The sequence below is a fragment of the Gymnogyps californianus genome, chromosome 2, assembly GCF_018139145.2.
Source record: "Gymnogyps californianus isolate 813 chromosome 2, ASM1813914v2, whole genome shotgun sequence".
Taxonomy (NCBI): domain Eukaryota; kingdom Metazoa; phylum Chordata; class Aves; order Accipitriformes; family Cathartidae; genus Gymnogyps; species Gymnogyps californianus.
The window spans coordinates 94291308-94435486 of NC_059472.1; the positions used below are offsets into that span (position 1 = coordinate 94291308).

General features: G+C 43.3%; 1 protein-coding gene across 1 annotated transcript; it reads right to left on the bottom strand.

Annotated features, from left to right (window-relative positions):
* Window positions 1-457: 457 nt before the first annotated feature.
* On the bottom strand, window positions 458-58513 carry F13A1 (coagulation factor XIII A chain). The gene is made up of 15 exons (XM_050892017.1): window positions 58462-58513; window positions 57374-57522; window positions 51367-51555; window positions 39762-40013; window positions 33482-33600; window positions 27805-27912; window positions 25104-25278; window positions 21250-21388; window positions 14948-15051; window positions 14064-14152; window positions 12929-13082; window positions 12063-12350; window positions 7773-7933; window positions 4627-4763; window positions 458-643 (listed from the first exon to the last, which is right to left on the bottom strand). Exons 2-15 carry the CDS (start codon window positions 57519-57521, stop codon window positions 499-501), a joined length of 2208 nt encoding a protein of 735 aa, XP_050747974.1. The 5' UTR covers window position 57522; window positions 58462-58513; the 3' UTR covers window positions 458-498.
* Between the last annotated feature and the right edge of the window lie 85666 nt (window positions 58514-144179).

Sequence of the window (144179 nt, forward strand, 5' to 3'; positions counted from 1 at the left end):
AACTGGAAAATTATAACATTGTAAGATAAAGCAGTCCCTTTAGCTAGAAATACCTGTTTTTATTGCAGTCTGAATGATCTACCATAGGGTTGTGTAATTCAGTCTAAGAATTTATAACACTGGGTTCTTTTTCTTTTTCCTTTTCAGTGAAATATCAGGCCTTAATTAAAACTAAAGTTCAGACTACTTTGGTGAATGGAGCTTTTCAGATTCCCTTGCAGCACTAATGCAAAAGACCATAAATACAAGTGAACTATAGGAATAACATGGTCTAGAATTGCCTTTAATTACATGTATCTAATTTTAAATCATTCACCATCCAGGTGCTTTTTCATGCTCTCACCAGTCTTACCAATTAGTTTTCTTTATCAAATTTCGTTCAGCACAAGGATGACCAAAATAACAATAAGCAGATTTCTACCTCTTCCCCTCCCCTCTCCCCCCCCGCCCCGATATTTTGAAATAAAGCTAAAAGAGAAACGAAGGCAGCACCTTGGTTCACGGTTTCTGAATCTGGACGTTCAGCTCACCATACACATGCCTCAAAACATCACAATTCAGGCTTGCAATCAGCTTTCGTAACCCTGGTCGTTTTGGGATGCATTTTACTTCCCAGATCAAGGTAGAGTTCATTGGGATTTGCCTGTAGGGAAACAGGAAAGTAACAATATTGTGATCAGTCAGCCAGTGCTCTCAACCTGACCCACAACTGGAGAAACTGAAGGTGGACAGTATAACACAACTCAAATTTTTTATGTTTCACTCATTCTCATAAGTGTCCTATAAATTATTCCCTCCATCTTCTATTCCTCTCAGAACAGACTCTGTCAAAGCCTTTTCTAGCCTTTCCTCCAGGCTAATTTTAAATTTCCAAAATGAATCCATTTTCTTCTGCCTCCTGTCACTTCCTCTCACAATCACTTTCAGAATGATCTTCTTTATTGCTAACATATACTTTTTCTACTTTATAATTCCATTTTACCTGTTTATTATAGCCTATAGCCTGTTGGTGATTCCTTAAATGGTTAAATAAGTCCTTGTTATGAAGTGTCCAGGGCATTCCCATGCAAACCCGATGTAGCGCTGATGAGACGCTGAGCCCCTCCGCCAGCTCCTACCCTGAACCACCCTGCCACGGTTGTAACATCAGCAGATCTCCTCACTGCCCACTTCAGATAACTTCTTCATGTCCATACAAATAAGACAAAGTGTTCTTGGGAGTCCTGCTGTTAGCAGTTACTCTCTTACATTATGTATGACTCTTGATAACTCATACTATAAAGCAACTGTATTCTGCGCTGCTCTTGATTTTCAATTTTTGCTACGATTAAGATGCATGCAGAGCCTCGAGTATTGGGTTTCTGTGTTTTCTTAGTACTTTCAGTATGTTCTGTGTGCAGATTTTGAAGGCTGATATTGATTGATTGATCATGTTTGGGGGATGTCAGGACACAGCTGCTCCAAAGGCACCAATGGAGAAGGTAGCATAGTGGGGAGCTATTTATAAAAACAAATGTTCTTCTCCTCGGCGTCAAGTAAGAGGATTATGAATTTAGCCAGTGTTCTCTTCTCACATGGCTATGGTACTCTGCAAATAACTGAATAAAGTGAGAGTATAGTAAGCCTAAACTTTAGTCAGTGTTTCAAATTCTCATCTGGTAGGATTTGGCTCTCAGATGCCATGTCCTATGCCAGGGTCAGGACAGAAATGACTGCCCAGGCTTAGCACAAGTTGCCACAAGACAAGAAACCTTAATTAGCTCTAAATGAGCTAGCCTGGGATCCTCCCACCTGAATATTTTTTTCACTGCAAGTCTCCCCCTGCTAAAGTGAGAGGTTTTCTAGCTCCTTAGAGGTTAGCTTCGGTATCTCTACATGGCACTGCATTGCATTTTGCATATCCAGTCATAGGTACCCTGGGGCATATACTCAGTTTTAGAAAAGAAAAAGCAGAGGGAGATCATATTTTTGGTGTGAGCATGTGCAGACTGCTTCCAGCAAGTGTTTTCCCTCTTTTTATCTTTGTTCTTAATGAGAGTTATTCTGTTCCCCTCAGCTGGCCTGCCTGCTCCACCAAATGCCCGCTAAAATAGTAGCATGATAAAGCAATGACTTCAACTGCTGCACAAGGTTAAATACCTTTTTAAATTTAGAGTTTATGGGAATGATCTGCAAGGGATTATCTGTATGGAAAGTGAAGAAGATATTATACAAGTCTGCTGTGCAGCAAGGTTCAGTCTACTTTCTTGAGCAGTTGGGGCCAGATTCTCTAAGGATGAAGGTTTCCAGACCACAGCTTCGCAGTACCCCAGTGAGAGAGGGTAGTACTACCACCTCTGATTTATAGTGCTATCATCTCTGCATATATATGTGTGTGTGTGTGTGTGTGTGTGCAGGAAGACAACAGCTGTGCTGGGAAACCAAATCCACCTTTTCCTGTTTCTCTACTGTCCTACTTCTAAAACAACTTGCTTCTCTCTACAAATGCTAATACTAGCTGAGCTTTGACATGTAGAAACATCCTAAGTGACTTACCTGCTAGTGTGAATGCATGCTTGGCTAAAATCCTTTTAACACTATCAGTCACTGCCTGGTTAATTCTCATTTGTCATGCAAACACTATGCCCCATATAGGAATTGCTGCTGCCAAAGGCTTTTCCATAAGTCATGCTCCTCATCTGTCTGAGGCTAATAGCTAAATCCCCACCCCACCCCCCTCCTTTATGAATGGTCAAGACTGAAGACCCCAAGCCACTTCATTCCCAGAATAACGTTGTGTCAGCTGGATCACACATACCTGTTTTGTGGAGTCACCCAAGTGATACAGAAAAGCTACCTTAAAATACAGAGAGGTCAAAAGTCTCGTCCCCACAAAGAATTGCAAAAGCCACATCCCATATGTGACAGTCTCTGATGGACAGGGAAGCAGCGGAAGGGTGGGGAAAGCCTAGAATAGGTTTAATTCTCTTTGCAAATGGAGTAAAGCCACCCTAATCTGATTTTCCTGAAAGAGAATTCGGTGATGAATGGTTCTGCGTAATACGCTGAGCCATCACCACACCGGAGCCATTTATCACTCTGAATGCATGGAGGAAAATGTGATTATTATTTAAATAAACTACAACTGCCCCCTGCTCTGTCCTCCGTGTGTATAACCTGCAGCCTTCATTCATTTCAGAGAAGTTAAATCTTAAAATGACTAAGCTGATCCATTTCCATTTTAAATGATGCCAAGGGCACTACTGAAAAGGGGAAAACATGGTGACTTGAAGGAAAATGACGTCTGTTCCGTGAGTCATATTTCTCCCTAACTCCTGTGCCTTTGATGCACCTGACAACTTCTGCATCCTTGAAGGTGAGAGCAGCCCACGGCAGCTTTTGGATCGAGAAGGATGCAGAACAAGGGAGGCTGGCATGGCTGGGCAGCAATGAGGGCTACTGCTGCAACTTGTGTAACTCGTGTGGACCATGCTGAGTCATGTTCAGCAGCATCTGTGACATACCACATGCACAAAGCAAGCACACTATGATACCCTTTCACAGTCATTTTTTCTATCCAGCTCCACTCTGGAGACTGGTTTTGATCTTTTTATCCCTGGCCCAGGTGCAGGCAGGCTCAGACCTCCCCTACCAGCTGCAGATAATGCTGACAATTTATGCAGCTGCTGAAACACAGGCAATTTTTCAAACTCCGTTTACACACACCTGGGGACCATCAGCTCAGGTAATGATAGATAACGTTGCTTTGGCTGCCCAAGACTAAGCACTGGCCGCAAAATTTTCCAAGGATCTCAGTTATATATCCTGGAACTGGCTAATGCTGAGCTTATAACACTGAACTCAAATGGAAAGAGGGTTTAGGAAACAACTTGCTTAGTGCACAGGTACCACTGTGTCAGCATGAGGTGCAACTCTGAGCATAATGAAGGTGGCTTTCCTTTTCCTCAGGCTTGGGAGCACCCTATGTTGGGAACAAGCCTCTGTGCCAGGGCAGCCCTGTGCAGTGGTGCTACCGGGGGGAGCTGTATGCTCGCACACACGCTGCAGCCGTCCCAGCGGGCTCTGCTGCATCCGACACACATTTCCTTGTGTGTGGAAAATTGACATAAGCTTGACATAAGCTTGCAAAGATCATCTCAGGTACCTGAAAGTCTTGTATAATCATGATTAACATGAGTGGAGAAAAGCCCTTTTTGAAAAACAGCACAGGACTTGATTTGCACATACCGAGTGAGTGGCAGTAAACACTTCATGTGTAGGATAAATCTGTCTTTCTTTCTGTGATAGCGGCTCATAGGTGCTATTGTCAAGCGCTAAAAATAATGTAATACGGTGAAAAAGTAAACTCAGGCTGCATTAGCAACTACCCACAGCCACTACCCCTTCCTCCAGCACTGGTACTGAACAGATGAAATGCTCTCACAGTCGCTCTGCACAGTCTTTCTGGACAGCCTGACTTCTTCTGGCTATTGAGACCTATAGCTCCCCTGTGTATTGAATTTTGAAGTAAGGAGAGAGTGTCTGAATTGAATTACTCAGCGCAGCATTAGTTAAGTGTCTCTTCTGAGCTTCCTCCTGTGAGCAAGCTGGGGATGAACTCCCAGCTAGTTGTGCTTTCTTCCCTACCTGAACTCCTTTTTCATCGTTCTCAGCACGCCTGGTCCCTCGAGGCGGAGCGTGACGTTCTCCAGGGTTTGTTTCAGAGAATTGGTGAATTCCACAGTCACAGACATTTCTTTACCAGCTACCATCTTACCTTGGGTCTGCAAGACAAGGAAAGGACAACGCTCCACAAGCTGATAATAATAAAATGCCCCACAGTGGAATCTGTAGGGTAAAATACACAGTACTTGCAAAGGAGAGGAGGGGGAATGGAGCACGCAGCAAAACAGCATGAGGCAGGGAAAGCCTAGTCAGAAGAAAATTGTTGGATGGGCCCATAGGTACCACTGCAGATTTTTCTACCCATTGCAATTTTCCCTCAAGCCACGTGGCAGGTCAAGATGCAGGCCCTCATTTCCATAGAAAAACCAGAAATCGGCATGCACAGTCCTGGAGCTGAGTGTCCAGCTGAGGGGGCCTCTCTCCCAGATTCTGCCCCCCTCCCCAGGCTCCCCACCAGCACTGAAGTACATGGCCTGCTCAGGACGTAAGCTCCAGAAGAGAAGGGCAGGTCTTATTACCCTAAATTAGAAACACTGGGTCACATTGCTTGCAGCCTCCAAAAGTGTTGTGCCCATCTTTCCCCTGCCTTGCAACCGCCTCCTGTGCTCTGAAGGGTTTCCAACCCTGCGCATGTGCTCTACGTAGGCCTGAGAGCCAGTTGTCCTCCAAAACCCTTACATAGGAAAAAAGCAATACATTTTGGACTGGAAAATATTAAACTGCGAGACTAATGAACAGTGATCGCATTGATTTCCATGCATATTACAGTACACAGCTGAAGGGATCTGTCTGTCCCTTCAGATCAGTGCCGGTAGTACAGCTGCCTGGAAAACACCTCCAAATGAATGTGTTTTCAAACAAAGACTACATGCATGGGGATTTTGGTTTTTTTCCCCTAGAAACACAACATTTCTCACAGAACATAAAAGGCTCAGGCAAGTGTTTTCAACTTATGGTCAGCAGATCCTATCTGGTCCATGAACTACTTTAAAGGGCCTTGAGAAAGGTAACTAAGAACAACAAGTATCTTGTCAATAAATTTAAAGTGCTCTGCTGGGGTCTGCAGCCCTACTACAAATTTTTAAGGAGTGTGACAGTTGCAAAAAACTGGAAAGACTCTGGTCTAAGGGATCACTCTGCACCAAATACCAATATATTGACTGGAGTAAAGGATGAGATACTCACAGCTAAGCTCTCAACAGCATTTGGCCACCTGAATTTGCAAAAAGACATCAGTGGCATTTTCAGAAGTCCTAGCCCAGTTAGAGGTCTTATGTCCTCCTTATTTCAATTGCCCATTTAAGATCACTGTTACATGGGAGGATTCAAAATCATCCTCAACTCCCACATATGCAACTGAGACCATGATATGTATTGGCTGAGCTTATTTTTGTAACCTGGTCTCAAGTTAAATTAGAATATGGTGTAATTTCCTCAGTTGTTAACTCTGACAATCTCCTTAGAGCAACAGAGAAAGATCAAAGGTGTATCTGAAGACATGAGGGGAAATACATTTTTTCATTCTTCTCTCTTACTCCCACATTAAGAACTCCAGTCTGCCCGTCACATTCAATGAAGAAATCTGACATGAAAACTAGGGAGATAAGCTTCCTCAGATTTCTTAAAAAAGCAATAAATCAAAGTTTCCTATATAAATACATAGGGATATACACATGCGCACACACACACTCTTAAAAAAATCCAGCTATTAAAATTTCAGTGTATTTTTACACATAACAAAGAAGCAGAGGAGAGACAAACTCAGTTTTACTAGAAAACGTCGTTATTGGACAACAACCTATCCTATATACTAAACATCCTTTCTTCATAACAGGATGGAGGATAAACTATTTTGAAGCTGAAATTGGGGATGCTGTAGAAGATGTTCTGTTTAAGTACTAAATTGAAAGAACTCTCTACTTTTAAAATTTGGTTATTGAAGGCAGGTATTTGAAGTAGAGTTTATCTGTCTTGCTTACCTCCTCTCTAGAATGCTCAGTAAACCAAAAAACTTTTGTTTGAAAATAGCAATAATCTGATCTGATCATCGTGACATTTCTGCAGACCATGAAATGGAGTGGATTTTTTTGCAAACTTCACTGTAGTTTTGATCTACGTTTTTTAAGAAGCTTTTTCTGCAGAAGGCTGCGGTTACTACATAAATTATTATATGGAAACCTGAACATTGGTTCAAATAAATATACAGGGGGAAAAAGGTCTATAAACTTAGATTTCTTTCAAGGTCCTGAATTTTAGGGAGCTGCATTCATGTTTATATAAAGCTTCCTGAACAGGTGTTCTGATTTTTTTTTTTTTAGTATTAGGAAAAAAGCAGATCCAAATGACATCATTCAAAGCAGATGAAAGCTGAGTGCTTTTGAAAATGAGGCAATTTATTTGGATGCCCAGTTACAAATTGAGAACTCTAAATCTCAGCCCTGCCTTTGCCATATGACATAGGGTCCTTGTCCTATCATAAACACTTCTACATTTTCATAGGTACCATGCCACTGTCCGTAGAAATGCTTGAACTTTCAGGGAAATCCACTGACAGTACTTTCACAGAGTGGCAGCAAAGCACTGAAATCCTGAAAGCATTGTCCCAAATGGATACTGCCCGTCCAAGTCTGGAGGAACTTTCCATAACACCTGGAGGAGCTTTCCAAGCAAATTCACCTCAACAGCAGTGTCCTTCATTCTTCAGCAAGAGGCCTCTGTGCTGTGTTGCTTTAAATATAACAGACTTCTGACTTAGTTAAAGACTTGAGTGGCTTGAGTAACTAACCTCTCATACCCTTTGCATTTCTCCAGTTTTCTCAGATCTTTTCCCCTCCTTCCTCCACTGAGATCACTTCAGCTCTCTAGTACTGGTGATGCTGTCAGTCTCAGTCTTTAACGTAGGGATACTCAGTACAATACATAGCATACCTATACACCCTTGTACACTCCAGCCAGCTGCTGCTTTATAAGGTCCATGTTAGACTGAAGGTCTAATGTGCACACACACACATACAGCCCTCCCTCCCAGAAGTCAACATGACAGCCTTGTAGAGAACAGCCCACGTGCAGCATGGTGGTTGCTCCCCTCCACCCCAACCCTGAGCTACCTTGATCCTCAGGGTGGGAATTTCCAGGACTGTTGCCTTCTGCGTGGCCAGAATCTTCCCTGTTTCATTGATCCGCGCCGTCACAAAGAAATGAAAGGAGGCTTGGTCCAGCAGGTCACTCAGGTACTCGCTTGATTTGATCACAACATCAAAAGCACTGGCTGAGGGGAGAAACAGGAAAGAAAAAAGGTGTCTGAAGCAATCTAATGGCTAATTGCTCCTCCCATCATTGCCAGTGCCAGTTACACGAGTGCCTTGGAAAAAAGGTAGCCCATCACCAAAGAATGATTTTTTTTCCCAAACTATCTTCATTTCTTTACCTCACCATTCCCCCTCTTAGCTTGCCCTCTTTCCTTTTAGGCTGTGAGCTCCCTAGGGCAAGGGCTGGGTTTGTGCACAGCCTCTGCCCAGTGCCCATCACCACGGGCCCGGCTCACTGTTGAAGGTTTCTAGGCACTACCACAAAGTAAGTGAGAAGGAAGACTGGCAATAAATAGCTACTGGGCACAAAGGTCCAAACCACCTTCTGAGTGTCACCTCTGTAAATGTTTGCTCTTTCACTTTATTCCTGTGCTTTCTCTGCCTCTCTTTCTGGCAGAGGGATGCCACCAGGGACACCACCAGAGCAGCCACTGCGGGGTGTGAGCCCATGCAGGCTACCTGGGAGACCACCTGCTCTCCAGGACGTGTCTGGATATCTGCCTTTGTCCTACACTGGACTTGCCTGCAAAATTTAGCAAGAAGGTTCTCCTGTCACCAGCATGCCCTCCAGAGAGCTTTCACGTGCTCCCTGACAATAATTATTGGAAGGAACAAGTCCCCCTAGGCTAGATGGTTGAGATGCAGGGAATCATTAATTTTAACCATATTGAACTGCAATTCCCAGGCCAACAATGGTGTGAGAATGTGATGCAGAGAAGCAGACCTGCTAACTAAGTGGCTAGGCAGAATATATAGACCTGGAGCTCTTGCCTCTATAAACATTCATTATAACCCTAGTAAACATATCAAGATCTCCCATCTGTTAACTATGATTATTATTGTTATCCATTATTTGTATTGTATTTGTGACATACACTGTACACACTGAGATAACTGAACTCAGTTGGGTAAATGACATTCACCCCTTTTCGCTCTTTTGATCCGCTCACATCAAAACCAGTTCCTTGATTTGGTTTCAAAGTTATTCCCTTGGTGACCACCTGACCTGGATTTACCAGGCCAGCCTTAAATTTACTTGATGTGCTCCCCATCCCTCCCTCTCTCCCTCCCATTCACTCTGTATCTCTTGTAAAAGAATTTCCCATAATGCCCCAAACTGTAAATTATAAATCAGGCAAGGTATTTCTCATCTGTGTAAAGTAAATAAATAAATAAATAAATAAATTAGTTACAATCGAAGAGAAATTTACTTTACAGTGTAAGGAAAGACAAACGTTTCTGTCTAAATTTAATCACCACAGGAAAAAAAAGAATAATAGACTTCCACTTCCTTAGCACTGGCTGTGCTGGTAAGTTGCCAGTACCACTTACTGCACCTGGGAAAGCCAAGGGAGACACAACACCGACCTGCCTTACAGCCTTTCAAAAAAATAGAGAAAACTAAATATAACCGAGTAGACGTGAGAGTACCTTTGAAGGCACTGGAAGGTTTAAGCTATTCAAATCCTCAAAGATGTTTTCAGCCCACACAATTCCTTTAATCATTATTCTGAAAATCATGCATTCGCTTCCTGTTTGAAAACTTAGTTTGCTTCATTCTTTCAGCAGCATGGGCTGGAAGAATGCCTTTGACACGTCTTTATTGTAATGTAATTTTTTGTTATTTCCAGTTATATATATATATACACACACTTCTTGCCATGAATAAGGCCTACAAATTCTGCTTGAGTGCCTCAGAAGGTATCCTCCCATCACACCCCTGACAAAGTATTCTCATGCAGTTGCAACTGATCACGCTGCCTCCCTTCACATTGCCCATCTGCTCAGACACCACTCCTGATTGCATGCGTACTCTTTTCCAAGGCAAAGGTGAAAGAATTAATGCTCAAGTTTTATGTATCACCTTCAGAGATGGCGTAACTTGTGAGGGTTTTTTGTCCTGTTGCGGGACAAAGTGCTCCTCAAGTTGATGGCTTTAGCTCGGGTATAAGTTAATTTCCACCTTGAAAGGTGGTAATACCTTAAAACATGTCTCCTTGGCCAGAAGCAGTGATGGGGACATACTTCTGGTACACATGCAAAAGAATCCATGTTCTGTTCTCTCAGGTGCCTCTCTCTAGTCTGTGTCCACTCACCATCAGTCAATTCAGAGTTTCCAGTATGGTTTCAAGAAGCTTTTTACAAACCATTTACTTAGAAAAAATGAATTATGAGGCTCAGTGATGCTTAAACATCTATTCATTTCATTTCTTGCACAGAGGAGCTAGATGAACCTCAAAGCACTGCAGAAGCTGTGTTTTAGATAATAATACCTTACACAGACCTTTGATGCAAGAGCAGACGTAAGTCCTGGAACCAAGTACAAATCACAGCCAGAAAGTGTAGCAGGTATTTGCACATCTCCTACAAGATGACTGAATTTTCCCCCATCAAAGAAGTGGCATAGAATTTAGACTGAGCAGTTGAAATTGATTTTTTTACTGTACCAAGTCTCCAGAAGTTTTGCAGTATTTCAGATCAAGTATTTAGTAACTGATGCAAGCCACTATCAACCCCCACACTGTGTTTTGATAGACTGTGTTGGAACAACCCAAGGCCCATTTCCAGACCCCCCACAAATGAGTCGGGGAGTTCGAAAGAACCAGGAAGCAGCTGTCAGGGCTTTGTTATAGATAGGAGGTAGAATTTTTATTAACCTTCACCTGTAGATCCCTATAAGTGGACTCTTACTTTACGGAGATTAATCAGCTCCAAATAAAAATGTGTGCAGTTTTAGATGATGCTCAAAGTGAGGAAGAAAGCAGAGGATTTTTTTTTCACAGCATGGCGGGAACTGTGGTTCCATGGAGGCTTCTCACCGAGACAAAACCTGTCCTCTTTGAGGAGAGAGGGCTCACAGTGTCTTTTGAGCTGGGATGAGATAGACAAGACAGATGAGAAAGCTCAGAGGTCAGCCAGGGTTGCTGTGATCCAGCACCAGACCCAGATCAGGAGGCCCATCCTTTGGCCTCCCAAAGTCCTGCCACTCCTGCTGCGCTCAGCAGAGATTGCTTTTGCACAGTAGCAGCGTCAAGAAGGCAAAATCATTGCTCCTGACTCTCCCAGGAGGAAACTCAAGTGGAGGATCCTCTGACTTAGCCTCCATAAAAGCACGTTCTCATCACTTTTGCTGAGCTGGAGGCACTGATCCAAGAGCACAGGCCTGTCAGGAGAACAAGTGATTGGCAGTCACTTGTCGCTGGAGAAGCCAGGGATCTACAACCAGCCTGCTCCATAGCACTTTGGAGTACAACAGGTCCTCAGCACTTGCTGACTGTTTTCTGATTGGGGCTGCCATGGCTGACAGGAAATAGATTGGTTATGTCCAAAATAAAAAAGGAGAACGTCCCTTTTCCCTACTTTGTGCAGTGCAAAATCCTGCCCTCAGCCACGTGAGCTAGGCTGCCAGGAACTGCTTTTCTCATGAGAAGAGGGAGGCAGGATCTACCCACCGCAGTCCAGAGGGCACTAGGAAAAGCAAATGCCGCAACTGTGAAAATAACTCACCTTTGGGGTGCCTGCCCAGCTGACAAATGCCCCTGCTCTATAGTGGCACATTCTAGTTACACATAAACTTTTAAATCACTGTAAATACAAAATCCTGAACCACCCAGTCCTCCAAAGCCAGATGTGCACTTGAACCCACTCAGAGCTTGTCAGCTTCTACCAGGTAAGACAAGATATTTACCTTTTTGTCCCTGTAAATGACACCCTGGGGAAGGAGAACTTTTCCTTCACTTGCTGAGATACTGCTAGGAGACTAAAGGTATGAAAAACAAAACCTTGCAGCTTAATACCTGTACTCCTCTGCTTTCTTTTGTACTAAATAAGAAAAATTAACAGTTCCCAGACATGCAGCTTGGTGTAAGAGAGCATTATGCAGGGAGCAAAAGCCTGAAGAAAACAGCCTCAGCTCTAAATGACACTGGTAGCAGGGCCAGAGGTGGGAGTGGAGCCTCCTGATACCCAGTAGAGTATCCTACCCCTAGCTACCAGAATTGCCTCTACCCATGGGTAGAGACATTGGTGACAGTTAATGACACAAAGAAAAAAAGCTAGCAGGTTTGAAAACAACTATGCAAGTCTTACATGAAGAGGGTTCCAATTTTGCACTGAAAGAGTGTTTCTTGAATTCATTTTTTGTGACTCCCGTATAAAACACTATGTTGCCTGAAAGGTAGGTAGTAACAGTGTAGTAGTTGCGACTTTTGTTCCTGAAAGTTATAGTGACTTTAAAGTCACTGCCAAGGACTGCCTTTTGCACTTGCAAGTCCACGTCAACATCCGTTTGTGGCTGATACGCGGTATCTTGGGTAGTTTGCTTTTTGACACCATACATCACAGCAGTCTCAAGAGCCAGTCTCTCCTCCTCTGAGCCTAGAAATGAATGAAAATCAAATTTAGAAAAGAAACAGGGGTACTGCATTAGCCCACTCACCGATCACAAGGGTGCATCTTCCATAGTTTGTGGTAGCTGAAATGAATGGATGAGGACAGTGAACCTTCCTGTGGTAAGGTTAATATTAGGAGAACTTCGCAGCTTCCAAGTGAGCTGGTGTTAAAGATTCAAGCCATATCAGATAAATTGATGTAGCTTAATTGATATTAATGGAACTACACTGATTTACTCTGTGTGAACGTCTGGCCTGAGTAAGAAATGTCTAAACAGCTGTACAGAAAGACTTGAATTGTTTTGAACGCTTTGAGTTACTCCATGACTACCCTTTGTTTTCACTGCAGCTTATTCAGCCCAAAGCATTTCTCAGTAGCAAAGTTTGTGCTCTCATCAAGGTATCTGCAGTGTTTCTGGGATGGAGTTACAAATAAAAAGTTCCAGAGGGCACCTTGGCAGCTTTTCATCAAGCTCCCTCAGTGCCAGAGGTTTGTAAATCTACCATCCAAGATCTGACTGAGGTAAATCTACATCGGTATGGTCCCACGCCATTTCAGGTTACCTTCTTGGAACTTGTACTCCTCAGTAATCTCCATCATTCCATCACCCCCAACTTCCTTGGTCACAATCAACTGCCCAACATGGGTTTTGTCAATTTTTTCTATCATTTGGGTTCCATTTTTCTCCCTTCTTGAGTAAACAATATCACTATTCACCTATAAAATTAAATGAAAAAGGATTGAGATACGTGGAAGTAGAGAGAGGAAGGGAAGCCAGCCTATCTCCCCTCAAAACAATGACACGTTGACTTGAAGTCCCACTAATTACTCGCATTGAAGTCCTGTGTTTAAAATTAGTCATATGCTACAATAATGACTAGATGCATTTTACTATTTGCAGCTCCAGAATGACAGACAGCGTACACTTGAGTAGGCTACAGAGATACTGTTCGGCCTTGGGGAGTGTGATTACACATTCCTTGCACCAAAAAGCTTTAGACCATAGAGAGGTGAATGCTTCATAGATAAAATATCTTTATTCTCTTCTGTCCTAGGCTATATACAATTCAATTAGAGAGAGACTTGCTTTACAGCTGCTGCAGTTCTGGGCACACCAGCTCTGGTGGTGCAAGAGGTTAAAACTCCAGACCAGTCCCCTCACTCCTCATGGAGGTATTTCCCTCTTAGATCTGCCAGTCAAACCACCCATGTGAGCTCTCCTTGACTCACTGCAGCCAAAAGGAACGTGGTGACCAAAGACTTCTTTAAAATCACTGCATCCATTTTGACTGAAATAAGCAAGGGAGCCTTAACATAAGCAGCTTTGCTGGCAAGCCTGAGAAGGAGGTAACAACTAACAAGGGATGATGATAAGCAGCTAGAGCTAGTGACTCATTTGTTAGCATAGCTGGAATCTGGGAAGGATAAATGACCACAGCCTGAAGTTTCATCAGAGCCAGAGTAGCTTTTTCTGCTTATTACACTGGTGAGCATACATTAGAGAAATCTCTGTCATTCATTAGAGCCATATCACACCTACTGGCCTGCATGTCAAAATATAATTATGAGATTTTTCTTTGATGTGGAGTATATGTGAAGTAACTTCTCAATCCACAATATGCAGCGGAGCCCTATCTTCTGTCTTACCTATGGTCCCACTGATATCACTCAATGCACTAAAAATTTTCAGGTATGTACCTCAGCATAGACAAAGGGAGCATCAAATTGGAAGCAAACGTGACCATGTTTAATGGCTTGAACTGAGGCTGGGCCACACCTGTACATACCTATGGGGAGAAGAGAGATAAAGCGAGAGATTAAATTAATTAAAAAACATGTCAAAATATTATAATTTCTCAAAGAAAAAGATTTCTTGGGGTTTGGTGAACTCTTTTAATAGTTTACAGGAACTCCTGACCAAGAAGTGAAAAGCTTAATTTCTGTTACCAGCCCTCTAGACAACACAGACTTAAGTCTGAAACAACCTAATGGTTTGGTACCTTAATGGCACTGTAAAGTGCACTGTAAGTCTCAAGTGCTTGAAACGCAGTTACAGCTGGTTTTGGTTAAAGCAGATAATTTTGGGAGGGCTCAGTTATACCACAGACTAAGAAAGATCTCACTGCAAATTTGCTAAGAATGTCTTTTAAGAACTGGAAAATTAAGGACTGGGAAGACATAGCAGTGGCTTTTCACTTTTTCTCTCCTGCCTACCGCCTGCTCAGGAAGTTTAGTAAGGGCTGCAGCCATAAAATGAAGGAGAGTTAATTTGATCAGGCTCCTGTATAGGTTCTCTATAATTTTAGAAGCCATCTTTTGGCAACAGGACTACATCTCTTCTGTACCAATCTCATGCAGGATTTTGTGCACATGCATCATGAGCAGTGTTACAATAAGGACAGATTTATTTTAGAGCTCAAAACAAATCAGAAGGCCCTGAGCACAGGTGAGTGTGGTTACCTGGTGCAAGAAGTTGTCAGCAGCCATATGGTGCCACTGGCTCAGCTATTATCAGCTCATTGTTTGCCACAAAGAACCCAAGCTTTGGAAAGAGAGCTAAGGAGGACTCCAAGCAATATTACCATCACTGGTTTCTTGGGGTGTCCCATCAACAACCTGCCATCCTCCAAAACCAACAGGAAGATCAGGTCTGGTCATCCAAGCTTCATTCCAGCAATGATAGTTCCTTAGACAAGAGATGGGGCCAGAATATTAAATTCTTGGAAAGAAGCATACAGACCAAAATAAACCTGTGTGTATTTATGTCCTGCCATTGCTTCAATAATAACATTTGCCAATTTAGGGGTGAAAAAGTCGGCTCTTTTTAGAGAATAGATTTTTAGGTCTAAAAGTTTGCTATCTATCTGTTAAAACCTGAAGGCCACAATCCTTCATTGTAGTTTCTTGACTGCAAGTTGAAGAAGCTTTTTGATTCTTCTAATGTGTTCTGAATGCAAATGCCTCAGAAAACTTTTCAGTGCTTGGAGGTTGTTGGGGTATATGAAGAGCTACACAAACTACAATCCCTTTCCAGCCAGACACCTCCACTTCAGTCTGCCTGCTAAAGCAAGCTTTGAATCTTCTTCAAGCCATGGAAGCATGGTCTGCTTTATAGCTATTAAGACTGAAGCTTTAGTGCCTCTTCTGAAGAGGTTTCAGGATCAACTCCATAACGTACAGTGTGTAGCTTTGTTTCATGGCTCAAAATGAACATGCTTAGCCGGTTTCCATGTTGGTTAAGAAAAAGACCCTGCATAGGCTTTATAAGACTATCATCTTCATTGTGGATTCCTTATAAGGTCTTCCCAGTGTGTCATGACCAGAGGGAGGTCAGATCTCTTAGAACATACAGCTTTCCATAAAACCCACCTACAACCACTGCGGGCCAAGTCTTGCCTTTAGGGCCCAGGACAGTAAGCTGAAAGGTGAATTTCTGAGAGTGGTTCATCCAGGTGCTCAGGGTTGAAATGCCCTCACTTGTAACTTCCTGCAATGCTACCAGCACTCAAGGGAGAGAGCACAAGCAAGGAAAAAAGACAGTCTAGGAAGAGGGTCTTGTAGTAAAGCCAGCAAAGCGTTTGAATTTCATTACTGCAAAAAATAAAAGAAGGAAGGAGTAGAGAAGGGGGCAATTTTGCTTGCAAATTATATATATCCTACAGCAGGTATGAACAAAATTACATCTGTGTAAGTCGCTGATACAGCCCCTAGTACACGTAATGATATTAGCAACCAAAATGGGGATTGTTAAACTCTGACCATTTCATTAATAATAGGTGAAAACCAGCCATGGAGCATAGTCGGAAGGATCTGAGGCTTGTCTAACAAGACATTTCAAAGTGGAAATGAAAGCTTGGATCAGGGTAAAACTTGTCAGTTAGGAGAGTTAATGAAGCAGCACTACAGAAAAAGGAATTATTCAAGGAAAATGACGCACACTCAGAGAATTTTTGATGCTGCTGAGAGTAGTCAATGCTGAATCATGCTTGCAGAGCTTTGCTGAGGGCTACCAGAGAATGGGGACACACTTTGTGGTAGGTGGGTTTTTGAAAACTGTTATGCCAACATGTGACAATCCCTGCCCTGAAGCCTTCACTGGTTCACTTTGAATCAAACTCAGATGTGTCATTGGCTTTGTGTTCTGCGAACGAAGAACCTGAAGAGCAGGCAGGAGAGAAGGATGATAAAACCAAGGGGGGGATAACAGTGTGGAAAATGGCAGCTCTGCTTCAATTCTGTAATTAGGTAATGCATTTTTTTCTATATTTTTTTCTATATTCATCCTAGGGGACAGGACCTTTCTTACTGGTTTCTATCGGTGTAGTGTTGGGTGCAACAGGATGGCAATCTCTTTAGGTCTGCTGCCATGAAAATAACAGATACTTAAGGATATTGAATGTGAATGGACAGAAAGACACTGCTTGTAAAGCACATCAGCATTAAGGAAAGGAGGATGAGGGGAACATTTGCCTTTCCAAAATGTAGCAGAAACTTCTCCCTGGTAGAAGTGAGCACAGCTGAGAAGCTGGCTCCTCAGCCATAATTTGTTAAACTGATTCTGTAGTTCTTGTATTCTACAGCAAGCCTGAGACATTAAAGAAAGCAAGAATGGCTATACAGATCAATGTAGTGACCATTAAATATTTACAGAGATAATTACGAATAGACTAAACAAAGTGATGGGGAAATTAATAAAAGATGATCAGGTGGGGTTTATGCCTGGAAGACAATTTAAGAAGGGTACTTCGTATTACTTATGAGACAGGCACATGCTGAAAACAGCTGCTGCCCTTTCATTAGCTAATAAGCTCAGGCATTGGGATTGAGAGAGGCACTGATAACATTATTGAGAAATTAGAGAAAAGTGAGCTGGAAGTGAATGGGAGAGCAGAGGTCTCAGAAGGGCTTTCTGGACAGGCCTGGACATGGATGAACCCCCATGGGGCCGGGTGACTTCAAGCAAGTTTCTGCTGAGGTACTGACGTCGGTCTGCCTGGACCTCACAGTGGGAGTGAGTCTTGATTCCCATCCAAGAGAAATATTCTTTAAGTGTCTTTATATCATCATTAAGAAAGACAAGGAGAACAAAGTAAGGGGACAGAGGCAGTACTGATGGGCCCAAATCCGGCCAGCTTTATATAAATAACTTTTTGCAGAGTCTGTGTAATTTTGTATATGTGCTTTGTTGTTGTCGTCGTTTCCTATCCTGAGGGAGAAGATGATCTTTAATAAAAATAAATAAATGTCAGATAACATTCAGAGGGAGCCCCACACTCAGAGATTGATTAGACTAAAAATCCTGGCTCCAAGTATCCCTGAAGTCTAGGAGTATTTAAAAACTGAAGACAGATCAACTCCAGCAGTACAAGGCAATAGAAATGATATATTAATAAAGAAAAAGAGCTTAAAGAAAAAGAGCTTCCAGTTTTCAGGGGATTATAAATAAAAGTGAGAAATGCATTTAAAAAAATCATTATAAATACATTGAGCTTGTCCTCTTAAAAAAAAAAGAAAAGAAAAGAAATAAAAGAGACATTAAAAATAAAATCAAGGTTAAGACACAAGCCATTTAAAGTCGGCATGTAGGCTACCGTGGAGTGTTACACAGTAATGAAGAGAAAGGACACAGAGGAGAAATGAAAAGAGGTGTGTAATATATTAAGTCATGCCCAAAGGGTTATGTGCACCATGTACTAATAAATGCACCAGGACGATAAAAGGATGAACAAGGCAGTTCAAAAAGTAATCAAGCCAAAGAAAAGCAAACGTAGGATGGGAGGATGAAATGCTAGTGTGAAGTTGCATATGGATTTCAGTGGAGCAAGGATTATTTTGGATGATCTGGCCCTGTCCCAAAAGAATGGAAAAACACAGGACTGAATTAAAAAGTCTTGGGAAACATCTGGGAAAAGGAGAGGTGGGGAAGTAAAAGGAAATGTCAAAAGTGGGTGAGAGGTGGGTTTCATACATCAGGTTAGGAGAAGGGGAGAAGAGATGAGACAGTGAAAAGTCTGAAGCATGGCAATGATCCATTACTGGGTGTATATGGACTGAGCAGTGAGGCAGCCAGTCATTGGGTCTTGTTTCACATCATTTATAGGCAGAGGAGGCTTCAGAAGAGTGACTGTTCCTTTACAGCTCTGTGAGCCATAGAAGGACCAGCCCCATGAGATGTACTGAGGTCCTGCTGTCACATAGACCAGATGCAGCTTAGCAAACTGGGAACCCCCAAGGATCCTAACAGGAAGGAACAAGGCAAATAGCAGGACCACAACCCTGGCCTTCCGGAGAGTAGGCTTTGGCCTGTTTAAGGTCCTGCTTGGAAGAATCCCATGGGAGGCAGTTCTGGATAGAAGATGGGTCCAGGAGAGCTGGTTGTTTTTCAAGGGTCACCTCCTCCAAGCTTAGGAATGGTCCATCCCTGTGTGCAGGAAATCAACCAAAAGTGGCACACAGCCTACATGGTGAACAAGGTGGTCCCAATTAAACTCAAACATAAAAAAAAGTGCCCAAGAGGTGGAAGCAGGGACAGGTGACCAGGAGGAATATAGAGGCACTCTCTAAGCATGCAGGGATAGTTTTAGGAAAGCCAAAACCCAGATCAAATGGAGTATGTCAAGGGATGTGAAGAGCACTAAGAAAGGCAAGCACATCAGTATCAAAAGGAAGACTATGGAAAATGTGGATCTGCTGCTGAATGGGGCAGGGGACCTGGTGACAAAGGACTAACAAAAGGCCAAAGTATTCAATGTCTTCTTTGCCTTGGTTTTTACTGCTAGATTTGCCCTCAGGAATCACAGCCCCTGAGACCAGCGTTGAAGTTTGGAGTAATGAAATTTTACCATCTGTAGAGGAGGAACAAGTTAGAGAATATTTAAATAAACTGGACACACAGAAGTCCAATGGATCTGACACGATGGACCCAAAAGTGCTGAGGGAGCTGGCCAATGTCATTGTAAGACCACTCACATCTATCTTTGAAAGGTCATGATGATTGGGGGAGGTTCCTGAGAACTGGAAGAAAGCAAATATCACTCCTTTCTTAGAATCATAGAATCATAGAATCTTTTAGGTTGGAAAAGACCTTTAAGGTCATCAAGTTCAACTGTTAACCTAGCACTGCTGAGTCCACCACTAAACCATGCCCCTAAGCACCGTATCTACACGTCTTTTAAATAGCTTCAGGGATGGTGACTCAACCACTTCCCTGGGCAGCCTGTTCCAATGCTTGACAACCCTTTCGGTGAAGAATTTTTTCTTAATGTCTAATCTAAACCTCCCCTGACTCAACTTGAGGCCATTTCCTCTTGTCCTATTGCTTGTTACTTGGGGGAAGAGACTGCCACCCACCTCGCTATAACCTCCTTTCAGGTAGTTGTAGGGAGCAATAAGGTCTCCCCTGAGCCTCCTTTTCTCCAGGCTAAATGACCCCAGTTCCCTCACCCGCTCCTCATAAGACTTGTGCTCTAGACCCTTCTTCTCCAGCTTCATTGCCCCTCTTTGGACGCACTCCAGCACCTCAATATCTTTCTTGTAGTGAGGGGCACAAAACTGAACATAGTATTTGAGGTGCAGACTCACCAGTGCCAAGTACAGGGGGACAATCACTTCCCTAGTCCTGCTGGCCACACTATTTCTGATACAAGCCAGGATGCTATTGGCCTTCTTGGCCACCTGGGCACGCTGCTGGCTCATATTCAGCCGGCTGTCCACCAACACCCCCAGGTCCACTTGGAGATATTCAAAACCCAGCTAGACACAGCCCTGAGCAATCTGCTGTAGCTGACCCTGCTTTGAGCAGGGGGGTTGGATGACTTCCAGGGGCCACTTCCAGTCTTGACTACTCTGTGATGCTGTGATACAAGCTTCAGATGTAAATGAACCTAATTGTTTTCCTTAGATTCCCTCTTGGTAACAGATTATGGAAATCACATAAGAGAGGTTACAGCAACAGGTTCAGTCATTTCCTCCACCACAGAATGGGTTTATTACAGTTTTAATATAAAGACTTCCAGAGATTAAGTTATTAATGAAACATGCTGATGAGCGGCTATGCTGATGAGTTGAAGATATCATTGACACAAATCAGGTATATTAACACTGAACAGGACAAGTATCTCCTGAATATAGGAATATAGAGGTCACATTCACTGCTTCACTCTGAGGAGGAGAGGCTTGATGCTCAATAACTCACACGTCATTTCTACGAAACACAGCATATAATCAATATATGCTACACTTCTCCTGTCAGACAGGAGAGAGTAAGAGTTCGAGGAGCAAGTTAGAGGACTGTCTTCTCCAAAAGAATACGTAGACTCCATTTCTTGTTCCTAGGGAGTTTTCTTTTTATAAATCTGGCGATAGCATTTCAGTAACTTGTATGATACCTTGGCTTTTTTCTTTTTCAGTTGAACTGGATTTATTTTGGAAAGTATCTATTTGCGACAGTGACTACATGTACACAATGTAAAACCAGCCTACAAATGTGGGAACTGGGCAGAAGCAGGACAAGAAGGGTGTTTTTCCATAGATATTGAGGTATCCCTTTGAGCGTGGCTCCAGACTGATGGAAGTGCCCACCCTACCCCTTTCCATTTTTAGAAACGGCCTGGCCCTAAGGAGCACAAACCCATTCCAGCTCTCCTCCAATGTGCTTAAATGTGCACTGTATGGTAACATTAGTAGTGGGATCCCATAGGGCTTGTCTCTTTACTTGACAAGCACTTCATATTAGTCAGCCTACTAACAATCCATTCATTCTGTTTTACATAAGCTAGCAGTGTTCTTTAATGTCCAGAGAAATAAATATACCACAGGCATTGCTGTCATGTTTTTTACTACTTATATAGTTGACACATTAAAGGCATTTGCCAGGAGAACTCACCAGACAGAGTCTTTTGTAATTTTGGTGTCCACTTTCCCTTCATCATCCAGAAAGAAGTCCAGCTGTAAATTGGCGTTGTTATCATGGGCAGAAGCATAGTTGGTAACGAGTCTTGCAGGTATCCCCAAGCATCTCAGAACTGTGGCAAAGAGAGAAGTGTGATGAGAAGGACAAATATGAAGACTGTGCTTATGGATGACAGGATGAGAGGAGACAAACTATTAATAAGTAGAATAAAATGGGAAAACTCAGTCAAGTCAACACAAATAATTCCTCCTATCTGTCCTTATACAGAATAGGTTAAGTATCTTATTTGGTCCCAAAATGATGAGCATTCAAGATATGTAATGGTATAATGGTTATAACCTAAGCAGCTGATTACCAGTAGTTTTAGAACAGTCTTGCATAGTGACAGCACTGTAGCTTTTCAAGGCAAATCTGGGTGCAATGGGTCAACTGCATGACCAAATGTGGTATAAAGAAAAATAAGTTTGAGCTTGCAAGAAATAATACAAAATATATTAGGTCTCCTAGTATCAGTAACCCAGGAGAATCAGGAGGCTGTGCTAAAAGGAAAACTAATAGAAAGTATCTCCTTTTGGTTGATTTGGAGTTTTCCTGTTTGACATCTGCCGTCAGAAGGGATCTGGAGAACACAAAGAATAAAGCAGAAAATTATTGCTAACAAGGGGGAAAAGCTGCATTATTTGCAAGTGAAATGTCAGAGTTAGAGAGTTTGAAGAAAATGCATTACATATTTTGTATTGATTGCTAAGTAATAGTATTTTGGAGTCAATAGTCCTTTCCCATAGAGGATCTTAAAATACAATAAAAAAAAAAAAGCCCCTACCCCTAAATCTCGGACCATCACAATGTAGCACTGATGACTCTTCTCCCCATATGACAAGTGGTAAATTTGGGAAATGTGGAAACGCTATGGCTACGTCTGCAGTGCAGTAGTGCATCATTAGGCTTCTGTGTTTGTGGTGCACCCTGGCTGATAAATAGGCATGGAGCATGGCCCCGAGGGGGGAGTGGGGCTGCAGGGTGACACATCATCTCAGCTTCTCCAGATGAAATATTTTGTCTCTCAGCCAAAAAAAGTTCCTGTTTTCCAATTTAGCTGCCAACATGGTTCTGCAGAAAACAGGGGGTTTTTTTGGAAAGGGAAAACATATTTATTGAAAATCCTATTTAAAAATAGTTCCGATGCTGCAATGTTGAACAGCCCTTGCTGCTACTGCTGGGTTTTGTATATTCATTAGTGTCACTACTGTGACTCCCAATAAAGTGTAATGCTGCACATTCATCTCAAGTTCCTGGATGACAAATTACCTGGATGCATCCAATACCATATGTACCTATTGATTAAACTTAATTCAAGTGCCCTCCCAGGCTTCCAGCACGAGCCATCAGGGCTCATTGAAAATAATTTGTCTGACAATTTCAAGATTAATGACCATTTTTCAGAATGTTTTAGCATTTTTAACGGATGACTATCCAGAGTGTACAATATAGTAACCTTGGAAAGCTGGACTGGTCACAATGTTAGAACATCAGCAGCTCTGAGAAAGACTCAAACTCAGCTCAAAACAATCCTTTTAGTTGCACACAGCTGTTTGGACCCTTGCTGTCCTCTCTGTGCAGTGGTCAGCAGCTGGACGTATCAGTGGCCACATATCAGATCAGCCACTGGACAACATTTTCATTTCATAATGCTCAACAAACTTCATACTTCAGCAATCCTTGCAGCAGTACAAAGTGCCAGGTCTCTGACTTGACTAACTTAGTCAGCAAACCGAGTCTAGTTTTGCCCCAGAGAAATACACCTCTCCTTTTAACACAGCAGGCTCTGGGCCTCTGCTGCATTGCCTCAGTTTCACAGTGGCCTGCAGGCAAAATACTGCGTAGTGGTGATTCAGTGCCAGTGCGGGGGGAAGGTGGGAGAACTGATGTGTGTGTCTGTCTGTGATCTAGAGAAACCCAGATGAGGCAGCGGGCAGAGAAGACAAAGTGGCCTGTAGAAGCCACTGTGAGGAATTGCATCCATAGGAAACATTTGCAAGAGTCTTTTCAAACACATTGCGTTGCGCAGAGGCTGAGGAGCATCAAGTACAGACTGCAGACCTCAGCGAAGGAAGTAGACATCTCTCAGGTTCTTTGGATGTGGGTAATTGCTCATTATCCAACTGCACCAGGAATAAAATGAACCATTTCATGTGTCGAAGGACAGAGCACCTGCCAGCACCTCCCCAAATCAAAACACGAACCTCTCCAGATATATGGAAGAGATGCAGAGAAACCTGAAATTGCATCCCCCGCCGCAGCTGTGAGAAGTGTGTGCCAGCAGAAGGCTAGGTGGTCAGAAGACAGCTTTATTTCCAAGGTCCTTACTGTTTTGAATAGCTTTTGAACTACCTCAGGTAACCAAAATGAGTTATGAAATTCAATTATCCAGATTGGAGGAAAATTGTATACAAAATGCAACATACATGTACAGAACAGGAAAAAATAAAGTGAAAATGCAGAGATGTCCAGGGCTGCCTGAGGTTGAAGAACCAATCTTGTAACTTGTCATTAATTATTCAATTTCCATGTTTGCTGCAGAAGATGGGTGATTAATATTCTTAATTTTTGATAGAAGTATAATGCAAAGAGAAGTATAGTGCGATTCCTTGAGACAGCAACATGTGACAGTATTGAGACAGATGAAAAAGGGAAAGGTTTCATGGAGAGTCTTTCTGTAATTTCCTTTTCACATCTTAAATACAAGGACCAAAGCTTAGACCTTCAGCTGTGGCTGAAAAGTACTTGATGAAAAGTAGGCTCCAAGCCTGCAGAAATACCCATTGTGTCCCCCTAGTCCTAAGCTGATCTGGTCCCTCCCAGTTTGATACTTAAAGGCATATGTTGTAAGTGCTTCTAAGGAAGATCATCTGGGCTTAAGACAGACACTTTTAGTTTCCATTCAGCTTCTTCTATTGGCAGGTCCCAAAGGCAGAGGAACTGCTTGACTGGCTCTACATTGGCACTTGACATAAGCATTGCTTCCAATGTCTGGCCCCCATTATCTGTATAATGCACATTTTTTACACTCCCAAAGTCTTTCTTGACCGCTAATACGCTGCAGTGTGTTCCAGTGTATTAGCAGATGATGTTGTTAGGAAGTGCTAGACAGTAAAAAAATGGGACCAATCCGACACTGCTTTCCCTACTAGGTTTTACAACCTGCAACACCCCATTTGCTGCAACATTGGAACTCTAGTTTGAGCAAGTGTGTTTAGACTTAACATTGTAGTGCTAGACAATTCATAAACCAGGCCAGCATTTTCCTCATTGTTCTGACTCACAAACCCCATAGAAAATGTTAACAGTGCTGAGCAGACAGATGCTGGGACAGTGCACATCAGTTTTGCTAGGAACAATCCTCGGTAGGTGAGATTTGGCCTTTCTGGAGCAGAAACACCATCACATATCCCATATTGGGTAATAGTTTTATGTTGCAGGTCTAGATAACAAGGCTCCTGTTCATCACAGATTTCCTAACAGAAATGTGGACTGTGCCAAAAGACTAACTTTCTCTCTCCCAAACTTACCCTTGTGAGTCACTGAACACATTTTACTGAACAAATAAATAGTTAACAGATTTGTGTGGAAGAGTAGCCGAACTGAAGGAGATGCCAAAGGTTTATTTAAAGACCGTGTATTTTAGCCATGTATTTTTAAGTATCATCTCTACTATTTACACCTGAGCTCCACAGAGGCAGGAAGTATTTCAGTTAGTTTAACCTAAAAGCTCTCTCTATTATGCAAGAATTGCACAGCAGCATGGAGCTTTTCTCACTGATACCTACATGTGTTGAAGACACCAGCAAAGACCCAGCACTGGCCGTATCGCACAGGTTGCTTAGAACTGTAATACTCCAACAGAATGTCCACGCTTCCTGTCCAGGCTGAAGGTGCGACACCATAAGTGTATGTATTGTCCCAGGATCCAGCAATCACTCCATTGTCATCCCTGGAGTTGATCTAAAGACAAAGGAAATGAGCATTAGGGATGTCAGAGACTGAATAATAAAGAGGTCTTTAACCCAGCAGACAAAGATAGGATGGGAGAGACTGAATATAGCCAAGTTTAGGCTAGAAGTAAGACAGAAATATTTAATTATGAAGGTAGGAGATGAATAGAACAATCTTGCTATGGGCCATGGATTCTCTATCACTGAACAATTTTGAATGAAGGTCAGACACTTAAAAATAATGGTGAAATTAAATCACCATGCTGAGCATCCATGTTGTCAGTTTAGTAATTTTTATTAATATTGAACATGCTTACTGCTATGTATTTTTAATAAACATGATCAGTTATACACTGATAAGCAAGCCTCAGAAATATTAAGCTAGATTCTTTCCTAACATCGTCTCTTTTTCTGCCCATATCAGCCCAGAGATTTTAATAAAATCACTCCTGATTTACAGCGGATTGAGAGAAGAAGCAGTCCACTGTTATTTTTAGAGTAGAAACTAATTTCTTCGGTCCAGCACACATGAAAACAAGAAGGAATCTGCTGTGTAAGTTTTCCCCTGGTAAGATTATACAAAGCAAGGAGTTTTGCTGACTAATGGCTATACTGATAGGCATTAACGAGCAATACATCTCCTAGCTGCAATTTGAACCAAATCAGTTGAGGCTGTGCAAAAAGCTCATTCGCTCTGTACCTTTTAATTATGCTAATGTGGAACAGCTACACGCCAGCCAAATAAATCACAATTCTCATTTAAAAGCTTTTGGCTGGATTAACTACTGTTTTATAATTAGCAAATCAACTTCCTGTGAACCCTAGGACTGAATAAAGATAAGTATTCAGAGTCATAACCAAAGGGTTAAGGGGTTGTGCCCAACTCGTTGTGGGAGACATGCCAAGAAAAGAGGCACTTCAAGGACAGGGCAGCATGTTGATCTTCAGGCTCTCCTCTGGCTGTAAAGAGAGGAAGAAGGAGGTGACTCTACCTGCTCTGCAACATCAAGAAGCCTCAGAAAGATCATAGCATGGGGGCACCTCCTCAGATGAGCTCAGCTCTATCACATTTCAACTTGAGCAAGAATGAGGGTAGGGAACACAGGTGGGACTTCAGCACCTCTTGGCCACTTCTTACTGAGGTCCAGATTTCAGACGGCCAAAACTCCCACCCAGCTATGACCTAATCCTGCAGATTAGACCTAAAGTCCATTGACTCCTGGATTTCCAATGGTGAACTTCTCCACCTCCCTAAAATGACTGAGTGGCTCAAAACCTAAGTAATATCCAAGCCCTTTTTGGGTTCATAAACTTTGTGCTATTCTCCCCTTAGGGCTTCCACGGTCCCTGCACAAGGGACTCTTTACATCTACTAGCCCAGTGATGAGGGAACCACATTCAATTCTTACTTCTATCTGAAGGTCTGAAGCCATATTTCTAACGCCTGGGATGAAAGAACTAGCCAAAAGGTTAAAAAGAAAGAGAAGTGGGGATGTTCTCAATACTTCTTGCTGCAGCTATCCTATTTAACATGATGCTATGCAAGATTCAGCATGTGGCACTGAGAAGCTGGAGATCCCATTTCAATGTCATCTAAGACAAAGAGCTCATTCTCTTAAAGCCTGGGCAAATGCTGTAACAAGTGGCTTAAAGGATCATCCATCTCCAGCAGCCATGTTTTGTGGACAGTCTATTTTAGTAGCTGACTTGAGAGAACATCTAACGATGCTAGCTCCATGACTGGAGTATTATTCTGGGAAGCAGAAGGCATCAGTTCAGACCTTTATAAGGCAGAGGAGAGGACTCAGCCTCTGCCTTCCACATCCTGGATGAGACTTCCATCTTGAATATTAGGGATGGGGCTGCTCTTGCACCCATAGCATGAGTCCTGGTGCCTAGCAGCTGGAAAGAATGGAGATGTGGAAAGTCTCCTCCTTACTCTTTGCTTCTGGTTATTTTAGGTACTTCCATTCTGAGTGCAGTAAGTTTTGTGGAGTCCATGTTTAAGAGGACAGCCCTCACAGTGTTTTCTTCTGGGGCCAAGGTAGCGCACATAAATGTTCTCAGACTGACTAGGCCATTCGGGGCTTAAAAATCAGATACAGTAACACCTGCCATTGCAGTGTCTTAAGATCCTGTTGAGGATAGTGCTGGAGTCCACATAAAGTCTCTCAGTTCCCCATCCCAAATACCACCCATCATGCCGCCTTACTGTCCATGGCAGAAATAGCTTTCTCAATTATCTCAGCTACCGGGAAGTGAGCACAGTGTCACAAGAAATGCTATCATGCCTGGAGTGCAAAGTCTAAAAGTGGCTTTCCTACCAGTGAGGTACCATTCTCAGGAAAAGGCGATGAGCCGACTTAAATATTTCAGTTTTAGTGGAGCGAAATAAAATGCCAGACCCCAGAGGTCAGAATGGACAATTGATCTGGCACCTGTTGGATTGAGCACATCGGGGCATGAGGGCCAGTTAAATCAGCCTGGCTTTGATTTACGAGTCGCTTCTGACACATATTAGGCATCCATTACATACCACTGCAGAGGCAACACGGCAGATTTTGATTGGGTTTCCGCGCCCAGAGAGCTCCAGTTCTGCCTTGTCCATCAGGAATAGGCAAGCATCCAGAATATTTTCTTCAAACTAGATAAAAGAAAATAAAAAGGGAAACAGAGGGAAAATTGAGTCACTTTTTATTCTGGAAAGCAAAGGCAAAGTTATTTTTCATTGTTGTTATAATAGCTGATCAGCTTCAAAATTAGCCAGTCAAGTCAAAGTTCTGTGTTTAAAAATACAAGTTTTCTTCTAGAATAATCGCCCATGTATGGCAAAAAAATGTGAGAGGCTGTGAGGGAAAAGAGAGTGTAATTTTCAACTCAATCTCAGTCCGGTTTCCAGAAGGTTGAAATGACAACACAGCCTTTCTGACAGGACATAAAATTTTAAGTGCTAACAAGTATATAATAGGAAGATATTATAATAATAACTACAAGAAGCTAGTCTGCTCATGAAGGACTTCATGTCCTTCACAGATTCCAGACCTGTTAATTTCAGGACTTCTCTGACACAGCCAATGCAATGCTGGGAAGTTGAACAATAAGTGGTTTTCCAAAGTTAATTTTAAGACACTTTCATTTTAAAATTAATTTTAAAATCTGTTTAAAATTGACAAGCCAAAAGCTGATTATATAGATTAATCCTGGTCTACGAAACTTAGACATCAAAAATACCAAGTGACCTAAAGTAGTCTTCTTCAAAAATAGAGTGAAAAGGTACAATTTCTTCGATCCAGCATGAACAAGCACAAGAATGAATTGAGGGCAGAGGTGCCTAAATAGACCAGAAACCATTTGTCACAGAACTTGCCCTGCAATGTATTTCATTTTCCTTAGGAGAAACTGCATAGCAAAGGAAAATACCTCTGTCCCCCGGAAAACGGTAGGAGACAGGGAAACGCACATTAATAAAACAAGTATCTTCTAGACACACAATCTTATATTAACATTCAAGGCTGCAACAGAAACTCCACGGAGCTTGTCCCCTTGCCGTGTTAAGTTTTATGTTCTATGGTTGCATCCTTAAAGATATGATTCACGCTAACAGGATTTTTGCTCTCATGCTGCTACTAGAGCTGGATTGATTTTGCAGCTGTCTCCAGCCTGGCTCAGGGCTCCTTGGCAGATAAGGGTGATCTGAGTTTTGCCTCGTGAAGAAAGTGAGCAAGAGCCCAGACCAAGCTGCTGCTTTGGCAGCCCGAGGAGAGGCAGAGGAGAAGGAAGAGTGAGGCCAGAGAGCTGAAAAGGAAGCCCCAAAGAGTCAAGACTGCTGCTGATGCTTCAGGGAAAATGGGAGGGATGGGGGTGACATCCCAGGCAGCAGCCAAGCTTTGGCATAAGCCAAGAAAGCGGAGGCACCACCATGTTTCACCACCCTCAGCCATTTCCTGGCCAAGGAAAGTCCTTTTCTTTGCCTCTGCCTCGAGCCTGCCTGGCTCTCATTGCTCAGGGTACCACAGCCGGCTGTATGGATCCTTTTCAGCAAACGTCTTCCAAGGCAGCACACCTCTCTCATCATCAGCCACACTTGCATTGAATTACTTTCTCTGGAGCAGACATTCACTAGCGAGTAACACCTTATAATCTGAGCAAAACTGAATTCATGGTGTTTTGTCAAATAGGGAAAGAGGGATCAGTGTTTCCCAGGAACCTACTCCTAATATTGTATCATCCCTGGGAAGCTGAATAATTGCACAGTAGACTCTCCAGTCCACTCCACTGGTATGAGATGTAAATAATCTGGGGTGAATGACCGTGCTGTGGGGACCCTCCTTCCCAAGGAGAATCCTCACAACAGATAATGTAAACTCTGGGCCCTGATAGTCGTCCTCCCTGCTCCTGCTTCAAGTTCACTTTTCTTCTGGTCTGGCCCAATGATTTATCACTTTTACCAGGATCAAAATCTGCTTTCTGCACTCCAAGTCATCAGCAGTGCCTAAGACCTGAGTTAAATCAATACAAAGTTTACCCTGCAAATTAAATCTTTCTCATCTACAGTTTATGAGACGCTGTCAATCTTGCTAGCGCATATGGAAATAATAAAGAGGAAAGAAATTGCTATCAGGGTTGTTGCCTTCCACCTTAGCATTTACAAAATGACATGAATGCATGTGAAATAACTGGATTAGCAGGAGAAGAGATAGGACAAGCTGTAAAGTCTAGCTGCCTTACACTGTTGCAATAATGTAGGATGCAGAGTAGCCTTAACTCTAAAGCCAGTTTTGCCCTTCTTCACTATCCAGGGATTTAAAAACATTAAATCAAACTAAATCAGTTTCCTGCTCTCACTCTTGGTATGAAAATGCTATCTAGAGGGAAGTGGAATAGAAACATAGCACTTGTAAGGCTGAACACCTCTGAAATGTCAGAGAAACCAGAGCAGCAGCAGGCAGCCAGGACAGGTGAGTGAACTTGGGCCAGGCACAGGCACTGCCTGCTCAACACAAGCTGAAATGGAAATAAACCAAATTCAGGACCAAGAAACTTTGGCAGAGCCACCTGGGAAAGACTGCAGATGGAAAACAAGGCATGAGAAAACACACAGGCAAAAGGACTCTGTCTGCACATGGACGTGCGTTGTGTTACAGAGCAATGCATTTAGTCGGGCTGGCCTTCACTGGGCATCCTCTTTCATGCTACCATGTTTCTAACAGATAACCTTCCATCTAAATCAAAGTAAGAGGGGCTGTATCAGCTTTTGCACTGTTTGAATTAGGGCTGTATTTCTCACAGTCAGTTGCAGGCAGATGTGATCTCATGTTGCTTATGGTCTGATCTGACCAAATGCACGTGCCGTAAAATTACATTTGCACAGTGGGCTGCAAAGCTAATGCAGCTCAGCGTGTGGACATGAGACAACTCACGATGGCAACAAGAACTCTATGCCTTTATTTTATTTTTCTCACAAAAAAACCCAAGGTTGAATGATCAATATAGCATCCAACTTCTGACATTTCTCAGCTAGAGAATTCCTATGTGCCTAGATTTCTTCCAAAGCCAAATTTCCCCTGAATCCCCTGTGGGCTTTTCTGAGTGACTGGCTATTTAAGTTTTCTTAGAAGAAAGGAATCACAGTCATGTTACAAGGAACACCTCCATCCTCATTCATTACAGCCATGTTTCAACTGGTTTGTTGTTTTTTCTTCCTTGGTCTATTTTGCTTGTCTTTCCTCCTCTCATGTTGATGCTGCTCATTGAAGACATTCTCGCAGCAGCTGTGAGAATCATCTCCCACTAGTAACCCAGTTTCGAACTGTATGTTCCTTTTTAATTTACAACCTGAGTTAAAGCTTCCAGCTGTCATTGTTCAAAGCAATTTTTTAGCCTAAGAATATTACCATGCACAAGTCTATCTGTATTTTTGTATATGACCATATACCTTTCACTTCTATGACTGTATGTGGCCTTATGCTTTTTACTTACACTGTTATACAGGGCTATATATCATAAATACAAAATGCATACTTGTATGATATATCCACAATATAGGCCTTGCTGCTAGTATTTTCACTCACTCACAGCAATGCTCTTAACATCCAGGATTGCTGAAAATGAGGGAGATGCATGTTTTTAATGGTTGGAAATTGTCAGGGTAAGATCAGGAACATCACATCTTCCATCTCACTGAAAGTGAGGGAACCAGAAGAATATTTCTCCATTGCTTTGCAGTTTGAGATGGCTGTTACACCCATACAAAATTATTGATTCCATTAAAACTCTTGGCTTGGGCCCCTTTGATGCATCTGCCTCACTCAGTTTTCACATGGGCAAGTGACAGCAAAAGGTGCACCACAGCACGGTGTGGAAATCAGGTCCTCCAATTTCAGACAACACAGGAATGAAAGTACATGACAAAGGGCTATGGAACAGCCCTAACCTCCCAGACAGAACTACCTCCTAGCAAAACCAAATAAATAATGCAGGTTCTCAAGGGAGGCTGGTGTTTGTGTCAGGAAGGTGCCAGATTTGCAGAATATAAGCACCTCAGGCCAAGCTGCCATAGGCCATAAATTCAGCATCTTAGGACATAAATCCAGCAGCCGGTTTAAGCAGCACCTTCCACCTCCAGCCACTCATTCCTCTCTCTCCCTTCTCTCTCCCTCCCTCTTACATCTGTCACAGAGTGAATCCCAAATCTAGGAACAGAGCAAGCCCGAAAAATAACCCAGGTGGGAAAAAAAAAAAATCAAGGAGATGCTTATTCAGCTAGATCAGCTCTCCAGCCTGATTCACTGCACGGCTGCACAAGCACTTGCAGGGGGAAGTAAGGGCCAGGAGGGGGCATTTTTGGTCAACTTAAATGCACACCTAGCTTTGGCCTCAGGATCTGGTTCCACATCTCTTACATCAGAGGCGCCATCAGCTTATGGAATTGCTCCCCCCCACACCTTATTTAAGGGTTATTTTTATCTCAGTCAGGATGACAGTCAGACCCCGCAAACAACGGCAGTGACACAACCAAAGGAATGGTGCCGAGGCAGGAACTCCCTAAGGCAGTGCTGCCGCAGGAAAAAAGATGAAATTGTACCCTTAAATAAGGAAACAAGAGAGATGTGAGTTCAAAGAGCTCTCCAGGGCAAGCACACTGGCAATCCATCCAGCTCAAGCTTTGAGATTGTCTTTAGCTGAGGGAAAGAAAGCAAAGCAAGAAGGCCCCTTCTGCAAGGCTGTGCCGGGGAGGTGCCACAAAAACGGAATGGATCCATCATCATATCATTAAGGAAATATTTCAATACTTTCTTAATTGTGCTGTTGTGAAAATCCAGGAGGTGAGGTGAGCAGAGTCCACCATGTCCAATAACTGTCCATTGGAGCCCCTCTGAGTGACAGCTAGAGTTAGTTTTGCTCATTTTGATTCTGCTCATTAATGCCTTTTTTCCATTCTCACACAACAACTTAACTCTTTCATCCCATAGGGATTTTCAGGCTGGTTAGTGCTTACAAACAGATTGAGGTAAAATAGGCAAGCAAGCAATAGGAGTCTGATGTTATCGAAGGCACACCAATACTGCACACGAGCCTGGCGGGGGGTGTTTCCCACAGGCTGCAAGAGGCTACTGGAGACTGATGTTGTCAAGTCTAGGCAGCAAAGGGAGAGGTTCCCCCCCACTTCGTCACTGTGGCAAGGAAATTTAAAACTCTGGGATTAAATCCCAGTTTGCCACAGGAACCCTGTGACAAGCTGACACCCCCACCCCCACGCCCACGCCCCCCCACAGATGAGAATAATTTCCATCAAGTTGCTAGAACTAAAAGAAGGAGTCAAAAAGCAACACAACCTATTGCTGGAAAAAAAAAAAAATCATCTCTCTACTCTTTCACCAAATCGGTTTGATCCTGAAGCAGAAATAATGTAGCAGCAGAAATACTGCTGCACTGTGGAAACCTCAGCTAATGATTCTAACTTCCAAGAGGCAGCCTCTTAGTATCTGAAATATGCCCCTAAAACAAGATCTTTAAATATTAGCTATTATAACATTGCTTTTCTGGATTAGGCGTATACCCACTTCATACAATTTTAAAACTATGCCCCTTGTCTTTCCGAAGGAGAGATCAATAATGCACTCCAGAGCCCACAGTCTCAACCACAGTCTAGTGTCAATTAAATTCACTTGCTGTCCTGCTGGGAGCAGCCAGAGAAGGTCTAAATAGCTCACCTGACCATAACTCCAGCTTCTTAGTTTTATGTCGTTGATGTTTCCATGGAAAACAATACCAACATCATTCAGGACGTATTCTTCCCTTTCCTTCTCGTCATCCAGATACACGGCATCTTCTGCATCAGTTTACCAAAAATAAATGTTAACGCAGTCACTTAAGTTTTTATATAGGACAGATAAAAAATCTTAGCATATAGTACAGTCATCTTTGATGAAAAGTATCCTTCTTCCATCAAACAAAGCATTACTTGCTTCAACAGAGTACAAGAATAAGGAGGTAGTGACCCCAGTTAGGAATATGATATACAACTTAAAAGCATGCAAGATGCAAAAATGCTGACAATTCCTGCCTGTTTTCTCAGGATCTGCAAAGTATGATTAAAATGTCACATCTTATCAAGAATTTTATGATTACTGTGTACCACTAATTTAAAAGTTGGAGCACCGTGACGCAATTCTGCATCTGTACAAACAGATCAAAGAACAATTTCAAACCTATTAATGTTAATGGAAAACAGTTCAAGCCAAGAGATCTAAAGAAAAATCTGTAGTGCATTAAAAAAAATGCAATACAGTTTTTATAGTGTATTAACAGAAGAGTTTGATTGCTTTTTCTGTACGTAAGTTATTGACTGGAGTATCCCTCCCCCACATAGCTTGAGGAGAAATTCAAGTGTCCAAGTGAAAACTGGAAGTAATTGGAAGAGATCTTTATCAAAACATATACAAAGGGTATATCCTAGATTGGTCTTATATCAAGGGTCAAGAGCATATGTGTGGACCCTCACCCTGCAAACATGATTCACACACGTAAATAACCCATTATTAACATTCATAAACAACCCTAAATGACATGAAACTATTCAGATGTTCACAGGTAAGTATGAAGCAGGTCATGAATCTGTCACACTAGAATAGTTGAGGATTTCTTTCCTGTGCCAATGCTTGTATTTTGAGACTAAGAGATACAGCTTAACAATTAATAGTATGGGAATTAATTAATTTGAGGAAATCAGTAATGCGGTACCAGATAGCAAATTAAAGGGAAGCAATAACCTTTGATAGTTTGATACGGGCGAGCACAAAACTACCACTCACTACTGCCATAGTGGATTTCTTCAGCATCCCACTACAAATTACTAGAGGATCATTTCACTTTTAAAAGCCTATTGATTTGTTGTATTTTGTTGAAATGCAAATCAGATTTGTACTTCCTTGTAAACCTCATCCTCAAAAGCTTCTTCATTTGCCCATAAAACTGCAATTTGGCTGAAAATAAGCTAAAATCTGAGCCCTCTGAAAAAATCAATGGCAAAACTCACACTGGCTTCAGCTAGGTGAAGGGTTTTGCCAGTCATTTGTGCCAGCAGGGACTCTCATACTTATGAAACTGTATATTACATGACTTTTTTGAGGTCCAACTCCCAGCCCTAAACAAATCATAACATCCTACCAAAAATATTTCAGCTGTTACAGATCATCTAGGCTCTGTTTCATTCGGCTGGATCTACCTGATTTGCTGATTGAACAATTATATGCATTCTCTCACTGAGCTTTGGATTTTATTAAAGCATGTCCATACAAATGGTACAGAGAACACATTTAAAGGAGAACTCACACCTCTTCTGTAGAGTTATGCATTCAGTGGAGTGTGTGCATATGCCTTCTTGACAGCTGTTGTTTTCTTTCGGGAATTAAAAATATCAATATTGATCTGGTTGGTATCAATTGAGATGCTTATGTTATTTCGAGACTGCGTGATCTTTGCTAAATCAGATGAAAATTGATTAACTTCTCTGTCAATTATTTTAAAATATTTGTGTTTTTTGATAAAGTAAAAAGGGCTTCTGTGTTTCACAGAGAAGCCAGCTGCTTTGATTTTTGACAGCTTTCACTACCCTTGAGACTGTTTAGAAGAAAATACAAGGCATTTGTGACTACTTTGATGCTAAGCATGCTCTACATAGTACAACTCCTAATTATTTTGTGCAAGTGGAGGCTCACATTTGACAAGCAGAAGAATTCCACGGAAATATGGTGGGTTTGTTTGTTCTTTTTCTCTAGCAGTTTAGGGGTTTTTTTACTCACTTCTTTTATCCTGGGAAATTACTAAGACACTAGCAATGCTACAAAGAAGCAAATTAGCCTCTATGCTCTGTTTGAAGACGGATAAGGTGAAAGCACACTTCACGTGAAGACAGTACCGCAGGCGAGGAATCCCACTGAACACAGGCTCCTTGCAAAAGAGATGAGGAGTGCAGAGCCGCCCTTTTGATTTGGGAAGGTGAACAAGCATGAGAGGATGCTACCCAGTATGGGGGGACCCCATCCCCAGCACAGCAACCACCTGGAGTTGGAAATGTTATTTCTTCGTGCAGACAGTGACCGCTGAGCACAGCAGCACCAGCAGACGGGTGGAGGAGGAGGTGGCAGGCTTGCCCTGAGCACCCAGCCTCCCTTCGATGAGGTCCCGTGGGAATCCAGGAATGCAAGGCTGGGCCTCACTGGAACCACAAAACTCCCAGGCCTCTTGCTGGGAAGAGGACAGCGCTGTGGCAAACACAGAGCTGCAAGAGCTAAATACAGTTATCTACAAAATCCACTCCACCCAGGACCAAGATCAGTATGCTGCCTTGCAACTGCTAGTGCTTGCCTACATTAATGTAGCAGAAAGATGAAGCTCTGTGTGAATTTTACCCACATGGAATCTATGATACAAGAGATCAAATGTAAGATTTAGCTATAAACGCAAGAAAATGTTATTGGGCCAAATTTGGATGACTGGTAACACATGACAGGAGTCCAAAGTCAACCACGTTACTAATCCTCAAACTGTATTAGGACATTTAAGCAGAAGAAATGTGCAACTGACTTATGCAATAAGTTGCAATATATTTAATTGTTTAAATATAATGCACTTAGCAAGAGGCTTGGGTGAATGAAACGCACACCTCAGCCCACAGAGTCTGCAACTTACTCAGATACACTATGCATCTCCACCTGTGAGAGAGCCACACAAGCCAATGCAAGGTATTTTCCTGATAAGCACTGAGTGTTCCCCAGCAGCAAGTGGCTGGGACTCAGCACCTCCTTGGAAAGAGCTCACAATATCCAGATCAAAGGAGCCCTTCTCTGCTTTCATGTAGTCTGATACTGCTAAGAGTTAACTTAAACTCCAAGAAGTTATCCTTAACTACTTGCCTTTTGTATCTTCTGTTTCAGAACTGAAGAGGGCTCTGCATGCCCAAAAGCATATCTGTTTTTCCCAACTATGTCAGCTGGCTGAAGAAAGGATACTGCCTCTCCTCACAGGCTTTACTTTGCTTATTAAGTAATGCAAATTTCACCTGAGTATCTGAAATCTCGATCCACTAGCTTGCTGAATTCCCAGATGTTTGGGACTGGTGTATATCATTTTGCAGGATCAGGCCCTGCATCTGCATCTTTAAAGTATTCTTGGTGATCAGCTTTAAATGTAGCTAAGGGGATTAAAACATACAAAAGCATCTGATGATTTTGAAAGCAAAGTGCTCTGTAGCTGGACTGGTAAAGTATTCAAACTTGTTCTGAAACAGCAGAAAAAAACCCCCATCCCTGGCTAGGAAGATATGTCAAAACTGAACTACAGCGAGAAAAGGAGTAATAAGAAAGAGCACAAATGCCTCTGTCTTAAAGAAAAGCTCATACTGACACATTGATGTTTCTCCAAAATGATGAGTCAGAAAGCTGCGCTAGACACTGACAGAGCCCATACTCTGCTCCCTGCTATAACAATCCCCATTCATTCCTAGCATCAGCCTTCTCTCTTTTTAATGAGGCTTTTCACTCAGACTTTTCTGCTTAGCTATTAACCCAGCAAACAAGTCTAGGAGATTTTCAAACCATTGTTTTCTCTGCACTTTAACTGCCTGAGTTTTTATACCCTTTTGTCATTCCACTGAAAAATCTTTTCCAGCCAGGGATAAAGCGTGGAGGAACAGTCCCTGGTTTTCTAACATAAGGAAATGGGGAAAAGGCAGATATAGGAGCCAATTAGCCCAAACTACCTAGGAGTAAAAGTAGGGGCAAGAAATGAGAATAAATCCAAATCCAAATCCAAATGAAACATGCAGAAAACAAAAAGTACAATAGTCAGCAAGGGACAGGACCTGAAGTCATTGAGACACACCTGAACATGTAAGCTGGAGACAAAAACGTGGTCCTCCAGGGGTGACCCCGAGTTGCCTCCCCTGGGCCTGGGGGCACACAGCACATCCTTGCTGCCCAGAGACTCTCTTTTGCTTTCCTGAAGCAGAGCTTTTCCATCGGCCCTGCTGATGGCTGCTGCTGGAGGCAACTGCTGCATGTCTTGCTCCCTGCGGGTTTGCTCCCATGCTGTGGTTTTAATCTTGTTGGCTTTTGGCCCCATTCAGCTCAGGTGTGAGGGAGGGAGGGCATAGGAGAGCAAAGGGCCCATGTGCCATGAACAGAGATGGACCAGTCAGCACGCAGGGCTGGTGGGGAAGGAGGTGTGAAGAAGGGATTGATTTTCCCATTCCCATCCCCTGACTAGCACCTTGAATCAGCCTATGTGGTCCCAGTCACAGCACAGTGGGGTAGCCAAGCCCCCCACATCGCATTTCTTCTCTACCTTAGGGCTGCATGCAGCCCTAACTGGTTGTATGGTAATCGTGAGGCAACCTGAGGCAATTTAAAAAGCTTTTTCTTTGGAGTTTATCCCTTTCCAAAGATGTGCTGAGCCACTGCAGAGTCACCATGCTGGCTAACAAACTGGCTGTTGCGATACCCAGGACTAAGGCCAAGGGATGCTCTACCCTGGGGTGGAGAATTGCACCTCCCTAGCTGGAGCTGTGACAGGCTGATGATGCCTTCACAAACCTTGAGCAGTTTTGTCTGCTCACCAGTGGGTCATATCTTTGGCAATGATTCCTATCTTTCTCTTACACACTCTCCTTCCTCTCCCAGACTAAACTTCTAGCTTGCTGCTCTAAGGTACCTACCTCTATGCTGCTTTCAGAAGTATCTCATGGTGTTACGGGGCCTTGGGCCCTGCCCTTCCCTCCTGTTCCCGCTTAACTAACTCCGCTTTACTCAGCATTAACATATATCTTCCTAAATAATGCATAAGCTAATCATCGCTTATATTCCCTTGGACCAGGGGCAAGTAATGGATTCAGCACAAATCATTCAATGTACTGACAGTAGTGCAGCTGAATAATGGACTCTATTAATAATGCTAAACTTACTCGTCACTTGGTAGGATGGCCCTTGCTTCGTATGGGATTATTGGATGCAAATACTCTGCTAAAAAAATTGAAAGATGAAGGAAGGGTGGCAGGAGAATATTAAAGTTAGCTGGTGACCTAATATATATAACAATATGTATGACTTGGAGCCTTATAAGTGTTGGAAGCTGAGACACAGTGCTACAGCCTGTCAGAAGGCTGAGCCAAACCTCTCCAGTCCTCCTTGCCCTCTCCTTAAAGCCACACATAGAGTTCATTGGGTAAAATACTATTCTGTCAGCATAAGGGCTGATTTTACCTGGGATCCAGGGAGATTTAAAAAAAATAAATTGTTCTTCAACCCACTGGATTATAAAAAAAAGGCTTATTTGCAAAATGTTCTGTTCCTCACAGAGGACAGAGTTGCTGGTAATTAGTCACCACTAAAAGGGAAGTTATAAGGGCAAATGTCGTGTAGCAGCGGGAAGGCATCACCAGTGATGCCACAGAAGGTTGACTCCATCCAACCTGTGCAGGAGCAGCAGCTCCCATTGAATTCCTGCAGGCTTTCAGCTGCAGATGTTCAATCCTAAACGTGGCAATGTAACGCAACAGAGTATGGGACACTGCCACATCCTGCCCCACACTGAATCCCCGAAAAAAACATGCCCGTTTTGACTTGTCAGTTTAAGGCACACATAGGCAGGCAGAAGGCTTGCACTGATGCCTTTTCAAGTCAGAGCAAAGCCTTGGGGTATGTTTACTACGAGAAATGGAGCCTGAGCTGGTAAACACAGGCTTGGCCTCATAAAACTGCAGAGTGCAGCTACAGCAGAGGCACAGGTCTGCAGCACGGAGCCCCGCTCACACAGGGCTATTACCCAGCCTGAAAGACTTGCCTCTTGGCAGAGTTACTATATAATTTCCAGACCCAAACTGACTTGTCTTCAACCTCCTTGGTACCAAGCTCCCCTTCCTGGACCACCCCCTCCCAAAACCCAGTGAGCCCGGCAGCAGAAAGTGTGAACCTTTAATTCTGATAAGGTACTTACGCTGGCACCAGGGATTGAACAGGATATAAGTGTCAGTTGCCGAGTTTCTCTGTGTTCGGAGGATGCCAAAGGGAGTCAGGACAGCAACATATAGGCGAAACTTCCCAACGATGCAGGTGGCAGAGGACATGATGGACAGGTGAATGGAGTTGTTCTCCTTGTGGGTAATCTTGGCTCCCCATTCGCCGGGTTTCAGCACATCACCTACTAGGATCGGGATGTAGGTGCCTTTGTTTTGCTGTGGGTAGCGACCTGGAGAGAGAGGAGGGGATAACTCCATGAAGAGGTTCACCTTGTTTTGACAGTCTCTTCATTTCCTGGCAGTCCTCTATCCCTTTGTCTATTTTCAACGGAGGTGGCAAGTTTTAGTGGGCGGAAACCACCTCCCTCCCTCCTTGCTTCACACAGTGCCTGGTCACTTGGCAGTACGGCCGCATGAATACATGCAACACCTCCCAGCAGGCAGCCTGCGCAGACACCCCCATCCATCTCGCTTCAGCAAGCTTCAGTCCCTCTGGCTTGGGCACTGCCAGGAGTGTAGTCCTGGCAGCATGAGCAGTGGCTGTCCCAGGCTTTCCTTGCTCACCGTTGTTTATCCTAGTGCAGCAAGCTGCACTCCAGTTTGCTCCTTGCCTTGATGTCAGCTACACTGCTGGTAAGTTTAGGTAAGAGCCCCTTCCTCAGGTCAGAGGCACCCATCACCCTCGTCTCTAGCATGCAAGTGCCCACTGGGGCACGGACAGTGGCTTTGGGGCTTTTTAGCAGGGCAGAACCTCGTTCTTCTCACTGCACTACTGCGCTAAAAAGCCGAGACCAAGCACTCTTTCATGCAAATCCACACAGATGCAGGAAATACAAGTCAGTCCACCAGCAGATACCCAATGCTTAGTTCCTCTCGAGCATCCACTGCTCATGGATGGAGTGGGAACCAACTCTGGTCATCCAGAGTATAGAGGAGCACATCTGGGCTGGATAGCCACAATTTCTCTGCAAGCAATGGGTCCCAAAGTATGACACACCTCCGAAGTACGACACACCTCCAAAGTACCGCATGTGATAGTCTACCTCATAGTAAGACAAATCACACCCCAGAGAAGCCTATTTTACTCTGCCAACTATAAAAAGCATCTAGGCAGATAGGCTACATGTAAACATGTACACTGCCAGGATTCAAAGTTGTGTGAGGATACACCCTTTGAGCCTGAGGTAGAGCCAAACTATATCTGGAAGCCAACCAGCAGCGTAGACAGAAAAAGACACTTGTGAGAAGGCTGAGTTCCTTATCTCATTCTCAAATCTATTCTTCGTTTCATATTTTAGGCTGAAAGTCAGACTCTCTTATTCAAAAATAGGGTAATGAAAAGCAACGATAGCAGACAGAGAGACAGACTTCTATATTTTTCATTCCTACTATTTAAGAACTTCAAAATTAAACTCACAAGGGCGTTGATTTTTCTGCTTGCTTATTTTTATATAGCTGATGTAGAGATAATCCCAGATCTGAACACTGCTACATTCTGGGAAAGGACAACTCCAGTTTTGAATCTGAATGCTAGCTGCCACGACATTCGTGTTTCTAAGAAATCTGGGGCTAGTGTGCTTCATCCAAGAGATTATTCGGTGCACATGAATTTCCATGTTGCAGATGTTCAGTGCACATAAATAGCCCACTTTGCCCGGTTGGCCAGGGATGCTGTAACCCATGAAACCCATTCAGATCAGTGAGGGACGCAAGAGAAGGGAAAGACCTACAGAAGAAAAAAGGACTAGAATAAGAGAGCAAAATCAATAGAAAACACCAGAAGATAAAGCACCGGACACTTCAAATATAAGCCATCAAAGGAAAGCCAGTCTACAGAGAAGAGCCTATAGAGGTAACAGAGATGAGAGTCTTGCGCCTGCTAACAATTGCGATCTGAGAGCTGAACACATTCTTGTTCTTTGTAGTGCAACTGGGTATGACCCAGCTTGCCTCTACAGTTGATATTTTGCTTCTAGTTTTGACATAATTTTTTTTTTTTAAAAAGCAGTCCACGCAAACAAAGCAGCAGAGCAAACCAAGTAATTGAACTGACATCCTTGAAAACCGTTAACAAGTGCTACTTTTAAAAATACCTCCCTTACCTCCTTCAGAAAGGTGGGAGGGGGGAGAGATTACTATTTTAACATGGTTAGGAACTGACATTGTTATCTTCACTGGAAGTTGCACGTCAGTGCAGGAGCCTATTGGGGACAGGAGGAGCTGTGCTGTGGGGGGACTTGGCACCACCAGGTCCGTGTGCACCATGTGCACATGGGGAGGCTGCAGAATCACTCCCCAGCAAATCTGCCTATAGGAACCAGATAGGATCTCAAAGAGGCCATGAGGCCTTTGCAAGACATCCTTACGGAAACCCCGTCACTGGCACCTCATAGCAGGTTCAGCAAAGTACCAAGCCTCTGGTATTCTCACTTTTCTGAAGCCCTAACACACAAAACTCCATTTGCCTTTCCAAACAAAGGTCCCTTTTACATACAAAGCCACAATACACCCTAATATACCTGTCGCTTGATAAGGGAGCACCTGTAGCTGCTGCTGAGGAGTATGCAAGGTCCTTTCAGCCCAGAGCCCGTGCATGCCCCACACAGCTGCTCCCACACAGTAAGAGAGAAAGGTCACTGCACTATCTTGCTCACCCATGAGGAGACGGCACTCTGGGGTGTTGCCTGCATCCCTGCAGACATAGCAGAGATGCCAGGGAAGGGATATCCTAGAAGTCAGGATAATTTGCAGATGTTATGAACAGTAAATATAAGAGAACATCGTTTGCTTCTGACAGCCAAGCAGGGTTCGGTGCTCACTAATGGTTGCGTAAATCCTGAACCCACGAGGAAGCCTGGGAAGATGGGCAGAGCCCTCAAGAGCAGTGAGCAATCTCCAATGTTTTCTTTGAAGAGAGGACAGGTTACCTAATCTTCTGAAACAAAAACTGAAATGCAAATGGAAGAGCAAGGGAATTGCTACTTCTGGCAGGAGCTTGTGGAGCTGAATTGTAATCACACATCTAGACACCTGACAGCACCAGCCACACTAGTCTCATATACACACATCTGTTGTCTTGATACTAGAGCACTATAAAGCTGAGTAACATTGGCATTACATGCTAAGGTTGCTGGCAAAATAATCCTTACGTAGGTTCAGTACTATGTTTATCAACATCGTCGGGAAGTCCTCTCAGGATGGCTTGGCCATTTGACTTTTATCTACATCTTGAGCACACATTTCTGGCTGCAGTGGAAAAGTAGGGCCAACTTTGGCTCATAGTTGGGATATCTGTAATGTCAGCCCTTTCTCAGAAGGGATAACATGCAGTGGTGATTTCATTCTCTGGGTTAGAGTCTCTAAGGAAGAAGATTCAATGATGTTATCCAAAGGCTCATTACCAAAAGCCTGCGAACGCCTGGCAGAGCACTCTCTGCAGGGTCTCTGGTGCTAACCCAACCCACAGAGAAGCAGGAGGGTGTTTGGGTGCATGTCAGGACCAGGAGCCATGTAGAGAAGATAAACTCTTTTTATGCTGACAGGAGGGTGCTTCTGCCAGCAGCATCAGCTGGCTCAGGATCTCTCCTGCTCTGATTTGCTCCAGGAGCTGGCAGCCTGAACCACACTCTGCAGCCAGTTCTTTGTGGTTGCCTCACTCCCTGATGCTCACGTGTGCTTTGGGTGTAGGAGGCCCTGGCCCTCACACGAGGACATTTCACAGCCAATTGCTCTGTGAAAGACAAAGTCGTTGCGTGACATCACGCTGTTGGGATGTCCCTGTCTGCTCTAACAGCACACAGAAATGGGAAAATCCAGCCTGAGAACTCAGAAAGCCCAGAGGTTGTTGCACTGTTACCACCAGGCACAGGGTGAATTTTTTATAGGCTCCTTTTGCAGCTTATAAGATATCAGGCACTGAATGGGGGCTGCTGACTGTCCTGCCTTCGAGGCAGGAGAGGACAGGACAGAATTCACAGTGACACTCTTTCATGGGCCTCCAACTCTCTGCATTTCAATGCTAGGTACTGAGCTATGATACTGCCAGAAGACGTTATTTTTACAGAAACCTCCCTAGTACAGAAAGATTAATGGCACAAACATATCTATTTCTCCTGCTGCACAGTGCACAGGCCTGCAACCCTTTGATACTTCTTTCTTATCCTTTCTTATCTCACCTTGGTTTCTGTAGCTATCCAAGCTGGGCTCCTAAAGCTCCTGCTTACTTCAGTTGCAGCTCAGCTCAGCTTTACACCTCCTGGGGTTTCCAGGCACCCAGGAAAAGAGGAGCAAAATAGCTGCTGTTGCTATAAAAGGAGCTCAGGTCTCCCTCAGTGCTGCATCACAAGGCTTTGAAAGTAAATAAACATGAGTGAAGGTCTACATGGCAAAATGCACCATGACTGAAGCCTGTGGATGTCCCCCGCCACACACACACTTTACAGGGGCAAAAAGCAGAGTGCAGTGTTTGTTAAAGCTTGCCAAAGTCTATTTACACAGCAGCAGCAGCAGAATGAGCCATCTAAAACTCAGAACTGTGGCCACACACACATGCATTCAGAGTGAGTTATTTTTAACATATGCCTTAGCTCCTTAGCATGTCAGCTCCAGGCCCGTCAGGCACGGAGGCAAGCTGTGTTTAATTCTGGGTAGAACTGCCACACCAGAGAGGGATTTACAGCAACAGAGGGAGAGCAAGAGATAGGTACAGCAAGTTCAGCCGGCAAAACACAAGCGCTCCTCCTCCAGTTATCCAATTCTGCTGCTGTTTCTTACAAGTGACTAACAGGGACCGGAGCTTGCTCAGATGATATTCCTTCTCCTCCTCCTCCCCTGCCCAGTCCCTGGAAGCCCCTATCTCCATCTAGTTTACTTTTTCCCTTGATCCCCATACACATTGCTGTATGCGCGTGCATTAAACAGCTCCTAAATGCCACTGCTGAATTAGCGCCATGCTGTTAGCACAGCCAGTGGAGGGACTGACACGTGCTCTTGGATAGGCCCTACACAAGCGAGTACATGTTTTACTTTTGGCAGGGAGGGCTTCAGAGGACATTTCCTCCCTGATGGAAGTAGGATACCTCAGAAAGGAGGGAGGTGAACAAAGCTATTTCTCAATAGTCTTTTTAGGAACCCTCCCTAGAAGATTGTTTTTTAAAGGAGTCGAGGAATCTGTCTCCCTTTGAGACATACGTTACACACAGGAAGGTTAACAATTTTGTTGTTAGGTTCATTTGTTTTACCTAGATACACTCTTTCATACAAAGGGTAAAGAATCTATTTCAATGCCAGCCCTGGAAGTATAATAATTGTGACAGGTTGATAAATAAATTTGAGCTGGAAGCCACAAGTACAGTAGCTGTGTAGCAGAGGTAAGCCTTATTGTAGCAAGCAGCCTGGGGATGGGTGTTAGCATACTGGGACCATGCCTTATTAATCACTATGAATAACTACAACAAATGTCAGAAAAGGAAAAAGGAAGAAAAAGAGAAAGAAGGAGAAGAGAAGAAGGAGAAGAGAAGGAGGAGAAGGAATGAAGAGGGAAGAGAAGAGAAGAGAAGAGAAGAGAAGAGAAGAGAAGAGAAGAGAAGAGAAGAGAAGAGAAGAGAAGAGAAGAGAAGAGAAGAGAAAAAAAAACAGAAAAAGTAAAACAAATAGAAAGGGGAGAGACGCTCCAATAAAATCCCAAACAATCAAAACAAGCAAGAAGGAGAAACAAATTTTTCTAAAAAACAGTAGTGTCTTTAAGCCACTGCTTTAATATCACATCTAGGTTCCTCCTACCCTCAAATTCCATTGCCTTCGGAAGTGCTGCACACAAACTTGGAAATGTAGGAAACCCAAGTATCTTGAAATAATTTTTACTCATGGCTCCAGTTAGGAATCCTTAACATCTGACCACTCTGTCCCAGGAGTGAATGTTTCTAGTACTTTACAGTTGTAAAATACACATTAGAGTCACGCACCTTAGCTATTAAAACCATTAAAAAATATAGCTAGATTTTATGTGCCACTTGATGCTGCTGCAGCAGTGCAAAAGGAGAGCATAATAAAGATTCCTTTGCATGACATACTGCATTCATGGAGCACCTCGAGGGACTCCTGCCTCTCTGTTCCTCTGGGGCCTGGCTGGGAATTCCGGAGGGGAGGAAAAAAATACCCCAGTGCCTTTGTTCAGAAAGTGGAGAGGTTTGTTGTTTGCTAAGAGCTGGCAAACACGTTTCTTCTCTGTCTGGAGTCAATCTCTAGGAAATGTGTTCCACTGTTAATAAATTATTCTTTCTCCCCCAAAATGGGACTCCATGGTTAGACCATCAGGTGTTTCTGTATCTTTGTTCAATTTTTGTAGTTCTTTGTTAAACAGGGATATAGTGATTTAATAAACTCTCAGCGTTGGGTTACGTACCAACACCAAGAGAGTTTGCCCGCAGCACCAGAGTTAGTTGCTCCTGTATAATGCCAGAAGGCTCCGAAAAAAAATCAAGATCCAACTTTTTCCAATTAGCAGCTTTTTCCCAGAGGCAGAACTCAGCTCGACATCCCATCCGAGGTGCTGGGGGACACCTCATGTCACAGCCACTCCCAGAGCTGCTGAGGAGGACAGGTGACAGCAGGGGTAGCAATACTTCCCACTAAGACAGATTTACTGCCTGACAAAAGGAACAGAACCTCAACCCTCCTGGAATAACCCGTGTCCCAACACTGCTGTGAAATTAGGGAAAGGCTGTGGACACTGTAGGACAGTATGAAGAGCTCCATTGATTCTGGTGTGGGTGTCCTGAATCGGACCCCTGGTTATTTAGTTGTACTCAAATGCCTCTCTGACTATAAGTGGGAATTTGGTGTCACCTAAATAAGCCATATGGGATCAGCTCTAACATCTTTATGTTCTCAGTTGCTTTCATGTGTTTATAATTACTCCTCTGGAGCGGGCCTGGGAGACTGTAGAAAAAGGAGCAGTAAGTCTGCTCTCATCTCAGGCCAAAATCCAATGATTTATAGAAGCCTGAGGAGTGCATATGGGTGGGTGCATGGGTGTCCACGCATGCACACGTGTGGAAAAGTGATAGTAGCCTGGAGGACTGGGATTTATGATCATTCCAGAAGTATGCCAATGAATAAAACGTTCATAATAATATTTAGAGCTAGACCAATATATATGGATTTATGAAGCCATTTAAGGAAAATACAAATAGACAACAATTTATGAGGATGTGGGGAAATACATCATTAGAGTAAGGATGCACCATATAAACTCATCAACCACTCAAGGATTTACAGCCATGTACAGGAAACTACTACTAAAAGCAAGACTGAATGTCATATAAGCCCATCTAATCACACATCTGCTTTTCAGAGAAATCACTGCCAGTGCAGCAGTGACTGTGGAAACTTTGCAGCACTCATGCCAAACTGGCTGCCCCAGGTGTGTGAGCCATGCTCGGCCATGCTGAGCCCCACACTGTGGCAAGCCAAGAGCAGCACAAAGTATCCCCATCACCATGAAGGCGGTAGTCAGGAGAGATCAAGATGGGTGAAGGAGTCATTGGCTTCTCTGGGCTCCCTGGGGCTCCAAGCAAACTGAAATTGTTCCCTCTGTGGGGAACTGGATGTAAGCACAGCATCTACACTTCTCTTGTGGCTTTTTCATCTCAACCCCAGACCAATAAAGTGAGTATTTCCCAAGGGGTAATGCTCACCTTTCCTTTCATTAAAGCCAGGAAGTGGGCTGCGAGGAAGGAAATATGTGGTGATGGAGCAGCTCCCAAACCACAGGTACTGAGGCAGGGCTGCAGTCCAGCATGAAAACTGGAATAACATCCCATTACTCTTTATAAGTGGATATTTTTCCATGTGGATTTTTTGGCACATTCATTGTTTTCCATACTCTGGCAGACAAGTATGGTCCTAATTTAATGAAGCATTATGTGCAAAACTGAATTATAATAATTTGCATGTTAGCACGTCAGCCAGTTTCACCGATGATGACTCTACGGAAAACAGTCTGTTAAAGCAAAAAGGACTTTAGTCATAAGGAACCATCGCAGAAGAATATCTGTAAAAATGACTTTCAAGACATTGGGGTGAATTATTTATATATTTACATATATATATTTGTTTATACAATTTAGCCCATGAATTCCAAACTCTGTGTGAATGATCTTCAAATGGACTGTGGATTAAAAAAGATTGTTACTAAGGACTGTTCCATGAGTGTTTCAGACCCAGTTTCACATGACGCAAGAAGCATTTGTCCCAGGTAGCCTTGATTCATTATCAATTAGAAGGATTAAGCAGTCTCTACTTGCTTTACTTGCTTCATTAATCATCTTTTTAATGATGCAAAAGAAGCAAAAATAGGAGCAAAAAAAGAGAAGTAAAACTAAATTTTAGGGAATAAAGGAAATAGAATCGATCCTGCACACACACAGGATCAAGTCATTACCATTGTCACATTTTTCAGGAGCAAAATTAGTCTTTAATGGAGAAAAATTCTGTGATGATAGATTAACGTCAATGCTGGGAAATTTCCAGTGCTGGGAACTAATAATTTCTGAATAGCTTTATATGGTGCCGTTGTATAAACAGCCCTCACTGTTTTTGCAGGCACAGCCCTGCAAAAAGAGACACTGAGTTTTTCCAGCTCCAGCTGAATTCCCTGGGAGCCAAGGCCAGCCGTTCCTACCAAAAGTATCTTTGTACCTTATGAGAATAGCACCTTGAAGCACTCAAAAGATTCTACAGCTCATGGACAGCCTGGTCCACATTGCTTGGGGTAACATCCCCACCCTTGGAGATACTCAAAACCCATCCCTAGAGCAAGGTCCTGAGCAGCCAGAGTAAGCTGGACTGGCTTTGAGCAATGGACTGGCTTGGACATGATACCTCCAGAGGTCCCTCCAACCTAGGTTATTCTACAGTTCTGCTGCACCATTTGAAATCTACTGCTCAGGCACACAGAGAGCTCCTTGGAAAGGTCATTTTACAACTACCTGCCAATATTTCTGTGTGTCCATCACTTTAATCTCTCAAACTCAGCACTTTCCTAGGAGGTATACCCCTTGTTTCAGTGCAAAAAGCTTCTCTGAGCTCAAGCTGCCTCTGCTGTACGGCTCTTCTCTGAGCCAGTCCCTAGGTGTAGCTTCTGCCTGACAGTACCAAAGGGTAGGATTCACCTCCCCTGTCTTTGGTGATCTTAAAGTCAGAGCTTGGTCTATGGGAGAGAGTCAACAGAGAAAGAAAAAAAATCCAGAAGAGAGTTCATCCCATTTTAAGACAGCAGGGCTAAACTGCCACCTGGAGGTGCCTGCCTCCCTCTTCTGCTCACAGAGGCAGCCTAGGCACTGGGCTGGGCTTTTCAGCTTTTGGACTGGGCTCTGGTTTTCAGGCTGCTGGCATTATGAGAGGTGAACGCCCGCTCTTCAGGCAGACGAGCAGAAAAAACCTGGATGAAAATGGCCACGTCTCCCCATGACAAAAGGTTGGAGAGCACAGCACTGAAACCTTGAGCACTCTGTGCCCTTTCCTAAGTACAAGGAATCTCCTCTTTCTCCTCTTCAGGGCATTAAACATTGGACTTGCCACGAAAAGGAGAAGTAGCAAGAGTCAGGCAGATCATGTCGGAATAATTTCTTTCTCCTTTGTGGACTGTTTTTGTTTTGCTTTCTGTTGCTAGCCTCTGAGAATAAATGTACTGTGTTTTCACCACATGTGCGTAAAGAGAAACATTTGTGGAGCACTGAGTATTAACCAGTTCCTAAAAGAGGACTTTGAACATCTCTTCTTCCAGCTGAATCTCTGTGAGCTAAATTCCTTGTAGCAAGAGGGCAGTGGTGCTCACAGAAGCAGACACTTAAAAAGGAGGGGAGGGCATTAGCATTGTATACTATCCTATATATGCAGCACTTTCCTTCAGCTGACTGCCGGACACCACACATGGGACATCAGCATTACCATTCTCATTTCACAGAAAGGACAGTAACAGTGAAGATCAGGGGGGGAAAGTCAACCACAGACTCAGGGCTGACTCCAAAGCAATCATTCAGAGCTGAGTTTGTTGCAAAGTCTCCCCTGGCTCGGGCTGCATTTAACTCCATTCCTACCATAGCTGAGGATGAGGGGGTTTTTATCCATGCTTAGAGATTTAAGGTACAAACCATGGACAGATGTGTTAGGAAAGAGCAACAGGAAAATAAGGGAGTACGTTCTCTTAAGTGAACTGTGCAACGTCAAAAGAAGTGTTAAACTTCTTCCAATACGGAATATCTCATTAAAACAAATGCAGACTGCAGACGATGCAATAAAAAACAAATGTTCCATTTTCCACTTCTTCTTGCTACAGCTGTTTGTTTTAAACACATAAAGATTAAGGGAACAGTCTTGAATTTAATTAAATCCCAAAAGAACTAATGATATTTATGCATATTAAATTTTTAAAGGCACTTGTGGCTGTTCAGCCAATCATTCACTGGACTGTCATAACATGCCTCCCAACCCTAATTTAAATTAGAAAGAAGAGACCCATGAAAAAAAATGTGCAGACAGTAACCTTTTCACTGCACATATGTTTAAGAGATAAACGCCCATCTAGCTTTAAAAGGCAACAAATCTAATAAATGGCCACATCATCATAATTCAACGGTGGAAAAAAATCAATGTTACAAATTTCGGAACTGCATCTCTCAGGAAAGTAAATTAAAACATCAATTCAAACCTACTTTAAAGAGTTTATAAGGGGAACATTGACGTCTTAACACAGAAACTCCCAGATCACTCTAGATGAAGCTGGGTGTTTCCCAGAGCTGTGATGTAGGGAGCAGCGTTCGGTGGGGCCATCTTTGGAGCACAGCGGGAAGCCCCACTCTGTCGCTTGCTTTTCCCCTTCTTTAGCGAGGTCATGCCTTTCTCTAGTCCTGTACCTTCCATAAGCCAACAGGTACATTAGGACCTGAGTCTCTGATGAAGATCTCTCAGTGAGAGGAAAAATGCTTTCTTGCTCTTTTTGCAGTAAATCAAGAAAGCCTCTGATGTGGCCCTGAGTAAGCCTCTGGTCCAAAGCTACAATCTCTGAACGCTCTCCCTTGTTACCAAGTTGGCTGTAAATGCAGGCTGCGAAGTTGCAAGGCCTCCTATTCTTCCACCCTGGGTAATTTTCCTCCCTTGCGCACTCCACATGTTGTTATCCCAGTTCTTACATAGTCATCTCTCCCACCTCAAAAAACAGGCTCCTCATCCCTGCATCTCCTAAACACTAATGAAAGATGTTTCCGATTCCACCTACCTTTCAGCATTGCCATACAGCATTAACCAGAGATAACTTTGAAAGCTCAGGAAAGTACAGCTTCTTGCTAAACAAAAAGCCCCAAATACTGCTCCTTATCTCACAAGCAATTCTGCTGACTTTCTCGGCTAAGGATTCAGACCCTGTTTAGAAAAGCACTTCCTTGCCTATGGTTAAGCCTGGTTTTATGGTTTATCAATTGTAACAGGAAAAGACCCAGCCATTAAGTACTGCTGTGTTCCTGTTTATGAGAGACTCTTCAACCTTACTTTGCTGATACAACGCAGCCTTTGCCAGGCACTTACCTATCAAATACTCCAGCCAGAATTGGTCCGTCTCTGGCTTGTAGGGTCGGTTGAAGTCAATCTGGATTTGGAAAGGCTGTCCCCGACGCACTATTAGCTTGGGGCTGTAGTACTTGTCAGTGTGGTGCTGCTGCTTGTTGATCTCATGGGGCTCCTTGAACATATGAATGTCCACAACACGCAGGTAATCTGCAGAGACACGTAAATGAACAGAGAGGGAAGAAGTCAGTATGTTGGAATGTCAATATTGATATCAACATCTTTAGATGCCCTGTCCTCCCCTTCCCCAGCGTTGCCTCATCGAGGAACACCGAGCGACGGAGCATGCTGGATCTATTTGGGGCTTATATCCTCCTGGCTGAGCAGGGACTTATGGACTGACACTTCTCTGTCCACCTGCCATTTTCACAGAGGCTGCAAGGCTTCTAGTGAATGGCGAAAGCAATTGCAGAAAGAGCAGGTTGCTACAGGTGGAAAGCTGAAAGTCCCCAAGGAGAGCTGGGCTCCATCTTTCCTTTGGCATCAGCTTTCTGCAAGTCTGGGTCTTGCTGTCACGAGTTTAGCAGTGCAATCAGTGGGCCTTTGACAGCTGTGGGTTCATGTCTCCCTTCTTGTAGCCCTTCATTTGTAAAATGCAAATTCACAGGGGTTTTGTGACACTTACATACGTTAATGTTTGCAAAACGCTACTACTATCGAGTGCTGAAGAGCCTGAGAGGCAGTTAATGATCTTGCACTCAGCTGAGAGCTTGGATTGTCTGTATTAAATAAGGTTTTGGTGTACTGTATGTGTCTAGACTCAGCTTCTCATTACACCTCCACTGCTATTAGTGTCTTCTTATGAAAACTAAATATAACATTACAGTACATAATTACAGCATAGAGTTATAGGCAAACAGCAGTAGGTATCTATAACATCTATGGGCAAAGCTTTGCTCCCTTCAAATTAGGGCTGTCTAAAGGGTTATAGCCTACCACTGCTAGAAGTTAGTCTGCTCAGCTAATGACCAGTGTGGGGTGGCATTGGGATAGCCAAAGGCACTTGCAGTCACCACGAGCTGCATGACTGCACCACACCAGGAATCTTCACAATGGGAGTCTTCTCACACAATGAGCAACCACAGGAAAATGAACTGGACATCATTCTTTTGGCTACATGCTTGGGCAGATAATCACGAAACCTCTGCTAGGAGGACCGTTACTGCTCACCACCAGGAGAGAGACAGAAGAGTAAAGCTTGATTTGCAGCTCTCAGTTTGTCTTTCCAGCTGCTGACAGTTAGAAACTAGCTAATTTCTGCATTTTATACTGACGATGACAGAGCCAAACTCATGCCTGGCAAAAAGAGGTGCACATTTACAGCAGCTGGTGGAGCTGTGTGTGCTCATGATGGTGGCTAATTTGGCCTGCTACTGAGTACACTGTGAGCAGGAATGATGCGCTCAGTGAATTAGTTGGATATTCAAGGGCTGAACGCGGCCCATTTCACAGAAGCTCAGACAACAGCTTTGCACACTGCTTTTCCTTGAAGGCAGGGAGACGCTGCATAGTGGCCAGCTCTGGACAACCAGCAGAGCAGCTCCCTCTCGGGGGTGGGGGGTGGGGGGTGTAGCTTCCAGGCTACAGCAGCCTGTGCATTAGCCCTGCCCTTCTGCAGGGATGTGTTCGAGACATCAGTAGAGCCCCGCAGGCAGCAACTCCCCTGTACGCCAGCATGGTCCTGCTCCTGCCCCAGCCAAGCCACCCAGCCGGGTGACAGCTAACAGGAGATGGGGAAAAAAGGGCAGCAAGAGCTGGTCCCGCTCGTGCATTGCCACCATCAGCTGCCTAGCCCTGCCCTTCAGGAAACAGAAGGAAAGGAAACTGCCTGAGGACACAGCAAGATAAGGATCCTTTCATGGAAAAGCCGTGGACAACTGAACACAAAACCATCCGCCTCCTGCTAACCCTAATCTGCGGAAAGGCTGGAATACCATCTTCAATCCTGAGGCAGGCTTAAAGTCCCATGGCAATGTTATTGTTATTCTCCACTCAATTTGCCAGGCTTCTGGAGTAACTTCCGTAGATCCCCACTGGCTTTAGTGCTCGCTGAAGTTACAGAGATGGTTTTTTGTGTGAAACATTAAATGCATTTTGCTCAGAAATCATTCTCATTGCCCCTCTGTGAAGCCGGGCATGTCTTTGCCTCCCTCCCCGCAAAACTTACCAATGCTCACTCACAATAATGCTGACAAAACTCACAATTAAATTATGTGAGGCAGGAATTTCCCGGAGGGGGGTAAAGCAGGGGCAGGGGAGAGTGTCTCCTCTTATCTCTCCCAACCCCTCCCAGGCTGAAAGCACTGCATGTAAAAGCCGCGTATCTTGGGGCTCTGTGAGGGGTGAAGCTATTCGGAAGTTTGGCTCAGCTTCTCCCTGCTTCCAAGGAGGCATAAAAATGGAGTTGAGGGTTTGTTGTGTTTTCATCTCGTGTTCTGAAATAAAAGACAACAATGACCCTGCCCTTCCTTTGCACCTTCAAGGAACTGCAAAGCTAAGCCACCCTGGGTCGTCAGTTCAGCATTTGCTTCATTTTATCTCAGGGCTTTACATGGCTCCTGTCAAAACACAGCCATACACATCTGCAGAAAACACATTTCACTTTCACTCTCAGTGTTAAAATGTACGTTGAGCTTGCCAGATGAAGACAACTTGTGACCCAGCCTGTGTTAATTACAGTAACGGTAATTATGGAGGACAAAACATGAGCAGGGTAATGGGATGTGCTAACACTATTACCAGGGTGCAATCAAAAGGAAGGCTCCAGGCGATGCGCAGGTCACTGCTCATCTGTTTGTGAGGGACAGGTGGCCATCGAGGCCTCCTTTGAAGTGAGGTCCATTTGCCAGTTTGCCCATAGCCTGGTCTGCTGCTTAGTGCAAACAGGTTTGCTGCACGAGAGGCAAGTCTGATGCTTTCTTGAAGCTTTTGCAATGTTAAGCTTGCATGGAAATAAGTGAGCACAAGCTTGAGCTGTTTTTCGAATAACAAGAATAGCCTTCAAACATCAGGTTTTCTTGGAGAACCAGAAAGAAAGGGCTCTGGATTACAGACGGAATAGTGTGAGTTTCCAAAGGAGGTGCCCATCACTGTGCTAACAGGGGAAGCACGATTCCTTGGCGAGTCGCAGAACTTTGCAAAGGAGGGTGCGTGAGGAGCTTGCAGACCGTGGGGCCGCAGGGCTGTGTCCTCCCACCAAGCAGCTGTAGGCGCCAGGCCCACTCGTAACACATTGCGGTGAGATGAGCTGGCTAGGCAGAGCCAGGGGGAGGACACGGCACAGGCGTGTTCACGGAGACACAGGCTTCTTGCTGAAGAAGCACTCGGGGGCTGCGCGTCCTCCTCACTGAGCATCTCCTCCCGCAAGCAAGCAAGCGGGGCTCCCGCAGCAGGCAGCCCACTGACTGGGCCGGGGAGGCAGCCGTCCCTGGCAGCCTCCGCCGCTTGCTCCGGCTGTGATTCAGCGGAGTAGAAGTGGGTGTCAGCAGAGAGCTAGTCAAGCACAGGGTTTTACCTCATCCTAGAGTAGTAGCTAAAATAGGTCAAATGAATCACACCCTAAAAATGCCTGTTTTTCTCTGTTGGCTGTCAAGGCAAACGAGGGTGACTAGCTCAGCTGTAGACACCTACACTGCACAGATCAAGGGCAGGATTCAGTTAAATTTAGGCATCTAAATGATGTGAGCCTGGTATGTAACCTCTTATTACGGCCAGTTGGTGGCTGGTTGCTGCAGCCAGTGGAGCTGAGAGAAGGGTACAGAGCACCCTGGAATTGACACTCACTGCCTCTCCGGACAGCCTGTGCCCTCACCTCCACTCACTGGATGGCTCTGTGTTGACTATGATCTGGCACTGGTGAAGACACTGACGTTTAGATGCTTATAGCAGGTGTCCGATCCTACCCCAAAGGCTAGAAAACACCTCAGTTGCAACAGCAGGCATAAAAGCATTTGCATGCTTTTTTCAGTGTGTTATGGCAATGAAATGTGGGAACCACTACAAAAAATTTGGACAACCCAGAAATGTAGAGGTGTGCAGGAGAAGGGGAAGGAGGTGGCACAAGCAGTCCTCTGCAAGGATATGCTCGTGGCGCTAGAGCCCTGTCGTGCTCTGCCGCTCCTGCTCTGCCTGCAGACCCTCACTTTATCCCCCAAGCACAACACTGCAAGTGCTCTGGGCAGGCTCAGCTCCTGAATACAAGCCCCAGCCTGAGCTCCATTGGGCTACAAACCTTTAACATGGTCTGACAGGTGACTTAAGCATCCTACCCCAAAACAGTGTGTCCAGGGACCACACTTACATCAGCTGGTATCACAGGTTTAGATCACAGCTGATGTGCACTGAAACAGGAATGCTGCTGCAGTCCCTTCCCTTCAGGTTACCCCTTGCATTCCGTTGCTACAAGCATTGCCGAGCTGAACTGCACAGCAGAGCTGATCCAGCTGTACAAAAAGAGTTTTGCTGTTATGCACAAATTTATTTTTCAGCCATACCAGTCCCATAGCTGGGTTTATCCTATGGCCACACAAACTCTTGCTTTGGACAAGGGTTGTTTTTCTCACTAGCAGCATCACCTTAAGCACATGTTGCGTTCCTGCCTAAACTCACTTGACCTGACATTCCTAAGTTACCATTGCATTTCTGAAAAGCAAGAGGCTCCTGCCCACCAGCACTGTACTTCATTCAGAGCCTGATGTGAAGCACATCAAAAAGCAATAGGAATCTTTCTCCTGATACTGGTGGGCTTTGGCTACAGGCTGCATTCCTTCTAACGTATCCCACACTCTTACACATCTCCAGCTTCTGTGAGCATATTGGGTTTGAAACGATGTCTAGTCAGGACCTGTATTGCATTACATTTGACAATTTAAACACATATACTTGCCACAGATCTACAGGGCTGTTTAAAAAGGTTCATGCAAAGTTTCTACAGTCTTAACACGCCAGTTGGTTTGCTCAGGCATTTTTTAAAAGAAATGCTTTTTAAAGAAATATGTGTGTATTAAAGTGGGGGGACGCGTGGTTAAGGCAGATGATTAGGATTACAGAAATAATGCTTTGCAATAAAAATTTGAACTTGTCGCATAAAATCTCTTTGTCTGTTTCCCAATGTGCAAAATGCAATAATTAATGCTTGTCCACATTTATTAAGCACTCTTTCAACCCTGGATGAATAGTCCCATACGAGCATTAAGTATTATTACATCTGGCTACCCTGAGTTGCCACGTTCAACAAGTTCTGCTGTTCATTTCAAATAGGCCAAAAAATTAATGTCATTTGGTTGGTGACTCATTCAGGAGCCAATCCTGATTTCTTTTAAACCAAATCCTACCTATTTTTTTTCAGGTTCACTCCAAAGAGTTGGCACTGAGAATGTGGTTTTATTTGCCCATCCCCTACCATGATATTGTTTTGTCTCCCCAGCCAAACAATTGAAACACTTTTCACAGGAGAATAAATATATGGGGATTCCTTTTAGTTTCACATTCATTTTTATGAGTGAGCTGAACATCTAGCAAAAGTTTTCCCCGCCAGCCGGCATTTTGCAGTAGTTTCACAGTCAGTTTAAGGCCGTACAAACCAGAAGGGCCATTAAGAGGGGAGACTCCTCTTACCCCTTCACCCCAGTGCTGCCACAGCCATGCCTGAAGCCAGCAGGTCCTAAAATGACTCTGTGATTGTGATCAAACTGGGAAAACCCATTCTTGCCTTTTTTTAACCAGTCCCACAGTTCAAGCTGAAAACTGGTCACTCAGCTTCTCCACTCCTCACTTTCCCTACCCATAACCTGCAGTAACATTTCCATGCACACGGGTTTTTTAGCAAGTTTTTTCATGAGCAGCAATAAAAGCTATCTGAGATCAAAACATGTAAGGAAAAAAGTGGTTTGGTTTTAATTTACAGACCTGGGCAGAGGTGAGTATGGAAGATGTAAAAATAGACTCATGGCTTAATTGTACACTGTACCTTTTGGATTAAATCCTCTAGGTATCGTTCCAAAAACCTCCATCTCAGGGACCTCATTTTCTTCATCATTGGAGTTGTTTGATGGGAGGGCTCTTCTCCCATTCAGAGGAGGTTTCTTCTTCTCATTGGTGCTCGTTCTTTCAGCCATCCTGTATTAAAAATGTTGTAATACCATGAAAGAAAGAAAGAGTGCAAGGAAAAAGCAAACATGAGCCAGGATGGCACATGTAAGATGGGAGAAACCAAAAACAGTGTGGGGTGCCAGTGCGCTACATATTTTTAGACTCACATAAATAAAAACTGAGAGGCAGAAAACATCAGCCTAATGATGGAGTACAGCTCTCTAAGGATTGGAAGGCATTTTGTGTTTGTCAAAACATATGAATAAGAGAAGAAGGGGGGCGGGAGAAGGAGAGGGAAGCCTAACACAGAAGTATTTGCCTAGGAGAAGCAGGGCATTAAAAACATTAGGGAGTTTCAGGTAAAAGAACTGGAAAATCATTCACTCTCCCACCCTCCAAAACAACATTATTGAATCCAAAATAGCAAATTATATTTCCAGAAAGTGCATCACACACTACCTCCCCTTAATAAAAATGACATTCTAAGTTATACTGCAATCATCCCAAATACTACAGCCTACAACAGTCTGTGGGTGATTACTGGAGAATTGTATTTTTGTCCCTGTGCACATAAACACCCACTATCTAAAGGGCTAACTCCTGCACCCAGACAATCCACTTTTGAGAAAGGGAAAGAGAGGGGGAAAAAAAAAAGAGAGGGGGAAAAGGGAGAAAAAAAGAAAAGAAAAAAGCACTTATCCAATTATTTCTCTCCCACTAACGACCTTAAGGGAAATCTCAGATGTAGGCTGATCAGAGACTTCTCTTTGAGCTCGTCAAAACTGCTTTCACATCTATTTCAGTGTAAGCATGTAGCAATGAAAAAGCCATGCCATCCTTCTAAGAAAATATTCATGGCTGAGAACACAACTTCTTCCCAAAGCTCCTGAAAACAGCAATTCAAAATGTAGCAATTATTTAATAGCAGTAAGCTCTTAAAGGAAGTTTTTTAGTTAGCAAGGGTACCTTCTTTTCAGATAGTCTTTTTTTTTTTCTTCTCCCCTGCAGAATTTCTGAAGTGCAATAGAAGCCTGGAAAAAGTTGGGGACTTTTAAGTAACCTCTGTATATCCTCCTCCCTCCTGTTGCAATAGGACAGTGCTGAAAGGGTTGCCAAGCCCTCCCCACACCACCTCCGAGGATATGCCACCGCTGCTGGCACGTCTTTGCTTACTCCCTCCCTCTCCCTGCCTGTCTTGCCCCAACCCTGCTCACCAGGAGCATTTCAGAGCACTTGGGCTAAGGAAACAGCTTGGGCACTGAAGTTTCAGTTCTTAGTGAGACAGAGTAGAACTGCTCATGGCACAAGGGCATATGAAGTGGGAGACTGGAGGGGATTTTCTGAGGGGGACAGCCCAAGAAGCCATGCCCACCATATTGCCAGTCTTTAATGGTGTCTCTACCTTAGGGTGCCTGCAATGCAACTTCAGGTGCTGGTTTTCACAGTCCTCCCAGGAAGACACAGCGACGGTTCCCCTGCCTGGTGCCTAACACCAGTTCTTTCAGAGGACTGTGGGGCACATGGACATGGAGAGCTTGTTGGTGGCCCAGTGGAGAGGACCTTTTTCTTGAGACCCTGTGCAGTTCAGGAGAGTGAAGGTATTTTGCACTAAACAGCTATGTTTGGGGCAAATGACCTTCAGCTCTTGCCCGTGATAAAATGTGCATCACCTAGCAACCAGGGTCTGGGGCAGTACCTGGTGGAAGCATTTTAGCTCCACGTCAACTTTGTTCAGTTCCACCAAGCTCTAAGATAACTGGGGACTATGTGACACCTCCTCTGTCAGACGTAACTCCACAAACCAGTGGAGTTACATGGAGAAAAAGCAGTGTGCAGGGAAGAATTCAGGCCCACTGTCCTGCCAGCCTCTGCTGTTTGGCAGCAGAGGTACAAGTCACCTACTAAGAGGTGCATGGGCAGTGGCGAGCCCCTCTTACACACATGGGACCTGCCATGGGCACTTACTTGGCTCAGTGGGAGGGTAGATGAAGGAGCGAGGAGACACAGTGAAGAGGACTCCACTCTGTTTCAGCCAGCTATGACTTCCAGACCCATAGCATCAGTGAAACCTCAAACCTCTGCTGGCTTAACACCATTGAAATCAAGCCAGGAGGCAGAAGAGGAGAGAATCAGGTCACATTCCTGTAACGGGAAGCAGCAAGTAAATCATCTGGAAGACAGGACCCCCCCATCCTAGCTCCCTGGGGATTTCTCAGCCACCATGAGGTAGCTCCACATAAGCCAGGACACCTGCACAGCGTGGGGCAGAGATGCCAGCTGGGGACCTGGGAGCAGCATGGCTGCACCAGCACAGCTTTGTAGCCAGGCTAAGGAGCCTGCTAAGGCTGATTGCCGAGGCACGGCACCAGGCTGCAGCAGTTTTGGAGGCAGCCTCGCTATCCGCACACAAGCATTGCACTACACTATGTCATGGCCAAAGGGCTCGAGCTCTCTCCTGCCTCCCCCAGCAGGCTCTTAGGCACGTAGCATGGAAAGCCACCTAGCCGGGGGACTCCCCTTCCCCTGCCCTGCTCCCCTAGCCGGGGGACTCCCTTTCCCCTGCCCTGCTCCCCGAAGAGTGCAAGCACCCTGCAGGGACAGATCTGGTCCTGTCACTGGCATCCTGAGCTGCAATTTCCATTGACTCACTTTTACATAGATAGGCCCTGCGGTAACCATCTGGAGGGCAGGCGGCACCCCTGGCACCAGGGAACACAACGAGCTTTCTGGGGGAGGAGGCTGGTTGCCAATTTTCTTTTTTTTTTTTTTTTTTCCCCTTCCACCCTGATTTCTACGTGGCATGGTGTTCTTTGTGCCTCTCTCTCCACTTCCAGCCAGCACTTCAGTTCCCAAAATTGCAGCTGCTGCGACGACGTTACAAAAACTGATATAAATATTGCCTCTGTGCCATGCCTGCTGGAGGCCTGCAACACAAATAAGAAACGCCGTCTCCCGAGGAAGTCATGTGCTTCCCCAAGTGGCTGCGGTGCTGTCAGAGCCGGGAGGAAAACTTTCCGTCAGAGCAAGGAAGGGAGCGAGCGGATGCAGCCGAACAGATCCCACTACAGCCATTGCGCTTAAACAGCCAGCGGTTGCAGATGTCTCCCCGTGTCCATGCACATCTCTCCGGGGCTTTCGGCAGAAGCCGACGATCACACGGAAAGTGGGGAGGCCAAAATTTTTGGCGGTAGCGGCAGGAGAGGGGCTTTGCATCCAGGGAGAGTAATGTTCCGCAGGCTGTAATTTATTTATTTTGTGGGGAGTGATGTAAATTTGTGCTTATGACAGCTCCAGATGGCAGGTATTTTCTCATTACCTTGACTTCTTAGCATTTGCTCTCCCTTGCCTATTAGACTGCGCTGGCCTTAATTTAACTTCCATGGTTCGAAACTACTGACGTCAGGGCTGAGGCAGGAGGGGGCATGGAGAACACAAAGCCCTGGTTTTCCTGTAGGGCCTTATATTTAATGAATGATGCACCGGGATGACCGGTGAAAGAGCACTCTCTCTTCCTGAAGCCGCTTCCGCACTGCACCCTGTGGGGAACCGCAAGCCCATGCCCATTTCTGAAAGGCAGCCTTCAGATGCTCGTGACCTTTGCCAAAGACCTTTGCAGTCACGGGCACCCTTCCCACTGCAATGGACTTCGGATGATGGACAGCCCTTCCTCCCGATCCCTGCAGAAAAGCCCTTAAATGGCTGCAAAGCTTGCACCGTAAAGGGTTATCCAAAATGCAGTTTCCTGTTGTCGCCAGAGCCAGTGTCGCTCTGTTCCAAGTCCTCCCATGCCAGACAAGAGTTTGTGGGAAAAAAAAGATCCCGCAAAACACAAGAGTCAGTAAAGCTTTGCAGCCAGAGGAGAGGGTGTGCCAAGATCTGTCACAAGCAAACTGATCAACCAGGTGCTCACATAAATGGGTTGCTGTGCTGTGTGCCAACGGCTGGATGGGAGAGATATTTTGCCTACCACTACTGTAGCTACACCAAGCACTCCTCGGCAGCAGCTGAGCATTGTAAACCTCTGCAACAGGGTGACTTCCTTTCTTCCTTTTTTTAAATATTACCCTTGTGCCATTTGCAGTCTAGGTGGGTGTTCAGATGCACTGAGACATTATACTACAGCATGTGCACAAGCGTACCTGCAAGGACATCATCCTCACTCCCCATAAACCAGACTCTTTCAACTCTAATCTTCTATACATAATAATACAACATTACCTCTCTCTTGTCTTCTCAGAGCTTCACTCAGGAACTTGCACCCTTTCTTAGATGATCAAGTCTGTCTTCCCCCTTCCTCTGCATCAGTACTTGTCTCCCAGAAACTGATGTTCCTCTTCCTACGATGCCCTGCCTCACCAAGGCTGCAGATTCTAGCAGAAAATATGAATAAAAAAATGTTATTTTTAAACAGAAGCAAATTTCAGAAATGTTCATTTGGTGGTTTTGTTTGCATATTTTGCTTTGGTTTTTTAAAAAAACAAAACCAGTTAATATATCTGTCTGTGTGTAACAGCTCTGGCTACCACACACAGAGGAGTATATTTTGAGTTAATGCTGAAAATTCAGAAGGCCCAGCTCTGAAACATGGCATGTGTACACATGTCTGTATGTGTGAAAGAGGGGCAGAGGCAGAGAGAGATAAAATGGCAGCTCTTCAGATGGTGGAACATTTGGAGAAGGGGATATAGGGCCAGTTTTCAAAAGACATTGTTGCAAATGTTTCTGTTGCAGGAAGAAAAAAAAACGTATATATGTATATATATATATACTCGTACACACATTCTGCTAGGAAAACGTGGCTTAGGAAATTTAACTCTTCCCTGAAAAATTGTTGTTCCAAACTGCAAGTCTAAATTCAAACTGTAGATCTCTGTAAGCATCTACATCTGAGCTGGCCATCTTAGGCTCCCTTTATCCTCCGCACAGATCTAGTCTAGGCAATGATTCATCTCCTCCTACAGCAGACATGTAAATAGGTCAGATGAATCATGGCCTAAAAGTGCCTGTTCCCTGTATTGACTGCAAAGGGAGCTTGGGGTGATGGGTCCTACCATATGTGTCTACACCGCCGATGTCTACAGTGAGGTGAGATGAATCCCAGCCCAGGCACAGAAAAAGAAAGGGATTTTATTTTGGTTTTGAGGCCTGGCTTTCAAGTGCTAAATTATCCTTTACTTTTATGGAAGATACTGCTGCAAATCATTATCAGTGATACACAGTATACAGTTCAATCCACTTTTTTCTCTCAGAATATATGGCTGCCACTGCCAATTGTGTAAAACATATTTCTTACAATAAGTGTCAGATTACAGTAAAGTACATACAAGCTCATGAGTTCAGGCTTGGGAAAACACATGCATCTTTTTGTACTCATCTGTGAAGGCGTTTTGCTTCCTCAGACAGAAATATAACTGTACATGTAACTGCAGCAAAATAAGAAAACAATTGTATTGTCTGTTATGAACATACAATCCAGGTTCCCACTCCTATTCTTACTGACATCTGAATCCACAGCATTCAGTTGGTTGGGTAATAGGGGCTGCCCTAGTTTCTTACAGAAAGAGTAAGAGAGAAGCCAAGCTAGGGCAAAAGGGTCTTTCATAAGAGACGACATTCACAGGCTCCAGCTAAGTTTACTGGTTTATGTTTTGCTGGAGTTGAGGCCTTAAAGGATGAAAGAACGTTTCTCAAAAATGGGATTGGACAACTCTGCTGTGGCCAGCTGACCCAGAAACTGATAGAGACAAAAAGGCTGTGCAGCTTAGATTTTTATTTCAACCCCAAAAGAAAAGGACAGGACATCAAAGCAAAGCCATAACTACCCAGAGACTTAAGCAGGAAAAGCCATTTTAGATAAAACATTTTGTATCTAAATGGGAAGGGAACCTTAAAGTTTCGGCAAAGGCCCAGCTTGAATTTAAGTAGCTGCAGCTCAGTCCTGCACCCAGACTGGCTGCTGCAGAGCTGCAGCCCTCAGCTCCAGAGAGGCTCGCTTGTCACATACAGCATCAGATGCAAATGAGGGTCATCCATTTGTGCTGTGCCCAAACTACCATCGCTCCTGGGCAGTGTGGAGTCATGGATACATCCAGGCCAGAACTGATAGGCCAAGGAAGACCCAAACCACCTACAAGCACAAGCACAGAGCCTGTGCCCTGCATCCCTGAAGCACTCGTGTCAAAGAGCTGGTACAAGACACTTGAGATGTCCCTACATAAAGTCATTTGGGCTGAGCAGGGTTTAGTAGGTCCAGCTCTACATCATGCACAGATGAATATCCTTGTTTTAGTGCTAGGTTGAACAACAGTGTTCATGGAGCATTGCACTTCAGCCAAGAAGCTAGATCAGACCAGAGCTCTTCCTGCATCCAGGGGGCAGGTAATACACAACCCAGGCAATCCCAGCCTGCTTAGTTGACAGTTGGTTCTAATTAATTTAGTAACATATATGGATATGCAATGTTTCAATCTTAATGTCACAAAGCATTTCAACATTACTAATACACAATGTTTCAAGTACACTCAATTGCAAGATTTCTGGAATTAAAGATTTCCTAAATTTTATTTCAGAGTAAAACTTCCTGTTCCAGTTCAGAACAAAAATACATTTTAAAATGCCCAAACGTCTTGTAGAACAGCTTTTCCTCTTAATACAAACACAGATGCAGTGTGTAGGCCCATACACAACAAAACACTTAAGCACATCTTAACTTCAGTCATGTAATTCCATCTTTAGGCATATGCCTAAATCTTGTAATGGGCTCAGCTCAACCAAATCAAGGCTGTACAATATCTGTTTGTACAGAAACACTTAAACTGCCTGTTGATGTTGCATTTCTGCAAAATGATGTTGCAGTTTAACAGGTCTCTAGTGCAACTGCTTCTTGACTCGTTTCAAAGATGGTTGCTAAAGTGGGTTGTTGATCCATCTTTCAGTCCCAAGACTGACCTTATCTTTGTGCAAACGAGCTGAATAATTGCTTATTTAAGGAAGTGTGCAATGTTTTGAGAAGTAGGTTCAAATGTGGATTGTAAAACATCACAACTGGTTGGTTTGTTAATGGTGGATGTTCTGGAGGGAGAAAGGAAATTGAAAGGATGAATCATTATCCAGATGAAGTTCAAAAGCAATTTAAAAGTCATTTCATAATCACAGATGTGTGCCAAATATACCCGTCCAGCACAAGCTGTAGGCTTTGATTTTTGTGAAGTCTGCAAGTTCTTTCCTTTGCTATTCCCACTATAACCTTTCGCAGTGTGGTTCGAAAAAGGGGAACATAAGAACAAAGTAATGCCTTCTAAACGCTCCATATACATGTCTCTTTCTATAGTGCTGTGCTGCATCCATAAAATTACTGTCAATGTGCACAGTGGAATACAAATACTTTTCCCTTTGTGCTCGTAGTGAGCTCATGGATGGAGTAAAGATAAAAGTCAGATCAGCTGAGAGACACTGCATCAGGAGGGCAACTCCAGCACGCACCCACAGCAAGGTCCCTGGCTGCTCAGCTAATGTTAAAACCCTATGTTACGAAGAATAGGCATACACAGTATTTCTCTCGTGTGTCCAGAAGCTGTGTAAATCCTGTCAAAGCCGTACAAAGTCCAAGGTAATAACCACGGTCAACAGCTGCCCTCTCCATTTCAGTCTTATCCATCCTCTCCCGCAATTCCGCCTCTGGTTGTGTGCCCCTAACAGATCAACCTCTACAAAGTTTTAGGCTGCAAGCCTGCAAGAAGGCATGCTAGGACAAAGCTCTGCAGGCAGATATCTTCTCCTTGACTCCTTGATCTCTCTCTGGCCCATCTCTCTCTCAGCTGTAATCTTCACAAACTTTTGCAGCTATCATAGGAATGGTATGATCTTTCACTCTTTTCCTTTCAAGCCATTTTCTTCAACAACCTTATACTGCTTTTGATTTCCTTTCAAAACATCAATTGTTGGTTGCTGGGGGAACATTTACTACTTCACTAATAGATTGGAAACTCATCTGGAAAATAGCAGTGCAAACAAAATGGGAATTGATCTATCTTTTATATTAAACGATCATTTTCTCAGAAAGGCCCTTAGAATTCTTAATCTTCAGACTTGTAAAAAATTATAGTTTGTTCAACTCATACAAAAAGAAGGGGCTCACTGGCTTTGGCTCAGATGTCTTGACCCAAGTACCTTGTCTGCCTGGGATTCCTCCTGAAACTCTGTAGTCCCTGTAACTTACTTGGATAATTCCTTGGAGATGTGCATGAAAATGGGGTACAAGCACCATGTTAGGAAATAATAAGAAAAATGGTCGTAATGTTAGGTTGAAGAAGTAGCCAATGTATTTTCAAGTAAGAGCATAAACATGCTTCAAAGGCATCCACTGGAATACACAGATAGAAATGGGTTCAAAGTCCTGTCCCTTAAAATGGTCCATGTCACCATCTTGCAGTCTGATTTCCCACCTCTTTCTTGCAAGTCAGACAGCTAATCAATGAACAGAAACAATATCATAATACCATAAAGAGCAGTTACTAGTTAAGGATAATGAGAAGCAAGTAACCTGAATAAATGAGCAACCAAAAAGCTGAATTTGTTTGCATTATACCACAATAAATTTTAATCAAGAACATGCATTCATAAAAAGCAAAGTTGATTTGTGGACCTCTGAAGGAAAAAGTTGGGGCAAGTAGGCGAATTGTAATGACCTACTTGTTTAAATTTCCCCATAGGTAGGGCCATTGGCTGACTAATACTTCTGTTCCGTATGTGCTGACAGTTGATGTTCAAATGTTGAATCTACAGCTCTCTGACACCACTGTTGCCAACATTTTCTATTGCATTCAATGGTAAATATAATTTTTTGTGTCTGTTACTTGAAATACCAATAGTACCTCTTTAAGAAATGTGGCTCAAAATAAAATATGTGATTTGTGGGCATAAAAATCAGCAAACCCTTGGAATGTCTAGAGAGGCCATTGTTGTAAGTCTTATCTAATGAATACTACTTTCAGGTTGTGTTTATTCTTACAAAAACCACAGCCTTTCATGAAGGCAACTGAAATATACACGCAGAGCTTCAGGAATAACGCAAATTATGATCTAAACTCACTGTAGCCATGATATGTTTTAGAATGAACTCCCATCAGAACTCTTCATCTTCTTCACAGCTCTGAAGGCTGAAAACATTACACCTTTTCAAGAATTTAACCATGCCAAAAAAAGAAGTGCTATCTCACTGTAATAATGTTGTCTTAATTATGTACAATACTTAGCACTAGTTTTACACCAGATGAGTCATAGTAGAAGCTTGTACTTTGCTGTTTGACTAAATCCCACAGCACTTAGAACTCCCTGCAGTGAATGCTTACCAGCTTGTGCTCAGCTCTTCTCTCAGACTACGTCTGCTGGATCCTTCGGGGGAGGCTGGTTTGAAGGGTGCTGCAATAGGATGAGCAGACACTGTGGTTGGAAATAAGGACTCAGAGTCAGTAAGAACATGTCAGAGAAATGTCTTGAAAGCTGCTCAGGTGTTTATGCTTCTCCAGTCATGTCCATTTTAATTAATTGGGATCCTAGAAATCATAGAGCTGGGTTTCATTCCTTTCTTTTTAAAGGCAGTTTATCTTCTCAGTAGAAAGGTGCTCATTTTTTGCCATCTTGTGCTGTTTGTTGTAACAACTAAGACGGTGCCAAACAGGCAACTGAAACACGTGTATTCATTTACGGAATCCCTGTTTACTTCCCTTACCCCATCTAATCTTTTACTAATAAAGATAATCCCATAGAAGCAGATACCTACCATTTTATGGAGATTTTTTACCACTGTGTTCTCCAATGAGATAGCATAGTCTGCTGGGCACCTCTTCATTTGTGCAGATTTCTTCTCCTTCCTACGTTTCAGGGCTTGTTGAGCTCAGTGAAATCCCTGGTAAGCACTGGATCTTCCCCCCAGTGCCTCCACGTGCTCATCTCTCCGAGAAAACTGGCCATTCTCAAATCAGTTGTTACCTTGACAATTCGGCTGTCTTCATCTGAAACACATGAATAATACTGCTTTCAAGCCTTCATAAATAGTGTTGGAAACTTCAAAGGAAAAACACTATTAGATAGATCTTTTAAAGGTATTTATAAAGTTCAAGAGCAGATGGACTTGCAGTAGAGTATACTGCAGTCTTCATTCACAGTCAGCAGGAGAGGTAGGCTCCAGCCTCAGGTTCTTTGAATCTCTGTCTGGAAGACCACATAGGAAATGTAAAGTTAGACATCGTGAAAAATTGTTCCCATCTGCCTCCCCTCCTTCGCCCAATGGATATGCAGAGTGCCTAAGTACCTGGCTATCACGGATCACTGGGAGGCAGTTGCTGAAGCCTCTGTCTACGTGAATGACAAATATTCTATTCATTAAACATCCCCATAATCAATGTCCTGCTATGGCACCTTCCAAGAGACTCTTGATTAATTGCAAGTAAAATACTTCATGTTGAAATAACAGCTGGTTATCATACTTACCAGTATCAGCTGATAGTCTAGAGACACACTTCACCAGGAAGCTTTCACTCCTACACATTATTTAAATAGAAGCTGGTTTTTGCAAACTTAGTATCTCTGAAGTTTATTACATTTGGCTAGTAGGGTCTTTCTAGTTAACAGTCAGTGTTTTTCAAAGTGCAATACCTGTCTTATCAAAAGCTTTACCCAGAAGAAACCATGAGGAGTGGTGTGCATGCCACACTATTGTGTGGTGCAAAGAGGATGCATCCAAGTGAAAGGACAAACAAATCATTCTGCTCACGAAATCATTTGATTTCCATTTTAGCCGGGAATGCACTAAATAATGCATCATTCCTCAGCTACTCAAAAGGTCACCTTTTGGTCTATGAGCAGCTGCAGCAGCTGTGTTCCCCCGAGACCCTGCTGTGAGCACGGAACAAAGCGTGAGAGCTGACAACAAGCTCAGGGAATGCAGGTATGGGACAGGCTTCTGGAGGCCTCCCAGCAGCTCCAGTTGAGAACCAACGCCAAATTTCCTTCCTCTCATTTTTTACTTCAACACCAAATAACCTCCTTCTTCCTCCTCCCCTTCCTAAGTAAATTAGTCGTATGTAAAATATGAGAAAATAAACACCTAACTCAGATTTTGACACCATGCAGGGACAAGTATCCATGGAGATTAGGGACTTCCTGTTCATCATTGATTTCCCATCACATTTGACAGGAAGGTACAACAAAGAGAATAAAATAACCCCCCAGGAAGGCACTCTGTGAGGCTGAGTTCAGCTTAGAGACTGCTGAGTCTCTTATTCCCAAACTACAATGCAAGCAAGCTGATTCTGTGACAAAAATATATACACAGTAGAAGCATCTGACCCACAGCTGCTCTAGATATATCCCTGATATTTGAGACTTTCATCCAGTAGATCTGGATGAAAGAAATGCGTGGCTTCTTAGATATTATCTCATTATCAGGAACCCAGATATGAGTTTTGCAGCTAGGAATCTGTTCAGCTTTCTAGACCAGGGTGTTGGTTATAAGATACGGACCTTAGTTTGGAGAGAGGGAGTTTGAAGGGGAAAGAAAATCAACGTGGATTATCATCTAGTTCAGAATCTGTCTTCGTAACAGGCAGATCAGGGCAGTACAGAGGAGACATCCTGACCAGACCTGGCTTTGATGGGATGGTGGGTGAAGCAACGTGTTGTTCTTGTAGGATTTCCTCAGTGATGTTTTCCACAGACCTAATCCTGTTCCATTTCCTGAACACCTAAATCAAAATTGCCTACAACCAGAATAGCTTTTGTTTCAAGTTAAATCAAACAAGCAAGGAGAGAAATAACAACTACACGAGAGAAAAACAAGCGTGTAACTCACTGTAAGGGCCATCTTGCATTGATGCATAGCAATCCCTCCTAGACTACAGCCTGGGGAACACTTTATTTTTAAAGGTCCAGCACACAATAACAGAATCATAGTAGACATTCATCTAACCATATGCGCCACTCATATCTTTCCTTACCCAGAAAAACAAGCGAACCTTAAAAAGAGATGGGAAAAAAACCCTTAATGCGCAAGCACTGAATTAAATATAATGCAAAAAATTTCCAGTGCATATGTATTCCTTAGCCCATCCAGATGTGCTTTCATCTCCTCCAGTCACTCACACATCAAGATTGCAGCAGACCTCCATGAAAACCCCCTGAACTCTGGGATTCCTGTCCATGTTCCAGGGTGGTGTAGGAATCATTAACTCCAGCTGCCGCTGTTAGCTTTTCCCCACTGCAATGGTTCAGTATCACTGCCAGCCAGCACAAAATCCTGCCCAAAAGCACATGCCATGTGGCAAGGCTCTGCAGTTCAGCGGGCTGCCAGCCTTGGAGCCACAGTGGGCACAGCAAGGTGGCAGACATCAAAGGACAGAAAAGAGAGCAAGGGGTGGATGGGCCCATAGGGTTCTTCAAATGAATTGGCAAGCAAATTTTAAAATTTGCACTTTAAAAAATGAAAAGCAGAATATTGCAGAGCAACCAATTTTGCCATAAACTGCTCTTTACAACAAGCTGGAGGTAATGGCAGTGAAAGCCAGAGGCTCTGCAGCCGTGATCAAACCAAAACCTCCTGCTTGCTCATGTACCCCTCTACCACTGGCACCCGAGGGCCCTGAACAGCATGTACTGCAAGTCAGGAGAAAGCCCGATACACTTCTGACAGCAGCCATCTTAACCATTTTCCAGCCACATTACCATCAGGTATGGGTGATTACTGGAATTCAGTCTGCATCAACATTAGAGTATGTATTGGACCCATTGTTCGGTAGATACTCCAAATGGGGCCAGGATACCACTGGCATTACTTGGCTCATCTAGCTGAGCCCACCCTGCATAAAAAAAAAAAAAAAAGCAAATCTGTTATCAGTAGGCTTAAATTTGTTCAGCAGGAGCACACACCTCCTTTGCAAAACATCTGTCAGCCTGGAAAGTATAAAAGGCTAAAGACACAGACCAGTCACACACCATTTATTTAAAATGTGTGATCCCAAAAAAACTGAGGGATGTTGCTAGTTAGAAATTCAAGCCAGAAAACGATGGCAGCCCACTGGCTGGCCGACAATCCAGGGTTTAGCACTGGACCAACAAACAGCTAAACAAGTGCTCTTCCTAATGGCAAGAGAAGCAGGAATGGGAACACAGAGCCTTTGCACTCCAAGCCTAACCTTGTCCTCCTGTGCTCGAAAGGCAAGTGCTTTTGGGCTTCCCTAATGTGATTTTGGAGTCTTTGATGCATCCTGAATTTGCCAAAGATCTTGATGTCGTTACCACTATTCTAAGTCACGTCCTTTCTTTGGGCTGCCTCTAAAAAAGCCAGCCTCTCTCCACTGACCATACGGGCAGCCTGGTAAGAGGAGGCTTCCAGTGCAGACTCCTGCACAAGGTGCTTAAAGTCAAGCAGTAACAATATTGCTCCTGCCCCCCACCCTTCCACCCCTGTTCTTCCCTCCCTGGCTAACGAAACGATTTTCTTTGGCAAAGCAAACTGCACCTAACACATAAAAACAACTGCCAGACCGGAGTAAGAGTGCATCTGTGCTCCCAAATTGGGGTAAGCAAACTAGCCATTTCCCAGCTTCACACTGAAGCAAGACCAAGAGAGCACGGGTGTCCTCCGTCCCATCTCCAGGCCACCAGAGGCAGGAGAGCCCAGCCCAGCAGCTGGACTGGAGTCCCGAAGCACATGGTACCTGCTGGCCAATTAAGGTACAACCATGGTAATTTTTTTCTCTTGAGCGTATTTTCAGAGCTGTCCCCTTTGACTTATGTATTTAACGGGCTGCAATCCGGTTAACATATGTGCACCCGCTCACAGGCGCACACACACACAGAGCTGATTACCTGCAGCTTTCCTTACAGTTCTGATAATCTGAATAATTTATTCAGGTTGGCAAAGTTTGAGTGTTTTTCCATTTCCTCTGCAGGAGAGCAATGTGATTGTTGCTGTAGTGATCCTTCCCTTAATATATTTAGCCATGATCTGGCTTAAAGTTATGACTGGCTCTGGAACGTGTCATTTTATTAAGGCACAATATTAAAACATTGGTGAATAGCCTTTTATTTTTCACACTGAATATTATGTATATCTATTCCTTGAAATTCACATTTACAAATGAAAACATGTAGATATTCCTTTATCATAAACAGGGCTGGTTTTGGCCTTTATTTTGTAACCCCTGTTCTCCTCCATCCTCTTGGGATAAATTTGCACAGTTGGAACATTTGCTCACCTGGGTTATGTTTTCAGGAGGGTACATACTTACTCAGAAACATCAATGCTGACATTAAAAGTAGTTGCATGTGTAATCCGCCAGGCATGGGGTTTAAAAAAGCTACCTCCTTCCCCATTAGCGAGGTTAATGACTGCTCTGCAGAAGGGGAGCAAGGCGATTTCATTTTTTTCCTTCATTCGTGAGGTTGCAGAGCCAGCATTCCTCTCTCTGCGGAGAGGACAGCAAATGTCAGCTCCCTACCTTCATTTATACCTTGATCAATGAAGCTGTTTGGCAGAGAAAACTGTTATGCACAGTAAGAAAAGAAGTACAAAACTTCTCCTACTGATGGAAAAGGCTGATGGCAAGTTATTCCCATTTGTAGCCTGGGCTGTAGACATATCCTTGCATGGCTCTACCAAAGTAAGGGCGGTAGCACCACCCTCCCAAACCTATAGCTCTGCCGTTGCACGGCAGTAGTGCACGGCACACAAGGGGGTGTGCTCATGGGCGGCGGAGGTCCAGCCCTCAACCATCCCGCACTTGTCTCCTTCCCTCCACTCTGCATAGCAAACCCAAGCATCCTGGGAATGGCTGTGTTTTTAAAGTTGCAAAACTGCTTTCATTAGACTGCTTTCCCATAACCTGCTTCACACTGATTTCTCCCATGGGATTAATCACAGAAAAGGATACCATGCAGTATAGATGAAAATAAACTCAGCTGGGCCAATGGAAAGCTGTCCTCTCATTTAGTCATGATTTTCTGAAAATTATTGTTTGAGATGAAATTTTGTTTGTCTAGTTTAAAATCCAGGATTAATCATTCAGGAAAGTTGACAATTCTGTTTCTCCATTTTCTATCATCTCCTATGGGTGTTTTCCAGCATTTAAAACAATTTCCAGATTATTATTTTTTGAGGTGGGAATGAACAAGGGGCTTGTTTGTTTTCCATTCAAGCAAATAAAAAGTGACATTCCAAAAGGTTTTATAATTTCCATCATTGCAACGAAATGTGTTTGGCATATCTGAATAAACCAGATTCAGATATTTGTTCTTGAGATGCACTAACTACCACAAAACTTTTGTTTTACAATAGGATTGCAAATATAGGTGTTATGAAACCATATATTTTCTTCATTTTAATAAGAAAAACTCCCAGAATCATAAATAAACTACTTAACAGACGTGTATCTATTTATTTACACACAGACACACACACGCATTTACTATGAACTGTATTAAACATGATGACAGAATACCACAGCATGAATGTGCCTATGTCTTTTGTTTCTCACTGCTTCTCTAGAAATTCAGGATTTTTAGGATTTCATCTGCAAGTTTTCAGTAAGTGTTAGAAACTCCTGCCTTCCAAAAAAGCAATTCAGTCCTCTGTGGTCTTAACACTCCCTGGATAGATGCTGGTAGATTCAGCAGCCTGTTGATGCAGCAAACTACGTCAGAGGTGCAAAAAAACAACCTGTGCCGCACTGGTGAAATTAGGACATGGCTTCCTACCACCCCTCTAATCCTTTCCCACCATCAACAGCCTGGTGAGGGCACTTGGTCTCTGCCTTCCCGCTGATCCCTAGAGGCAATGCATCGGACATGGATGACACACATGTGTGGCTAGACTGCACCCTGCATGATATTTTGGGGACGCCCTAGATCCTACGCAGCGGCTGAACAGGGACGCTGTGCTTGTCTTGTGCTCATCCGCACGATGCCAGCAGGCCTCCCACAGCTGCAGCTGGCATGTCGCTGCTCCACGCCAATTCCCTCACCAGACAGTGCAGGGCACAATCCAGCTCATGATCTTAATCGTGCACTGGCATGGGGAGGGCAGGGTTTGACAGCTGGTTTGCTTTCACCTTGGCCCTTTCCATGCCCTGTCCCATACTGTGATGCCACCACTACCAGAGTAATCTGCGGGCATGCATTTATGCATATTGGGTACGTGTGTATTCTTGCCCACACTACGCCTTAGAAATGACAGAATTCTGCAAAGAAAGGAAGTGACAGCCCTGGGAGCTGGGAAAAAGCATGCAGGGTCAGCTGAACCTCTTTTCTGGGTCATTTTAAAAGTCAGACTTCACTCCGCAGACCCACTGTAATTTAAACCCAGTCCCATTGTAAGAGAAACAAAACCAAAGCAAAGCAGACTCTGTTGGATAGAGTCCAGCCTGCCTAGAGGTACTTTGACACCTCTCATTAGCTGTAAATGCCAGGTCTCCCGTCCCATGCTCAGCCAAAGGTGCTGGATTTTGGATCACTTCCCCTTAGCATGCACCAAGCCCGACCTAACTGCAGCTTCACGGGACCAGACTGAACTTTCAAAGTCCCACTTTGCTGCATTCAGCTCCATTTCCATGCAAACTCTCCACATTAAGGCAACCTTCCAACACATACTCCAAGCAATTAGAAGATTTCCTACCTGCTGTAAGGCAGCCTTATTGTGAGCATGTATCATAACATAGCTTTTTACGTGTTATTCCACACCCGCATTGCTGCCTTTGTTGCAGGGGGCTGAGCTACAGCCCCTGCGGGAGCTATGAAGAGTGCATTTGCAAGCAGAATGTAGGTTTCTGTGCTATTTCTGAAGCTCTGCAATTCACTTCCTGCCTCGCACACGGACTGGGGTTTTGCTTAGATGCAAAGCTCAGATTGAGCTGTCAGTCACAATATACTTCTCTTTTTCCTGTTTTAGAAAAGGGATTTATATCTGTAAAGGATGCACTCAGCTCAAAACCCTGTAAGCCTTAACTACATTGGCTCTGGAGTGAAATATCAGAGGGAGATGAAGGTATGTGACAGAATTAAGTCTGTGCTATAAAGCAAGCCTAACTTATGTCCAAATCCCAGCCTTGATGAAGTACAAACGGTGGTCTCCTTTGGCTGTACTGGACTTGGAATCAAATCCCCACAGAGCTTGATAAGAAGTTGTGCAGGTGAAAACAAGCTGAATTTTTTAACAGTGTATTTCCTAGCAATTTCAATGATTCCTGCTGACAGTTTAGTTTTAAGGACCAAATTCTCAGACAATAACTCATGACCCAATTCTGAAGTCAAGACTACAGTTCACAGATAATTTTCCCCATACATCCCTCAGCAATTTTGGAGAGAAAGGATGCTGAAAGAAGGCCATAGTAAGCACAAAAGAGACAAAAACAGTTGGCCAGATACTTAAAACAGATAAACTCAAGTTAGTAATGAATATAGATTTTCAGCAGCACTTTTTGCAAACCCATAGAGGGGAGCTTAGTGGCTCCTAAGTCAAGGCAGGTAAGAAGTTGCAGAGTGGTAACTAGTTACTGCTTTACCGCACACCACCTGCTCACCTCCACCCCATGTGAAATGAAGGCAGAAGGTAACTCGCAGTTAAAACCAGACTGAATGCCTTCATTTCTGACTGCATTCCTCCCTCCTTCCTCACTACCAAGAGGTATTAAGTTGTTTACGTATCTTTAGTCAAATCAGTATCGTAAAACACAGAGAGCGAGCTCAATTTTGAAAGTGGGGGGGAAAAAAAAGGCAAGACCAGGATATTTACTGTCTCACCTTTCTCCAGAGCTTAATTTCGAAGTAGCTTTGCAGCTTGGCTAATTAGCCTACACACTGATATTTTAAAATGATGATTAATTTTTCCAGCTCCTTAGAATACAGGCTTAATTCTAGTAATCACAGCTGCTCATTGCTATAGCTTGTTAATGCTTATTTAATCTTTGAGGCCCCAGCTTCAAGCCTCCATCTCTGGATACCTTTAAGGAAGAGTCAGGCACACATCTGTCAGGGATGATGTTGATACAGTTGCACTTGACTTCAGAATGAAAGATGGTTTAATGATCTCTTAAGGTCCTCTTCAGGGCTAATTTTCCGTGACAGAGTCTGATCATGACACAACCTAATTGCACTATTTCAAGAGAAAGTTACCCCATCCCAGTGGATCCCCCCCACCCTCCTGCTTGTCTTCTGTTTGTGTTGTAATAAATCCTTTCTCTGTAGTGTAGTTTGGCCATAAGAAAAGCAGGAAGTGTATCGTTGAGAAACTACCCCTAGGCCAGATAGACAACTTCCAGGTGACAGATAGGGAACCATCAGCTCTGTCTTTCTATTGTACCATCTGTTGTACGTGACATAAAACTAGGATATTCGATACTGGGAGAAGAGGGGTAAAACAGAATCTCTTACCAGGGTTTCACAGCCACTGGCTCTGGGTCTCTCCACCAGCAGACCGCTTGGCAGGACAAGTTTGATCTGGCTGGATCTGGGCAGAAGACTGCATTTCTATCAAGTTAGTTGTAGTACCTGAGATACAGGTAATATCTACTCCGGCACAAAATCTGTCATTGCCGTTTCCAACCTCAGACAATCTTTGGACATTTGAACCATACCTGGAGACATCTGAATGATACCCGTGCCCCAGTGCTCTGCATTGTGTGGCCTATGTCTATAAAACGCTCCTGGGGACATTACTGTTGGGTTTGCTCTACTGTCAGAGCCTGGTCTAAAAAGAAATTAGTGCCTTGGCCCCCTGGCATTTCTGACAGACTTTTTGAGGCAGGCCCTATAACAATTATGAAGCAGTTCACAACCCACATGTGCATATTTTTGAAGTGTAAAATGTTCCAGAAATTCCTGGTGTATTCTCCACAATTTCTACCGTCTGTGCTGCTTTCCTTCTTTTTTTTCTTATTTCCATTCTCTCACCACTTCAGTAAAGATCAAAAGTCATTATATTGTTCTGTTTGATGGATGAAATCCCTCTAGACTAATCTCTGCAATGGCATACAGATCTGCAGATATATTTTTCCGGAAAAAGTTTAAAAACTTTTGAATATTGTTCAGTATATTATAATATTTTGTCTGTTCATTTTTAATTGCCTCTAGAGTAAAACTTTGTTTTTCATTTCAACACAAAGATTTCTTTTATGCCTGAGATGTAAATTAGCAGTGGGCAAAGCAATTCCAAAAAAAGAAAAGGAGAGGGGCTGAACATTTCACCTCCCATCAGAAATAATGCACGCAAAGTGAGCTACGGAGGATGCGTGCCCTGAGCTGAGACCCCTCCCATCTTCCCACCACTCAGTCTTGTGACTTGGTGCAGACCCAAGCCTACCCACCCCACGTAAGGCTCCCGTTCAAGTGCTCTGGCTCTGGAGAGACTTTGGAGACCAGCACAGAAGATTTAAACCTCCCACGCTCAAACCGAGCCTTCTCCTTTGCATCTTTGCCAAAAACATCTGACAGGACTTCAGTGGCACTCTTCTACAGATGCTGTTTCCTGAGCGGGGCTGTACAACGTGGCAAGTCATAGTAGCAGGCAACTGAAGCCCTTTAAGTGCCTGTGTTTGTCCCCAGAAAGGAGTACAGGGATGAGGGGGCGAGGAGAGAGATGACGACGTTTGGCAGCACTTGGCCTGAGTGGACTTACCAGAGTTTCAGCAAACACAGAGTGAACTGGAAGGGGACACTTGGTTTGTAGCCTGCTGGCCAGCAGTAGGAAAAGGAGCAGAAGACTAAGGAAGGAGCTCCCCAGCCGCAGAGGAGAAAGAGCACTGGGTTATGAAAAGCATGTGGATGTCAGGGAACCATCTGGACCTCTTTCTGCAGTTTGCAGCTGCGGCATCTCCAAATATTTAGTAGAAATCTGTTCCCCATGGGTGCAAATGTTTGCTCATCCTTACAGGGGAAACAGTAACACACAATTAGAAGTATGTTTGGTAATACTGTATTGTTTACAAACACACTGGCTGGGAAAGGATGAAAGTTTGTTCTGGTTTTAAGTGATTTTGTTTTATATTTTAGTTCTCTAAAATTAACCATGGTAAACCTGATTGCATCTGACAGCCAGATAGAACAAATTCAAAACCTTAATGTTTGTCTCTAAAATAAAACAAAACAAAAGTAATCCTCTGATTTCAGTTCTCTCCTTTAAAATCCTGTGACTGCAATTGCCTCCAACTCCTTAGATAAAAAGAAGGGTCTGATCCTCCACCATTGCCTGTATACAATCCAAGGGACAGTACTGAAGGCTATGGCATTTCTCCAAATGTGTATGACCAGCAACAAAATCTGGTCAGGTGACTTCAGGAAGAGTTTTCCCAGTGGTACGTCTGTGCTGTAACCTGCTAGGGGGAACAGCAAATCTCTCTACACCCTTTTGGTGCAGCACACCCATGACACAGCCCCAGAGAGATGCATCTGATAGTACTGTGCTAAAACTATGTACTGCAGACAAGGTGTTAGAGATAGGAAAGAGGTAGTGGAAAATAACAATTTCCATTTTCTGATCCTCTGGCAAATGTACTGTCAGCACCGAGCTTTCCTTACCCAAGGAGGGGACCCACAACTAATACATTGCTGCCTTCCCAGAAAGGTGTGCTTTGGAGCAGAGCATGGTGGGAGCCGGCCCACGCCCAACTCTCCTGCCACCCTCCTGCTAGCACAGTGTTTTAAATGATAAGGTCTTAATGTGCTTTGTGCCCAGTCTCCCCTGCAAAGGCTCAATGCCGTTTATAAGCATCATTTCATCAAGCGTTTGTCCATCTATGCTGAGAAAACACATGGCACAGTCCCTCAAGGAGTTCACTTTGGATCTGATGAGATATATCAATGATGCTGCACTAATACACAGTCCTCACAGTCTTTCCTAAGACCCTTGGTGTTGCCAGAACATTTTCTGGTTTACGCTAAACCAACAATCTCTTCATTCATTTGTTTCTTAGGTACCACTTCATTCTTCTATTTTAAAATACTCTGTGATTTGTCTGGGTAGGGTTTTTATGCAAGCACGTGCCCTTGCCTATTGGCTTTGTTCCAGGCTGAGGTGTTAAGTCTTTCCTAGCACAGCATTGGTTGCACTACAAAAAGACCTGACCACCCTAAAGGCAGCAGTATTTCAATGCTGTTTGAAGTCATTGTGTCTGTAACACCATCCCTCCGAGGATGAAGGTTGCTAGCGTATACATCATTTTTCAAACTGTACACCAGTTAGGGAAAAAAACACACTACACGGGAAGTGTCGTTGTTGTGAATTGGATTTATAACATTTAAAGAACCAACAAGTGGACTGGTAATGTGACATACCTACAGATTCAGATGCTAACTTCCCATCAGGTGGAGTACTTTCATTGAGTGCTGCAAACTGAACGTGGTTATAGAAGAGCTCCTAATTTTATTCCAGCCTGACGAAATATAAACTTTTGTCAAACAAGGAGTTACTGGATTTGCCAAAAATGTAAAGGAAACCTGCGTTATCCTAGAAGGTGCAACAGATAACCTAATGGTGAGTTTCAGCCTAACACCTTATGAATAATCTGGCCTATACTATAAAGACAAGAGTAGTCTGCTCAAACTATGGATGCTAAGCTATGGGCCCACAGCAGAGATTGCCATTTAACAATACAGTTCTGGGAACTGCAAAGTCACATTCCCTGCCTTGGGATGCCCAAGTAAGTTGGCTCTTGACTCCCCCTAAGCATTCAAAAAAATTGAGGGATCTCAATTACAACCCTCTACAATGAAAAAAAAAAAAAGAAAAGAAAAAAAAAGAGTAAATCAAGTACATTTGGACTGAGATGCAATTTGTTTTGATAGGGAAGAGAGTACAGTATAGTTTGGCTGCAAATAAAACCTAACTGCTCTTAACAGCATCCTACAAAGCTGCTGAGGACCTATATACGGACAGCAGGATCAGTATAAGCTAAAGTTGCATTTCATAGCTGGAATCAGAGCCACTTCATACTGACAAAATAATAAAACAGCAAAAGAACAATGAGACGCTCTGGCACATGTGTATGTTTTCTAAAACCACATATAATGAAGGCTTTAGCAATGCAGAACTCGACCTCCCAGCTCAAAGTTTTATTGGCCATTATCTCGCTGGATTTGGAGCAACGGTTCTGAATGTAGTAAAAGACATTCATTTTTCACAATGTTTCCCCACATAACTGACAAATTTAATATTGTTATAAAAAAAGACACAATTCTGAAATCCTCAGAGTGCCTAACTTGTAATGGTGCCAAATATGTTTCTTTTTTCATTAGCATTCAGGGATCACTATGCCGAAACCAGCCTCATCTACTTTTTCCACTCACATAGATGCAGCTGATGTGGGATCACCAGCCATCTCGATTCTGGTCCAAGGTAATTGCTTATGACCAGAGCAATCAGATATACTGAGAGGCTGTTTCCAAATTAGAATGGAAACTGCTAGACATCCCAGACATAGCCTCCCACTGGCCTATTTCAATATGGTGTGAACTCTGAAGATCTTGTGGCTACCCCACCTCCCCGGCTGAGAATTATAGACACTTCTCTCAGTTTGTAGAATGGTTGCAAAAGTAGATATATTCAGAAATTCAAATAATGATCGAAGAATTCACAAATGTTACCTAAACCTCTGGAATGCATGTATTCTTCAACAGGCTTTGCACATCTTCCATCTCCACGGAAAGAAAGTGAATGAAATGACAGCACAACATGTCCCAGGTAGTAACTGTCTGAAGATGTCACAGGCAAAAAAAAAGGACAGAAATTAACAGGGCATCAAGGTACTCGGTTAGCCAAATCTTGCTTCTCCCAGGGAGAAGTACTGTCCTCCCTTCATATTGCAACCATGTGAAGAGAGCAAGAACTTGAAGCCAGAGACCTCCTGCTTTCTCCTGGGCTGCTCAGCTCTTTGGACCTCAGCCCAATGACCCAGATCTCAACACCACATCATTCTGAAAATATCTTTGGTATCTTGTCTCTCTCTTTCATGAAGTCACTTTGGGGGCCTGATACGAGACATAAACCTTGTTCCCCTCAGCTGGACGTGCCTAAACTTCCGTACTGGAAGAAGGTTTCTTCAGGAAGGCTGGACCCTTTTCCTTCCCTGACTTCACTGGACACTTCCTCACTCTGCCATCTCTCATCCTGTCCACCCTCCTGGCCAGCACAGACCTCTGTCTCCTCTTTGCCCACAACTCTTCTTTCTCTCAGAGACCCATCCTGGAGCTCACCACAGCCAGTGACACCAGGTAGTGAGATGTGGTGGCCATTCATATCATCCTCTGCTAGCCCCTTGAGTAACTCTTGCATCGGATGTATCCCTGTCCTCTGGGATAGGCAGGCTTCAGCAGGCAATGGTATCACAGTGAGGGCCACTAACCCAGTAACATCCACACATCACATTTTACCTTACAGAGCCTGCAGTAAGGATTTGTCATCTTTATTTCCACTTAACTTCTCACCCACCTTCACTGTAGCCCTCACTCTTTTTTTTCTTTCTTTGTCAAACTCAGACCTAGCCCCAGTGAGCTAGGGTTGGATACTTCTCCTCTCACCACAGCCAGCTAGGAGTTTGACCTAAATCAAATCAGTTGTCCATGCTTTCTCTGCAGTAAATGGAGAGAGACAGTTCCAGAGGGCTGTTCATCCCACTGTATTCAGGTACACCAGAGGCAGGGAATGCATCACCTTATAGAGAGCAGGAGATCAGGCAGCAAGCTCTAAGATGAGAAGCTGAACATTCAGATGGCTACAGTTCGACAGTGCCAGCCTTACAGCACAAATAATAAAGATCTGAAAGACAGAGACTGACTGACTGACTGATTGAGAGCTTCACTCCTCTGGAAGCCCAGATGTCCTCTCCTTTGCATTATCACTTTCAAGTTGAGCGGTGGCGATGGTGATTTCTGGTGTCCCCAGGAGGTTGTGAAGACCATAAGAGCATATTCAGCACTGGTCTGTGGGGCTGACATCGGTTCTGTGCAACACCATGCTCAGTGTTAGGTTATCATTTGGGTCAACAGCCAAAAATGTTTCTTTCAAACTTCTTTTCACTCTGCATCAAGGTTAAGCCTAGTTCTCCAGGATCGACATCAGCTTCCATTTAAGGCAAGGAAAACAAAGGAAAGAGTTCCTTTGAAACTACCAACGATTGAAGCCTTTTAATTCTTTTCCTGTTTGCCATTAATTTCTGCCCCTGTGAGTCTCAGAGCTCTCTGCTTTATCTTCTAAGCCTTAGAAGCCTTGTTTTCCTCAAGGACACCTTGGATTTATGAACATTTCTTTCTTTGTTCACCATGCCCTTCCAATTTTTTTTCAGAATCAGGAAGTCATTAGAGCACCAGTTGATTCTCTCTCCTTGCCAAGTGAACCTTGAGTTTGGAAAGTAAGTGTTTTCTGTATGCAGGGAATCCTTTCTTGATCATTTTCCAAGTAATACAGAATGCCTATTATAAGAAAGAAATCTCTATATATTCTTACAAAAACATAACATTAATAAAAAGAGATAAATCTAGATTGATCCTCAATTCCCGACCCCAATCTTCAAAACAACCAAAAAAACATTATATATTATCTTCATTCAGTGAAAAGATTGTCTGCTTTGTAAACTAACAAATTCACCTTCTCTCAAGCCTGCTTCTCCTTAATAGTCTCGTATATACTTCCCTCCTCGCCTCGATTCTTCTCTCTCTGCTCATTATCATTAGGAGTCCTATTCTTACCAGGCATGTAAATGGGAATCTTGAAGACTTTACTGATGCCCATACCTATAGTCTCATTTTTCCTTTATGTCCTTCCTTCTGAGTCCAACCTAAGAGATGCACAGTCAAGTCAGAGGCTGCACATCTTTATTGACAGCGAGTCCTACTTACAAACACAAAAGAATTCAATCTCCTCTCCTGATTTCACAAGTCTGTCTAAACAGATATTCCTTCAGTTTAGGATATATCCTGATAACAGAGCTAAAAGTTATTTCAGGTCTCTTAATTCCCCTTGCCAATTTGTACGGCTTTTCAGGCAGACATTGTCCAAAATACTGTTCAAAATATTTTTCCCCGGTTGTTGTGACAAAACCCAAACAAATCAATAAATGCCTAGCCCGCTGAGCAAACATGAAAAAGAGTCTGTATGACAGACCACCAAAATATGTTGTCAGACTATCCATACTGGCAGGGAAAGAGTAAGTACTGAAATAACGAATCAACGCCAGGCTGAGTTACCATACGTCATTGTTAGTAAAATCATGCTATCACTCATAAAGTGAACAAAAGAAAGGCCACCCTCATGCATCTCACTGGTGTGCTGTGGAAGGCAACAGCAAAGCAAAGGGCAGAGCCTGGCCACGTGCACGAGAACGATGGGATCCCACTTGACCTAGAAGAGTGAGGTATTTCCTACTGGAGTGCTGCATGTGATCCACTGGGAAGGATAGATGGGTGTTGTGGTTTAACCCCAGCCAGCAACTCAGCACCACACAGCCGCTCACTCACTCCTTTCCCCCCCGCAGTGTGATAGGGAGGAGAATCGAAAAAAAGTAAAACTCATGGGTTGAGATAAGAACAGTTTAATAACTAAAGTAAAATAAAATACTAACAATAATAATAATAAAATATAATAATAACAGTAATAATAATAGTAATTAAAAGGAATATAACAAAAAAAAAGAAAAATAAATAAAACTCAAGAAAAAAACAGCGAAGCACAATGCAATTGCTCACCACCTGCTGACCGATGCCCGAGCAGCGATCCGCCCCTCCTGGCCAACTCCCCCCTGTTTATATACTGGGCGTGACGTTCCATAGTATGGCATACCCCTTTGGCTAGTTCAGGTCAGCTGCCCCGGCTCTGCTCCCTCCCAGCTTCTTCCACACCTGCTTGCTGGCAGAGCATGGGAAACTGAAAAGTCCTTAACTGGGGATAAGCACTACTTAGCAACAACTAAAAGATCAGCGTGTTATCAACAGTATTCTCACACTAAATCCAAAACACAGCCCTGTACCAGCTACTAAGAGGAAAATTAACTCTATCCCAGCCAAAACCAGGACAACGGGGAAGGGGATTTCTAGTGAGCAACCCCGGTGTTTACTAGAAGACTCGAAAGAGGACCAGCCCTTAGTGGGCTCCTAATGCTGCCAGAGGTGGGAGGGAGAGTCCCACCATGGGGAAAAAAAAAGAAAAACAAGAGAAACTAAGAAACTCATAAATTTGCAGTTTATCTCTGGCTTAAAAGTCCACCTTGCATATTGTTCTGGATCACAAGCCCAAACTTGTTTCCAGGGAAGTCAGTGACAGCCAAGGATCAGGGTCCATTCCAGTTAAGTATTTTATATCCTTACAAGGGATATTTGGAATACCAGCGAACATATAAGTTTCCAGTTCCTTTCAGCACACAAATACCTGTGCTCTTTTAGAGTATAAAGATTTTAAAACTGTTGATTCTTGCATCTTGCTCTTACCTTTATGGTGTCCCGAAGCTAAAATATAACAAATCGTTACCCGTACTTACTTCATTTATTTAAAATCTTATCAGTTTGTCTACACAACACAGGTTCTCACATGGACGAAGCCACAGACATTGTTTGGGCATTCTTGGGCTGCTCCTCAGAGCTCTGAGGAGACTAAGGCACAAGATGAGCAGCAGCCTACCTCTGAGACCTGTCCTAGTCTCCTGCTACACTGAGGTGCGGCAAGGCAGTGCAATCTGCGTGAAAAATCCTCATATGACAAAACCAGCAAAAGGAGATAAAAATCAGGAAAAGAAGCAGAGTCCTTTGGCACTTCTTCCAGCAGAGTCCATTTCAGATGCACAGGCAGAAGCCCAGCCTGAGGTTTAGCTAGGAAGGTCACAGGCAAATGTTTGCTGGTTTGTGACATCTGCTTGCATGCAGGTCATCCTCTGAAAACTACAAAGCTGTTCTTCATGATGAAAAAACACAAAAACTATCAAGACGTATGTCCTAGTTTCGGCTGGGACAGAGTTAACTCTCTTCTTAGTAGCTGGTACAGGGCTGTGTTTTCGATTTAGTGTGAGAATACTGTTGATAACACTCGGATGTTTTAGTTGTTGCTAAGTAGCGCTTATCTTAAGCCAAGGACTTTTCAGTTTCCCATGCTCTGCCAGCAAGCAGGTGTGGAAGAAGCTGGGAGGGAGCAGAGCCGGGGCAGCTGACCAGAACTAGCCAAAGGGATATTCCATACCGTGGAACGTCACGCCCAGTATATAAACAGGGGGGAGTTGGCCGGGAGGGGCAGATCACGGCTCAGGAACTAACTGGGCATCGGTCAGCAGGTGGTGAGCAATTGCATTGTGCATCACTAGTTTTTTTCTCCCCTCCCCCCCGCTTCCTTTTTTTGTTGCATTCCCTTTCATTACTATCATTATTATATTTCATTATTACTATTGTTAGTATTATATTTTACTTTAGTTATTAAACTGTTCTTATCTCAACCCACAAGTTTTACTTTTTTTCCTTTGCTTTCCTCCTCCTCACCCCACTGGGAGGGGGAGGGGGAAACGGCTGTGTGGTGCTGAGTTGCTGGCTGGGGTTAAACCACGACAACCTACATTCCTGAGAACTTGTGAATCCCGTCAGCCACACTGCTTGGAGTTGTAGAAAGCACCAGTCCTCAGTTTTTTTTCAGAGTGGGATTCTCTTCAGTGGTACCTTCCTAGCAAAAGGGAAAACTACTGTATCCCTTCTCCTTGTAGCACAATGTAGAGGGCCTGACGGCTGCCATCGCAGCAGGCCAGTAGTGGTCCCCAAGACCAAGAATCTCAGAAAAATGTTATTGGCAATCAGTTTATGATATCCGATCCTGTTTCTCACCAGGAGTGCAACCCATTAGGAAGGGCCCCCAAACAATTGCCAGCAAAGCTTTTAAGCTGCAGCCCAATTTATAGGCACATTCCAGATACGTAACTGGAAGAACTAAGCTAAGCAAGTTTTTTAGAGTATCACTTCTGTTTTACTGGGATGATTTCTGTGACATGCTGCTTGTACCAACTCTACAGATCTTAGAAGAAGCACGAGGGAGATAATCAAAGAAACATCACAAAAAATGAGCTAAAACAGGTTTTCATTTCAGAATTTTCTAGTGTGAAATAAAAGCTGTACAGCATGTTGTAATGCTGGTAATCTCTGCTTTTCAGCAGTATTACAGTTCCATTTCTAGCTCTTGCTCTGGATATTCAGGGATTCTTGAGAGAACTAACAGATTTCAGACTGAGTAGAAATTAGGTATTTAATGGTGCAGGATAAATGTACGTAATTACATAGCTCTGCATTTTAGTATATCAGTATTATTAACACCTATAGAATACAAACATTTCTGTGTCACCATGTAGAATGACTCATTTAATCTGGAATTAAAATGCATTCAACTCCAGGGCAAAACAACACTGCTGTTTGACTACGCGTAATAGTAGGTCAAGAAGCAAAGAAGAATATCACATTCAATTAATACTTCTTACAGCCTGAAAGCTGCAGAGTGGAATTTAGTTACTTAGCTGGAGGGAGCACTGTTATTCTTATGAAAAAGAGATGGGAAATTTCCTCATTACAAATATAGCTAAGTAAAAGATGAATTTTCCATCATGCAATAAATTCCAAGATACCACCATCTAGATTTGATTCAAGAAAAAAACCAAAAACCTTTTAAAACAACTTTTCAAAGTCAAAACTTCCAAATATTTCATGAAACAAAATCCTCTATATTTCATTTGAATGCTTTTTGGAAAGCCCAAAAGGACTGTTTGGATGAAATCGTTATCTTTTTTACTTTTACATAAGTGAATGGAATATAATATATCTGAAATGAAAATGTCAATGGAGCCAATACAAGTTTCTGTGAAACATTTCAGTTTGTCACCTGAACACTGCAACAGGAAGTTTTCCACCAGGTAGATGTATAAGCAGGCATCAGGAAAAGGGATTTTCTGTAATACAATTCGGATCATTATTTAATGGAAAAAAGTATTATGAACTTAGAAATAGCAGTCAGACACACACTTTTCACCAAAAGGCAGTGAAAACTAGGCCATATGTTTGTGCCCTTCAAAAATTCCTTACTCTCTTTCCCTACTTGTTTCTCCTCCTGAGTATTCTTTGAGGTGATGAGGAGGTGCAGGAAGGTTACAGCATTCCTGACAAGCTGGGCTCAAGCCTGAGTCCACATAATTTACGAGAGCTGAGACTCACAGGCCAAAAAAGGCTGCACAGCAAATAAAGGCTAGACACCTCATCTTGCCCTCTCCTGGAGCTCTTGTTCCAAGTCACAACATCAATATTAAGTCAAAAGTTGTGAAAGACAAATTCACATCAATTTCAAACACCTGCAGACAGAAAGGTTGTGGAGGAAATTGCCAACTCTGGAAAAGAAGCAGCCTATATGAAATTAAATTTTAAAAAGAGAGCACAATGTATTGATCTGATCTTTGCCAGAATAAAATATTAACCATAAGACCCTTCCCTCACACCACCTGCGACCATTATACTGATAAAAAACCCAGGAAGATAATAAAGTCATCTCACAAAAGAAAGAAAATAACCCAGAGAGATTTAGAACAGCATTTGCCCTAAACATATTTTCTTAAATATTTTGCCACAGATAAAAAGACTTCACTTAATACAGCTTTACTTCCTTTTCTTGGGCAAATGTTTGTAAATCAGAGAGGAAAATGGCCAGTAACAGTCCCTTGCAGATTTGCAGGAACCTTTTAGTTGTATATTACATGACCCTTGCTACCATGTGAAGGTGATGTCCATCGGGTTAGCTGGGATCACAACACAATAAATCGTACAGATTTTTAATAAGTGAATCTCTCCTGTGGCTTCCCCTGTCCTCTGTCTAGTCATCCATCTCTCTGCGATTTATAGGATAACACATCCCAGTTCTACAAGTAACTCCAAGTAGCAGCAGTTTATAAATCAACCTAGTAAAGCTTCTCTCTTTCTTGCTCTAAATAAGCTGCCTACCCTACAGCCCAAGAATTGGGACTTTTCATAGTTTCCTCTTCTCCCATCCTACTAACATGGAAATAAGAGCTCTGTGACAAAGATTATGGGGAATTTTCAGTTTTTCCAGGGAGCAGAAAGGACTTAGTTGAAGCCCTGGAAAGTCCTGAGGCTTCCATTTAGTGTCATGAGTTGAAGCCTGGAAAGTCCTGAGGCTTCCATTTAGTGTCATGAGGTTATTTAACATTTTCTGGGATTTTACGGTCACTTTTTAACTCTAAAAATTAGAACTTGTAACTAAAGCATTTGTCGTTATGAACAGATAAAAACTGTTCCAGCATATTTTCCAAATCTGTCTAAAATAGTTCTCGATTACTTCTACTGAGTTGTATTCTAGGAAAATCCACAAAGTTTATAAGCTGTACAACTGGCAAAGCTACAGCCCAATTAATACATATAATCCTACATCGACCACAGCACCATGCAGTTCCTGAGTGATTGAGCATGTTTGCATGCACATACACCCACAGGACAAAAGTACTCCAGCATCAATACTCTTTCCATACAGACCACATATGAATCCATGGCTGGTGACTAACACACAGTGGCCACGTCTTGGTTTCTCTTTCAGAGCCCTCCTGACAAATGGCCGTGTGATGGTGCTCAGGGTGCCTCAGGAGCTCAGGGCACCCTGAGTGGAGCACCCAAAGAGAGCTGGACACCTTCCTATCCTGACGGATGCCACCTGTTCCACAAGTCTGCAAGTCCTTGCTGCACACATGAAAAAAAACAAGCCGTCGCGTACCCTAACTGGAACCACCAAGGAAAAAATACAGAGGACTCAAGAGCTACGAGGTCATGGAGAGACACTCTTCAGCAGCTTCTCACACAGCCAGTGCTTCAATAAGAATGTAATGCCCAGAAGAGACCTACAAATACAACACCCAAAAAGGGGATGGAAATGTTGCCCAATGCAGGGTATTTAGTGAGACGCAAGGTCAGTAACAGCAGCAGCAGTGTAGTAGTAAAGTGTATTGAATGGGAGAAGTTTCAGCTTGATACTCAGCCTATGAAGGAACTCAGGGAAGGATGGCAGAGTTTAAACAGCGAACATGCAAAAAAAACCTCAACACTAGCAATTTGGGGAAACCAGTGGTAGCGCAGGGATGGGACAACTGAGAGATGCAGTTTTCTATAGCTCTTAAAGCAGATCAAATCTTTCGGCTTACTACTTTCCTGAGCCCTCACTTATACAAGTTCTCAAACACATTTCTGTAGCAGGTTTTTCCCAAATGAAAGCTGAGTAGGAATTTGGCCTAGCCGAATTTGCAAGTAAAAGAGCCATGAAACCACAATAGGAGAAACTTTTGGAAGTACTGACAAGGAGCACTGATACTGTTGCCAAGGTAAGAAAGATCATTCAAATGTGATTGATGAAAATCAAATATAATTCCAGCTGTTGCCATTTCAGTGTGATGTGGTCCAGTACTCCCAGGAAAGTCCACATGAATTCAATCCAGATGTGATTAACATGCCCAAGGGTGGGACTTGGGACAAATGTGTCTCATAAGCAACACACCTTCTCTATCTCCACACTGGAAATATAAATTGCGTTATATTTAAAAGAAGTTTAATAAAATAAATATGAACCTGCCTCTCACTCTTAAACTAGAAGTCAACTATTTGTCAGACAGATAGAGCTTGTTCTAGAGTGTTAAGGAAAACCTTATGATAAGAGGACAGTTTCCTTACTGCCAAATTATTTAGGAGTTCTCTCTACCTTCTCCCTGGGTCCTTTGAGACACCACGACAACCCTAGTGTGACGGGGGCAGGCAGAGCTCAGCTTCAGAGCTCAGATTTTTTATCTGGAAGGAGTTGAGTCATTTTGTTCAGAGTAAATGCTTGTTTCACCAACACGGGACCAGTAACAATAGTATTGAAAGAGTAACTTCATTTGGATCATCAGTTATTAAAGGATTAACTTTGGCCTCTGAGCTACATGACTGCTTCTAGAGGAAGATTTTGGCTGGTGCTGTCTCTTACTGACATGAAGAAATCCATGACTACCTGATCACACAAAGTGCTGGGTGCCATCAAATACGATGGAAGGAATCAGGGAGTAGGCTGTTTGTAAGATCAGGCTCTCCATAGCTGTGCATGTCTCCCTGGGTTATGCTCAAATGAAATTTTCTAGGTGGAAATTCCATTAGAACCTTTCTACTTTCTGCTTGTTTCTACTGCAAGGCTTATTGCTCAAGGGATCAACAAATCCGGTCAGCAGACCCACTCCAAATCTGGTTAGCTGCAGCAGTAACCATTATGAATCAGCTGAAATTTTCAGTGGAAATTTCTATCACATCTTCAAAATCTGTTGAAGAAGCTACAGGCATGTATTTACGATGTTCAGATTTGCATTCAAATGATCCAGTTTCACCATTGTGAATTTTCTGTTTATGTCTTCAGATCTGGTCTGGAGTTCACACAGATCACCTTCGTTGAAGCCAGGTAGCCAGCCTGCCAGAACCAGAAATGAGAATAGGCTTCAACGATGACACAACACAACTGAATCTTGACCTCAGGGCAAGAAATTTTTCTGGTACAGCTAGAGATTTGTGAAATGAGCAATTACGCAAGAGTTCTCAGAAGTCAGAGGAGGTTAAAGGAAAAACACAGAGGGATCTTCCAGAAATATATCAACTCTGTACCCTTGCTGGGATGCCAAACAAGAACTTTGACATCAGCTAATATCCTCTTTTGCAGCTGGGCTAAGACTTCTTAATTTCTTCACCACCTACATCAGTAGGTGTGAGTGTGCGTGTGTGATAAAAGTGGGGAAAAGATAGAGGGGATCATTTCCAAGAAAGTGAGAGATGGGGGGGGGGGGTTAACTCACATAATATTTGCTCTTCCAGTAGTTACAGTTCTCTCTGCTTGTTTTTGTCATATCAACAGAGTACTGAAATATGACCACTGTGGCACTGAAACTCTCTTCAGAATGGAGAGGTGATGGCGAATGTGTTGCCCATGATTTCAGTTCACCCCTTTGAATGCTTGTTATTCCAAGCTCCACTTATCCATTTAGTTTTGAATACTTCTGCTTCCTGTATCCCCTCCTAACATGATTTCATAAGTGTCTGCAAAATAAGTATCCTCAGCTGTGTCTGAGACATGTCAAGAAAGCTGTGTGTAAAGCACAGGAGCTTTGCTCAGGTTTTGGGGTGCCTAAATGTCGACTAAGAATAATAACAAAATTGGAAGTCACCTTCAAGTCACCAAGCAGCTCAGACTCATTGTTTTACCAGTCTCTGTCGTGGCAGTCCATCACTGACAGGATGAAGAGTCCAACTCTATTCGGATGCTGCTTGTACAGAAGTTGTTTCATACCTTTGAACAGCTTGGTCTCCCTCTCCATACTTTTCCTATCCCTTCCCAAAGACTCCTTCTGTGAGCTCTACAAGCTGCTACACGAGTATTTCTATCACCAGTTCCATGGTTTTTCTGGGGTAGTTTCCCGAGTCCTACATCAGCGGTGTCTAGCAAGCCCTAAGAGCTACTGTTTGGGCAAGGATACGTCTGAAGACTGTATCCCTTCAATTACACTATTTCAGAGCAGGCAGAGACAGTGTCGTATCATAGAACCCCCACATGCAACATGGTAGGTTAACTGACCTGAGCTACTCTTTTCCTTGGCTTCTAGTCAAACTCTGGCTCTGCTCATTTCAACAATCTTTTGAGCTGCAACTGCCTCAAAGGATGCCTTGCTGGCAGCAAAGTCCTCTCCAGTTTACACCTGAAGTCTGGTTCTCCGTTTCCCATCACAGTCTAAGAAGGGCCTTTGAATCACTCTGTCTCCTCTGGAGGGTTGCAGGCATGCCTGTGATTTTCCAACCACAGGATGTTCTGAACAGAGAAATTTCAAAAGACACATAGAAATAAGAAAGTGCTGATTTACAGGTACTCTACAGCAGGAAAAGTGGGAGTATTTCTTTAGCACACTACTGAAATATCTCTCTTTTACTTCAGGATGAACATGTCATTTTAAATACCATATTATGAGTCCATGTGTATGTCATAAATTCCTTCCTGATCTCCAGGGCTGTGGCTATCTGCTCACGCTCTGCTACAAGCCACAGATTTTTCCCAGATGTCATTAGTCTGTGGAAGACCCTTTTTCCACCCCTGATGCCTGTGAGATCAAGTCCCAAACCAGGCTGTTTCTATAGACCCTCATCCTGAAAAAAAGTGCACGGGGGAAGTGGGTACACAGTTTTGATTTTAAAGAGCCTAACTTAGGACATTCCATTACCATGCATCTAATGTTATTGATACCTTGCTATAATTAAAAAGTAAATGCAAACAGAATGAATAAAAACACTGTAAAAAAATGGATGTTTGGCACTGTCATATCTGAATACTTTCATACCCTTTACTTGAAAACCAAGCAATTTCTGTTTTTCCAAGAAATACACAATATTTGGCTTTTCTTTTGAAGTTTAAACAAATGCATTAGAAATAATGAAATTCCCTGTGGAACTGATATTTCAGTTCCTAAGAAACCCAGGTTTTAAGTTTTGGATCTCTGTTTTGCTTTGTTTTCTAATAAGATCAGGTACCATTTAGATAAGATACTGGATAACAAATAACTTTTGTGAAAGTAAATAGTTAATATAACAATAGTTGAGCAATTGATAATGATTGTGAGGCCTTTTGAAGGTAATAGAATTTTATATATTAATCTCTAAACAAAGTAACAGTAAAAACCCAAAGATAACACAAACCCATTTTTATCCCTCCAACTGTTCAATTTTCCAGAAATATTGCCGAATTAGCACTACCCAGTTCTTTAGAATTAGTAAAAACAAGCTTTTGCAAACACCTCTAGACTATAAAAATATTTCCGTTCACATTCTCATGAGCAGAACTTCAGTTAATAAAGTGAAACACTCCTTTTTACCAGTTCCTATTTTAATAGAGATCCTTTCAAATGGGCATCATTACTTCAAATTGAAAAAAAAGGTTCAGACTTATTTTTCCATTTCTCATTTTCAGATATATATATGTATGTATGTATAAAGAGGAGCGAGCAGGAAAAAAGCAAGAAAAACTGGGATTTAAAATAGTTTTTCAAATTCAAAATGAACTTTTTTTGAAAGAGGTAATTTTTTGGGCTGATTCTCAATACAAATACCTGAAGATACAGAAAGGAAAACTTTTTAAAATAACCACTTCTCTTTTTTATAAAAAAAAAGCTATAGTCCAATATGTTGCACAAAAAAGCATGAAATGTTTTCACTTCACCCTGTCAAATGCTTTTTCAAATTCTTTGTAAGATTTCCTATGTAGGCCATCACTGGAAATGGCTCCTTAATGTAAGGTGGGCTATGCCAAATAAAAGTTCTGCCCTGTTAGAGCAAGAATATTAAAGCCTACGGCACACACACTGCTCAGCTTCAACCGCAACAAACGGAGAGGTAAGAGGGCTCTGACACATGGCACATTAGAGCTGAGAGTATGGATTGACACGAAAGAAAGCAGTGACATACTATATTAAGAAGGGCATTTTAGGAAAATGCCTGGAATCTGCCAAAAATGAGAGTATAAGTTAAGGAAACAGAGTCACCAAGGAAGCTAGCTGGTCAGAAGCCAGGTAGCACCCGGTGTGAGAGATTAAGAGGGATGTGAGAAGGTACGGAGACTTTTTGCCTACGCTAGCACCAGCAACACCTAGTCCCACACGTAATCTGGCTGAGCTCAACCTTTTAGATAAGGGTTGCATCTGCTCTTGGAAGTACAGTGGCTTCTGAAAAAAGGCCAACGCCTTTTGAATCGCATGGAGTTACTAAGAGTTGCAGGAAGCCTGTGGTGGCTGCAGCTGTGGTTAGTGTCGCATAGCCACCGCTCAAAACAGACATCTGAAGTATGCGAAGGTGCCTTTGCTCTGGAGAGGCATAACAGCACCGGTAATACATTTATTGAGTCAGTAATGGGGTGCTGCCCAAGGAGACTTGACAAATGGTGCTTAAAAATTAATGTTTAAGACACAAGTGTTTCCACAGAATTCCAGAAAACCTAAGCCACCTCGTTTCACCACCTGCTTATTTTGTTTCAGCTTTTAGAGCCAAAGAACTTTTCCGCCTGTCTGAGATTTTATAAAAATGACTGTTGATCAGAAGAGGTGGTAGAGGTCTGGAGTTTTTTTCTTTCAGCAAACCATCACAGCCATTTTTCTCCAGCTGTGGAAGACTGTAATATTAAGCAATGCAGTCTTAGACATTGTGATGGCTGCATTTTTTGCCTAATCTTTGAAGCCTGTTATTTTCTTCACTAAAAGACCAGAGATGCAACTTCTTTAAAGACACCTGTTTCCATTAACACAATATCATTTCATCAACCAGAGACCTAGCCCTACAAGGCTGGCCTTAACAAGCACCATTTGTATGAATAATCTGGAGGCTCTTAATAACAGATCATAATAATAAATTTACCCAGTGACTGTTGCTCTAATGTGTATTTACAAGAGATGTGAGAAGGAGAACTCCAATTTGATTTATTACATAAACATATTTTCCTCACATGGACCTCCAAGTGTGATTGTTATTGTCATTACAGCCCACACCATTCAAAAGAGTTGTTTGAAGCAGCACTTCAGTGGTCAGCATTGGGACTTCGGGCTATTATGTTATTATTAGACTAAGAATTGACCTAGCAGTGCTTTCTAACCTAGCTACAACTTTCTGGAAAAACAAGAAATACTCTTGATTATACTTCATACAAGAAAAGGAAATTGAACAGGATATGTTCAGACATTTCAGATACATTTATTGCTGTTTATCAATCTTATGTTTCTAAATTTGTCTCCTCAGAGGAAGTTTGTCTACTTTAAATCTGCTCCTCTCAAAATGATTTATAACCTTCATCTTCAATGATGCCATGATCTTTAAAAGATCTGAGACTTGAATTAAAAACCAGCCACCATTGAATCATGGTGATTCCATGGGGCAATGCTGCATGATATTTTTTGAAGATACACTCAGACCTTCCATGGTTTGCATTACTTAGAGATATGCTGCCACGGTGGAACAAGAGTTTGAGAAGGACAGTAATTGTTATTCTTCTTCAGAGGTGAGTAAATGCTGGGATTGCAAAGGTCTGCTTTGGAAAGAGTATAGGGCATTTGCCTCTAACTTGTTCCAAAAGCACTGCAATCCATCGTTGCATCTCTCATCCCCTGGAACTATAACTTGCATTGCAGTTATGGCCAGGACTCTTTACACAAGCTATTCATATGAGAGATTACCAAAAAGTTCTCCAGAACAAGCTCTGTTATTAGAATACACCAAATTGGTCATCAAAAACTATTTCAGAGAAAAATGCCAATTCTGAAAAAATCATCATCAAGGTTTCTTATGTGAGATTTCTTGACTTCTAGAGCAGTAGTTATTTGCTGATTTTCAGAGAACTCCTCCAAGACACTAGAGAACAGCAGAACAGGAAATTTACCATGGGTCTCCCTCATGAGTACTTTAGTCCAACAAGCTGTTCTTTATCTGAGGAAGAGGATAAGGGATGCTGATTTCTCCTTTGCCACCATGAGAAGTATCACCATTGCAAGTGAACTGAAAAGTGGCACTGAAAAACACTTTTTTCGTCCAGCAATAACATATTTAAATATTCAATCAGTGTAAGTACAGATATGACTCAAAGACTGCCAATACAATGAGTTTCTTGTGAAAGGTTAAAGCAGAGACCTTGGAATACCCAGCACAGGCCTCAGGTTTCAAGAAAGTTTCAGACTGAGGAAATTTACATCACTGATTCCTAGTAACTAGACACCTTGGGAATGAGACCTGGGTTTGTGAGTGGTGTGACCTCAAGTAGATCTGGATACAAAAGGAGGACATCCTGATATACTGAAGGACAGAAATCCCTCTTTTCATGACCTTTGTCATTTAGGCTTCATTTTACTAAGCCAACGACTCTTTTTAAGTCTTTAAGTCGTTGGCTGAACTTCATTCTGACTCGTGAAGGACCAAGGGAGACAAACAGATGTGGTCAGAATCTAGCAGACCCTAGGTATAACATAAAACCCCTTAATTAATCACCTTTTTCCATTCTGCTCATTTCCATCTTCTGTAACTCTTTCTTCTCCATTATTTACTCGCTTTAAAGACTTGATGCATTTTCAAAGTTCCCTAGCAGCTACATTTTCCTTTTCTCTCTTCCGTAATGTATTTACCTCAGCTAATAGTGCCAAAACAGACACCAACAGAGAGATGGCACTATGGACAAGCAAGCCATGAAACTGAGTCAAAACAGCAGGTGCTAAGATTATCCTCCTCCAGCAAAGAGGATTAGCAAGAAATTCCCCCAAATAAAGGCACTTCCTGGTCCTCCATCCACTTTGTGAAGGTATTATCAGGAGGGGCTATAATTCAGCCCTGAAGGTATTGGCTCCACTAACTAGGAATCATCACATTATTACTGTGCTAATAGTGTCCTCCATTACGACAGCTGTAAAATAATTTGCCTCCACTGTGTTTCAGCATTATGCCATTTTGGTAAGTAGGCTGGATAACCAAAATGGGAATTTGAACAGGACTTGAGGCTTACCATAATAGAGAGAATTAGAAGACAGTATATGTTTCATAAAGGAAAATCTCTCTCTTCGTACATCTAGCATATCAACATATATTTCAGCAAAGGCTACAGATTCACATTAAGACCCAAACCCAATGTTTGTTTAGAAAGACAGGCAGTACATCCTTTTTCAAAATTCACCCTTTTTCTCACAGAAAAAGTGTAAAGTGTTTCTGAGAGACTGCAATAGCCTCACTGCTGAAAAGCCCAGCACAGCAGATTAAAAGAAAGCTGTGCAGAGGCAGCAATGTGTTGTACCACCCAGGGAGATCTTGGGTACACATCAAATGAGCGTGACCTTCAGTGTGTGGGTGTGCTGAGATTTTAAAGAGGTTTCCAGTTGAGGAGAAAGAGGAGTCTCCATTTTAAGCTAAGTGCCACTTTCCACGTGTGTTAAGCAAGGTAAATTCCTGGATTTCAGGGAACCTGCCCAGGAAGCAGTTAAGGTATTTCAACAGATAAAATCCTCTCTCCATGCTGCATTTAAAACACAATTAGCTAAGAGACTGACCTCCGCTCCGCTCATCGTCCTTGATACCAGCAGCACGCAGCACAGCAGAGAGACTATAAGGTGGATAAACAAGGTAATGCAGGAAACCAGCCACTACTTGTCACAGCGTAGCTGGAACAGCAGTGCTGGAAGTCATTTATTTCATAGAATCATAGAATACCAGGTTGGAAGGGACCTCAAGGATCATCTGGTCCAACCTTTCTTGGCAAAATCACGGTCTAGACAAGATGGCCCAGCACCCTGTCCAGCCGAATCTTAAAAGTGCCCAGTGTTGGGGAATCCACCACCTCCCTGGGGAGATTATTCCAATGGCTGATTGTTCTCATTGTGAAAAATTTTCCTCTTGTGTGTCCAATCGGAATCTCCCCAGGAGTAACTTGTACCCATTACCCCTTGTCTTTTCCATGTGACCCCTTGTAAAAAGGGAGTCTCCATCTTTGTAGCCACCCTTTAAATACTGGAACATGGTGATAAGGTCTCCCCTAAGCCTTCTTTTCTCAAGGCTGAACAGACCCAGTTCTCTCAGCCTTTCCTCATACGGCAGGCTTCCCAGTCCTTTGATCATCTTTGTGGCCCTTCTCTGGACCCTCTCCAGCCTGTCCACATCTTTTTTGCATAGCGGGGACCAAAACTGAACACAGCATTCCAGGTGTGGCCTGACAAGCGCTGAGTAGAGTGGGATGATGGCTTCTTTATCTCTGCTGGTGATGCCCTTGTTGATGCAACCCAGCATCCCATTGGCTTTCTTTGCCACAGCAACACACTGTTCACTCATATTGAGCTTGTTGTCCACCAGGACCCCCAGGTCCCTTTCCACAGAGCTGCTCCCCAGGCCTCATTCATTTATTAGCCACAGGTCTAAATCCTGGTGCTCTGAGAAGCTTGACTTTTTGGCATACAGTTAGAGCTGTGCCTAGGCTACTGCTCGCCTTCCTCCATGGCCTCCCAGAGAGCCCCTGCGTCCACCTGCTGTGCAGCACTCAGCCACAGTTCCTCTGCGTGCATAAATGAATGCACAGGCTGAGAAGTAAGGTGTACATGGAAATCCTCAGACCTGGCTTGCTGCCCTGTGGCAACCTGTTGCTCTGCCAGCTGAGACACCCCACTACAGCAAGGCTGGGAAAATCACCCTGCGTGCATCCTCCCAGACCACGGGGAAAGCCAGCCTGCCTTGCCGGGGAGACAAATGACAAAGCACAGGTCTCAGGCTCCTCATTTTTACACTCGAAGCTGGGATGGCTTTATAGCATTATGTCACAGTAAATAAAAATAGGAACACTATTAACCTCAGATCCAAGAACCATGAAGATGCTTGATAGAAATCTTTTTTCCCTTGTCTCAGGGCTGTGTAAAAGATAAGAAGGGTAAGTGCTTTCAAACTCTCACTGACATACAAGTAGGGATGTAACAAGCGTATCTATCTATCAAAACTACCAACTTTTTCTTTGTAAAACCAAACCAAATACCTTCTGAGGGCAAATAAAGGCTCTAAGTCAGTAAGATTAGCCAAAGGAGACTGATGTTTCAGGGTGGCACAGAGCTGTACTTGTGTGACTTCAAAATAAAGCTGCTGATCTAAGGTGGCAGAGACCCTGCTGGCTCTTTTCCTCTAAGTATACATATGATCTTCTAAACAATGTTTTCTGGTTCTCATTCATGATTAACCAACGCACCTGATCCAAAATATCAGCAAGAAAATATTTGTGGCCAAAACTATCTGTCACCTGAACATCCCACTTGAGAGACATCACAGGTTTGTTCCAAGTCAGACTTGTTGCAGTAATCTTTCTTTGAACTCATTTTATCACACAGACTGTGATTACCCATCAGCCCTTCTCTTACCTGTGCAAGTACACACACACAACTTCCAAGTTTCTCTTTACCTCAAAGTCAAAGGTTTCAGGCAGCAGCTGATTTCTTGTCAGGAAGATGTAGTTTTTCACAGGCAATGTTCAGGTGGGAATCAAACCAGTAACAATGCTGAGCGACTCTGTCCCCATGGGGATGGGATGCTGCTGGGGTCTTGGAAATACAGAAGTACCAGTGGGGAATGTCCCACCTGTGTAGCAGCTCCTCAAGAAAATATGGAGCGCTCCACTAACTTCTCCATTTCTCTGAGGGTTTTTCCCCCCCAAACCCAGCATTCTGGTGCCTCTGTTTCCACGTGCATTGAGGTCCCTCTCTACCCACCTCAGAGATGAGTGCCGTGCTAGCAAAAGGCTGGGTACCGTTTTCTGGAACCACACACCAAGCACGGGGCAGCACCCAAGAATGTCGCCTCCTCCACCCGCTGCTCTAGCCCGTGCCTGTGGTCACCAGGTGACTGACATCAGGCAACACTACTGTGCCACAGCTTTTGCAAGAATGTGCAGAAAAACTGCCCATAGAGGAAAACCCTGCACTTAAGCACATGAAAATATTGTACTTTTACCTGCCAATAACAATACACCAAAATCCTCTGAATTGAGGCACCTTGATGAACAGTAAATTGTTCTATTTTAACAGCTGTAAAAAAAGAAAGGCTATTAAAAACCTTAGTCTAAATAGCTGTTAAGAGATGTAAAATATGGCAGAAATTTTTAAAAAGTCAACAATTAAAAATTACATTTGTTGCCTTGCATCTTTGTTTAATGCTTATTTGGAAACTTACAAAAGTTTTGACTGTAATATGAATTTAAGCACCACTTAATGACTTGGCTCCAGCTGAATATATCCTCATTATGCAAATGTGTCTTAATTTGTCCTGATTAAGTAACAGTCATTGATATTCACCACTGTTAGGTGAAAAAACTAGAAGGGTCTCCAGTAAAACAGACATCCCAGCTGAACATATCGTTCTCCCCTTAGATTGAACCCAGGATGTTCAGACAGGGTCCATCTTTAACGTCCACAAAGTGTTTAATCTGATACTATGATTACTTAGGAAAAAAAAAAATCCCATACTGCCAATGATAACGTCTCACACCCAAAACAATGGCCCTATATAAAGCAAAAGAAACTTCTCAAAACCTTTGACATCGCCGTGAGTAAAGACAATAGAGTAGATCTTTTCAAGGCTGAGAAGGAGTTAATCCTCATAAATCTTGTTAAAAACAGTAGGCAAATCCATAGGAAGACTTTGCAAATTTCAGCCCAGACCTCACGTCTCGTTGCTGTCACGCAGGATAAGCCACAGACCACGAGGGACAGCTCACCTGCACGGACAGGCACTCCTGCCAGCCCTCTATCCAGGAGGAGATGTGCTACAGCTTCCACAACACTGTTATTTGACACAATGATATTACTCAAAATGCAAGTTAAATATGGGTAATACACTATGGGATGAAGGCCCTGTATTAAACTGTCCAAGCAAGGAAACGCCTCCTGCTGTGTTTCCAGAGTACCCTGTAATTTACAGTCACTGCTGTGAGTTCTCTATGAGAATATTAACGTCTCTATTTCTCAGCCAGAAATATTAGAATCATTATTACCACCTGAAACTGTAGACTACAGGCAGAAAAGAAAGTGGGTTCTCTGCAAGGACATTATTTCCTGGCTCGGAGCTGAGTGTAATACACTTTTTCTTATGTTTTTACTGAAATGTGGTTCCACACCATATTCAACACCTCAGCCAAGTGCCCTATTCACATCTCTTCATCAAAAGCACATGATTTCCCTTATTCATATTTGGAAAGGAACAAAACTGATTTAAGAAAAAGTATTTTGTACATTTTTTTAAAAGTATATTTGTATCAAAAAAATCTGAATTTCAAAGGGTACAGATTTTTACTGGAAAAGAAAGTTTTGTTTGAAAAATTAAGACCTTTATCCAGAATCTGCTTTTCTAGCATACACTAAAGTAGGAACAGAAATAGCTGCTTAGGTAAAGCATAGCTAAGCATGAGTTGAGTCCTAGCACTACGGGTTTTTTTCTTCTCTTTAGTAAGGTAACACTTTCAGGTTCCCATTTGCTTCTGGGAACCTTGGGCAACTTCATCAGCTAATACAAGGGGGTTTTGTGTTTCTGTTCAGACATTTATCTCAGTAAGCAGAATATTACCTACACAATTCAGACCATCTTTGCATGATTAGCTAGTGTGATAAGGGCTACAAATTTGAGAGCGTTATCAGCAATAATGTTCTGTGCCTCTACAGTGTCACTGGCCTGAAAGGCAACAACAAGCAGATGTGCCTTCTGCACACCATGCAGCAACTCCATGTAGCTGGTTAACTTGGCCACAAACTCTTGCTAAGTGAAGACAGAAATTTTTCCTTTAGCTTTTTAACTTCAGCTATGACCCCACAGTCATAAAATGGGAGAGCTAATCAGCCAAGCACAGCAGCAGACCTCCACTCTGAAGAAACTCTGCTATCTTGGTAACTCAGCCACCAACTATACCATCAGAATTTGACAATCCCAACTATTTTATAAAGAAAGGTGTGCTAATGAGGTCTTTGTATTTTATTATGGATGCTGATATACTCACGTGGTAAGCTGGGAACCCAGTAGGAAAAGGGAATTTTTAAGGTGGTTCAAAACAAAAAAACAGAAATAAATGTAGCAAGCGAGAACGAAAACAAGTAAGGCTCATGAAAATTTTCAACTGATATTTCTACAAAAATACAAACCGACCATACTAACTTGAAGTGTTAGTCCTGGCACAGAGCTGTTTCACATTAGTGTGTTAATTTTTGTATTCTATCAGCAATGGACCAAATGGAGCCAAAAAATGCTGATCTCTCACATGACAAGATACTAACAATGAATCAGAGAATGCTGACCACACACTAACCAAACATGAAAACAGATATTTCTAGGAGAAGCTAGAAGTACAGAAGTGAGCCTGGAGTCTTTCTAGACCAAAGCGATAACCTGAGGAGTTCTGAGGAAGAAAGTGGTGGAGGTAGATGGCTGAGCAAAGTTCACTGAACAGCCAAGTGGGTGCATGACCAAAGACAGTTTGTACAGTATGATTCAACATGTCTTACGCAAACTGTAATGGTCAATACAGTCTTGCACGAAGATACTGGAATTTTCCAGAATTGCCAGAAGCTACTGTTAACAACAAAATACACATATTCTGGGCATCTAAAATCTTTACTGGAAGAACGGGCCACTTTGAGTGGCTGACAGCAGCTTTGCAAGAGAGACCCAAGCCACGATGTTAACTGGGAAATGTAGAAGGGCACATGTACACAGACAGTCGTAGACTCAAACTTTTCACTGCCCATGCTCCACGTTGGCTGGACTTGGAGCAGTGGGGAATTTACATAGCTCTCAGAGTGCGGGCAGAGAAGGTGAGGCTGTCAGCCCTAATTTATGTAGGTGTCCCCTCAGACACCCTGCTTCATTCAACATTTTATTTTCTGAATGCAAAAAAATATGCATTAGAGAAACAGAGAATGCTGTGGTCATCTGTCCTTTAACTAAATGTATGTTCATAAATCATTCAGCACTCTGAGATACTCAGCTCCTGATTCTTATGTATGTTAAAACGCATTGTAGCATTCTTGCAAGGGCAAAGGGCCTTATCTGTTGCTGATGACACATCAAGTGCGTAAAAAAGGGTCTATGTACAAATAAGAACTGAGTCTACAGCTCTTTAAGGTCAGTCTTGATTCCTGACCAGCGGTGAATTACTAATTTTTACTGAAGCAGTTGTAATATGAGTTGTAATAAATTTATAATAGGTGATTGTGCCTGTTCACGGCCACGTACTCAGAAGCTTGGGCAGAGGGTAAAGCTTCCCCAGGCAGAAGTATATGCACATAGACAACATGGGGCATGCATTGCGAGTCCAACACTTCCAGGATGCACAGAGATGCACCCAGGCAGAACTGCAAGCAACAGCACCAGTGCAATACAATGGGTCTGCACATCCACAGGGGACACGCACCAGGTTTCTACATGGTCCACAGTCTTGTTGGAACTATTATAGCTCTTTTTGCTGCTGCAATTTCTTTTGCTCCAACCAGGCTATAAAACCACTTGGAATCCTTGAAGAAGTCTGAAGTCCTCAAATTCCGGGCAGAAAAAAAAAACACAGCTGAAGAACCTGAATGTAGGGTTATATTAGCCAAGGAGTACATCCAAGCATTAGTCTAAAAAGCTCACAGCCCAGGCTGGGGTCTGGGGGATGGGGGGGAGATTTTTATTTTTTTCTCTCTGAACTAAATGACAGAGTAGAAATCCCTAGTGACCTGCAGAAAGCCCATCTACTTCAACAGTTAAATCAAGATGCCCACGACTTGTAGTGGCTGAGGGCAGAAGCAGCACATACTAAGCAAGAAATGAAAAAGTGTTAGAGATTATTTACCTCAAGTTGGCACTATTTGGTGTTGCTGTTTTGAGGAGTCTTTTGTTGTTCCCACATGGCATAAGGTACTGATCATCAAATATGTTTAAAAGGACTAAAATTCAGAAGAGCTCTACAACTAAGGTTTATCACCCTTAATGTTCCTCTTTAAAGTGTCCCTGCAGTGCAGAAGGTCACTTTGTAAACGTAGAATTTTTGTGCGACATGCATTTCCCCCTTCACTTTTATGTCAGCTTTGCTGCATTTTACAGGGCTACAATTTTAGGTAACCCCCAGCATGGCCATACCAGCATGGCTTACAAAATCCAACTAGAAATATGTATTTTTTCTTCTCAGAAGTATTCTTACCCTCTTTAGAGACCGTTCTGATAGCAGAAGAGAATTCCTAATTCAATATCTAACAATTCAACGTATTTATGTACAGAAGAGCAAGGATGGGCCGCAAAGAGTCAGCCAAGCAGAGCAGAGGGCTAAAGAAACATATCTGGAATAAATGCTTCAAGAAAAAGAAGCCTCCCCTGGCAATCACATTAACCTGAACAGCCAAAGGGACATTTTGCCTAAGCCTCAGGCTGTGGAATTTCATTTATTTTTTACTCACCACTTTCATCACCTGTTTCCAAGGTTATGTGTTTGAAATCAGTTACCTAACTCCACATTTGGGCCCACAAATAACTGGGATGAATGACAGAAGCACTTAACCCTGCCACATATTTAAAAGAGTCCACAGGGTTACATACAATAAAAGCTGTAATGATAGAGTCTCAGCTGAAATATTCAAAAGTGAATTGAGGTACTTAATGACCATCTTAATTTTCTGTAAGTGCAGAGCACTTGCCTTAAGTAAAGCAGGCTCTTCTAAGAGCATAAGTTGAGCAATCGATATCACAGATGGTTTTTAACATGTTGGTCCGTAGCCTGAAAAATGCAGTTTATATTTTTATAACATGGATGTATCTAATGAACTCCTTTAAATATTAGGCAGCACGGCAAACATGAGGTGGAAGTCACAGAAGAGAACGTGATAGGATACAGACATAGAAGCCCACAGTGGGAATGTACTGCGAGCTAACTCATACATTTTGGGCCAAAATTTAGCATTGCCTAAAACCAGAGTTTTCATTTAACCCATTATAAAGATCCACAAAGCTACAAAGTTCACAGCTAGATCTAAACCTGTACTCAGGGCTGAACTTCCACCAAATTTAGGGGGCAGCAGAATTTAGTTTTCAGTCCAGGTCTCTCATGAACAGATACATGTACAGTAAATATATATGCACTGTTACATATTCACTTTTCACAACTTCAGCTGTACCTTAAAGTAAAAGGATACTTTAAAAATGCATTAAGTTTGACAGCTGGAAGAAAAAAATGAGGCTGATCTAACATTTCAGAGTACAGAAGATTTTACTTCAACTTTAGAGAGATATCGAACTTCTGCCATGGGAGATCAAGACTGTCATTGCCAAGAAATGCAAAAGCTGGTAGACAAAAGCAGAGTGTTTTTGAAATATTGCTAGATTATTAAAACGTTAACTAGAGTTGACCTACATGCAAGGCTTGAATCCAGAAATATGAGCTGCGTTGCAAGAATGGTATATTTTGTTTTAAACAGGGCTCGGTGTTACCTTTCTCTGTGGGCTGGTAAATTAGCCACCCGGTTCCAGTATGAAACTACTTTTGACAAAAAAAATAGAGTTCCTGCAAAGCTGAGGTTTTTGTCCTCTTGTCACTTGTGAAATCAGAAGCTTGCTCTACCACCCACTGTGAACTATGCCAGCCACATCACTCCTCATGCTTCCAGGGAGTTTTACCCTCAAGGTCGCAGTGGTTTGTCACTCTACTGTGGGGCAATGCAGCCAGGTTTTGCTGCAGCACAGTTACGGCATGTCTCCGGAACGCAGAAATGTGCTGTGGCAGCACATCACAAAATAATTACTCATTCCCTGGGGCAAGTACCAGAAAGTCTTAATCTCAGGCGTTAGGTCTACTAGGACCAAAAACTGGCAAGCAGGTCGTTGCTTTGTTCCTCCGCACAGCAGAGAACGTGTTTAGCGGATTTGTCCCATCCCTCAGCTGCTTGTCACAAAGGCTGAGCACAAGCTAGTACCGTTCAAATCTTCTGATCTTTGGACTGGAGATAAGAGGGTCAGAAGTATGGCAGACCAAATTCAGATAGACTGTCAGAGCCTGAAGATGCACGCACACAGCCTTTTACCTTAGGTGCACTCATTACCAAAGCAAAATTATCAATCCCACAGACAACAAACTCAAAACATCCTCTGAAAAAATTCTAAATAGCAACATTACATCACTATTCCTGGGCTGTGAGATGTAAAAAAAGAAAAGTCTCAGAAATATCACTACCAAACCTATTCAATAAAACGTCCTTTTCTTACCTCACCACACTGTCCCACTTGGGATTAGCAAAAACAGTGAGGTTGACAGGATTAGGACATTCCCTTGGAACATGACTATCCTGTTTGAGCAAACAACATGCCATGTTCACTCCCTTTGCCTCACACACAGTTTCTTGGCACGTGTCTTAGTTACAAGTCTGCTGCTTTTCACATTAGTGTAGAACAGGAGTAAACTCATTGAAATGCAGGCATCCCATTTTCAGATCTCTAACCCGTATAAGACTCCCAAGACACAGGCTTTGTGTCACTACTGTGGCCTGCCAATTTCATATGCTACCACACCTACATGTAGCCCACAGATGCTCTGAAGCCATCAGCTCACGTAAGAGGAGACAAGTGAGTTGCTCCTCAGCTCAGTAACTGGCTATTTGCCTTTGGACTGTTCCAGTACCAAAGGAAATCACAGGGAATATGCTAAAGGTGTCCCACTTGACTCCTCAAGCAGGGTATCCAAAACAGCACAAGTGACCAAGTTTGCTAATGGGCTTTTGGGATTTTTCATCGGACTTGGGGCAGGTGGCATGGCTAGTTACTGCAGCTCCATGGGGGACAGCAACTTGCCACTGTGTGAAAACCCAATTCTTTCCAATCATGTAATTACATCCTAGCGGGGCCAGAAGAAGCAGTGCTAACTGCTGGGAACAGCCAAAGCCCAAAGAGAGTTTGTTCATGTTCCCACAGGCAATGGCTCTGGGTATGATTTGGGAGTGGCATACAGGGATGGAGTCAGTATTCCCTAAGTTACTGATCCACTCCTTACTGCCGAACTGGATGGCATTTGAACGGGTGAGGAAGCCATATCATTCACCAGAGAACGGGGCTCAGCTGGAAAAATTAGGACTTATCTGTTTATGACTAGTAAGGCAGACATTTTCCCTAGAAACCACCTTCTGGTGGTGGGCTGACACCTTACTGCAGTCGTCTGCATGAGCTGACTTAAAACAGTACATGGGTCCCTTCCAGTATCACTATGATTTTAGATCCCAGAGTTTGCTATTTAACAGGTCTTCACAACACGACTTCTCTACATGTCTCTAACACGTACACTCTGGTTCTACATTTCTGTTTTCTTTCAGTTGCCATCAAACAGCCCTTTCTCCACACCTCCAAAAAATAAAAATAACAAAGCCAACCCCGCTTATTTTAAATGGCAGCTTCATGCAAGGTTTCAACCCAAGGTTATTTTTTTCTACCAGTTGTTTCTTTGAGAACAGATGGCATTTGCAATGGTTCAGGATATATCCTATTTTTAAGTGTCATATGTTTTTACTCTTCCGCAGTGGACTCAGCAATCAGAGGAAAATGCCATGAGAGCTGGGCTTTTTACATGATGAACAAACCACGCTGTCTCATGCCACTCGGGAAATTATCTCCCATTGCAAGTGCCCAGCAGCCGGGGTCTCTGTGTCCACCCTTCTGGTGCAACGTTTCCTGCCAGCACTTGATAAGGAACAACCTGCATCCGGCGGTGCCGACTCAGCAGAGCACTTAAACTTTGACACAACAAAACTGGCAGTGAGAAAGTTCAAATTAAAGTTATATACCATGGCGTGATCTCTAGTACGTGGCGTCGCAGGGAACAGTTCCATCTTCCACTACAAAACTGAATACGATGAGAACGTCCCATATGTTGCTTGATTTTCTTTTTGGTATTTTCTCCCATAAATATCGTATTTTGACAAGGTAGCGGCTCCCCCAGAACAGGAGAAGCAATGAAAAATGGAGTCAGGAACTGACATGCTAATTAGGTTTGTTGTTTCTTATACTGCAAATTCATGGGATAAAGTCAGCCCTACTTTGCAAGTAACTGCAAGCTCAGTCTGCCCCTATTTCAATCCGTCTGCATAAGAACCCACTGTTATAATGGAAAGCCAGCTAGCAAAATCTGAGCTGGAGCTTTTAAACCCTGCCAGAGAGATCAGGCCAAGTTTTGGACCATGATAACATGGCTAAACGGCTACTGGGTCAAAGCTGGCTTCTAACCGGCAAAGCAGAGAGAGTTCATACAGATTTGCAAAAGCCCACATGTATCTGAAGTTAGTATTTGGAAGTAGTCATATGAACAGGGAAAAAATGCTGTTGTGAATGCTTAAAAAGGGAAGACGCACAGCCACAGTGACTCATTCACCAAGGAAACACAAAAGCTGACATCTATAATCCTCTACCAAAGTTTGCCTCTTCCACCGGTACCAAGAGCACCTCCACTTTGTTTCATGCTCCTGATTAATTTCCATTTTGTTTCTCTGTCAGGCCGAGAGCTGAAGCAGTAACAGCTCAAAGGCAGCATTGTCTAAGGCAGCTCTGGCTAACTCCCTCACTGCCAACCCCTCGGGCTCAGCAAGCCCTGCAAGGAACCGCACTGCAATGGCTTGCGTCAGCGGCCTGAGGAAGTGATAGTCTATTGCATCGGTGTGCTGGTTTTGGCTGGGATGGAGTTAATTTTCTTCATAGTAGCTAGTATGGGGCTATGTTTTGGATTTGTGCTGAAAACAGTGTTGATAACACAGGGATGTTTTTGTTATTGCTGAGCAGTGCTTACACAGAGTCAAGGCCTTTTCTGCTTCTCACACCACCCAACCAGCGAGTAGGCTGAGGGTACACAAGAAGTTGGGAGGGGACACAGCCGGGACAGCTGACCCCAACTGACCAAAGGGATATTCCATACCATATGACATCATGCTCAGCATATAAAGCTGGGGGAAGCAGAATGAAGGGGGGGACATCCGGAGTGATGGTGTTTGTCTTCCCAAGTAACCGTTATGCATGATGGAGCCCTGCTTTCCTGGAGATGGCTGAACACCTGCCTGCCGATGGGAAGTAGTGAATGAATTCCTTGGTTTGCTTTGCTTGTGTGGCTTTTGCTTTACCTATTAAACCGTCTTTGTCTCAACCCACGAGTTTTTTCACTTTTACCCTTCTGATTCTCTCCCCCATCCCACTGGGGGGGGTGGAGCAAGCAAGCGGCTGTGTGTGGCTTAGTTGCCAGCTGGGGTTAAAGCACAACAATTGGGATGGATCCCCCTCAAAAAGACTTTGAAATTCAGGAGAAAGCAAAATGGAATCAATCTGGGATCAGACAATGTTTGAATCCAAGCAGGAAGAAAATGAGGAAGGGGAACTTTTCACACGTGTGTTTCCCCCCTTTGGCAACTTGGTGTGAAGTCTCTGACTGTTTTCCACTAGTTCCAGTGATTAAGGTATTCATCTGGGACACTGAATACCAGGGTTCTCCTTTCTAATGAAACAGGAGCAGGATTTGATCTTCTTAAGGGAATTTCCCACCTGCTAGACTATTTTGAAGTTCTGGCTTTTGAATCTCTCCTGGTTCCTCTTCTTCTAACATACTTAAACCACGTGTCTCTGTTCCCCACTTAGAGCCCTGGCTGGTACGATACCAAGTTATTCTCACTCTCTTTGGCCGCATGAATATGTATTGTTTGCCAAAACCCCAAACTGATCTTCAGCTCTGTTTTCATCTTGTCTAGCAGAACAATGTGAGATTTTTAGATGCCTACAACATTTGGAAAAACAGAATGGAAACATTTCTGCCAAACTTACTGTTTGGTTACTTCTGCATAGTTTCTTTAAATCAACCCTTCTTATAACAGAATTATCAGAAGGAAACAAAATAAGACATATTCCTAGAAAACTGAAGCTGCTTCACCATAAATATCATAGGCAAAAATAATAAAACCTCTTGGGTACCTTTCCAACCAACTTACACAGTCCATTCCCTTAATGCCAAAGTTTAATGTTTCTGCCATTAGGCTGAGTCCCCAGGGTATGTCACAGTAAGCTTGAGTGAGCACATATGAGAATTGCTAGGAGGATAAATGGCCTTCTGGTCTCACATACGCTTGTTTTCTTGCTATTTTTCTACAGCACTTAAAACAGCCAGTCTTGCCAGATACTGATCTCCATACTAGTGCTGTTTTGTAGCACATTGCTTTGAACTTGTGAGGCTACTTGTTAAGGAAGGTGCTCAAGTTCAGGAACAAAGTCAGTCTTAAGAAATCACATAACCGCAGAGAGGAAAAAACTGAACCGAAGACCCATTTTCAGGCAGCCTGCAGAGGCTAGTTCCCTCCCTTTCAGAAAGACCAGGCACATAGTCCATATCCCTCAGTTCAAAGAAATAAAGTGTTGCACATTCTAGCCCCCACAAGTCGGGAGATGCCTCTGCAAACCCTAATTCTTTCCCATGGATTGTATACTCCAGGATCCAATGTTTAGTTATACAGTATTTTCCCACAGTTTCCAGCCTCCTTCAGTGCATAGGATGAATTCTGCTTTGGACACAAAGGGGGCATATTAAAGTGGACTCTGGTCTGATAGGACTCACAATCGCAGAAGTTGGGAGCTGTGTGGTGCTTCCCTTTGATGATAAACCTGGAGATAAGGTGGCTCTACAAATGAAAGGTATCAGGGACTGCCTTCCTGCATACCCACACAGGAGCTGGAGGCTTCATAGTGTAGAGCAAGAGCCCCTCCTCTTGCCCTAAATCCCCTCCTGCAAGGTCATTAGGGGAGTGTGGCAGAGGAGGAAGGAAAAACCACCTATGTGCCAAGTCCCGTGGATGGGAACCTCTGGGCCTGTGAAGGGGTGAAAGGAGTCCACAGGGAAGATATGGAAATGCTTTAGGTCTTGCAGAGAAGCTTCTCTTGTTCACGCCCAGAGATCCTCACCCTCAAAATGAGCAGTGGAGAGAGGGCCTGAAAGTAAAAAGTGCCCACATGGTCAACATCGGAGAGAGGGGCACAGCCAAAACACCTGACTCTGGGATGAGCCATAATTCCAACAGCAGGTTTGACAGAGAGATTGAGTTGTCTCCCAAATTGCCTTGAAAAGGTGGGTTTGTAGTACTGGCAATTCTGTGCCACCCTGGAAAACAAGATTCTTCCTAAACCCTTCTCTGGGCACAGCTTTCCTACATCACAGAGTTCCTCAAGACCCTTCCGAAGCCAGCATCCTAAATGTACCCATGTTTCATTTTCCAGGTGTCCATTTTGGGACATTTGGTACATGGATAATGCATAAGAATTCCCACCTCCCACTGAAGGTCAATGGGAGCTCTGCTTTAAATGTGAATACAAGAAGAGAACAAAATGCTAAGTACCCTGGTTCCCCACATCCCAGATACAGAATCCAAAATGAGTGGGCACATCAGGCAGTAACAGCTTTAACATCTGCATCTCAGAGGCTCACATATGAGATAGGGCTAACACCACCTCACCTCACTGGAGTGCTAGCTGCAGGCAGAAATCCACCTGTGTTCATGAACTGTTTAGAAACTATAATCAGAGCATTTGCAGTCCCTGAGGAAAGTCTGTATTCAGTGTGGGGTTCAGAGGATGTGTATGAAGTAATGTAAAGGAGAATAAAAGGAAATGAAAAGGCACCATCCATCTTGACTGAGGTGGGAAGTCCAAAGTGAGAAAATACAGTGTGACCACCTACCTGAAGGCTGTCTTAATGCAAACACACACACAGCAGAGGAAAAGGATTGGGGGACAAATCAGGGGTTTGGATGGCTGAATTTAAGTCAGGCACATCTAAACACTTAGCTTTGGTGCACAGACATACAAACACACCCATACCTATGTTGAAAATTGATCCAGACAACTCCTACTGCCAAAAAATATATATTTACATGCTACCAAATTTGCAGCCCAGGCTACTCTAACCTTAGCTTCTCTCCCCTGTGGACATAACTTATACATGGTATACTTAAATAGCCCTAGGCAGTGAATTAAATATACTGTTTTATTTAGAATTCTATGGCAAATGATTCACTGTAGATATATGTCAACCTTTTCATTAAATATTCATCATTCAGTGGTTTGCTCCTGTTGCCATAAGGCAATGCAGCGGCAGTACCAGTGCTTAGATAACAGTGACAACTGCCTTAGAATTACCGAGAGTACCCTTCTCTGCAATAAGGCAATAAATTGCAACTTATTTGCCAGGAATGTATATTCTGAAAATCACTTGATTTTCATTTTAAGCAGCACTTTGACCTAAAGTTCGCCATCAGGTACTGAAGCCTCTTTGACGCTACAGTCATCTAGTCCGCTCCTAGGATCGGTCAAGTTTCAATCTGCAGCACTCCAAAGGGTTTGCAGGCACTGTGTATGTCCATCAGAGCTACACAGAATTTTTCAGAGGAGGCATCCCCTTTCTTGAGTAGCCACCTTGAGCCAGATACTCCCTACCATAAAACAGTTGCACATTTAAAAGTAAGTATGAACCCACCTCGCATACCATAATCCCAAATTTTGAAGAGATCAAATACGCTCCTTTTTATGTTAAAAAAAAAAAATGTAGCTAAAAACATATACTGCCTCACTCACTACTGAAGTACCAGAAAATACATACACGTTTCATACAGTCTCAATGGAAGATACTGCTTTTGCGCTAGGCTTGAAGCTAACCATGTAGCTGGAGAGCTATTCTACAGAGATATTTTTTCCAAAGATTCTCCTTTTTTTTCCTGTGGAGCTTGTTCAGTCATATACAAAAGTAGGGAGTTGAATTTCGTGGATCAAAACTGAACAAGGTCTTATTTCAGGTGCTTAAATACAAGCAACTTGAAGCAGTTACATCTGAAATCTCACCACAATCAACAACAGAGGTCCAGTGACCTGGATTTTTCTCTTCATATCTGAAGTGCCACATGAGGGTTATTACACCGAAGACAGCCAGGGAGCAGTTTACGCTGATGTGTTTTCCTTACTAGTTGGGATAGGTTACAAGGCAGCATGCGTTCAGCAGCCACAGCTCAGCTGACTGATGAGAGTTCACTTGGTCAGCCACAATAAACTAGTAATTTGCAACTGTACAGAAATATCTCTAAAAACAGATGCATAAGATGGTTAAAGACAATGCTATCTTTAATGCTGTCTCTTAGAACAGCAAAGGAGAACACTTTACCTTTTATAGCTACTAGAAGAAATTAACTTACAACCCTGTATTTGCCAGGCTCCAGTACTCTGCCACCACTTTCTGCCAGTGAAACCATTACGGCAGTGTCAGATGACTGTTGTGTCATTAATTAGTGGAATCTAGGTTAAAAATGGTCAACATATTCCCCCATACAAATACTTCTATAATTATGGGAAAAAAAGGGAGGAAGTGCTTAGAAAGATCACCGCCTGAGCAAGCCTTGCCTGGGATGTTTGTTCCAAGCCAGTCACACTGCCCTGCACTGCTGCTTTCAGAAGTAATGACATCCATCCTACAGCCAACTGCAAAATGATTTCTGGCTTTCAAACTCTCAAAGAAATACTTTCCATTCTGTTCCTGAAACCAATCAGTACTACAGTATTCACAACTGTTTCTAATACAACTGCCTGAAGAGTATGTGTAGGCATTGGGCGAGGATTACCAGAAAATGACACCTTTCCAGCTGGAATGTAACATTTTCTGCCCAGTTCTGTTTAGCGCTCTGCCTCAGCCTCTCAGTACACTGCTGGGACTGTACTTCTGTTTCACTAAGAGTCCTTACTGAAGTCATGAAATGAGATGGTGAAAGTTGGACACATCCTTTAGAAAGCCACTCTGAACTGATGCTTATGCTATGCAGAGGGTTCTGTCTCCAGAAACCACGAAGAGGTTTCCCTAACTCCAGTTTGCTGCATAGTCCCAATGTTGTGGAAGATGATGGAAGACACAACCATTTTGTAAAGGGGAGTCAAATAGTTGACTTAGTTAATTACCAAGATTTATCAGCGTGGACAGAGAGGGTCAAAGCAATAAGGAGCCTGTCAGCCACAAGCGACACTGACTCCAGAACATCAGACTCATGTGTTTGGGGGCCTGAACTTTTAATAAAGTTTTCTTCCCATGACATAAATTCTATGTACTCTAATAAAATTTACTTTACTTTTACACTGAAGTTCACTATAACATGTTCTGACAACATCCATACCTCCATATGCTGGAAAATATAACCACCCTATATGCACTGCAGAGCTGTCAGAGCTCCAAACTGCATCACCACATCCCATCCACGGGAACACCAGCACTCATACAAAATCCAGCTCAGAGGACAGAGGAGGATGAGGAGGGTTATGGCCTCCAGCCGAGCTGCATCACAGGCTGGTAGCAAGGACACAGCAGAGACTCTACTCATGCTCACACAGGCTACAAATCTTGCAGGATTTGAACAAGCCACCATGGTTGGTAGGGATTATGTCTATGTTCACCAGGAAAAAGCATCCCCTGAAATCATGACCCCATACATCTCATCTCAGGCAGCTCCTGCTGTCCGAAGGTAAATTGCCAGGTGGGAGAAGTGAGCGCCAAAAGCAGCTGGCCCCAATCTCACACACCCTGATCCCTGCTCTGGCAGCGGCAGCAAACCTGATTTCCCCGGGCGCTGGCAGAGGCAGCGCAAGTGATGAAGACATGACCATTTTGCTGTGCCCTTGGCAGGCTGCTGCTGCCCAAGGCGACAGCCTACATCACCTATGCTCCCAGCTGGCCCTGTTTTGCAGTCAGTTCTCTGTTATGTCTTCAAATGACTCTATTAGCACCTCAAAATAAGTCATTTGGGCCCCACCTAAGGTTCAGAGAGATTTTAACAGTTGCCTTGACTCATGGATCTGCAGACTAATTGCAAGTACCATCCAGGAACATTAAAGCCCACACACAATTGTGCCCACTTGAGTCATGCTTTAATTCAGTCATTAGTATTTCCATGGAAAAAGGCATATTTCCCTCCAACCTCATTTCACAGACTGAGAAGCACACAGGAAGGATTTATCCCACAAGAAAATAAATTGTTATTTGCATGTCAGAAAATGGCCGTGGAAAACACAAAAACATCAATTATTCAGAGCAGCAAATAAACAAAAAGGGAATTTTTCCAGTTTTTAAAAAGAAATAGGTTATCTGCAAGCAATGGCTCAATTTTTTCCCCCCTCACAAAGCAATTGCTATATCCTCCTCTGTATGAGTATACGTATCAAGTCTGACACACTGGTTTGATTACTGTGAGAATGAGCAAAACAATGAGGTTTTACAGCCAAAGAGCCTTGAATTCAAACAGATGCCAGTTCAACCTGTAGAGAGATATTCCATTGTGCCCTTGAAAACTTGCCAAAAAAAATTAAAAAAAAAAGAGAAAAACAGTCTTTCACACTTTTTTTCAAGAGAAGAGAGGTTTTCCCTTTTAATCAGTGACCTGAAGATGTCACCTCCACTTTTACACATTGACGTGCCATTAGTACATGAGTTCAGGGCAATTATCTTGGTGAATGTAACTAAATACAATCTAAGACACCACAGTGAGAAAGAAGCCCATAAATCTTACTGTTAAACTATTTACTTCGCTGTTGCAGCCAGACATGCCTGTTGGGTGGGGATGAGATTGTTGCCATGCTACCTATGCGCTCAGGTTGGGAACGCGGGTCAGTGTTTCGGCCTCTTTGTCTTCTCCACCACTTTTTCCCATACGAGCTAGGACGAATAGCCCATCCTGCACCGCAGACGCCTACTGATGTGCCAGGGCAGTTATTCCTCCTCCTGCACTGAACAGGGTCCAGCCTTGACTCGGCCACCATCAGGAGGAACAACAGCCTCCCTGCTCCGAAGACAGAATGAGCTCACTGTGGATTTAGCTCATTTTTTCTTATTCTGGCAGGTTTTAATGAGGCTGGGAAAAAATAGTGAGCACAGATAAGGAAAATGGTGTTTTGTGCAGAGAGTTAGTTCAGTATTAGTTTGACAGAGGGATAAAATAGCAGACTATGGATGGTGGGGCTTTCTGCTTCATCATCTATTATTCTTAAGATAGCAAACAGCTAGCAAAGTGCTCATTAATGGATAGTGACAAGTAGTTTCCTGTGGTCTTAAAACAAACCATCAATTACAGAGAGTGTTTTCAGTTCTAGAGGCTAAAAAACATTCAATATCATTCAGCTGGTTGCATATTTTTCAGGTGATGAGAAATCCAAGAAGTGAAAAAAATATAAAAAAAGAAAAAGAGAGAAACTATTGTGCTTTCTCCAGACCAGCATGCTTCAAAATAGCCTTCAGCTGAGGCTGAGATATTCAGTGTCCCTGCAAAACAAATGGCTCTTTGAAGAGCTATAGCCTGATCTTCATTTGACCTGATCATCTTTGTTCAGCAGGTCAGTAAAGGCTCAGGTCCTATAAAGCAAAGCACAGAGTGGCAAGGCGGCCAGGCTGTAGCTTTAATGGATACTGCCAAGAAGGTTCGTTCTCATCACTTTTTTTTTCCATTTTAACCCTTAAGCACTGACAGGTCAAGAAAGAGGAGACTTCAAACTGGTCACAAAAAAATCACTTATGAAAGGCAGGAACTTTTTCTGCCTCTGGAGTGGCAGAGAACACCCCATCCTCCTAAAACAGCCCATTTTTCCTTCACTTGAAATGATCCTAGTGAGAAAACAGAAACTGTGTTAGCAAATGTTACAAGACTGGTTCCTCACTGTAATACACAGAAAGGAGAATCAGTTGCACCACTGGAAACGTGAAATAACAGCAACCTAAAGCTGTATCACAAAACAGAGCATTGGACATTATAGGGCTATTTATACCATCTAAAGTAAACCAAGAAATCTTCCTAGATGTCCTTGCAGGAAATTTACAGGGTCTCAGGAAAAACACAGCCACTGTATTTAAAATGGTGACAGAAACATGCTTCTGAGCTGTGGGCACAGATTGAACTATCTGGGTGTTCAAGTACATCTACACCTTTTACACAACAGACGTGAGGTTTGGAAGTCGTGGCTCTAAAAAGCACAAGGTTATACCCAAACAAGCTCTGGTGTTACAAGCTCTAGAGACCAACGCAAGAACTAGTTCCGAGTTCCCTTTCATAAGCAGATTGCAGCACGTCATAGAGCCTGTCTGAGAGGCCTCTGCGTTAGGCATTAGGTAGTGTCGTACAGTTAGAAACAAATTTGACAGCACAACTGGTTTTGTGCATCTATCCCGTAGTGCAGGGTTAGAGCTGCCCATCAGCCACGAGCCAGAGCCCTACAGCTCAATATGGGACTCAGACTTTTTTCAGAGTTCCGTGGGGTTTGGATCCAGAGATCCAATTTAGAACCAACCTCTATTCACTCATCCCCTCCTTCACCAACAGAGACATACACACCACCTTTACAATGGGTGAGCAGTACAATTGTAATCTAAACTAATACGAAGAGGGTTCAACAAAACAAGCTGTCAGCAAGAAAGCTTTTTCTGGGCAAGTGTAATGTAGATATCTTCTTTTTAAACACGCTACATCCAACTCCAGCAGGGCAACAGCTGCCAGCCTCTTGCACCTAGCCAGGGTGCTCAGAGACAAAACTCCTGCCCATATCGCAGCCAAGTGCCACACAATTACTAACTGTTGTGCCGGCACAAAACTAAGCACGCACCCAGCCACGGCTGCTGCTGGCGAGTTGTGTACGAGGCAGCTCTTCATTCATGAAAGCTTTCTCTGCACCCGTAAAGCTACAGCAGGGACTGATTTTGTCATTGCACGTGTATACTTGTTGAACTTCCAGAAAATGTGGAAACTTATGAAATACAACAAAAGGTGGCTTTCTGCAAGTGAAAAGCTCTCTCCAGAAATCTGACTTCTCGTGACGACAGAGGTGCTTGTTTGCTTGCGCTGTTGTGCTCCCATTGCACGCTCAAATGTTCCCCCCCATCTCAGCTGTGTGCTCATGTCGTGACCAATAAAGTAATGCCTGTCAAGCCATTTCGGATTCAGACGATCCGTATTAGCCACCCCAGCGGATATTGTGTCAGTTAGATAGACCAGTGGTTATCTTGCTATAGTATAACCACAGTGCCAACCACAAAGAAAATATTTCCGCCCATATAAATATTTAATACAAGCATTATCTTCATGTAGAAGAAAGGATAGCGGGGACCCCTTTGAGACTATCCTGAAGCACGTTAACTACAACAGTACCAACTCACTTCAGTAGAGATTGTACATACCTGCTATCTCTCAGAGCCAAGATTTATCAATTTAAGTTTTATAACCTTATTCAGGGTGAGTTTACTGAAGTCAGGAAAGAGATATAAGGACTCCTGTTAGCGTGACCTATCCACATCTTGGGTCAGATCCCAGGAAAAAAAACCCGCACTCCCTTTTCAGCCATAAATTATGTGTTTAATTATCCAAATGTCAAACTGTGCTTGCAAATAACTAGGAAGGTCAGATCAGAGTGAGTTAGACCTTTAAAAGCCAGTTTCAGGAGCCAGTCCTTTCCATGGCAGACATCTAACTACATTACAGTTAGAACTCACTGTCACTTTTTGCAAGTTGTTTCTACAAGGGCCACGAACAAGGAATGAACTCCTCTTCCCACCTGGAGCAGTTAAGGAGCCTGTGATGCCAGGGTCTGTGCTATGCACTTGCAGGAAGACAGGATTTCAATTCCAGGACTTCCCTATGTGAACATCTAACCATACGGAGGAGGAGGTAACCAACTCTCTCTCACGGAGAACTGTTCAGACTCCTCATGACCAAGTACAATTTACACTCAGGACAATCTCAATTCTGAGTAAACCCAACGGAGTGTGGGACAGAGGACAAATTAAGGTCCAGGGTGTTTTCTTTGAACTATTAGTCACAGTAGGAAATTACCAAGTCAATATTGGATTGCAAAGGGCTTCAGGGAGGGACCATGGGCCAAATTATCATGGCTGTAAGCAGAGACACACTGAATGAAATTTGTAACGGGAATAAGTATTAGAGTGCAAGGGAGATGCACCCTGAATTTGGCTTCTTGGTTTTGTGGCTACAAACAGGCCAGGTCCAGCTCCTCAGACTCAAAAGAATCGTATTGACTTCAGTGTGATTTGGATGGAGCCCAAGGTGTTTATAAAAGACATTAACCGACAACAGGCAAACACACGTTTCCTGACTTCCTCTCCTATTGGCATGATGGGCATGGAAGCAACTCAGAGGAAAACCACTGGCCAGATGCATTGGCTTTGGCAGCAGGCTGCCAGCCTTGGTCACCACCCTGGTGTAAGCCTGGGGAATCGGGGCTGCTCCATGCATGCTGTCCAGGCACCCAGCACAGCCAAACCAAGGAGCAACTGGGCAACCACTGGGGCAGAGATCAGATGCACTGTACAGCAGGGCTGCCAAAAAGCCCCAGATCTTCCACATGCAGGCTTCACGTTTATTTTGCCAGATATGCCAGATTTAAGCAAACACCATGAAGCCCATCACGTAGTAACAGGAAGGCTACAACATAAAGCTTCCCAACCCTGATACTACCAGAAGATACCAGCTTCCTTGCCTGGATAAAACAAGCCAACCAGTCCTGCAGCAAACTGCTTTGCATCTCCAGAAAACACAGGTGCAATCGTCTGCCTGCCCGATGCTGTTCTTACTCTTTCTTCTCCTTGCGGGGAGGCAGCGCTCCTGGTTCTTCCATCAGCACGAGTTTCTTCTGCTCTCTCCCAGAGCAGGTCACCGCATTATGTTCTCCACATCTCTAATAGTCCACTAATTTTCTGTATAACTCTCTTATTCTCTCCAGGCTGTTCCTTGCTCCCACTGGACTCAAACACCACCCTTTTTGACGGCAAGTGTAGCAGCAGGCCCCAGCTGGCCCAGCCCGAGCACTAGCTGTGCCAGCCCTCTGCATTCCTAAAGAAGTAACCATTGAGCTCTGCATGCCATCACACAGAGATGCATAGGTTGCCTCTGCAGAGCAGAATTAGTTTTGGCACCCTGAACAGGAACTGTGTCCAGGCCATCTCTCCTCCAGCATCAGCTCTCCTCCCCCCGACCCGGAAAGAGCAAATCAGGTCTCAGTGGACCCAAATCAAACATCCCATTTCCCAGGGGCTTTAAGGGGCCATATGATCGACTGAAGGGATTTCATCGTGACTGAAAGTAAGAATAACATCCCTTCACCAAGGAAAAGGCACTACCTTCTACCATTTCATGTGTAAATAGTTGCCGCCTCCGCTTCCACCAAACCTTGAAGCTCATTGCAGCTTAAATGCTAACCCTTGAGAAAAGCCCAGAACGCAGAAACATGGCATGGAGACATTACAGCTTTAATCCTTCATAGGATTAGCTTGTTTAAATTTAATGAGATAGAAGGGAAAATAAAGGATACACATGAAAAGCCACCTGATTACATCACCTCAGCAGTTCCATGAGTGTATTTTCTTGTACTTTTTTCTTCCCTTTCTTTTTTTAACATTTCTAGGGATCTCAAGTGAGTCAAAGTGTCCCTTACTCTCTCACGCACAAGAGGAGCTGCAAAACATGTCACAGAAGTTACATCTTTGAAGAGCCAGACACAAAAAACAGATTCTGCTGTGGCATTAAACATAAGTTACACAGCACAAACCCTGAGCTTTCCCCTAGAGCTGGCACCTTGCTTTTCTTGTCTCCAAACATGCAAGCAACGCTTGGATGTGTTTTGTGCACCCCTGTCATCCATTCTCCAGGGAAAAAAAATTAACTCGGGGGAGAAAGTATTCATTTAATAAATGAACAACAGAGAGAAGGAACCTGGTGAGAAATGCTAGCATCAGATATGGGAAAATGAGAAGCCAAAAGGGAAGTATTGTGCAAAGTGCTTTGAGTGTCCAGGAGCAGTGAAGGAAAGTTGTGCAAGACCAAAAAGCAGGAAGAAATATGCAGTCTCTATGCGTGCATGTACTGGGAGAGGAAACAGATGATCGCAAAAGACACACACGCAAACTTTTGTCAAAAAGAGACTTGAACGCCTTAATTTTTTTTTTTATTTGGGGAGTGGGGGGGTAACTTTTAATTTCTCCTCCCCACCACGAGTTTCTGTATGTGTTTGACTGGATCACTCAGTCCAAAACCACAGACTTGAGTGCTTACACCTCACATCTGTGTATGTGACCCTTTCTTCATAGATGCTGGACATACAACTTTCCCTAACGATAGGCAGAGGATGCAGATGTTCACTATCTGTAAAGCCATTGCTTTTCCAATTAAACTGAACGTAGGTGCTCATCTCTGAAAATCTAACCTAGGGGCTTTCATTCCACTCCCCCAATAAAATGGATACAGTGAAGAGGTTCTTCAAGGCAGAGTGTAACAGTGAAGAAAAAAATAGCTGGATTTATCACATCCTTCTTCACTTTTTAATTAGGGAAAAATGGAGGAAAGACACTGGAAGCAAAATCAATTTGCTGCTCTTGATTTGGCTTTTTGTTTAGTGACAGTTTGACTCCTAAGACCAAATTATCTCTGGGGAAATAATTTCACGTACTTCAAGGCAATTTCTCCAATAGATAAGTTGCTTACCTTTCTTTCTCGGGTCTGTGTGCTTCCCCTCTTTGTTCTCTGAACCTGAAAATATCTTTATTTTCAGGGCATTTCTCCATCAGCCCTTCAAACAAGATCTTCAAAGTCAGGAGCGTTTTCTCTATACAACTAAGCTTCTCTCCATACCTATAACAAGTTTTAAAGCAAATTAGAAATTACTTTAGCTGCAAAACACCAGGGAAAAGAGATTTTGGAATATGCAGCATTCTGATTAGAAGAAAGAGCAAGTGAGACACACTGACTGATTTGAAGTCTATGTGATAGGAAAAAAAATGACCTTTCATCAGACCCATAATTCATTAATACAGTTCCCCACCTCCCATCCGGAAGCCAGTCATATCGCTGGATATATTGTGCATCAGCACAACTATTTAAGCACTCCTAACCCAAATCACGATAGAAAAATTGTCATTTATTTCTGCTACTTGTTCCTTTACTTTTCCAGGGCTTTAACTTTATTTGGAACTTACGTCAAAATAAATTTTGAGGATCCTGACTGTGGGTTTAGTTGAATCTAAGCTATTTGGAATTTATGTTCTACTTCTCGTTTTCAGCCCTGGTATTTCTTTGTAAGTTATCCCACTGGGAAGTAACCAGAAAACCATTTCCTTTTTTTTTTTTTTGAGGATCTTAAAAGTCACATAAGAAAGATGAAATGACCATCAATAGTTCCCAGGGGGAAGACTGGAAATAGAGGAGATTCATGAGGAGTTCTTAATGCATCAGCTTCTCCCACGCATTCAAAACCCACATGAAAATCAGAACCCACACAGTAAAAGCCCTTATGAGCTTGTGCACCACTTAAAAATTTAAACAGTCTTCTAATGGAAAAAGATAACCTATTAAAGGCAACAGTATCCATCTACCAACATAACGTTCATGCTGTTCAGACTGCTGGGGCTCTCTATGTTGCTATTAAAGCCCTTCCTGCTTTTTTCTGTCGTGTAGCACCAACCGAGACAGAAGCCTAACAAAGGTGTCGTTTCCCAGGAGGCATCTCCGCTTCCTCGCTTGCCTGTACTGAGGGAACTGGGAGACACCCGGACATAACTGCTAGGCAACGGGGTTGAAATGCTGACAGCATGGCAAGATTAATGGGAGCTGATCTACTGGCATTGTCTTTCATATCTCTGCAGTCCTTTGCAATTTGTATTTGCTAATCCAATTTTCCGCTTCCAACATGAGCATCCCTCTTCATTTTTTCCTCTGACTAGCATCACCTCAAGGCTAACCATGGACCAATCACTATCAAAAAACCTCTGGAAGGATGAAATCCACATCTCTCTACCCTGAGAAATCCCCTGAAGGAATACTCCCATCCACACCAAGGGGATACACTGCTACTAGAGAGCAGTTGCTGCAAAAACAACCCTCATCCTGGTGAAATGTGGCTTGAGAGACAGCAGGAACACTTGTCTCACCTGAACGTTCAGGACAGTATTTCTATGTGAGCACATCCACCTTTCATTCCTGAGGCAGGCTGAGAGTTCACATACGGTGAGTCACTATGGCTCAAGTGATGAGTGACTCCATCTCAGTGGAGAAGCGCTGAGATGCTCTGCACAGGATGGCTGAGCCCATTCAACATTTTGCTGCCACTGGTGAAAGGGAGAAGTCCTACACCCCCTACATCACTCTTAGACATGCTCTCTTGCTTACCTTCCACCAGCTCTGGTGCTTTCTGGGAGCCTCTGGGATCTGATACAACCCAGTAGTTCAGCAGCAAATTATCTCAAAAAAAGCAATGGAGTTTTCTGCCAGGATAAGGGTGAAATTGGTTCAGTAAAAAGTTTTACAAGCTGCAGAGTCAGCACGAGACTGAACAGCTGAGAGCAAGAGCAGGGAGGACAAGGAGGAAGAGGATCTCTCCCCCTCAGCAGATGTAAGTTGTTTGTAAGACTCAGCCATAACATGCAACTTCACCTTTGGGATCACGCGGATGTTGTCTCCCACCACTACGAAGGCATCCAAGCAGAGCGGTGTGGAAGGAAGGGTAAAAATTCTTGGAGTACGCTCCGACAGAAAAAAGAAAAATGTGTGTGAATAGAGTTGTCCAAACATACGTTTTTGTGGAAGAAAATTGCAGGATGAGTATTTTAGTAGAGAGGATATTTTAATCCTTTTTTTTTTTTTTTTTAATCTGCTTAACATTAATCACAAACAAACATTTGGCACTAAGGATAGCCTTGTTAATGATTCCATGCCTTGGTTCTTCCAGTGAGAGGAAGCACTGAAATCCAGCATTTACAGGCTGGATAACAAGCTGTTAAACAATAACTGGGAAAACTCCTAACCTTTCTAGGGAGGAATAGAAGAGGGAAAGGGAAGAGAAAGGAATAGATCATTATACACCACAAAAATAGATCACAAATTTCTTTTTTTTTTTAGTTCTTTGCAGGTTCCTTTTCAAGTAAGAGACATGACTTTTAAAAAGCCTGTAGCAGCACTGCTTTGCACTTTTAATAAAGACTTCTTAAAGACATTAACTTCCACGTGGCCCACAGCCTTTTCCTATGGGGGAGACATGAAATTGCTGTTCCGGCAGTGACCACTGCTCTCACAGCCAAACACCTCCCCCTATAACCAGGCATAGCTGGGTGCTTACCCAGGAGCAGTGCCCACAGGGCTCCTCTTGTCAGTGCGACTGGTGAGGCATCAACAACCAACACCTGCTACCACAACACCAGTGAAGTCCTCAAAAGTCGTCCCCAACCCGGAAAGCAGGCCTGTGAGGGTAGAAATTGCATCGTCCAACAGTATACACCTACCCATACTTGGGAAAAAGTCAGCAGAGTAACAGCTCAGAAACAGAGACAGGCAGCCAAAAGCTTCTCTCTGCATACCTACTTCGTGGGTCATCATACAATCTCCTCCTCTCATGGACCAAAGATGAGCTCTGCAACACTGCACAAAGTGCCCACAGTGGCCTGCAGGTATTTATTATTTACTGCTATCTCAGGAAGTCCACGCTAAAAGCAGTCTGGGAAAGCTGGCTATGTTTTATCCACCACATGACCCAGTTTCCAGCAGCTCTGTCAAGCACTTCTGGTTACCAGCGACAGGGCTGAATAATGTTCAGTGAAGTACGTGATGAGTTACGTGAAACTAGCTTCCAGAGGAAATTAATTTCCACAGAGAGGCTCTGGCTACTTGAACTTTGTTTTAAAAAGCTGTGTTTTATTGCAGTCTAAGTTAATGAAGAAAGGTAGCTGACAGGCTGCTGCACCGTCTGTGTTATCTCTCAGCCACCTTTCTTCCAGCAGCAGAAGCAGCTGCAGAATAGGATCATCCACTGAAATGAGCTTCCATTTGCACTCATTTTACTGTTTCTTTTCCTACCGCCGCATCTACTGCTTTACTATTACCATGAGAAATAATCACACCTACTTTTAATACAATGCTGTGCATACGGCATCTCTGCCAAGACCATTCTCGAGCAGAAGTACAGGTTGCAAAAAGTACTGCATGCTCAGCCTTCTGCCTGGGAACCTAGGTAGAGGATAACATCTATATAACCCCCACCACTCCTTACAAGCACCCTATCTCCAAAAAAGTTCTTTTTCTGCTTTTATTCTGCCAGACTTACCACAGTGGATCTCCCTCCAGGGTTTCCATCTCTCTGCGCTGTGCTTGACCTAGTCTTTGCATGCTGGAAGATTTTGGAGGCCCTCAACTGAGACCTTAGTCCAGACAGTAGGATAAAGGTAGTATTAAGTCCATCAATCTGAAGAATGTATTCTCCATATTACATCCATATTACATCCATACTACAAAATTTACCCTAAAATTTAGGATAAACTACTTTGTGGAACCCGTGTACGGTAAGTACCGCATTCAAACACAGGTAGCTTACTGCTTCTAATAGGACTTACCTCAAACATCTCAGTTACAACATCTGTTGGCTCTCAAACGTGTTCAAAAGTATGACTTTCTACATTTCAAAGACGTGGGAAAACATGGGAAAAACACAAAAGAGTCTTTTACTGTGGAACAGCTGCTATTCCACACTGTTAATCTTAGCACAGAAAATCAGGCACACATCTCTGCTCGGGATCCTTTGCATGAATATTGCTGGAAAACACACTTTGATGTGATCAGATGCTTCATAGTAGTTCCTCACCAAACATACCAGGAAACAACAAATGTGTTGAAGAAAAGACTTCACAAGATGGGATTTCCTTGTAGTATTTTCTATTGTTATTTTGAAGAAAAATGATGAAAACCATGAAAAACTTGAAGGTGCTTTGGTTTACATGTCTTTGAGGCCCCATGTGCTTGCAAAGAATCAAGTAAAAGCACGTGCAAACTGTAAAAAGAATTTTAAAAAGCAATGCTCAAAAATACCAGAAACTGAGAGCTGTTTAGGCATATACCTTAGCCTAGACACAGTCACAGGCAAGAACAAAAGGGATCTCCCACCTACCTTTTAGCTGCCCCAGGAAATGCAGATGCAAGACTAACAACTTCTCGGTCTTTACCTATCTTTACCCTACGCTTTCATACAGTATTTTACATGTTTGGCTAGATGCCACGAAAATGTCCCACACACTTCATTAGCTGAAAAGCTTCTCAATAGCATAATGGCGGGGTCTCCTACAATAAAACCCAAATGTGCAGCTGCTTTCCTTAATGTTTCTAGATCTTCTGATCAGTATTAAACTCAGCCATATCTGATTCATTTGAGTGCATACCCAGCCTTCTCACCAGTACTCGCCAGCCATTACCATTCAAAATTAATGACTCGGTTCCTCATCAGGCTGCTTTAGAAATAGAACAGTTTTTTAAGCAATTATGAATTCTGAGATTTGTCTTCAGATTTTTGACGTTGATGAGTTTTGCTTCTCAAACTCTTCTTTGTAGCCACCAACATCAGAATCTTACTTTTTAAAAAGACACATGAAAGTCTTATGAAATAACATGGCTCCAGAAGTCCACGCTATATAGTCAAAATAAATGCATGACGCTTGATAGCTTTGTTTATTTGTTAACTTCACAAGCTTTGTAGACAATCTAGAGCAAAGTGTCAGGACCAGACATAGGCAGTCCTTGGTTTTTGGAGGAACAAGAGGCAGCAGCAGGGTGAGAGATCCCTGCCCTCGGGGGCAGGGAAAGCAGCAGGTAAGAGTGGAACCACGACTCTTCACACGAGCACCCCACGGAGGTGCAGGGGACGAGCTGCACCTTTTGCACCTATGGCATGAGGTCAATAAGCAGTACACTTGGTCCCTAAATTTCAATTGCAACGAAAGCAGAAGCAATAGCCAGAAGCTTCTAAGGGAGGGACAAAATTTTGATTGTCTTCTTTGAGTTTAGGAAGTGGAAATGTGCACACAGACCTAAGTCTTGATGTCCCACAATACGCACCAGATGCACAGGTAGTAAAATGCTACCACATAAAAACTAACTTCAGATCTTGGGAAACCTCAGGGTACCATTATTCCAAGAATATATTCACATCAAGTAATTTATTCCTGCTCTAAGCCATTTTAGCTGCTAAAAAGCCAGAGGGTAGGGGACACCAAAACTTGTTTTATATAACAAAAAGAGAGTTTTCCTTTTCCATTCCTCTTCTAACTAAAAACATCTGACCACTGTTGATCAAACCAGACTATATTTACTTCCAAGAAAAAGATCAAGTTAGATTTTCACTGGCAGCATAAATGGTCTCAGAAAAATGTGAGTGATAAAAACAAAGTAAAAACCTGAAAAGACACAGAGGACTAGAATCAAAATGTTTATGCCATTTCAGCCTTCAAAGTTTTTCCTGTCTTTCTGCAGGCACATCTCAATTCTCTCTGCATTTCACTACAATTGCCATTAAGCTAGGATCTGTTCTGTGGGAGACTGGTGTCATGGCAAAGATGATTCCTAAGACTTTTACATCTGATGTGAGAAGAGGTGCTGTTCTCCAGATCTAATGGGGACCAGGCTGTAGTCCTGCTGCCTGCCTTGTTCGCCTACAGAAGAGTGAGACAACACAATTGCAGCTGGGCACTGTAACCAGGTGGGGTGCTAAGACAAAAATGCTAAAATAGCAGCCCAAAGTAGAGAAGTGAATGAAAACCCTGCTGCTACCCTGGATAGATCAGGGGATCTTCTCTGTCAGAAGGAGATGAAAGCCCACTGCGTGCAGACGTGCATAGCCATCAGAAATAAACATGTCCTAAAAACAAATCCCCTCTCGTAATTAAACTCAGCAAAAGTTCTCGTGTGTGTCTGTGTGCTTATTTGCATAATCTTACCTGCATTTCTGTGCTGTGCATCAACTGTTATCTGCACAGCAGGGGCAGGTCACACAGATAAAATCCCTGACATTTTGCAGCTCCTTTTAAAAGTCTGCATCCACACAGGGACCGTGACAGCTGCTGGACTGACAACCTCAAAGCAGCGCGTTGTTGCAGCTCGGAGCAGCTGCGGCACAGTGGGCAGTGCTGCGTGTCCCCTCCGTGCCAGCCCAGTGCAAAGGGACCACAGCAGGGAGGAGTCGGACTCGGAGCCAGAGCCTTTTTAGCTTCTCTGCTGAAAGGTGCCAAGTTTGCAGCCATCAATTAATTTTATGCAGGGTCTCCCCCCTGGGCAGGGGCAGGAGCCACCACCTCGTGTCGCCAGCTGGTGAGCAGGCACCACGAATTTGTACCAACAGTCAAGAATTGCAAAGGCAGATTCTGCTCTCCGCTGCATGGGTAGAGGAGAGGTCTGATCTGCAGAGCAGCCTCAGCCTGTCCCTCCAATTCAAGCAGTTCAGAGCCTTTTCCAAGGAGACAAATGTTTCATTTGCATTTCCATTTCCTACGTCAGGTACTGGTAACATATCGCTCATGGCAATCATGCAGGCTGTACATCACGCAGCACTTCTGAGATCTCCTTTTGTGTGTTTCACAATAAAAATACTACAAAAATCCACAGGGGCACAGGTCATCCTCCAAGTCACAGTGTTTGCTAAGTGAATAGAAACGTACAAGGCCTAATGTTGTATCATCCAGGGCAGCTCTGACTGCATGCTGGAAGCTTCCTCAGCACAGTAACTGGTAACGCTCGAGTTTTTTTACAAAGTGTTGAAACTGCAGTTTAAGTGAAACATATCTGCTAGCAAAGATATAAGCCATTTTTGAAAATACAGTGTATATTACAGAGCCAGAATATACCGCCATTGTATCACTGCCCTTCTTTGAAAGGTGGGTAAAGGAAAGGGTCAGACTTCCTGATCTAGCAAGCCAGCCACATAGCGAAATCTTCATTTACCATGTACCAGTCTCCTACTGCTCGCTCTGCCTCCCCCAGCCAGGACCTCATCCTCAAACACCTCAATGTCTGAGACCCTGGATCCATCCCCAAACCTCTCTGCATCTGAGGGCCTGGAGGACCCAGCCCTGCCACAGTTCTTACCCAAGGTGCTGCCTGTCCCTCCAGAAAGCAGGCAGAGGAGCCACACTTTGCTCTCTCACGCAGAAGAAAGCTCCTGTGCTGCGCAGAAGAGCTGCACTTCAATGATTTGCAATCCCCAGGAAGCCCAGAAGCAGATTCTTGCCCACCTCTGAGTTGGATGCCATTAAAAATAGGCATGGACCACGCCCCATCTTTTCTTTGCAAATGCACAGGTTTGATTCTTGCTATCTTTTCATTTGCCTCCAACTCAGAAATCGTCCCGTCACTTTGAAACCTAATGGAGAAACTGTGAAAGAGAACAAAAATCGTACATCCCTTAATATCACCTGTGAGCAGCTCGTTGGAAAGGAATCAGAGCAAATGAGATCTCCCAGGCCTGGGAACCTGTGTCCGGAGAGCAAACCAAGCAAGCTGCTTCCCAAAGGGCCCTTTGCATCCAAGTTTGAAAGGATGGGGCTGAAAATCAGCATAGGCAAAGGAATCTTTTTTTCAGAATAGTCCTTCGGTTGTGAAGGAGTAAAGATACACTTTCAGACGTACTGTTGTGGCTTCATCTTCCTAAATACCACTTCACAGGAGGCCAAGCACCCTGGATTTTTAAGGAGATTTCATAGACTGTTTATCTTAATATAATCTCCCACAAACATTTATGGGGAGAGTTTTATTTAATGCAGTCTGTGATCTGTATAAACATCACCATGGTATTAGGCTAACCAAGCTCTGAGCTGAACTGGAAGTCGTGTGGGAGCTTTATTTGGGATATTAAAGTAGCACAGTTCAATATATGATTTTATTTGCAGGAGACTGCTGGGAATTAGAGATTAGTCATATGAGGATTTTAATGGTTGTGTAGTTATGAGAGACTGACTCAATGGTTTTTGTCTTGTAAAATGTCACCCAACTGTCTTGTTACTTCAAATTACAAGATTAAGAAGTTAAATACTTAAATCTCCAAAGAAAGGCTTGAATTTTGGGGTGGGAGGGCAGGAGAAAAGCACAGGAGAGAAGTAGAAAGGTATCTGCAAACACAGTTCCACACTCTTCTCACGAGTAACTAGGAAAACGGCACTAGTGCTTCCAAATCTAATTTTCTCTCTGTGACCCTGTGTCAGATTCATTCAGTGTACAAGTCAATTTTGTATTATTAATTGTCAGCCTTGAAAACTCCGCTTGGGATCCACAAATCAAGTTGTGTCTCTTTATGCCTCCTAAATCACCAGTAATGAAGATTCTGCCCTTTGTAATCTACCTGTCAGTGCTTTGGAGATCCAGATCCAAATCCATCTTACTCACCCCTGCAGTGCCTGTGCATGCTGGCTCTGGACCTTTTCTGGTGGAGGAGACTAAGACAGACATTTCCCAGGCTGCCTCACTTTTTTTTCTCTACTCTGCAAACAGCCTCTATATGTTGCATGCATATTGCTGGGATGCTCAGAGAATCTGTGAAAGATAGGTCTTAAAATACTGGAAAAGATGCACTAAGTGAAGGATCAGATGTGATTACCCACTGCTCTGCCCCGATCTATATGTTGACTATCTCAGTAGCAGAACAGGCAGAGGATGAAAACAGAAAAAGATAGGGACAACTTGACCACCATAGCAGAGTTTCAATATACCCTGCATCCAATAGGTTTTATTTCATGCACACAGGAATCCAGGTTTCTGTGACATCCAAATCCTTGGCCTTTTGCCGTCAGTATTAATAACTACTATTTGTTATCAGCAGAGAGCACTTGTCCTATGGGAAGTCCATCCTTCTTCACATTCTAGGCTTGGTATTGATTTCATTTACACAATCATACAGTCTATTTAAGCCTGTACTTGTAGGAAAGTGATAGTGCTTTACATTAGGAAGTGTCACTTGCTAGATTCACATATGGCAATTGCATGGTGAGTTGAAAAAGAAGCAATCAAGGGCTGTGTGTGGGAGTTCCTGATTTGTGCCTCAGAGTTACTGCCTCTCTGCCAGGTATAAAGGCAGAGACAGAACAAACTCTTCTAGCAAAAATAACACTATTTTTGAGTGCTCGCACATAACCAAGATCAGGGATCAGATTTCTTATGTCAGTCATGCTATCTTATTAGCCAACTCCAGACTCTGTGTATTGAAACCTGTATTTTACTGCCTGCAGTCCAGTTTGCGGTAATCGTTCTGTCCCATAATGAGCATTCAGATAGGCAGAAATTATCTGATCCCAGAACCTTTGTATTTACTCCCCCAAACAGGAAACCAACTCCAAAACCCATATATCAATCATAAAATTTCATCACATACTACTTCAGAGGACGGAAAAATGCCAATGGTCCATGATTTTCACTCCATTCATTCATCAAATTCTTGGGATGGTAGAGCCAGGAAGAAGAAAATCACCACGTAGCCAGTAAACAAATGCCACGGAAAACTGCAATTTGTTAAGAAAAGTTAGCTATATAAGACTTCAACAAATATTGAATGTAGTCCATTCTCTACTGAACCAAGACTCTCCTTGCAAAAACACCTTCTCCTTAGCAAGTTGCTTGAAAGAGAACCTTATACAGGATGTTTAAACAGTTGCAGAACTGAAGCCTTATATAGGTTCTTATGATCTTGGCTGTATTTCATTTTTCCCCTGCCCTTATTTCCAATTTACAGGGGTCTAAAATAGCCACTGTAATTGATTAAGCAGAGCAATCCTGATGTAACTTTAATCTCAAGAACTCCCTAAGCACCTGACTGTGGGATGCAGAAGAGGAATGTCAGGGTAGGCATCAATCTCTGACACACCATGGCAGTTTTCATTTTCTTACAGTCTTTTCAAACAGGTATAGTTATGATGCTACTCTTCCTCTGGGAGACTGAGTGAGCAAATACACCTCAGCCAGTAATGTTTTGTGTCTTTCTCCCTTGCTCTTCAAAGCTTCAGCTTAAGAACTTACATTGTGTAAAATGGTAGTTTTGCTGGCACAGGTAGGGACAGCTTAGTACCTAGAATAACCTAGTGGGCTACCCAGTGATGCCAGCAACCACTCCTAGAAGAACAAAGGATAATAATCTCTTATCCTCCCTTTGAGAGGAATAACCCATCCTTACCTTCCTAATTTCCACCTACTAAACCCCTTAATCATTGCTGAACTACCATCAAGGAAATTACCTTCATCCATGTCATCATTTTAACTCCTTTTAAACATTTGGTCTTGCCCTCACGCTGTGGCAATGAGTTCCACTGCTTATCAATTGCTGTGAGAACAGTTCTTTCTTGAAGACTTTTAAACCTGTTCCCCCAGTGAATTTCACCAGGTATTCTTACATCGTGGCAGCCTATAACAGTTCCTTGCTCACTTTCTCCATGTCGTTCACGGCAGGCCTCCATGGCACCCCTCAACTGTCTCCCCACAGTCACTTTTTTCCTAGATTGGAGAATGTGACTTACTCTCACGCTATAAAAGCTACAGCATCTATTAATCCTTCTTGCGCTTTTCCGAGCATTTTCCAGTCCTACTGCATCCTATTTGAGATGGTGTGATCAGAACTGTATAGATTTATATAGGGACATAATGATGTTAGATCTCTGTTCCTTTTCTGATCATGTCTAGCCTTCCATCACGAGGTCATGAGGGAACTGAAACAATAGCTTTTATAATGCAGAGGCAGTATCTTCTGTGCCCCAGCTGAAAAAAGCTTTGGTTACAGGGGATCCAGGCTTAGATGAATGAGAGGATGCCACCAATAAAAGCAAAAAAAATAAAATGAAATAAAATGAGGCAGTCAGGTTAGAATTTATTTTAAAAGAGGAGATAGTGAGATAATAAAAAAGAAAAATGTATGCAAGCTTTCCTAGCACAGTGTTTTGGAGGGGTGAAAAAAAATCATATTTTATTTTCAAGCTGTGGTTTGAAAAAGTGTCACTGAGGAAACCATACCAGAAATTTAGGATATGTCTATGCTGCACAATGCTAATTTACCCAGCTGAGCTCTGTGCTAATGCAGCTATATTGCTTACAGTACTTACAGCTAACTAGTTTAGAGCTTTCTCTGAAATCTCTTCACCAAATTGCACTGTGCAATGGAGAAATACTTTTTTTAGTGTTCAGCACTGCAGGGCACCTTGAAAAGGCAGGTGTCACACTACTATCTCCTTTATACCAGTAGAATAGTGGCTGTGGTACCCTTCCAGACATAGAGTGTTAAATATATCTTGCAGAAAGACCCCAGGCCAGGACAACCTATGCAGCTTAAATGTGCATAGATGAATATGCCTACAAATTTCAACTGAAGTGTTCTCAGGCACAAAGTTAAATCCAGGCATATGGGTCTTCTGCAGCAGTAGGGCCTAAAATTGGTAACCCCCCCACGCAATGAAAACTAGCTCTTCAACAGAGCCTGTGCAAGATATTATGCTATTGGGGTGACAGTGCCAAACACAAATGGGTGTTGCACCTTGGATACAGCACTTACCGCACACTTGAATGCACCTTACTCTACACAGGCTCAAAACAAGAGCTGGACTGAGTCTTGCACAGTCAAAAACGCAGCTGGAACAGGGGGAATTGCTGTGTTAGCCCTGATCTAGAGAGAAAGGTTATTTCTGCCCATAACAACAGAGCAACACCAACTTGTGCACAGGGGGGTGGTGCTCGCTGAGGGCTGAGGTCTTCCTCTGGAGAGGAGTCCCACGCTATTACAGCCTGCTTACTGCTTTCACCTAAAGCCCTTAGCCACAAGCAAGCCCGTAGGGGCAGCCCCACCTGCCTTGTGCAGAGCCGTCTGGTGTGCCCTCAAATCCACAAGGAATGGAAAACCTCAGGCTGCTGAGCCCCCTCCGAGAGCGTGCAATGACACTCAGTGCTGAGCAGTGCTTAGAGGAGACTGACCTGAACATTTCCGAGCAGCTCTTCACTGAAACAGGCACAGAATAATCACACCTCCTGGACACCAGAGTAGCTAGCCCCGCAGCCTGGTCTGGGAGAAATGCAGTATTAAATTAACAGCTACTCATGACACACACAACTGACATGATGACTGATGTATTTTTGGCCTGATTCCTGTCTGTCAGCTCCCTTTAGTGAATTTTCTCCTTAGCTAATTTTAACCAAATTTGAAAGAAGGGCTGGAGTCTCACAGATAATTATATTTTTATAAGTTTCAGGGATCTGGCAGCTGGAGAGAGAAGAAAGACCAAAATTAGTGCTTTCCATTAAGGGAAAGCAGGCAAAACTCAGCCGCTATATATTCCAGCAAGCCTGAGACAGCCAACAAACCCGTACGCATTCAGCGGCAGACTAGCATCGCTAGTGTTTGCTCTTGCCAGAGTTGGTAGTTTTGCACTGGTGTATGGTTTAAGACACAAACTCATAGGCATCCAGGTTTAATTAGTTCTGCTGTTCTCATAACAGTTTCTATTATTTTGTTGAGGTATTGGTAATAGCAGAGCACCCACTGAAATTAGGATGATTTGTGAGGGAGCAGTCAAAAATATCTATTTTATTGCAGGAAAAAACGTAATGATGACATCTCATCAATGACTTTTATTCTTCTTGAGCAGTCTGTTTTTCAACTTTTAATCCTACAGTTATTAGAAAGTAAGATTGGATGGTGAATTTTGTAATTATTAGAAAAGGAATTCAAAGCATCTCAGGCCAATCTTCTGTTATGTGTCAAATTAAGGGAAATTGTGCTTTGCCTTTAAATTAAAAAGAAAAACAAGTCTTGAGAAATAAAAATGTCATTGTTCAAGGAAGAGTAATAAAGTATGAATGCTTCTCCTTCAGCTGTCTTTGTAAATGAGCAAGATCACTGAAGTCAATAAATTGCCATTACCCAAGCTTCATAAATCCTCAGTGGTTGGATTTTACCACATAGTTTAAGTTACAAGACCTCAGAAGAGGCTAAGAAAGATTCATTTGGTGTATTTATAGGCAGAGACGAGGTCTCCAAACATTTTCAATTGTTACTTGCAGTGTCAACATGGAAAAAGTTGCTCATCATGGAAATTGCTGGTTCTAAACCACAGCTCTTTGCATGTGAAACCATAAATAAAGGCCTATGGTTACTCAGTAGAATGAGAGGTTTTACCTGTTCATTATCAAGCGCAAATTTGCTAGCAGATTATCTGCAAAAGGTCACAAAAAAAGCAATACAAAATTAAGTTAAAAGTAGGGCCAGCACAGATACAAATAGCAAATATCTCCAAAACTTGGAGCACAATGTAGAAAGTAAAAAGTGGGAGAGTTGATCAAAACAGGAGGTAAAATATGACCATGTATGCACTAAGTTGCATGAATCTTACAGGGAGCTATCCAAGGATCAGTGACCGCAGATGGGTTCCTCCCATAAGGATTTGGCCCCTACATGGAACAAAGTGCAGAACCGTAAACGATATATAGCAGCACAGTTTGAAAGCGGAAAATCAGAAAAAATAAACAGAATGTCTAGTCTACACTACAAAATTAAACGACTGCTGAAAAGCACTTTGTGCCTTGTAGAAAACAAGTCTAAGCTTGTCTGCATTGTCCTGTGACTAGAGTGTGGGGAAAATGTCTACATTTGGGTACAGCATCCTGAAAAAAATCTGGGAGTCTTGATCTCATTAACTATCAGTGAAATTTGGGCTTCTAGGTACCCCAACCTCCTTAAATTTGGAGCCTGTGTCACTTAAACACTTCTGATGATTTTTACTCCTTCACTCCCTTTGAGTGAAGTAAACTCAGCAGGCTGGGGACTGTCTTACATGTTTATCTCCTTAATTGATCACCAAATACAAACAATAGCTCACCATCCATTTCTAGAAGAACAAAAAGAGAGAACTCTATGGCAATGGACAAATGAGAGAAAGCCACCATGACTGAGCTCAGCCAGACCAGAGGGGGACAGGGGCTGTAGGAAAGCTGTTAATTAAACATTGCTTCTACTATTAATAGGCTGATGGAGGGCATCATTATCAAAAGGAAACATGTGCATCAGTTCAAACAAGCTGTTTCTTGTACTTGCTCAGTTAACAAGGAAGCCATTTGAGGATGTCAGATTAAGATTACTATTATATGCTGTCATGGGCAGTCCTTGAAAGCAACCTTATGAGCTTAACCACACACAGTATATGATAGTGTTCAGAGCACAGCTTTTACTGTTCCCATGCCTTTGAACAGCACTTGGTGACCTTGAATATTCTGAGCAGGGACACAGGAGGGCTGTATTAAGAAGGAATTATTAAATATTGATTATTTTTTTTTCTGGCTTTGGGTATCAAGATAAATGCCAGAAATTTATCTATCCTGTTGAAGCTGACCCAGAAAAGGTGCTTCATCAAGTTCAAGTCCATAGAAAAGGAGACACGGACAAAGAAGCAAGAAACTTTTCCATTTTATCAGAAAACTAGCTAGTCTTTGTCAGCGTTTGGAGCAGATGCTTCCAAAAAGCTTCTGCAACTGGTGTTAGCTCAGACACAGTTAACCGCACTGTTCTTCTACACTCCCATCACAGATCCATTCACTCATGAAAACTCATGAAAGTGGCCCTTATATTGAGACCACAAAAAGTTTGGCAAAGGGGACTTTGCAAGTGCTTACGCAGTGCTCAGGAACTTTGCTGATCCGAAACCTGGCAGTCATCTGGCTTCCCGCAGAGCGCAGGCCATAATCTTTCAACCCAGAATTCCTGGGTCAAACTCAGTAACTTGTGGCATCTTTCTGCTAAGGTGGCATACGCTGCAATGTTCCCAGCTCACAGCAGCTTCTGCAAAGAAGTTTCAAAATTAACATATCTTTGCATGAGATCTCAAACAGAAATCCTGAACTTCCTTACTTTACTGACTGCTAATAAGAGAGTGCCCTTCAGCGATTGTTTCTTTCATTCACTCCAAATTAACAAAAAAAACCCCATGTTGCCTCCAGAGTTCAGCTCTAGATTTTAAGGCCGGTGTGACTTTGTCTAGAACTGGATGAGTTCCAGGGCTGAAGGCACGGAGAGTGCCAGCACTTGTGATTGCATTGAAGCTCAGCTGCAACTTGAACTAGGATACAGTCTTTCTGGCACCTCTAGTGCTACTGGATCCACTTTACAAAGGGAAAGCTGGAGGACATTTTAATGACTTATTCAAGCTGTAGTCAGGTCGCTCACAGTTCTCTGCTGACAATGCGACATACTCCGTTGAATTAGGGCTTCAGCTTACCAACGTTTTTCCAGAAAATTTGGAACAACCGACCTCTTTGGAAGAGTCATAGCCCACAGAGGCTATGCAGTTTTTGTCCTTGGAGGTTTTAAGGACCCAACTGAATAAAGTCCTGAGTAACCTGGTCTAACCTCACTGCCTATCCTACTTTGAGGAAGAGGTGGGACTACAGACTTCCCAAGATCAATTCCAACCTGAATTATCCTATGATCCTGTGAAAACATGGAAGACTTGTGGATAAAGTCTTCTGTAATTTTTTTCTCCCATGGAATGAGAGATAAGATTTTTTCCAAAACTTAAATTGAAGAAAAATTCCTATTTGCCCTGTGTCCTATTCATATATGCTGGTATGGACTAAACAGCATTTGGCCGATCCAAAGCATGGATCCTCATTTCTACCTCTTGAGACCCAAGCCAAGTTCTCTGTTTCATTTTAAATGTTGACATAGTGGTTATTTGCAGTCTGTTTAAGCCTGGTGGCCTGAAACTTTACGGAAAAAAAGAGGAAAGAGTTCATCAATGACATCTGTTGGTGAAAAGAGAGAAGAACCCTCCCTCACAAGTCCCTTAGTAAGACTTGCCAGAGGAAGAAGCTTTCCATGAGAATCTGTTGAGGAGCACAAGGAAATACCTGGAAAGCACTGGGCTGAAGTAGGCCTAATTTTCATGTGTGTTTTCTACCATTTCAGGCTCTTCATTAAAGCAGAAGATGTTTTCAGCTGGAGATGGGTCTAATAGCCATTTTCACCTACAGGAAAATACAGGCAAAGACAAAGTTCTTTGCGCATGGGGTGAGGAGCGGCAGCCTGCAAAGTTGTGGCAAAGCTGCTCATGGCATGGAGAATCCTGAGGGAGTTTTGCTTCTGAAAGGGAGCACAAAGACGCTTCCTTGGAAGTCTTTCTGGTGCATTACAGAAGCAGTACAGATTGTGTAAGACACTTGCTCAAACTCTTGCACAAAATCATGGAACCACAGAATAATTTAAGTACAAAAGGGCCTCTGGAGGTCATCTAGTCCAACTTCCAAAGTTGAATACCTCCAAAGATGAGATCCCACAGTGTTTCTGGGCAACTTCTTCCAGTGTTTGACTACCCTGCCTGTGAAGATTTTCTTCCTTATATCTAGCTCTAATTTCTCAGGCTGCGAATTGTGTCTGTTGCCTCTCATCCTTCCTCTGCTTCTCCTTGTACGTCATATGCTCCATCCCCCTACGTGTCTTAGTAGACTCACTCCAACTTGCCAATATCCCTCCTGTGCTAGGGACTCAGAACTGGGCACAGTACACCAGACATGGCCTAACAAGTGCCACACAAAGGAAAATAACCACCTCCCTTGACCTGATGGATAAGATCCTTCTAACACAGTTCATTCTGGAGTTGGTCTTCAGTATCACCAAACGCAGGGCTGCCAGAGATGGAAGTAGCCAAGCAGTTCTGCATGGGCTGGTAACAGGAAGAGAAACAGAGGAATTCCCTCTTCCCCCCTGCCATGTTTCTTTGGGGTTCTTACCGGCACCCCTGCCTGCCCAACCACTGCCCTGGAAACAGCCGAGAACAGTGGGAGTGTTCAGACCAGTTTACACTGAGGTCTGAAATATATTTGATGGTTCTCACGGTCCAGGCTTTCTTAAGAGGTGGACAAGCAAAGACATCAGCTGGCAGATGGACATACAGCATTCATGTCTGGTGAGTAAAGTGACTAATTGAGGACATGGACAGGTGCAGTATCTACTTTTTAAGTAAAAATAAAATCTGCTATATTTACTCTTTTGTGCAATATCTGAACTTACTTAACTCATGGCTGAAGTACTGTAAAATCATAGTGTGAAAAGCTTGGAAATGTCAGCTATGCTGCTGAGAAAACCTACCCTGAATCAAAATTTAGACACTCTGCCTCAAAGAGCAATTTCCATTGCAATTGCCCTCCCTTCACCAAGTTTCTCTAGAATGGTAATAATTCTTCTTTCTTCTCCTAGATCATAATACAAGTTCATTCATTTGTTCTCTACTTTGGAAACTAACCAAGTGTTATTAAAAATGATCATTTTTGTTCCTTTTTCAGGTACAGTTTCTGTCACTTGTATTTGTAGTAAGTCATGTTTTGCCCTATGACTAGTCCTGTTTATTTCTGGGATGACAGAAGTGGCAAATTTTGGCCCATAATATCTGTGTGCATCAGAGACAGAGAGTGGAAGAAAGACAGTGAGAAGTGATTAGAGTACCATGTATTCTCAGTAACCACCCACATACGCAGCACCCCCATAGAAAAGAACTCTCACTCTATAAAAAGTTATTAATTATATTTTAAAGATCTACAGGTTAATCGAGCTGTTTTGGAAGAACTGGCTACAGAATCAGTTTCATTCTGTCGTTACAATTGGTCAAACTAAAAATCCAATTATATTTCAAAAAAAATCTACTAGAAGCCCAATAAAGACTATGATGGATTCTAGGATGCCCTCACATTTTTTTCCACACTGTCTGCTTTTATTGCATTTCATGAATATTGGCATCAAGTTTCCATACATCAAGTTTCCATACACCTAACTTCCAGATTATATCCTCCTTTTACAAGCTGGCCTGCCCTTCAGCGGTTTTCAGTGAGCACTTTGTATCATAGGGTACCAGCCCGAAAAAAAGCGAAGACATTAGTCAAGTTTAAACAGAAAAAAACACAAACAAAAACCTTCCAAGACCTACTCAAAAAAGTAGAGATGAAGCACAGAGGGGTTTAAAGGAGTCAAAAAGGTTGATTTTCACAGATATATTAATGAAGCTTCTGGCAGGATTAAAGTTTCCAGTCACAAAAAGTCCATCCTAGCCTAACCCTACTTCTACAGCAAATGTTCCCACTGTCCTCAGCGGTTTTGGGCCCTTCTGGGGGGATCCAGCCCCAGGAACCAAAGGACAGCTATGACATTGTACCTAGGATAACCAGACCTCTCCTGGGGGTGCTTCCAGAAACCATGTCAAAACATGCAATAAGAGAAAACATACCACATATATATATACACACACACACACACACACACACAAACACAGGCAGACTTCAATAGCACAGTGGTGGACTCTCCATGCCGTAGAGACTTCACAGAATCTTAAAAACAAAACAAAAAATACCCCGAAGTAAAAACCCACAGATCATTAAGATTAAAGCTTGTTCCAGGCAGTTGGGTGCTGAGGGACAGTTCATGTACTATGAGTTCACACCAGACCCCTTTGAACAGCAGTGACTGGACAGTGTCACCAGCACAAAACTCCTGCTTGGTCCCAAAAAAGCCAGCAGACTGGGGAACGCAATGCTAAGTTCACATCTGCCCAGTTTCCAGATCCTGTCCCTCTTCTGTGCAGTGTACGGCAAGAGCCTCACACAAAGCAGGGGACCCAGCCAGGTTTGCAGGACCTTACCTACAGTGTAGCATGGGAGCTGCATAAGCGCATGCTGTGCCAGACAAACTGAAATATTGAGATCTGCGTGAACTGTGTAATGTAGACCAAGCTGAGATGGAAAAGTGAAAAGAAGAGGAGCCTGACTCATTTTCCACCCTCAGAAGAGTTGTGGAGCCTAGTTCTAAACTACCAACCTTTCTCCTCTGCATCTGTCAAGATGACCCCCTACTTCCCACACAGCTACCAAATTTGATATATTCACAGCCTCTCTCCTTTGCTCTAGCTCTGAAGCACCAGATGACCAGCCAGCAGTAAATGAAGAGCAGGCACATTTTGCAGCCCATCCCTGTGGTCTGGGCAGCAGAGAGAAGCTTCTGAGCATGCAGGGAAGCAGACAACTTCCAGGTACACATGGCCTCCTTTCCCTCTCCTATGTCTGACACAGTTACAATAACCTTTGTTACTGGTAGACCCCCAGAGCTCAAACTTCAGCACCACCAAGGGAAAGGGCTGAAGAAGCTTGGATGGTTACAGGACCTCTTTGGTTGGATTATTTTCTCACTAGTGAAACAGTGTGCCCTAATGCTCTCCATAGCACTAGTTACCAGAGTGAGACATCATTCACCATGAAAGCCGCACCGTCCAGAAAATCCAGGAGTGCAATACAAACTGTTTTACAGTGGCATAAACAACACCGTAACAGGAGAACACCTTCCCACTGGCTTTTCCCCAGTCAGCGGGTGAGGCGGGAGGCACTGCCACCAGCACATCTGCACCATCCAGCTGGGACTTTCTGCTGCCACTCACCGCCGTGGTACAGCAACATCCTCCCTCTCAGCTGGCAGCTGCTGAGTAAACTACCTTTATAGACCCCTGCTGTCAACCTTGGTACTCTATCCCAGCCTCTGTTTCCTTTAGTTGGCTCAGCAATAAAATACCTAATGATGCTGGTGCCTGAATCATCATTGGACTCTCAGACAAACGGCTTGGGTCTCCCTCTGCAGAACTATTGCTCCAGGCTCTTTGCAGTCTCAAGCAGGCATTAACACCGGCATGCGTCCCCTGCACGCTGTGCCCTACTTCCACTAGGATGTTTTGCAGCAAGATAAATTGGTCTCACCACCTACTCCGCTGCAAGTACTCACTCTTCCTGGCACTTAAGAGGGAGTCTCTGAGTCCAGCAGAGCCTCCCTCCCGGAGGTGTGGCACTGCAGGAAGGAAAGCCAGCCTGGGTATTGCTCTTAGAGAGAACCGGAAGAGATGGCTCCTCTTGCTATTTCATTGAAAGAGCCCCTTCCCCGAGCAGCGCTGATTCCAGGGATATTTAAGTAGAATCACGGTGAGATAAAAAGTATTATTATATTAATACATATATGTATTCCTCCCCCTTCCACCAACTTTACCTCCTCAACGTCAGCAAGTAGCACATCTGACGAGAGATGCAGCAAGGAAACAATTTCAGGTTGAGTGCATCACGTACTGACTCACTGACATGAAGCTCTACACTTCAACAGAATTCCTGGTGAACGACGATGAAATATTCATCAGCTTATATTTGTAAATGGCCCAGCAACATACTGAGTAAATGACCTCCGACGAAGCGCCTCACATTAAAATGGAACAGCAGCCAGCTGAAGCGAGGGAGCTACAAACTATGCATGTTTTGTCAGCACAGACAAGCAGCAAACACAAACAGAAAGAAATCTAGTTGGACTCATCATCCTGACAGTGAGAAACAAATGAGGAGCCAGCCTGTTCACTTCAGAGGGGCCCACTTACAGTGCTGCCTGTGGCGGGAGTGAGTGGGGCAACCTGAGCTAAATTTTACTCCCTGCCCTCTGTCACAATCAGAAAATGAACCGGGCAAGGCAGGAGGGTGAGCTGTTTTGTTCTCCCCACGTGTTGGCCCTGGTTGCTCACACCAGCCAACCCCATGCCCTGCACCTACACTGCAAAGCACCACATCACTAGTCCTTAACTGAGGGGCTTAGTCCCTCAGATGGCAAACACAAGTCTGCACCCTCCAGAGCAAATGGGGAGCCTGGCCCTCCCAATAGGCACCTGGTGCTGGGCAGAAGCATCCCCACAGTTTGCATTTCTTGCCTTGCCTGCATGTTTTGATGTGAGCCCCTGCAGAGAGGGAGCCAGGTTTGCAAGGGGGGCAGGCTGTGGGAACGGGGGGTGTTGCCAAGCGCTGCTCTTTGTCTGGGATGGTGTTACCCGGTGCTGATTTGGGGAGCAGAAGGGTGGATTTTCTGTCCTGCTTTCAGCTCTCATCATTATTCAGGATGCGTGATTTCCAGGGAGGTTGCCAGTGCTGCACTGCACCGCTTGTGATGGTTAATCCTCGTACGGGAAAGCTCCACAATGGAAATTGTGAGCAGAATACAAAATAAATTAGGAAAACCTAGCAAGCCATGGTCAGCCTCCACAAAATGCAGAGGCACCCAGGCCTGGCCTCCCCCAGACCTTTTCCAAGGCACTTTCTTGAAATCGAGCTTAAAAACCCCATCTGTTGTTGCCCCGGGGCCTCGCAGGAAGGTGAGCTCCCACCACCAGAGCCAGGTGGGCGATGCAGACCTTTTTTATCATTTTTTTATTAATTAAACGCCCTGTGATAAGGCAGATCTACATGCAGGTCCACGGCTCTGCAGGCTAGGAGAGCCCACCGCGGCCGGGAACTTGAACAAACAGCACCATCAGGTGGCTCGCCTGGAAATAGATTTGCAGAGCCACCCAGGACATCTCCAGCCGGACCTGGCCATCCCTCTGCTCTCCTCTTGCAGTCCTCCAAGCAGGGAGGGCTCACAGCCCCTCCTGGGAAAATCTGAGTCCAAAATTGTAAGAGAAAGCTTCAATGGCAGCAAGGCACATCCAGGCAAAGCCTTAAGGGAAAACTTCCAATGTGCTGCTTCTGCCCTATTATGCAAGTCTTTTATGTCTTGTCCTTTTCATTGCTGACAGCTATATGTATCTCAGCTTTACCTACATAGTTTAACTGACTCGTTAACAGGCTACCTGCTCTGGCATCCAGAGTGCTGGTCTGAGCAGAGTACAAGTCCTGATTCCCTCCCTCGGCCTCTTCAAATCTTGGGGGCACTGGCAAATTGATGTTTTCACCTTGAAAACAATCCCCAGTGTACAGACCCCCTTCGAGCCACTGCCGGCATCCACCTCCCCTGCCTGCATAGAGAAGGAGGATGCCTTGTTCAGCCTCAAGCAGGTGCTCTTTCACCAAAGACTGCCTTTGAAATAACTTGGCTCCTTCAGCATCTTTGCTGCCTTCTCTTGCTGCTCACATATTTGGTTAGTGCAAACTGGGAGCAGAAGCATTTCCCACTAACGAGCCAGAGCCCCTTCCACTCCCTGAGAGTCACAGAGCAGATATAGTCCCAAAACACATAAAGATAACAGATGAGAATTCAGCTCCCAGACTCCAGACCTCGGGCATGTCACAACCTCTGCCCTCAGACTCCTGCCTGTCATCCTTACCTATCCTTGTAAAGACAGGAGACCACTGGATGAGACAATCTGAAGGAAAACAAAATACTGTTTCATCCACAGTGCTGCAGTGACTACAGCCATACCCACACAATTTGCATGACTACCAAGGGAGGGACCTATGCCATCAGTCTCAGTTGCTTTTCTCATACCTGGATTTTAAAAGGTTTTTCTCCAGGGTGTTCTCCACTCCAGTGAATAATTAGGTATTTCTAATTGTCTCCCAGCAGAACTTAGGTCATCTAAATAGAAATGCATATAAATAAGTATTTATATTTAGTTGTTTGTATATTTACTTGTTTATACATACATATATTTACTTATAGAAGATAAATATTATATGTCTTACATTTATATAAGATATAGAAATAAATATGCAAATAAACACATACACAGTCATGTTCACAAATTTAAAGGAAAACTATTCACACGTGTGGTTACTCCTCTAGGAAACACCACAGCTCAGAGTTTCAGCCTTGAGTGCCCACAGTTAGATCTTTCAGCAGCAACCCTGAAAATCAGGACCTTCCATAGTTATGTTTGTGCTTATGCATATAGAAGGGTTGATTTCCATACCTAATTTCAGGCCTCTAAATTTCAAAAATTTGTGGTCTGAACAGGAAGTCTCATGTTTCCAGTTACACTGCCCCAAGGGGCACTTCTGTATGAAGCGCATGATCCAGTCACCTTGAAGGGATGTTAAAGCATTGCAAGTTGTTGACAGCCCATCTCAAAAATCTCTGCCTTCTGTAATAAAGAGACCTCCCAATTCCCAGATATGCTCAATGCAATAAAATTTCTGAACATCCCACATAAAGATGATAACGGAGCACCTAACACAAAAGACAAAAAAAAAAGATGAAATGAGATTATATTTCCCATCATGGCATCTGCATTAAGCTTGATAGCCGCTTATTTGTACTATAATTGTGCCAGAGTCGTTCTGAATTTCGTTTTCTTTATGCACCTTGCTCTGAAGCCGAGATATTTTGGGAAAAACAATGCACAAAACGGTACTTAAATGCACACGGCAACATCTCACCAGTTGCTACTAATGATGTCAGAGGAGGTCAGGTGGGCACAGAAGTATGAATTGTCTCTACATTTGTACATTTTTTGAGTGACTAAACAGCAC

What these genes read in the sequence shown, in the direction of transcription:
- F13A1 (XM_050892017.1), bottom strand. Translation starts at nt 57,521, where the DNA reads ATGGCTGAAAGAACGAGCACCAATGAGAAGAAGAAACCTCCTCTGAAT. An exon ending in ATTACAAAAGACTCTGTCTG is followed by an intron (nt 15,052 to 21,249) that starts GTGAGTTCTCCT and finishes CTCTTGTCTAAG; the next exon opens with GAACTATCATTGCTGGAATG. An exon ending in GGAGTACAAGTTCCAAGAAG is followed by an intron (nt 12,351 to 12,928) that starts GTAACCTGAAAT and finishes ATTCATTTCTAG; the next exon opens with GCTCAGAGGAGGAGAGACTG.